Source organism: Acomys russatus, chromosome X (assembly GCF_903995435.1).
Source record: "Acomys russatus chromosome X, mAcoRus1.1, whole genome shotgun sequence".
NCBI classification, from domain to species: domain Eukaryota; kingdom Metazoa; phylum Chordata; class Mammalia; order Rodentia; family Muridae; genus Acomys; species Acomys russatus.
Genome location: NC_067169.1, coordinates 21,615,917 through 21,760,095, shown reverse-complemented (window position 1 = coordinate 21,760,095; position 144,179 = coordinate 21,615,917). Strand labels below are relative to the sequence as shown.

General features: G+C 41.8%; 1 protein-coding gene and 2 pseudogenes across 1 annotated transcript; all 3 read left to right on the top strand.

Moving 5' to 3' along the window:
* Positions 1-81,464: 81,464 nt before the first annotated feature.
* LOC127184780 (dynein axonemal assembly factor 8-like) lies at positions 81,465-82,924 on the top strand (annotated as a pseudogene).
* A 10,200-nt stretch (positions 82,925-93,124) lies between these two features.
* LOC127184779 (40S ribosomal protein S2-like) lies at positions 93,125-93,963 on the top strand (annotated as a pseudogene).
* A 71-nt stretch (positions 93,964-94,034) lies between these two features.
* LOC127184778 (ubiquitin carboxyl-terminal hydrolase 27-like) lies at positions 94,035-136,407 on the top strand. The gene is made up of 2 exons (XM_051141163.1): positions 94,035-94,176; positions 135,524-136,407. Exons 1-2 carry the CDS (start codon positions 94,035-94,037, stop codon positions 136,405-136,407), a joined length of 1,026 nt encoding a protein of 341 aa, XP_050997120.1.
* Positions 136,408-144,179: the final 7,772 nt, after the last annotated feature.

Genomic DNA, 144,179 nt, shown 5'->3' with positions numbered 1-144,179 from the left:
AACATCGCACATAAGCATCTTAACAACACAACTGGAAGCCCTAGAAAAAAAAAAAGAAACAGAAACACCCAAGAGGAGTAGACACCTAGAAATAATCAAACTCAGGGCTGAAATTAACAAATTAGAAACTAAGAAAACAGTCCAAAGAATCAACAAAACCAAAAGCTGGTTCTCTGAGAAAATCAACAAGATAGACAGACCATTAGCCAAACTAACTAAAAGGCAGAGAGACGGTATTGAAATCAACAAAATCAGAAATGAAAAGGGAGACATAACAACAGACACTGAAGAAATTCAAAGAATCATAAGATACTAATTTGAAGGCATATATGCCACAAAATTTGAAAATCTAAGGGAAATGGACGATTTTCTTGATCAAGTTCACTTGCCAAAGTTGAGTGAAGAACAGATAAAGAAGCTAAATAGTCCCATTTCCCCTACAGAAATAGAAGCAATCATCGATGGTCTCCCAACCAAAAAAAGCCCAGGGCCAGATGGTTTCAGCGCAGAATTCTACCAGACCTTCAAGGGCGAGCTAATACCGATACTCTTCAAGCTACTCCAAAAGATAGAAATGGATGGAAAATTACCAAATTCATTCTATGAGGCCATAGTCTCATTGATACCTAAACCTTACAAACACTCAACAAAGAAAGAGAATTTCAGACCAATTTCTCTTATGAACATAGATGCAAAAATACTAAATAAAATACTTGCAAAACGAATACAAGAACGCATCAAAGATATCATTCATCATGACCAAGTATGCTTCACTCCAGGCATGCAGGGATGGTTTAATATATGGAAATCCATCAATGTAATCCACTATATAAACAAACTGAAAATAAAAAACCACATGATCATCTCCTTGGATGCAGAGGAAGCATTTGATAAAATTCAACACCCATTCATGTTTAAAGTTTTAGAGAGATCAGGGATACAAGAAACTTTCCTCAACATAATAAAGGCTATATACAGCAAGCCAATAGCCAAAATCAAAGTAAATGGTGAGATACTCAAGGAAATTCCTCTCAAATCGGGAACAAGGCAAGGCTGCCCACTCTCTCCATATCTCTTCAATATAGTACTCGAAGTTCTAGCCAGAGCAATAAGACAACAAAAGGAGATCAAGGGTATCCAAATGGGAAAGGAGGAAGTCAAATTATCCCTATTTGCAGATGATATGATAGTGTACACAAGTGACCCTCAAAATTCCACCAGAGAACTCCTAAAGCTGATAAACACCTTCAGCAAACTGGCTGGATACAAAATTAACTCAAAAAAGTCTGTAGCCTTCCTATACACAAATGACAAGCTTGCAGAGGAAGAAATTAGGAAAACCACATCCTTCACATTAGCCACAAGCAATATAAAATATCTAGGAGTTACCCTAATTAAGCAAGTGAAGAACTTGTATGAAAAAAATTTCAAAACTCTGAAGAAAGAGATTGAAGATGACCTGAGAAGATGGCATGATCTTCCTTGTTCATGAATCGGGAGAATTAACATAGTAAAAATGGCCATCCTACCAAAAGCAATCTACAGATTCAATGCAATCCCTATCAAAATACCTACACAATTTCTTAAAGACATTGAAAGTTCAATACTGAACTTCATATGGAAAAACAAAAAACCCAGATTAGCTAAAACAATCTTGTACAATAAAAGGTGCTCTGGAGGAATCACCATACCTGATCTCAAACTGTACTATAAAGCAAGAGTAATTAAAACAGCATGGTACTGGCACAGCAACAGGCTGGTTGATCAGTGGAATTGAATCGAAGACCCAGATATGAATCCACACACATATGGTCACTTGTTTTTGACAAAGAACCCAAATCCATTCAATGGAAAAAGGATAGCATCTTCAAAAAATGGTGCTGGTCTAACTGGAGGTCTATGTGTAAAAAAATGCAACTGGACCCATATTTGTCACCTTGCACAAAATTCAAATCCAAGTGGATTAAAGACCTCGACATAAAAGTAGAGACACTAAGCCACTTAGAGGAAAAAGTGGGAAAGAGCCTGGAACATATTGGCACAGGAGACAACTTCCTGAACAGAACACCAACGGCACAGGACTTAATGTCAACCATTAATAAATGGGACCTCATGAGGCTGAGAAGCTTCTGTAAGGTAGAAGACACTGTCAAGAGAACAAAGTGACAGCCTACAGACTGGGAAAAGATCTTCACCAACCCTACATCTGACAAAGGTCTAATATCCAAAATATATAAAGAACTCAAGAAATTAAACACAACCAAACCAAATAACCCACTTGAGAAATGGGGCTTGGAACTAAACAGAGAATTCTCAACAGAGGAGTATCAAATGGCTGAGAAACACTTAAAGAAATGTTCAACCTCCTTAGTCATCAGGGAAATGCAAATCAAAACAATTCTGAGATTCCATCTTCCACCCATCAGAATGGCTAAGATCAAAAATTCAAGCGACACCACATGCTGGCGAGGATGTGGGGAGAGAGGAACACTCCTTCATTGCTGGTGGGAATGCAAACTAGTACAGCCACTTTGGAAATCTAACCGGTGCTATCTCAGAAAAATGGGAATAGGGCTTCCTCAAGACCCAGCTATTCCACTCCTTGGAATATACCCAGAAGCTGCTCCAGCAAACAACAAGAAACTTTGCTCAACCATATTCATAGCAGCCTTATTCATAATAGCCAGAACATGGAAACAGCCTAAGTGTCCCTCAGTAGAAGAGTGGATAAAGAAACTGTGGTACATATACACTATGGAATACTACTCAGCTATTAAAAACAAGGAATTCCCAAAATTTTTGGATAAATGGATTGAGCTAGAAATGATCATAATGAGTGAGTTAACCCAGAAGCAGAAAGAATCAAATGGTATATACTCACTTATGTCTGCATACTAGCCCAAGGGGCATGTCCCACGAAAGCCTTCACTTACCAGGAAACTGGGACAGAGGGGAAGGCATCCTATTGGGACTCTAAATGAGAGACGCATGGGAGAATAGCAAAATAAAAGGATACAGAGGGTGCTAGAAATCTACAAGTAGAACAATATGATAGGCAGATTTCGGCCCAGGGGTCCTGCTCAAACTAAGGCACCAGCCAAGGACAATATAGGAGGTAAACTTTAAACCCCTTCCCAGATCTAGCCAATGGTCAGAATATTCTCCACAGTTGAGTGGAGAGTGTGATATGACTTTCTCACGTACTCTGGTGCCTCACATTTGACCATGTCCCCTGGAGGGGGAGGCCTGATGACACTCAGAGGAAGGACAGCAGGTAGACAAGAAGACTTGATACCCTATGAGAATATACAGGGGGAGGTAATCCCCCTCAGGAACAGTCATAGGGGAGGGGAATAATGGGAAAATGGCAGGGTATGGAGGAAAGGGAGGATACAAGGGATGGGATAAACATTGAGATGTAACAAGAATAAATTAATAAAAAAAAGGAAAAAAAATAAAAGGGAAAAAAATATAAGAAAATGACCTCAAACCTTAGTAATGAAGATGATAATGGAGGAAATGAATAAAATATGTAATCAAATGCAGGAAGATGCTACCAAACAGGGGGAAGACATAAAAGAGGCCTATAGAGAGGCACTGGAAATTTTTCAGGAAAATAAAAACAACCAGATGAAGGAAATCAATAAAACAATTCAAGATCTGAAGAAGAAAATGGAAACAGTGATAAAAGCACAGACAAAAGAAAAACAGAGCCGGGCGTGGTGGCGCATGCCTTTAATCCCAGCACTCGGGAGGCAGAGGCAAGCGGATCGCTGTGAGTTTGAGGCCATCCTGGTCTACAAAGTGACTCCAGGATGTCCAAGACTACATAGAGAAACTCTGTCTCGAAAAACCAAAAAAAAAAAAAAAAAAAAGAAAGAAAGAAAGAAAAGAAAGACAGAAGAGACCTTAGAGAAGAAAACAAACAACACAGAAGTGAGCTTCTCTAACAGAATCTAAGAAATGGAGGAACGAATATCAGGACTAAAAGATACAATTGTAGAACTAGAAGCAACCATCAATACAATGCTAAATCTGAAAAATTCCTGACACAAAATATCCAAGAATTCAAGGACATCATGAAAAGACAAAACCTGAGAATAATAGGCATTGAGGACAGAGAAGAGACCCAACTCTAAAGCCCAGAAAACATCAACAAAATCATAGAAGAAAATTTCCCTAATTTAAAGAAGGAGATGCATATAAACATACCAGAGGCCTACAGAACACCAAATAGAAGAAACCAGAAAAGAAAATTTTCCCAACACATAATAATAAAAACACAAAATACAAAGAACAAAGAAAAATATTAAAAGCAGCAAGAGAAAAAGGCAAAGTAACATACAATGGCAAACCTATCAGAATTACACCCAAATTCTCAGAGAGACCATAAAATCCAGAAAAGCCTGCAAACCCTAAGACACCACAGATGCCAGGCCAGACTACTATACCCAGGGAAAGTATCAATAACAATTGATGGAGAAAACAGAATATTCCATGACAAAAACAAATTCAAACAGTACCTAGCCACAAATCTGGCTTTACAGAGGTTACTAGCCGGAAAACTCCACCCCAAAGGGACAAGCCAAAACTATACAGGAAATAGATAACTACACCATCACAAAAACAACCACTCAAACTCTCTACTGTAACCAACATCAAAATTTAAGGGTATTAACAGTCACCTGTCATTAATATTTCTCAATTATCAATGGTCTCAACTCTCCAAAATAAGACACAGACTAACTGAATGAATGCATAAACAAGATGTAACATTCCTCTGCATTCAAGAAACACATCTCACCCATAAGGACAGAATTATCTCAAAGTAAAAGAGTGGAAAATATTCCAAACAAATGGGTCACGAGAAGCAAGCTGGTGTAGCCATTTTAATATCTAATAAAATATACTTTCAACCAAAATTAATCAAAAGGGATGACAAAGGACACTTCATACACATCAAAGGTAAAATCAACCAAGATGACATCAGAATTATGAACATCTATGCTCCAAATACAAGGGCACCCACATTTGTAAAAGAACTATTTAAAAAGATTTAACCACACATCAATCACCGCACATTAATAGTGGGAAACTTCAACATCCTACTTTCACTGAAGGATAGGTCACTGAAACAGAAACTAGACAAGAAATAACATCGTTAACCAACACCATGATTCAAATGGATCTAACAGATATTTACAGAACTTTTCACACAAACACAAAGGATTATAACTTCGTCTCAGCATCCCATGAAAATCCTCCAAAATTGATCACATGGTAGGTCACAAAGCAAGCCTCAGCAGATACAAGAAAATTGAAATAAAACATTGGATCATATCAGATCACCATGGTCTAAGGCTGAATTTCAGCATCAACAGAAATAACAAAAAGCCTACACACACACACACACAGAGAGAGAGAGAGAGAGAGAGAGAGAGAGAGAGAGAGAGAGAGAGAGAGAGAGAGAGAGAGAGAGAGAGAAACTAAACAACTCTCTACTTAATGACACCTGGGTCAGGGAAGAAAGACATTAAGGACTTTCTGAAATTCAATGAAAATGAAGGAACAACATACCCAAATTTGTGGGACACATTGAAAGTGGTGCTAAAAGGGAAATACATAGCATTAAATGCCTTTATAAAGAAGTTGGAAACATTACACATAAGCAACTTAACGACACATCTGGAAGCCCTAGGGAAAAAAAAAGAAGCAGAAACACCCAAGAGGAGTAGACGTCTGGAAAAAAAAAATCAAACTCAGGGCTGAAATCAATAAATTAGAAAGAAAAAGAACAGTTCAAAGAATCAACAAAACCAGGAGCCGGTTCTTTGAGAAAATCAACAAGATAGACAAACCATTAGCTAAACTAACAAAAAGACAGAGAGACACTATCCAAATCAACAAAATCAGAAACTAAAAGGGAGACATAACAACAGACACTGAAGAAATACAAAAAATCATAAGATCCTACTTTAAAGGCATATATGCCACAAAATTTGAAAATCTAAGAGAAATGGACACTTTTGTTGATTGATTCCACTTGAAAAAATTGAATCAAGGTCAGATATATAAATTAAATAGACCTATTTCTCCTATAGAAATAGAAGCAATCATTGGTATTCTCCCATTAAAAAAAAAAAAAGCCAAGGGCCAGATGGTTTCAGTGCAGAATTCTACCAGAACTTCAAAGAAGAGCAAATACCGATACTCTTCAAGCTACTCCAAAAGATAGAAACAGATAGGACATTACCAAATTCATTCTATGAGACCACAGTCAACTTGATACCTAAACCGCACAAAGTCCCAACAGAAAAGAGAATTTCAGACTAATTTCTCTTATGAACATTGATGCAAAAATACTCAATAAAATACCCTCAAAACGAATATAAGAACATATCATGACAAGGTAGGCTTCATTCAAGGCATGTAGGGATGGTTTAATATAGGGAAATCCATTAATGTAATCCACCATATAAACAAACTGAAATAAAAACCACATGTTAATCTCTTTACATGCAGAAAAAGCATTTGACAAAATCCAATACCCTTTCATGTTTAAAGTTTGGGAGATATCAGGAATACAAGGCACATACCTAAACACAATAAAGGCTATATACAGCGAGCCAATAGCCAACATCAAATTAAATGGAGAGATACCCAAGGAAATTCCTCTAAAATCAGAGACCAGACAAAGCTGCCCACTCTCTCCATATCTCTTCAATATAGTTCTTGAACTTCTATCCAGAGCAATAAGACATCAAAAGGAGATCAAAAGGATCCAAATAGGGAAGAAGGAAGTCAAATTATCCCTATTTGCAGATGTTATGATAGTGTACATGTGACCCCCAAAATTCCATCAAAGAACTCCTACAGCTAATAAACACCCTCAGCAAATTGGCTGGATACAAAATTAACTAAAAAAAGTCAGTAGTCTTCCTTTATTCAAATGATAAAGATACAGAGGAAGAAATTAGGAAAACTACACCCTTCACGATAGCCACAAGCAATATAAAATATCTAGGAGTAACTCTAACCAAGCAAGTGAGGACTTATTTGAAAAATAAAAACTAAATATCTGAAGAAAGAGATTGAAGATGACATCATAAGATGGAGGGATCTCGTTTGTTCATTGATTGGGAGAATTAACATAGTAAAAATGGCCATCTTACCAAAAGCAATTTACAGATTCAATGCAACCCCTTTCAAAATACCTACCAAAATTGTAAAGACATTGAAAAATCAATTCTCAACTTCATATGGAAAAACAAAATAGCTAAAACAATGCTATACAATAAAAGATCTTCCAGAGGAATTCCCATACCTGATCTCAAGCTGTACTAGAGAGCAATAGTAATTAAAACAGCATGGTACTGGCACAGCAATAAGCTCATTGATCAATGGAATGGAATCAAAGACCAAGAAAGGAATCCACACACATATGGTCACTTGATTTTTGACAAAGAACCCAAATCTATTCAATGGAAAAAAGATAGCATCTTCAACAAATGGTGCTGGTCCAACTGGATGTCTACATGTAGAAAAATGCAATTAGACCCATATTTGTCACCATGTACAAGACTCAAGTCCAAGTGGATTAAAGACCTCAACATAAAACCAGAGACACTAAATCAGTTTGAAGAAAAAGTGGGGAAGAACCTGGAACACATTGGCACAGGAGACAACTTCCTGAACAGAACACCAAGAGCCCAGGTCTTAATGTCAACAATTAATAAATGGGACCTCATGAGGCTCAGAAGCTTCTGTAAGGAAGGGGACACTGTCAACAGGACAAAGTGACAGCCTACAGACTGGGAAAAGATCTTCACCAACCCTACATCTGACAAAGGTCCAATATCCAAAATATATAAAGAACTCAAGAAATTAAACACTGTCAAAACAAATAACCCAGTTGAGAAATAGGGCTCAGAACTAAACAAAGAATTCTCAACAGAGGAATATCGAATGGCTGAGAAACACTTAAAGAAATGCTCAACCTCCTTAGTCATCAGGGAAACGCAAATCAAAACAACTCTGAGATTCCATCTTACACCCATCAGAATGGCGAAGATAAAAAATTCAAGTGACACAACATGCTGGTGAGGATGTGGAGAAAGAGGAACACTCCTTCATTGCTGGTGGGAATGCAAACTTGTACAACCACTTTGGAAATCTCTCTGGCACTTTCTCAGAAAACTGGGAATAGGGCTACCTCAATACCCAACAATACTCCTTGGAATATACCCTGAAAATGCTCCACCACACAACAAGGACATATGCTCAACCATGTTCATAGCAGCCTTATTCATAATAGCCAAAACATGAAACAGCCTAAATGTCCTTCAGTTGAAGAATGGATAAAGAAACTGAGGTACATTTACACTATGGAGTACTACTCAGCTATTAAAAATAGGGAACTCTAGAAACTTGTGGACAAATGGATGGTACTAGAAATGATCATAATGAGTGAGTTAACCCAGAAGCAGAAAATCTCCTATGGTATATACTCACTTATAATTGGGCACTAGCCCAAAAGGCATGTTCCACAAAAGTCTTCACTTACCAGGAGATAGGGATAGATGTGAGGACATCCTACTGAGACTCTAGGTAAGAGAAATATAGGCAATGGGGAAATAGAAGGACCCAGTGGTCCTAGAAACCTACAAGAAGTACGTCATGATGGGTAAATCTGGGCCCAGGGGGTGTGCTCAAAATATGGCACCAACCAAGGACAATACATGCAGTATGTGCAGTAAACTTCGAACCCCTACCCATATCTAGGCAATGGACAGGACATTCTCCACAGTTATGTGCAGAGAGGGGACTGACTCTGACATGAACTCTGGTGCTCCATATTTGACCAACTCCCCTTGGTTGGGAAGCCTGTTGGCACTCAAAGAAAGAATAAGCAGGCTACCAAGATGAGACTTGATAGCCTATGACTATATAATGGAGGATGTGGTCCCCCTCGGTCTTAGACATAGGGGAGGGGAATAGGGTGAAAGTGGGAGGGAAGGATGAATGGGAGGATACAAGTGATGGGATAACAATTTAGTTGTAATCTGAATAAATTAATAAAATTAAAATTTTTAAATGTAAAAAAAAGAAATGGGAGACATCTCATAGGATCAACTTAATGGAACACTGGAAAGCACTAGGGAAAAAAGGAGACACAGTCATGAGGAGTACAAGAGTGGAAATAATCAAACTCAGGTCTGAAATCAATAAATTAGAAAGAAAAAAATTCAAAGAATCAATGAAACCAGCAACTGGTTATTTGAGAACATCAACAAGATAGGTAAACCCTTAGCCAAACTAACTAAAAGGCAAAGGAAGAGTATCCAAATCAAAACCAAAAAGACATAATGACAGACAGCGAGGAAATCCAAAGAAACATTAGGTCTTACACCAAAATATAAATGATGTTGACTGTTTTCTTGATAAATTCCACTTACTATAGTTTAACTGAGATCAGGCAAAGGAATTACACACTTTTATATCCCCTAAGAAATTATCAGAAGTCATCAAAAGTCTCCAGACCAAAAAAAAAAAAAAAAAAAAAAAAGCACATGGCCAGATGGATTCAGCATGGAATTCTACCTGACTTTCAAAGGACTAATAATAATACTCTTCAAACTATTCCACAAAATAGAAATAGAAGGATGACTACCAAATTTATTCTATGAAGCCACAGTTACTTTAATACTTAAGCCACACAGAGACCCAACAAGGAAGATAATTTCAAACCACATTCTCTTATGAACATTGATGCAAAACTTTGCAATAAAATACTCACAAACTGAATCCAAGAAAACATGAAAAATTTCATCCATAATTACCAAGTAAGCTTCATCCCAGGAATGTCTGTTTGTTCAATATGTGGAAACCCATTGATGTAATCAACCATATAAAGAAAGTTAAAGAAACAAACCAGATCATAATCTCCTTAGATGCCAAAAAAAAAATTCTACTAAATCCCACACCCTTTCATGCTTAAAAGTCATGAAGATATCAGGGATATGAGGCACATGCCTTAACATAGTAAAGACAATATACAGCAATCCTACAGACAAAATCAAACTAAACTGAGAGAAACACAAATCATATCTACTGACATCAGGGACAAGACAAAGCTGTCCATTCTCTCCATATTTCTTCAAAATAATACTTGAATTTCTAGATATAGCAATAAGACAACTAAAGGAGATCAAGGGAATACAAATTGGAAAGGAAGAAATCAAAGTTACAGTATTCACAGATGATATGATTGTATACATAAAAGACCCACAAAATTCCACCAGAGAACTCCTACAGCTGAGAAACATCTTCAGCAAACTGTCTGGATACAAAATATCTCAAAAAAAAAGTCAGCAGCCCTCCTGTATATAAGTGAGAAACATCTCACGTACTCTGGTGCCTCACATTTGACCATGTCCCCTGGAGGGGGAGACATGGTGGCACTCAGAGGAAGGACAGCAGGTTGCCAAGAAGAGACTTGATACCCTATGAACATATACAGGGGGAGGTAATCCCCCTCAGGAACAGTCATAGGGGAGGGGAATAATGGGAAAATGGGAGGGAGGGAAGAATGGGAGGATACAAGGGATGGGATAAACATTGAGATGTAACAAGAATAAATTAATAAAAAATTTTTAAAAAGAAATTAGAAAAACTACTCCCTTCACAATAGCCGCAGAAACATAAAGTATCTTGGTGTAAGTCTAACCAAGCAAGTGAGAGACCTATATGAAATTGAAGAAGATATCAGAAGATAGAAATATCTCCCATGCTCATGGATCAAGAGAATCAACATACTAAAAATGGACATGTTACAAAAATCAATCTACAGATTCAATGCAATCCCTATCAAAATACATATACAATTAGAAAGATCAATTCTCAACTTCATATGGAGAAAAAAAAAACAGACTATCTAGGACAAGCCTGTACAAAAACATATTGTCCAGAGGAATATCCATCTCTGAGCTCAAGTTGCACTATACAACAACAGTAATAAAAACTGCATGATTTTGGCATAGAAATAGGCTAGTTGATCAATGGAATGGAATTGAAGACCTAGAAAAAAGTCCACACACCTATGGCCACTTGATATTTGACAAAGAAGTCAAATCTATGCAATGAAAGAAGGATAGTGTCTTCAACAAATGGTGCTGGTCTAACTGGATATCTGATTGTAGAAATAGGCAAGTAGATCCTTACTCATCATCATGCACCAAACTTAAGTCCAAGTGGATTAACGACCTCAACATAAAACCAGTTACACTAAATCAGAAATAAGTAGGGAAGAGACTTGAACTCATTGGCACAGGAGACAACATCCTGGACAGAACACCAATAGCTCGGGCTCTATGATCAACAATTAATAAATGGGACCTCATGAAACTGAAAATCTTCTATAAGGCAAAGGACATTGTCAATAGGACAAACATCAGCCTACAGACTGGGAGAAGATCTTCACCAACACTATATTCGACAAAGACTAAAATCTACTGTTTATAAAGAACTCATGAAATTAAACACCAACAAACCAAATAATCCAATTTAAAAATGGGGTACAGAGTTAAATAGAGAATTCTCAACAGAGGAATATAGAATGGCCGAGAAACACTTAAGAAGCGCTCAACATCCTTAGTCATCAGAGAAATGCAAATCAAATGACTCTGAGATTCCATGTTACACCTATCAGAATGGCTAAGTTAAAAAACTCGAGGCACAGAACTTGTACAACCACTTTGGAAATCAACTGAGCCCTTTCTCAGAAAATTGGGATAATGTTAGCTCAAGACTCAGGTATACCACCTCTGGGAATATACCCAAATGATGCTCCACCTTACAGCAAGGACCTTTGATCAACTATTTTAATAGCAGCTTCATTTGTAAGAGACAGAATCAGAAAAGAAAAAAAAACTAGATGTCCCTCAACTGAAGAATCGATAAAGAGACTGTGGTACATTTACACAATGGAATACTATGCCATTATTAAAAATGAGGAAATCTTGACATTTGAAGGCAAATGGATGGAACTAGAATTGATCATCCTGAGTAAGGTAACCCAAACTGAGAAAGAAATGTATGGTGTATATTTACTTATAAGTAAATATTACCCCATGATAGATCTCCACTGAGAGACTCCACCTACTGGGGAATCAAGACAGTTACTGGAACTCCAAACTGGACACTGGGCAGAGTTCTGAGAATGGTAGGGAAGAGGGGGAATGGAAGGTCCAGGAGGGAGTAGGCACTGCACTGGGAGAACATCAAGGCCTGCAGATCTGGACACAGGGCAAGCTGCAGTGCATGCAGAGGACCAAGACCCCCAGTTCAGATGAAGTTAATGGACAATGGAGGGTGGATTCTCCACCTAGGAGAAGGGGGATGGGGGACTTCTGCTGAACCTCTGCCAGGCACTCTGGTGCCCACAATTTTGTCACTTCCCTTAGGCAAGATGGCCTTGTGGGCACACAGAGGAAGGAGATGCAGCGTATCCTGATGAGACCTAATAGGCTGTGGCCAGAAGTCTGTCTGGGACTACTCTGAGAAACCAGGTAAATGGCATATTCAAGAGCACAGGAGATAAAAGGTATGAATGAAGGTGCTAACAACTATAAGGCCAAGTAATGGGTCCAAACACCATTTCTTCAAGAAAGCTGCAAGCTCTGTGTTCACACTCCTGTGTCTCTGTCCCAGTTAAGGCATTGCATCTATGCTCAAGCTCCAGCATTTCTGAGCTTGCATTTATGTCCCAGATGGAACATTTGGAAGACATCTTGTGTTGCTTTTCTCACACTTCTAGTCTTTTTTTGAAGGGCTGAGGGGTGGAAACTATTATTCCCACATTATAAGGCTTGTCTGGAGTGACTGAAGGAGATTTGGAAATAAACAGTGTAACAGAGCCTGGCAAATGTCACATCACAGGTATGACTTAGCTCATCATAGTTAAAAACATCTGCCCACAGTCAGGCTCAGTGAGACATGCCTTTAATCCTACCACACAGGGAGGCAAATTCACATGTATTTCAGTGAGTTTGAAGCCAGCCTGGTCGACAAAGGTAGTCTAGTACAACAAAGGCTACCCAGAGAAACCATGTCTCAAAAGCAAAAATAATAAAAAATAAAAAAAATAAAAATGTGCCCTGAACACCCACAGTGAACATATCCTGTGTTCAGACTCAGGGCTATCTATGAATGTGAAGGGTGGAGAAGGGCATCTTCTGCTCCAAGATCTCACCAATGTCACTGAGGGTCCATTCAGAATCATGCTCAGTCCCAGACTCTGTGCATAGATCTGAAGGAAATGGAACACACATACCTCTTCATTAGCCCCTTTCAGAGTGAAGACCTTGATGATTCTGGCTGAAACAGATGTGGATTTGTCCAGTAAGAAAGATTTCCTCAGAGCACTTCCTGTGTTTCTCACTGGGTGATGGAGTGACCAGTGGGTACGTTTCAGAGGGCTCTGTAGGAAAATGGGGTTTACATGTTGTCTTCCCAGGCTCATTTACAGCCCAGAATTCCTAATAAATAGCCTGACTGTGTGAGAATAGTTGCCCTGTTGATGGTTCCTGGCCTGGAGCATCTTAGTTCCTAGGAATGAGCTGTCTGAGCACTCAATGTCTTCGAGGTCAGATTGGGGGCTGTGGCCTTAGTTCTTCACCAGGTTCTCTCCCTATATGAAGAAGACCTTGAGAATATACATGGTCTTCAAGAAGCACCCCCTTGTGTGAATTAACTCTGCCCACAAAGAGTTAGTGATTACCACATGTGAGGTGCACTGGGTGGGCATTATAAAACTATGTCTGCTGAAACTGAAAGACTCTTACCCCTGGGGCATGTAAACCATCACCCCTCCCAGACTTTGCTCATCTCTTTTCATTCACAGAGACAGACATCTTTACTCCTTGTCCCATTCATCCCTTCTACATTCTTCAACCCTTTTTATTATATCCTTAAGGAGCCCTCCTGCCATAAGGGATGCCATGCTTCCTCCACAGGGTGGGATTTTACCTTGACCTTCACCTGGCATGGGAATCCCACAGCTCATGCAGAGCTATACACAGCCTCCTACCATGGTGAGTTCATGAAATGCCCAAAGTGCCTGTGCAGGAGATGATGATGTCTCCTAGGTTTTCCTGTTCCTACATGCCAGCTTCTGGACTTTGTTTAAAATACTGCTCACCCAGATGCAGAGGCTCACAGCTAAACAGTAAGGGCATAAAAAGCTGAAATTGGAGATCTTCATCTGTTTCCTCCCTTTGGACCTCAGGGAACCCAGCCCAAGAAAGAGCAGGAGGATTGTAAGCACCAGAGGAGTCAAGGACACCCAGAGAACATGGCACACACAATCAAATAAGCATGGCTCATAGGGACTCCTAGAGACAGAATCTGCAATCAGGGAGTCTATTATGGGTCTGCTCTATGTCCACAGCAAGTATGGTTGTGAGCTTGTTGCTTTTATGGGCCACCAAACAGCAGCAATCAGTGTGTCTCTGACTCTTTCCCTTGATCTTGAGACCCCTTGGGATGCCTGTTCTAGCCTTGATGTGAGGGTTTGTGCCATGTATTCTTTTATCTTGTTGTGCATGGAATCTCTGGAAGGCCTGCTATTTTTGAAGGGAAACAGAGGAGGTATTTGGGGGAGAAAGGAGGGAGGACTGGGAGGAATGAAGGGAGGGTTACCCTACGTTGAATGTACTATATGAGAGAAGTATAAAAAGCAGAAAGAAAGGAAAACTAAAACTATGTACTGCTCAACAATGCTATGTATCTTTCTTAATCTCCCTTCTTATTTTCTCCATCACTAATAATCAGTTGATGAAGCCAAGCAAATCTAGGAACACCTGGTTGCTTAGAAATGTCACCTGGATTTCTAATAACATTGCAGTTGTAGCTGCCATCATTAATACCACTGCAGGACTCTGCTTATCCAAGGTGTGGCACTGACTAGATATGCTGGAAAAGCTGGGATAATCAATAGCCAGTGCAGCAATGTGGACACTTGCTTTGTAAAAAGGGGTCTCTGATTGCTTCCATCCTGGAAAATACACATTTTCCAAGCCAGGGGATTTTCAGTCACTGCTACGCAGATGGGCCACCAATTCTGTGCCTTCAGGTGACTCAAATTTGTTATGTAATCACCTCTAAGATTCAGAGGGCCATGTAGGGCAGACCATATGCCCTTCCTTTGGGTTAACAGGCCTCAAGAAAGATGGTGCTAGTGCTGCTCTCAGTAGAGGAGATTCTGGAGGCACTGGCATGTCCAACCTCACTCTGCTTGCTGTGGGGATTTACCTCCTCCTGTACTGGGACTTGACCCTGCACCCTTGGTGCCCAGCAGCTGAGCACAGCCAGGTGCTGCTGGGGAGGCAGCTCAACTTCCCTTCTGTGCTCACCCTGCAGCCTGCTCCAGCAGCCCACTCACAACACTGTCTCTCAGTGCCAAGGTCCAGCCAGCTGCTGCTTCCAGGGTCCAACAGGAGCACTGAGGAGGGGCTCTTGGAACATCCAGGAGGTGTTTGTAAGGGCATGCCCTTCTGCTGACTGGGCCTGAAAACTCCAGTTACCTGACCTCTCCTCTACCTCAGTGACCCACATCAGCACTCATTTTTTACTTTGTATTATACCACGGAAGTCTTTCCTATCATCCAGACTTGAGGCGTGGGATACATCATATTCTCTGTAGCCCTGTGATCAGACATCTATGACATTTTCAACTCTGAGTGTTCGAAAAGGTCCTCAACAAACATAATTTTATATAAACTTGTGTGTACATCTTAATTGCTTTTAGTTGTATATATCTGTGTCAGTATTGGTCATTTCAAGTGGACTTTTTTATCTTGCTGTGTTTACTTTCATTTTTTCAGAGAGGGTCTCACCTTGTAACCAAGGTTGGCCTGGTACTTAATTGACCACACTGTCCATGAACAAACATAGTATTGCTTGCCACTTAATGTTGATACCATGGAGAGGCTGCTGTGCCCTCTCAATTCTGGAAATCTTGTGAAGAGTTGTTGTAAGTCATATGGCACAAAATATAGAAATGGAATCACTTCTGATACAGATTCAAGACTAATTAGTTCCAGAACACCATACAACTTGTGCAGGTCTAGTTTCTACTAGCACAGAAGCACCAAATATTCTGTACAGGGTTTTAGATCATTATAGCATAGCCATGACACTAGACACAGAATAAAACAGCTCAATAGGGAATCCCAAGTGTTCCTGATAAGCAAAGAACACATATGTGCCCGGTGTCATGAAACACCTCCCATACCTGATCATAGGAGACAACCATTTTCTGTCTCTGGACCCCATCCTTGCTGCCTGGATACCACCTCTGCTTCAGTTCTTCCCAATACCAGATGTTGTATGTGGGGGGAGCCTCGGGAGAAGGCAGGCACCTGAGCTCTCAGGATGGAAGGCCGACAGACAGTGCTGTGAAGCTAGGCCAACCTGCACAGCTCTCTCAGGAATTGGTGTCCAGATGTGGGCACAGCCTCTGGGAAGAAGAAAGATTATCAGGTGGATTAGCTCTTTCCCTAAAAGAAGAGGGCAAGTTAGGGAAAGGAGGAAGGACCAGGGTCCCAGGGCTGATCAGCTTGTTACAGTGATAAGATAGCTAGATACCTTCTTTTTCTTTTTATGTGAAATCAAGTTTCACTCCCCGATTGAGGACCCTGAGACCATAAGTCCCACATCCAACCCCCAGTGGGTGGGGTGGCAGTACTGGAGGGACCCTGTGTGAGGCTGTGGTACCCTGCTGGGACTCTTTGTGACCAAAGAGGGGTTTCCATGGTGCTGAGAGTGAACTAGCAAAGGAAAGATGGAGAAACTGGTCATGAACTCTGTCCTCAGGATGGTAGTTGAAGGAAGAGGTGTCCATAGTTAGGGACATTGAAACAGAATGAGAACCCTGGTGTGACATACTGGAATTGCCTTTCTGTTAGAGTCCACCACACAGCACTCATATCCATTTGTTTCTTTGTGTCTTCTAAGAGGAACACATTGAAACTGCTCAGTGTGTCTTAACGGCATGGTCAAACTGATTCAATCCTCACCTTAGTGCTCAAGCCAAGGTGTTTGTCAATGTCCACCCTTGAGTGATCATTTAAATTTGTTAAATTTATTGATCTATCATGTGTGTGTTTGCATGTGTGCGTGTGTGTGTGTGTGTGTGTGTGTGTGTGTGTGTGTGTGTGTGTGTGTGTCCTGGACTCATATAGCTCAAGCTTGCCTCATATTCTCTTTCTGAACAGAATGGACTTGAGACCCTGATCCCCCATCCTCCCCATCCCAAATGCAGGGACTATATCCTGTTCCAAAATGCCCATTTATTTGGAACAGGGAATCAAACCAAGGGCTTCCTGAAAGCATCATGGGCATCAGTGTATCCAAAGAACTGCAGCCCCTACCCCAAAACAGCTTTGTAAGAATAGAAATAAAAGGTTCCCTCTCAGCAGTGCATATATGAATGCTATTGTACTTTGCCTATTTTCACAGCCCCCATGGTCCTCATTCCTTCCCCTTTGTCCTGGAGCTTCTTCCCTTCCTTGGCAAACAGAACCTCTGAAGAGGCAGTCATCATCTGCAATGGACAGCAGTATCTTCCTCTGAGTGAAGGCACCACCAATGAGGTATCTTGGTCATCTGTTTGTCACCGTCTCTCTCCTTGATATTATAAAGTGGAAACACAGAGGGCTTTGGCGTGCTGCACCCAGAGAAAAGGTCTTGGGTCCTCCATATAAGCCTAGGCATGTTGGGCATTAACTGTTGTGCTGTGCTACCATCTGCTGATGGCATCTCCACATCTGCACCTCCATCCTGGTGATAGCCCTCAGTTTATGGCCTCTCTGAGACCACTCTTCCCTGATAGTGAAGGGAATTCTGGACACTCTCTGTGCACCAAGTTGAACTGATTCTCACCAAACCCTTGTGAAAGAGGTCTCTCTCATCTCAATAATTATTTGAAGGTCTCTACCATCTACTAGATTGCCCCTACTCCTTCCCCATCCTCAACTGCTATAGTTGCCATGTGTGTGTGCTATGGCTTGCCTTCCGATACTCATGTGGAAGTGTGTCCACAATTGTGACAGCTGAGAGGATATCACACACCTGGGGTGGACAGTGCCCTAATGGTAGTCTAAGACACAGGAACTCAGAAACCACATATCCTGGTGTGAGAGTGAAAGAGTGTTCCAAGGGTATCCAGATAGATGGGAAGCCAGGAATCTCCCAGCTCTAGAGTGGGAGAGTGTCCAAAGCGTTTCTTGAAGCATGGGAGCCCTGGAACCTCACAGCTGTGACAGGAGGCCTCCTCAACAGAGACAGTGCAGATCCCAAGAAAGGGTTGCCCCTAAAACCTGAGGAACTGCATAGCCCTGGAGCCTGAGCCCCAATCCTTTTCTAGCTACTGCAGCACCCAGGGAAGCATTGCCCAAGCCCTGAGGAACTGAGGAGCTTTGGATCCTTTGCCCTGCTCCTTCTCCAGGAGATGTAGCTCCAAGAAGAGGGTGTCCCCAAACTCTGAGGAACTGAGGAGGCTTGGAGCCTGAGCCCTGCTTCTTCTCCAGCAGATGCAGGTCCCAGGGAAGGGATGCCAACACTGAGGTAAGACAGTGTTCCAAGAGTATCTGAGTCACAGCACCAAATGTTGTTTGGAGATCCTGGACTATGGGATAGGTTGCACTGGGTTTTTCTTGTTTTCTTTTGCTTGTCATGTATGACCTCTCTGATGTCACAGTTTACAGCTTTTAGGGAGGCCTTAAAAAGTCCAACCTGGAGATGAGTTATAAATTGAGCCCTAGGTTGGTTGACACCTGGGCTATTGTAATTCCACCCAGAATCCCGGTTGGGGATTGCCTCAGTCTCGATGGGGTGGGCAGAGTCAGGTTGATGGATTCCATCTGCATGTGCCCTAGTCTGATCCCAGACTCACCTGTGCACCTTGAGAAGATTGTAAGGCTCATAAGGATATCATGGAAAGTAAGGGTAGAAGATCAAGTGATATACTGGAATTCCTTAATAAATGTGGAGGAATTCTCACCATAGGACCTCAGTCTCTTCTCTATTCAAGATAGTTCACTTAATGAAAAGGGAACATGTACTTGGACTGAGCCATCCACCCCAGCAACTTTCCACAAAGAGAGAGAGTCAGGACTGGTTTAGGCGAGGTACAGTGGGGTAAAGGAGGTACTTCAGTGGAGCAGGAGTGAGCAAAAGGAAGTCTGGGAGTTGCTGGTGGGATAAAGGTGGGTGTGAGAGAGAGTTGATGTGAGCAACCTGTTGCTGTAGAGGGAGAAAGGAAAACTAGGAGAGTTTGAGGAGAGGGAATTGTGGGTTTAGGCCTATAGGGGAGAGGTTCATTAGCTGGATCAAACATAGTGGAGAGACCATCCTGTTCAGGCTGCAATGCTAAAAGGAACTGAATGGGGAAACAGGGAGAACAGAGAGAAGGCTGGAAGCTGAGACAAGAGAAGGCTTGGATGTAGAGAATCTCCTTCCTTCCATTTCCCTAGCAACATTTGTAAAGATCCCTAATAATATTGGGACCTAGAGTGCCATTATGTGGCCATTTGGAATGATTGTCTAAGGGGTATTGATTGAGGCCTCACTGCATTGCAAAGGTGAATAAATCTGGAGCCCTTCAGGTCAGGTTCCAGGTGGAGAGCCTGGCAGTTTTCCAGAATCCATCCAAAGGGTAACTGAGAGGGGATAGAAGACATGGGTGAAAAAGGGGAGATGGAATGACACAAGCTGTTCAGTGGGTTCTCATCCTCTGTGATTTAGCTCAACTGAACAGGGGTCAGAACTGGGTGTCTGGTGCCCAGTAGCTGGACTTTCAGTGGAGTCTGAAGGCAGAGGCCCTTATGGCCTGAGCAGCAGAGCCCAGAAGCTTATTGCCTGGCACCTGGTACCAGGAATTTTGTCACAGCCCAAAAGTCTAGCCTGAAGGTGGAGGCTCTAAAAGCCTGAAGGGACATAGGTTGTCTGATGGGTCATTACCCAACTAAGCAGGAGCCAAAGCTGAGCCTGACTACGTCCAGAATGCCAGAAGCCCATAGGCTAACAGCGCCTAGGAAGGGGATCTAATTCACAGGAAAGATTCAGGGAAAGGGGTCACAAGGGCCTAGAAGAACTGTGGGATTACATAGGCAGCCCTGAAGGAAAGGAGGTAGGAGTACAGGTAGAGTCACAGTGGCCCGGTAGGGCCTAGAAGAGGAAGGGACTCAATGTCCTAGTAGGGCCTTAGGGAGGAAGCGTTGCAATAGCTCAGCTGCAGCTCCAATGGTAGAAGAATGGGTCATATGAAGAGGTCCAGTTGTAGCCTTAGAAACCATGGCTGGGGGTACCTCTGCCTCCAAAAGTAACAGAGTGGTGCAGGACACTCACCAGTCACTTCTTCAGACACAGGAAAGAGTTTACACTAACCAGAAGGGGAAGATTACCTAATTGTCACTGGGGAATGGGGTGTTCAGCAGTCAATGAGCAGGATGGTGAGTCAGATACAGGATAAGCGGAGAGGGATGGGATCCTCATGTGGCTCAGACCACAGGAGAGCACAAGCACCTGGAGAGCCTATGTGAGTCATGGCATCATATGTTGTTTCTGCTTGTGTACTGTGTCTGGTTTGACCTGCCTACCAGTACTCAGGTGGAAGGGTGTCTATAACTCTGAGAGTTGCGGAGGTATCCCAGCCATGAGGTGAGACAGTGTCCCAAGTGTATCCTGAGGCATGGGAGCCCAGGAACCTCACAGCTCTGAGAGGAGGCCTACTCAGCAGAGACAATGTGGCTCACAGGGAAGGGTTGCCACTAAAATCTGAGGAACTGAGTATCTCTGAGCCTTAGCCCCATTCCTTCTCCAGTAGATACAGCTCCCAGGGAAGGGTAGCCCCTAAATGCTGAGGAACTTACAGTCTGAACCCCTCTGCTGCTTCTTCATTTCTCCTCCTACTCCTACTGCCTCTCCTCTTCCTCCTCCTCCTGCCTCCTCCTCCTCCTCCTCCTCCTCCTCCTCCTCCTCCTCCTCCTCCTCCTCGTCTTCTTCTTCTTCTTCTTCTTCTTCTTCTTCTTCTTCTTCTTCTTCTTCTTCTTCTAATGAAAGAGTCACAGCAGGCATTAAATTTCTTAAAAAGAGATTAATCAAAGTCACAAATCCAGGAGAGAAGGGATGAATCCAGGAGTGGCTGCCTCTGCTCCTGGGAGGAGACAGCAGAGAACTGAGCAGACACACACAGCCTTTATATAGGGTTTCTTAGGGGCCAGAGATTTCTGGGGCAAGGATTTCCTGAGTGTGGATGGTGGGATTTCATGACAGGCCTGCAGGATGCTCAGGGATTGGTGGAGGTTTATCCAGACTTCTCAACCCAAACTAACATAATCTGAGATGAGTCCTACTGTTGGGCCGAAGACAGCAGTTATGGAGGTGTGGGGGGGGGAAGCAGCTGGGCTGCTAGAGCTTTCTCAGGCAGAGGTGGGGCCAATTTTCTTCCTGGGGGGTAATAAAATTTACAATGTGTCAAAGGCTTACAAAGAGACCATTGTGAAAGCTGTAGGCTGAAGCGGGAAGGGTTCTTGTCATCAATGACAGCTCCCTGGGCCTTGGCAGTAGGCTTCCTGTATCAGGAAAGCTGTCTGGTTTTCACTGAGCAGTTTAGTGAAGCAGGAGTAGACACCACAGACAGCTCCCAGGGAGGAAGCAGGAAAGAGTCAGGAGAGGCAGGAATAGTCACCCTGGACAGCTCCCACTGAGGCACTGACAGCAGCCTTGGCCACTTTGTCTCCCATCTCCACAGCCACAGAGCAGGAAGGAGGGGCTCTCTGCCCAGAGGCAGAAGGAGGTCTGGCAGGCAGCCACTTTCAATTTTAGTGGCCACTGCTACTAAAGTGACATAGTTTTGGGAATTGTGATAGTGTTAGGCACTCTGGGCTGAAGGAATGGGAGGGAGTGGCAATTGTGTCACAGGGATTGGGGGAGCAGTGGATAGTACCAGGCCACCTAGGCAGCAACAGCAGTGGAGAAATCCCTGCATGAGTGTGAATGTGAGTGTTTGGTTTGTGTGTGTGAGAGAGAGAGTGTGTGTGTGTATGTGAGTGTGTGTGTGTGTGTGTGTCTCTGTGTCTGTGTGTCTCTTTGGCAGCAGTGGTGGCAGTGGTGGTGGCCATAATCTGGATGAATGGTGACAGAACCCCACATCAGGGAGAGGCTTCACTGGAGGCCCATCTGGCTGCTGCTGATCCAGAAATAGAAGCCCTACAACTTCTCCCACAATCCCTAAGGCATCCAGACTGGAACCAAGACCTGCCAATTCCTTTTACCCACTCATTATCCTCTTCCCTTGCTTTACTCATAGTCTTGCAGTGAGTGACTCAGGACACAGGACGGTTCCTGCCGTACAGAGACCTCATCTCGGGTTGTTCTTTTCATGTGCTACTTGAACTCAAGACACTACCCCTGTGTGGTGCATGCACATGTGTGAAAAGGTGTAAAAGTGTATGGATGCTTTCTGCAAGAGCAGAGGAGCTGCATGTGCAGAGCAGCCTGGAAGCCCCAGAGAGCAGTAGTGTAAGGGGTGTTGAATAACCTTTAACACAGTTGAAAGTCAGATGCTGACAAGCAGCAGCATAGTGTGGAGACAGGGAAATGAAAGCCATGTTCACATCATCCCTGAGGGTGGCCAACACTGGATGAAGGACAGAGGGGAAGGATGGCATACATTCATAGAGTGGGCTGAGATGGAGGCTCTGACCTTTCTCCAATGGACCTAAGTCAGTGTTCCTTCTAAAAACCAGTTGGTGCCAGCTGAGCCCGGTGGATTCTGGGAATCTGCTGTCAGTGTGAAATGCACTATGAAGAAGCACCTCTGCATTTCCAAGTAATGTTTTCCACTTTCATTCCTCTTCATGAACCAGGAGGTAAGGGAGTGGGTGAAGAAGGAAAAACAACACACTACTTGACTCAAATTACACACTGAAATGGAACTCTGTAGTGATGGACACCACATCCTCCTTGGCTGTCAAGTTTTTCCCAGGCCTACAGACAGCATCCTGTTTATGGTAAAAAGGAAATGACGCATCTGAGAATCTTACTTTGCAGGAGTGCTGGAGTGCATGTTCAATGTGAGTACCTCAAAGTAAAGGACCATCTTATCTGACATTACCAGAATGCCTTTCAGAGACACAAGGACACCTCAATCATTTCAATGGCATCCTCAGAATAAGACACATACTCATAACAGCGAATGCCTCAGGTGTCAGTTGTGGACAAGTTAAGCCTATCTATAACACCATCACTGATATTCTGCCACTGTCAAACCATGTAGCATGGGGCACCTAAAATGGGGAGGTACATAGAAGAAAAGTTATGGACACAGCTCAGATTTTGTACTTGCACTGATGCTTCTTCCCCTCATCAAGGTATTCCAGAACTCTGGGTGTGCCAGCATCCTTGTGGTCCTCAGACCCACTGTACATCCCATGGCTTGGGTGTGTAAGAGTCACGTAGGGGCTGCTTTCAATTCGAAGGAACAGAGAACTGCATCAAATCCATACTTGGAACCAGTGAGGCAACCACAAGGAAGCATGAAAGCCTGGCAATCCTTTCATGTCTGGATTCTTTCTGTTTTTCAGAGCCCTGCCTGTGATAATCACTCAAGCACTGTCTGTCTAAAAGACTCATTTATGCCTATCCCTATCTTTGTTCCAGTGGAAGATACAGGACCATGTGGAGTCATTGTTCTTAGACTGCACTCACCTTGTGTTCTAGGAAGAACAGAGCCTATGCACAGGCACTCCCTTGAGACCACCCCCTCCCTTGAGCCAGTTATCCATGAAGACAAGGCAGCACATCCATTGGAGCTAGATCACTGTCCTATAGGGGTGGGAGAATAAAGATTTCTGTAGGCAAGCTGGCATAAACAGACCTGAGCAAGACACCCTCAGCTGGACCTTTGCCCAGGATGGCTTCATTATAGATATTCCTTGGCTGTTTGCCCAGATATATGTCCTTGGACCTGTTTCAGGAACCAGTGAAGAAGAAAAAAGAGAAAGTTTTGGTGGTTCTGAGGTAGGGAGACTTGAGCAGGTGGTGAACAGCTGCTTAAGGGAAATCAACCATTGGTTGAAGAAGTAGCTAAAGGAACTAGTTGTTGAGGAGATTTGAGGAACAGAGGAAACAAATATTAGGCCAGGCATAAGTTGTGTTCCAAACTAAAAGGTCTTGTAACCAAAGGGCAACTTTATTTTTCTTCTGTTTTCCTTCTTTGTCTGTTACTTGCTCTCTTTTACTTGTCTCTTACTCCGTGAGTCAACCCCAGTATTTGGTTTAATGTAAAGTTCAATTTTTTTCATTACAGATTACATCATAATTTTCTCACCCTTTACAATCAATAGATCATTTAAAAATCAACAGAGCAAGAGAACAACCTAACAAAGAAATACAAACACTTATGTATAACCTACAATAAAGCATACTGCAAAAAAATCTATCAATATACAGTAATAATAAGCATGACCTGCTTATTTATTCTTAAACAATACTGGAGAAAGTTTAATAAATTTCACTGGGCTAAAGCCACTGTGTTACATGATTGTCATAGCAACATAATAGGCACTAAATATTCCTAACACAAAAAGAACTTGACTTACCTACATTTCCAAACCAACAGGGGTGCTATCCAAGCCTAAGCTAACTGCCAACGGGTCCTCTATTGTAAAATATCGGTAAAAGACGATATTCCAAGGCCACGTTCTTTTGCTCTCAAAGCAGATTATAAAGAAACTTTTCCACAGCTAAAGTTATCTAGCCAGGTACTGTTATGTCCAGGTCCTAACTTTCTTTCAAACAGTTTCTGCCTCACTGCTCACATTCAGAGCCAAAAACTCTCATTGTCTCACGTCTTTGGCCAGATGGCTTCTTTCAACATTCTCTGTGGGAAAAAGTTTTCCATTGTAAATGTTGTTTGGGCTGAGGAATAGAGAAAAAGACAAGATTAGGAGAAAAAGCAGATTTAAAAGCAGATTTTAGGAAAAATTAGACCTGGACCATACATAATATTTGAGGACAGTGGTGACTAGCTGAAAATCTTTGGAACTTTGTCAAGCAAATCCTCAACAGCTGCTCTGGATGTCTAGAGACCCGTGCTAGACAGACAGAATTCTCTGAAACTTTGTCAAGCAAAGCCTCTAGGACTTGTCCTCAGGTATGTGACACTACACTTCTCTTTCAGTTTAAAGTCCATGTCCAGTATGAGGAGAATGAGCTTGTGACCACAACTCCTCTATATTTCTCTTCCCAACATGGGCTGGATCAACTCTCTTCTATGTAAGTGATACTGGACACTAAATAGCTGGACTCAGACTTCTGAAGTTGTTTTGGCTCAAGGGTTTTCTGTCAAGTCTGGATACAGCAGGAGGGTTCTACCTTCACATCACCAATCAAAGCTAAAGGATGTGGAATGAAATCTGTTCTCAGCAAGTAAACGAGACTTAAGGGATGGACTGCAACATATATAAGAACCACAGGCCCATACCACACATGTCCTCTCAAACTCTCTATTTTGAAAACTTACTCACTACCACCCCAACAGAAAGCTCTGTGCACAAGGAGGGCTGGAAGAATATTAACATACTGCCCCAGTCTGCCTAGCAACCTGTGACTTCATTGCCTCCATGTAACAGGCCGTCCCCCAGCCCTGGCATATATAAAAGGACAAACGTATCTTGCCTCTCTCTTTCTTGTTCTTATTGCTCTTCCTCTCTCTTTCTCCTTGGTGTGCCCCTCCTCATATAATAAACTTCTCAGTATCATATCTATTGTGTCGTGAATATTTCATATTTCATATTTAAAATTGGTGGCTTGTACAGGAAAAGGTCTCACCATACTGCCTAACTCTAGGACACTTTCTATTGAAATACTGCCCGCAACAATTTGGCTACTCTTCCAAACTTTACTTTCCCATGTACTTTCCTACTCCAAAACTACAACTGCAGCCACCATTGCCACCCTGCATGAGCTCAGCAGCAGTGATGGTTGCTTCAAAACGCGTCCACCTTACAGTTGCCACACGGGAGCAGAAGCCCTGCAGTCAGACAACAATTCTCTGCTGAGACAAATAAATAAATACTGTTACTCCCGTAACCAGCTGCCCCTGATTCAACTTCAGGCTTCCTGGCTAATGTGTTTGATACATTTTTTAAGTTGTTCTATAATTTTCTGCCATATTAACATACACTTGTTTATAATGTTAAAACTTGTTTGTGATGCCCTACATTCATTCTCAAAGATTAAAAATCACTACCTTATGAATATATTTAGTCTTTTTATTAATCTATAATATAGCTTGAAACATTCATAAGATATTGACATTTTATAGACTAAAACATGAAGAAAACTGTTCTGTGCTTTATGGACTGTGTTATACATAAATTCAAAATTAAACAATATTTGTCTATCTAAATGTTCTTAAGATAGACTGTGGTCTCATTGCCATCTTAACTAAAAGGCTGAAGATGGTTCCTAAACCCTACATAGCAACTAGTAAAAAAAAAATAGTTAAATCTTTAAAGCCCGAGAGAAGCTTTTCCGACAGGCTCAGTTCCAGGAAAAACTATGCTCTAGGCCTTAGGCACTTCCCTGAGGCAAGGAAATACCAGTCTGCGATGCCCCCTGCTGCTGAAATCTGAGTCAGCCCTGCCAGGTACCTCTTTCAGATGCTGCCATAAATAGGACACTGGTCCCACAGCTGCTGCAGCCAGAAAGGGACACAATCCCACAGCTTCCTAAAAGCTATATCCTGTCTGTCATCAGACTGGCCTTTGGAAGTCAAAATGCTCACATGCAGGCTTGTCCTCTGTGCCCAGCCACTGGAGGTACGACCATCCCAAGAGCTATAGAGACTTCTCTCTCTCTTATCTTGCTCTCCTCTTCCTCTAGTGTTGTCTCTCTCTTTGGGGTACCCCTCATCATATAATAAACTCCATACCATATCTGTTGTGTGGTGACTATTTCATATTTTAAAAGAATATTTCATGGATTTGGGCATTGGCGTTCACCCACGGTCCCTTCTCTTTGTGTTTCCCCGAGTCAATCTTTAACTCTCCTCCCCACTTCTGGGATAGAACAGCAGCTGCAGCCTTCCTTCCCCTGCCCACAACTCCTGTGGATCTCGTGAACCAATTCCTCATAGACTGCCTCCCTTCACTGGTTGCTGTATCCCAGCTGCAAACTCCAGCAGGCACTCCCTTCTAATCCACAGGCCACACCTGCCAGAAAACAAAGTTGCAGGTAGGCTGCCTGTGGACCTTCTCCACTCTCTCTTTCTTGAGACTCATCTCCCCCATCTCATCCCCAGCTCTGCACCAGTACACATTTGTTAGTCTTCTCTGCCCCCACTACCCTGCTCCCATCTCTATGGGTCTCCCAGCCCATCCATCCTAACCCCTTCCCGCACTTGATTCTTGGTCTCAGATTCCAACTCCAGCAGGCACCCCTGCCAACCAAAGGTCACCTCCTCCCAGTGCACCAAGTACGCTGAAGTCAGACCCACACATCCACTACTTCCCCCGAAACCAAATCACCGCATTCTCATTGCCATCCCTGCAGCAGAAAACCTGCTGTTGTCTCCCTTTCCTCTCTGATCCCTACCCAATGTATCACCAACACATTCACCTCCAACTTTCCTTCTCCCAACTCATCCCAGTACCCCAGCCTCCAGCACCAGCAGGAGCAGGCCAGGAAATAGGGCAACATACAGCCTTCACATTCTGTGAAAAGCCAGAGAGGGAACAGAATCCTATACACTATACACAAAATGTCCACCTAATAAAGACAGGACGAGATCACAGCATCAACAACTGCAATCTTCTCAGTCCCAGGTGCTTAGACACCAAGGTGAACCCTCAATCCACAGCTAGAAGATCATGTCGCCACTGGGGCCCAGCTGTCCTTCCATAGCAGGCCCTGGGTATGACAGCACAACTGAAGCCCAAGGAAAAAATTTAAAGCAGCCTTTATGAATATGATAGTGATACTTAAAGAGGGCATGAATACATCCCTGAAAGAATTACAGGAAAACACAGTCTAAGAAAAATCAATAAAACTGCTAAAGACCCAAAATAAGAAATAGAGTCAATAAAGAAAACCCAAGATGTGGAAAGTTTGAAAATGAAAATTTTAGGAATTTGAACAGGAACTGTAGAGGCAAGCCTCACTAACAGAATACAATGTGATGAAAGAGACAATCTCAGCTTTTGGAAATACAATAGAAGAAATAGATACATCAGTCAAAAAAAGTTATTCTAAAAACTCCTGATAGAAAACATCCAGGAACAAACCTATGAATAATAGGTGTAGAGGAAAGAGAAGAAGCACAGCTCAAAGGCAATTGTTTTCAACAAAATCATAAAACGAAGGAGGAAGATGTCCATATAATTACAGGGTGAATACAGAAAACCAAAGAAATTGGACCAGGAAATAGAGTTCCCTATCTACATAATAATCGAAACACTAACTGTACACAAAAGAAAGGACATTAGAAGATGTCAGAGGAAAATATTATCATACAAAGACAGACCTGTTAGAATTACACAGGCCTTCTTTGTGGAACTAGAAGGGCGTGGACAGATGTGCTCTGGACTCAAGGGGATCACAGATGCCAGCTGAGACCACTACACCTAGCAAAACTTCCAATCACTATACATAGAGAAAATAAGCTATTCCATGATAATGTCAAATTTAAACAATATATATCTACAAATCTAGCCCTGCAGAAGTTGTTAAAAGAAATACCCCAACCTAAGGTAGTTAACTATATTCCTGAAAACACAGAAAATAAATAATCTTATGCCAAAAAATCAAAAGAAATAAAGCACAGAGAGGGACAGAGACAGAGACAGAGAGACACAGAGACAGAGAGACGAGGGACAGAGGGACAGAGAGAATCACATACATAGCATAAGCACCACCAACAGCAATTAAATAACAAGAACCAACAATCATTGTTCGTTGATATCACCCAATATCAATGGTCTCAATCCCCCCATAAAAAGGCACAGAGTACCAGAATGGATGCTAAAACAGAATCCATTCTTCTGCTGCATCTTAGAAACAAACATTACCATCAAAAATAGACATCACTTCAGGGTAAAGGGTTGTAAAAATAGATATTCCAAGCAAATGGACGTAAGATGCAAGCCAATGTAGCCATTTTAATATCTAACAAAATAGACTTCAAACCAAAACTAATCAGACAAGATAGGGAAAGACACTACATACTCATCAAAGAAATAATCCACCAAAAAGACATTGCAGTACATACTCAAGGCCATCCAAGTTTGGAAAAGAAACACTACTACACCTTACATTACACATTGATTCACACGCTGATAGTGGAAGACAACAGTAAACCACTATCACCAATGGACAGGTCATCCTGACAGAAATTAAACAGAGAAATACTGGACCGATCAGACATTATAAATTAAATAGACCTAACAGATGTCTACAGAAACGTTCACCCAAATACAAAATGCTGGTACCTTCTTCTCAGTATCTCATGGAACTTTCTCCAGAACTGACCATATACTCCATGGCAAAGCAAGTCTGAACAGACACAAGAAAATTGAAATAACTCTCTGTGACACCACCTGGGATTAACTGGATATCATCATCAATAGAAACAACAGAAAGCTCAAGGACACTGAAAGATCCTGTCCTGGATGGAAAGTGGGTCAATATAGAAATAAAAATAGAAATTAAAGACATTCTAGGATTCAGTGAAAATGAATACAAAACATACCCAAACTTGTAGTTTTAATTGAAAATCACAGATTGCTCTACTTTGCCAATAAAGACTCAGGAGCCAGAAGTTGGGGTGAAATCCTACTATCTGAGAGAGGCAAAGAAAGCACCAAGTTGACCTTCCGAACTAGCTCATGTCCTGATGTAAAAGGCCCAAAGGGCTCACTAGCTCAGCTGACAGCCAGGAAGAAAAGGCAAACAAACAAAACAAAAAAACAAAAAAAAAAAGCCCAAGGTGAAAGAAATGTTTGCTAGTTCAAAAATCAAAAAGTCCCGTAAGCCAAAGGCCAAGGAGCTAAGGAGCTCAAGAGCTAGAGAGCTAAGAGCCTAAGAGCTAAAGCTAAAATCCCAAGAATAAATCTTCAGAGTAAAACCCAAAAGCTAAAAGTGCCAAAGACCCCTCTACTTCTACACACTGTCTTAAGTACCCCTTACCTCAAAGGTCCTCTTACTCTTTAATCCCTGCCAGCTGGTTTCTTGCTCCATCTCTTGACCTAGGGTTAACTTTATTAAACCCTGTGTACAGACAGCTTGTGGATTAAAGGCATGTGTTAGGGCTCAGCCACACCAAATAAAAGACAGATATTAAAGTTCACAATCTCGGGGATCACATGGAGATCAAATATTCTGCAACACAAACTTATAGGACACAATGAAAGCAATGCAAAAAGGAAATTCATGGAACTAAGTGCCTATATTTTAAAAATTGGAGAGATCTCATATTAGCAAATTAACAGCACACATTAAAGGTCTACAATAAAAAGGAGTGATCACATTCTGGAAGGGTAACCACAGGAAATGGTCAAACTGAAGAAAGAAATCAATAAATAGAAACAAAGAGAACACTACTAAGAATCAGTGAAACAAAGTGGTGATTCCTTTAGAAAATCAACAAGCAAGACAAACTCTTAACCAAACTAACTAAAAGGCTGAGAGAAAATATCCAAATGAACAAAATCAGAGACAAAAACAGGGAAAAAACAAAATGAACATAGGAAATCCAGAGAATTATTAAGGATATACTTTAAAAACCTGAACTTAAACAACTAGGAAAATCTAAAAGAAATGAATAATTTTCTTGCTAGACATTGCTTACCGAAGTGAAATCAAGACTAGAGAAGAGATTTAAATAAACCTATAGCCCCAGAAGCAATCATTAACTTCTCCCAAGCAGTAAAAGCCCAGGAATTTATCACAGAATTCTATCATACTTTCTTTTTTATTTTAATTAATTTATTCGTATTACATTTCAATTGTTATCCCATCCCTTGTATCCTCCCATTCCTCCCTCCCTCCCGCTTTTACTCTATTCCCCTCCCCTATGTCTGTGACTGAGGGAGGGGGACCTCCTCACCCATTATATGGTCATAGCCTATCAAGTCTCATCTTGGTAGCCTGCTTATCCTTTCTCTGAGTGCCGTCAGGCCTCCCCACCAAGGGGAAGTAGTCAAATATGGGGCATCAGAGCTCATGTCAGAGTCAGTCCCCACTCTCAACTCAACTGTGGAGAGTGTCCCATCCATTGGCTAGATCTGAGTAAGGGTTCGATGTTCACTGCTTGTGTTGTCCTTGGTTGGGGCTATAGTTTGAGCAGAACCCCTGGGTCCTGATGAACCCATGATGATGTTCTTCTTGTATGTTTCTAGGACCCTCTGGATCCTTCTATTTCCCCCATTCTCCCCTACCTCTCTTACCTAGAGTCCCAATAGGATGTCCTCACATCTATCCCCATCTCCTGATAAGTGAACACTTTGATGGGACATGCCTCTTGGTATGTAAGTGACTAATATACCATATGAGTCTTTCTGCTTCTGGGTTAACTCACTCATTATGATCATTTCTAGTTCCCTTCATTTATTCAGAAATTTTGGGATTTCCTTGTTTTTAATAGCTGAGTAGTATTCCATAGTGTAAATGTACCACAGTTTCTTTATCCATTCTTCGACTGAGGGACACTTAGGCTGTTTCCAGGTTCTGGCTATTATGAATAACGCCGCTATGAACATGGTTGAGCATATGTCCTTGTTTTGTGGTGGAGCATCTTCTGGGTATATTCCATGGAGTGGAATAGCTGTCTTGAGGAATTTCTATTCCCAATTTTCTGAGATAGTGCCAGGTAGATTTCCAAAGTGGTTGTACAAGTTTGCATTCCCACCAACAATGAAGGAATGTTCCCCTTTCACCACATCCTCACCAGCATGTGGTGTCACTTGAGATTTTGATCTTAGCCATTCTGTTAGGTGTAGGTCTATACTCCTCAAATTAATCCATAAAATAGAAAGGAAGGATTTATGCCCAGTATACTTTAGGAAGCCATAGTTACCCTGATACACAAACTACATAAAGACTCAACAGGAACAGCAAAAAGATAATCACAAACCAATTTACTTATGAGCTTAGATGCAACAGGACTTGACAAAATACTTGCAAACCAAATCCAAGAACACATCAAAAAGATCATCCATTCTGATCAAGCAAGCTTCCTCCCAGAGATGGACTGAAGGTTTAATATATTAATCTATCTATTTAACCCACCATATAAACAAACTTAAAGAAAATACCACATAGTCATATAATCAGATGCTGACAAAATCCAGCAAACCTTCTTGATAAAAGCCTTGGAGAGATTTGGGATAAAAGGGACACACTTAATCATAATAAAGGCAATTTACAACAAGCCTAGAGCTAACAGTAAACTAAATAAAGAGAAACTCAATGCAATTAGACTAAAATTAGGAACAAGTCAAGGCTGTCCACTCCATAGTTCTTCATTGTAGTACTTGAAGTTCAAGCTAGACCAATATGACAACTAAAGGAGATCAAGAGCCTACAAATTGGAAAGGAAGAACTCCAAGTATCATTATTTGTATATGATATTATAGTATTTATAAGCCATCCCAAAAATTCTATCAGGCATTTCTAAAGGTGAGACACATCCAAAATAAAGTGGCTAGACACTAGATCAACTGAAAAAAATCAGTAGCCTTCCTATATACAAATAAGAAATGGACTATTAAACAAATCAGGGAAAAATATCCTTCACAATAGTCACAAACACTATAAAATATGTTCAGATAACTCTAACACAACAATGGAAAGACTTTCATTACAAGAACTTCAAGTCTCTGCCTAAAGAAATTGAAGATATCAGAAGATGGAAAGATCGCCCATGCTCATGGATTGGCAGGATTAACATAGTAAAAATGGCCATCTCACCAAAAGCAATCTACAAATTTAATGCAATCCCCATCAAAATACCTACACAATTCTTCACAGATCTTGAAAAGACACCTCTCAACTTCATATGGAAAAATTAAAAACCCTGGACAGCTAAAAGTAATCCTATACTGTAAAAGAGCTTCAGGAGGTAGCACCATCCCCGATTTCAAGCTGCATGTACTACAGAGCAATAGCAAAAAAAACCTTCATGGTAATGATATAAAACGACATATTGATGAATGGAATTGAATCAAAGACACAGATGCAAATCACATACCTACAGACACCAGATTTTCTTAAATAAAGAAGCCAGAAATACACAATGGAAATAAGGCAGTATTTTCAGCAAATGGTGTTTGTCTAACTGGATGTCTACATGTAGAAAAGTGCAAATATGTTCATGTCTAACTCCCTGCATGGAACTCAAATCCAAGTGGATCAAAGACTTCAACATTATTGCAGATACACTAAGCATGATAGAAGAGAATGTGGGGTATAGCTTTGAACTCACTGGCACAGGAGAAGAATTCCTAAACAGAGCAATGATGGCATGGGTACTAAGATCAACAATTAATTAATAGGACCTCATGAAACTGAAAAGATTCTGTAAGGCAAAGGACACCATCAAAAAGACAAAATGTCAGCTCACAGAATGGGAAAATATTTTCACCATCTCCACATATGACAGAAGGCTAATATCCAAAATACATAAAAACCTTAAACTACACATCAAGAAACCAAATACTCCAATTAAAAAACGAGCTATTTGTGCCCATGGGGGGCCCTCAGAGACTGAACCACTAAAGAGCACACATTGGCTGGTCCTAGACCCCCTACACATATGTAGCAGATGTGGAGCTTGTTCTTTATGTGGGTCCCTAACAAGGGGAGTATGGGCTGTCTCTGACTCTGTTGCCTGCCTCTGGATCCCTTTTCCCTAGCTGTGCTGCCTCATCTGGTCTCAGTGGGAGAGAATGTTCTTAGTCCTGTTGTAACTTGAGATGCCAGGATGAGTTGGTACCCCATGAATACCTTTCTCTAAGAAGAGAGAGGGGGAATGGGGGAAGGGAAAGTGAGGGTGGGACTGGGAGGAGGGGAAGGAGGGCACTGGGATCAGGCTGTAAGATGATTAAATAAACAAACAAACAAACAAATAAATGACCAAAAGTAAATTTGAAAAATGGGCTACAGATCTGAAGAAAAAATTCTCAACAGAGGAATCTCAAATGGGTGAAAAACAGTTAAAATGACTTTGATATTCCATATTACACATATCAGAATGCCTGAGATAAAAAACACAAACAAGTGAGAGCTCATGCCAGCAAGTGTGTGGAGCAAAAGGAACACTCTTCCACTGCTGGTCGGAGTGCAAACTTGTATAGACACTTTGGAAGTCAATATGGTGGTTTCTCGCTAGAAGTCCCTCAAGAGAAGAATAAATAAAGAAAATGTACATTTACACAGAGGAGTACTACTGAGGTGTTAAAAATGAAGACATCATAAAATTTGCAGGTGGATGGATGGAACTAGAAAAGATCATCCCCTGAGAGATAACCCACACCCAGAAAGACAAACGTGGTATGTACTCACTTATAAGTGCATATATACTGTAAAGTCAAAGATGATCATGATACAATCCACAGACCCAGCAAGGCTAAATAAAGAGGCCTTATGGAAAGACACAAGGATCTCCTTGATTGGGAAAAGTAGAATAGATTTTAAGGGTGGGGTCGGGGGAGGGTGGGGTTGGAAACAAAGAGGATCAGAATGTGGGAGTGGAGGAAAGAAGAATATACTTAGAGAAAACACTGGAATTGGGGGCATTTCAGGGGTGAGGTTGAAACCTAACTCAATGGGAACTCCGTGGAATCTACAAGCATGACCCTAGTGAAGAATCCTTGTGTGGGGGGCACAGAGCCTGAAAGGACCAACTTCTGTAACCAGGCAAGGCCTCAAGTGGAGAGATTGGGTCAGCAGCACAGCCACAAAACCTTAGATCTGCAATTTGTCCTGCCTGCAGAGTATACAGACATAACTGCCCTCTGCTCAGCAACTGATGAAGCAGATTCAGAATTCCACAGCCAAATATTAGGTGGAGATAGGGAGTCCTGCGAAGGAGTGGCAGGAAGGACAGGGGGAACCAGAGGGGTCAAGAACACCACAAGGACAAGGCCCACAGTATCAACTGACTGGGACTCAAGGACACTCGAAGAGATCAGGGAGCCTGTAGGCGTCTGGCCTAGGCACTCTGAATATATGCTATGACTGAGTGTTCTTGTGGAATTCCTAACCGTGGGAGTAGGGGTAAAGGAGGTAGAGGTTGAGAGAATCAACTGGCTGTTACCCCAGTACAACTGACAGCTAATAGTTCCGGTTGCCCGCCCCCAGGATACAGGACTTCTCCGTTTGCTAAAGGGTAAGATCTAGTCTCCCCACACAGATTCCAGAAGGACATTTTTCTGGGGATCCTCAGGAAAAGGAGCTCCCTCTCAGCCACAGATCAGATATTAGCGAATGGGGACAAAACGGCCTACAGAAAGAGAAACTCCCAGAGGCGGCCTGTGGCTCTCTTTCATCAGGCAGCCTGGGAAGGAAAATGGCAGGGGAACCAGGCATCCTCACCCATGCATTCTGTTTCCTCTTCTGAAAGATGGTAGCAAGGGAGAAGGAGAGGGGGACAAGAGCAGGAAGAGGGCGTTCTGAACTACATGTCCTTTTGCCCTGGATGAACTGCTACTGTCCCTGTACCATACAGGTAAAGAAGGGCAGCTCCCAGGAAGCAGAGGGGCAGCTCATTCCCTGGGGAGACTCTAGTGGATGCTCCTCCTTTGCCATTGCCATTAGATCCCACCAAAGTGTCACCTTGGCCGGGGTCTGTCACTTGCAAATAGGAAGTGGTTCTTTGCACAAAGAGCCAAAAGGACCTCCACAGCTCAGATTTGAGAAACAGTCACTGTGATCTGGGTTACTGGATCTTAACAATCAGTGTTCCTTCCCCTCCCCCACCCCACCCCGAGAGTGACCATTTAGAGGGCAGGGCCAGGAGTGACTAGGAATCACTCAATTATATATATAATTTATATATCAATTATATATAATTATATATCAATTATATATAATCTGTCACAAGTCACTGGGTCACCTTGAAGAAGTCTGATGGTTGGAGAGTGGAGGGCTTTGTCTTTTATTTTGTGTTCTGTCTTTCTCTCTGTCTCTTGTCCACTCTCCCCATACATACCACACATCATACTTCTTTGGTTGCTGTGGTTGAGCATGTCCCCCCAGCGCTCACACAGTACAAGCTTTGTCCTGTGACTAGCAGAGGAATGAGTTGGTGAGATGCTTAGCAGTGAGGCTGCAGGGAAGTTGTGAAGTTAAGGCCAGCTTGCCTTCAGATGGCCCTTACTGTGTGTCGGCACTGTTTCTATAGGTGTCTTTCGTGAGCAGGTGCATGTGTGGGGGTGAGGGAGGGGTGTACACACGCCCAAGCACAAGTTTGTGTTGGTCAGAGCTTCACAAATTCTTCAGGAGGTGGCCACCTTGATTGTGCAGACAGTCTTTCTCTTGGATGGGAAGTTAGTGATTTAGCTGGGCTTGCTGGCTACTGCACCCACCCGACCAGTCAGTGATCCACCAGATCTAGGATGCTGAGGGCATGCCTCCAGGCCTGGCCTGGCTTTCTGCCATTGACTCAGGTACCTACGCTTGTGCCGGGAGCACCACTAGTGTCTCTCATTAACTCCTCAGACCCTTCTCAGTGGCATTTCATAGGCCCAACTTGAGCACACAGTGGATTTGTGTTTGCTGTCTGAACTGCTGTGAGCCCATATTTCTGGCTACCCTTGTATATCCACATGTCCAGAAAAACGTGGGCAGGACAAACTGATCTTGAAGGGCTTAAAAAGAAAAAGAAAAACAAACTGGCCACAAGTTTAGGTGGATGTGGAAGACTGGGTAGAATGGAAAAATGGGAGGAGTTGCCATAAGGGGGTGAATATAATGAAAACACATTGTATGAAAAATTCACAGAACCAATCATGGTGATTTTAAGTTATTTGATAGACGTCATGACCCCTCAGCTTCTCCCTCATTTCCTGTATCAACTGAGGGTGCTGTCTCCTTGTCCTGTGCATCCCTCCAATGAGTTGAAGCCATGCTGCTTGGCCTTGAAGCCTCCAATACTGTGGCCTCAGTCAGGTTTTGCATGAGTTATGCAGTGTAGCCATTCATTACTGAAAGTAGTTTCCTTAGGCCTGAGGCTGCTTGTTCACTGGGTATTACTGCCAGGGTGTTCCCTGTCACAGGATATTTCTGAAGTCCAGACCCTGATGCTTATTGAACATAAGAATTCTAGGAAACAGAACTTATGGAAATCTGAGGTTGGGGCCTGACAAGATTGCCATCTTGTGTGCCCCAAAGACTTTTGTCTTGTGTTCAGTTCCTGGAACCCATGTTATGGATGGAGAGAGCACACTTCCCTGTATTGTCTTCTAATATTCATACGTGTGTCAAGGCAAGCACATGTGTGAGTGCACACAGACACACACACACACACTTGAAATGTACGAAAGTAATCAGAAAACTTTGGTAATTGTGTCCCTGAAAGCACCTGATTTCTCAACAGTCAGGGAAAACGCCATCTCCAGGTTCCCTGGCGCCCAGCAATATGAGGAAGCCCGTTTGTAGAACATGGCTCGCTTGACCCAATGCCTTCCCCAGCTACCTGCAGAGGCAGCAAAGGATGGAGTAACAGAAATGTTCCCACAGGCTGGCAGAGGACCCAGGAACTGCTTGCTGGAGACACACTTCTTCCTGCGCACCTGCACTTTGCGCTCATCCTCTATCCCCTCGACTGGGATTCCTGAAGGAAACAACACACGGACCCTCTAATGCAAGAGAGCCAGACAGGGTAAGAGATGCTCGAGACTTCTAAAGCTGGCTTCCTTTGTTGTCCATACAGTTTGGAAGTAGTAAGCTACACGTTGTTGAGCCTATGGGGACAAGCCCCCTTCTTAGATGAGCTTGCCACAAACTCTGCAGAGAAGAGTTCCCTCAGTAGCTGCTGGGAAAATGGGCCAACCAGGTAATCAGCTGTCTCACTTGGACAGGACTCTATCAGCTCAGAAAGCCTTAATATTACAGACCGTGTGTGGGATTTAGGCTAGAAGGGTGCCTGTCAGGACAGCAGGATTGGCCTTTTGGAGGCTTGAAAGCAATGTTTCTTTTTTTGTCCCTTCTCCCGGCAGCCATGTTTTCCATCCCTCATGCCCAGATTGCCCTGAAGCCTTATAGAATGACCATTGACTTCAGGAAGGAGAGGCTTTTCCCTCCCACAATTCACCTGTGTGTTATGTACCTAGATATCATGAGGAAAGGAAATCTGCTGAAGTCTGAAGTTTGCTCAGCAATCCCAGCATCCCTCCCACAGCAACATTTATGTGAAAGTCAAACAGACCAGGCTCAGGAAGCCTACAGAGAATGGAAATGTTGAGTGCATGCAGAAAAGCTGTAACCCCACGAGGATGCTCTTTCCAAGAACACATCAACCTCTGCCCATCCCTTCTAAACAGTCTTCTCTTCTCCGTGTGTTTCATGTTCACAGCACACAGGGCATACCGTGAGACCTCACTATAAATGCAGAGAGTCGTACGTAAAGATGAGTGTCTGTTGGAATAGTGCCCATTGGTTGGACTTGCTCATGACTGTTTGCATTCAAAGGATAAGGTAGGAAAGAGTGAACACTGAGCTGGATGGTGACTAGGGGTTGGAGGGGGAGAGACTTGGTAGAGAGGAGGGAGGGCAAGATGCAATCAGGGTGTATAAAGTAAACCAATAACTTAGCTAATAATAATGTTTTAAAAATTAAAAGCTAAAGTGGATCGACAGAGGAAGACAAGTGATGTTGACCTCTGGCCCTTACAGGTACACCCACAGATGTGCTCTCACAATCATACACTCACACACACACACACACACACACACACACACACACACACACACACACACCAAAATAATGAAAATAACCTGTGGTGAAATTCCCATTTACTAGGGCGCTGCCAGGGGTATTTGTACACCTTCCCTTCTTTGTTTTTCATTCTTAGGATCAAACTCAAATTAGGTCAAAACTGATTTGTTTTTCTCAGTCTTGCAGATGAAAAGAACAAGTCAGTTCCAGTTTGAGTCTGCCACAATACAACAAAATGGCATAAATATTATGGTATTCTTCATCTGCTAATGTTTTTTGTTTTCAAAGGGAATACATTCAAACTATTTTAAGCATGTTAGGAATTTTCAATTGTTTCTGAAATGATTATATGCTAATTCTAAACATTGCATTGAAAATAAATTTTGTTTCTAAGATATTTAAAAAAAGAATAGAGCCTGAGCTGGGTGTGGCAGCTGTAGCCTTTAATCCCAGCACTCAAGAGGCAGAGGCAGGGACAGCTCTGTGAATTTCCTGCCAGTCTGTTGTACTTAGTTAAGTTCCAGGACAGCCACAGGTAAAAGAGAAAACAAAACAATATTCTGCCCCCGCCCCCGTGAACCAACCAACCAAAAATTAATGGAGGCTGAGGAAAGAGTTCCTGGGTTCTCCTGTCCCATGTGACTATCTGTCCTGCCCTTTAAGCTTGTTCCATTTTGTTTTCTCTCAGAGCTTTATATTCACACCTGGCCACGTGTCACTGTGAAGGCACCAAAATGCAGCACATTCCTGCTGGATTGGCTGGATGGGACACATGACAGTAGAGCGATTGGGCACATGGTGGTGGTGGACAGGCAGGAAGGGGGTACACCGCTGGATACTCAGCGTGCTCTTTTCAGGCACCTGCAAGGTGTAGTTCATCCCAGTCTCCAGTACCACCCACATCAGTATGTTACCCCAACAACAACCCATTCCTTTTATACCCTGTTTTTCTTGATTTGGGGGACAAACCTTGAATGGGCATTGTGATTCTCAAGCTCCATGGAGAGATTCTGCTTGGTATCTTCTGCTCCCCCATGATGTCAAATCTCAGGGCACAAGTGTTAGTGATTCTACTTGTAATGCAGCTCAGCACATGACACCAACATATGCCTCATCATGACAAATGAAGATATGACCATTTCCACGTGCTAAATACAGTGAAGTCATGCAGAATATATTCCTGGCTTGCTTTGGTTTGATTTGAATGGTTGGTTTTGGTCAAGCTTAGTTAATGCGGCATGGTGTTTGAAATGTCAAATTTCCTTTGTTCTATGCCCAAATGATAGTATGTCTGTGTGTGTGTGTGTGTGTGTGTGTGTGTGTGTGTGTGTGTGTGTGTGTATGAGAGAGAGAGAGAGAGAGAGAGAGAGAGAGAGAGAGAGAGAGAGAGAGAGAGAGAGAGAGAGAGAGAGTATGTGTTTGGTGTGTTCTCTTATCTTCAGAATTTATTTGTCCACCAATCAGATCACAGACACCGAACAGTACTCCATTTCTGGGCTTTTGTGGAAGTGCCCTGCACACAGGTAACAGGGCTGCCTTCACAGAAAGAGCAGCATCTGTGGCACCGGGGCCAGAGCTACTCAGGTGTTCACAGACCTTGCTGCCACCATGAGGAAAGGAACCTCCCCATCTGCACACTCTCACTCAAAAGTCAATGGTCCCTGAAGCTCATCGCCAGAGTCTATATCCTTACCCTCTCTGGATTAGCTTCACGTGAGCATGCGCAGAGCACCTTCAGTAAACTGCCAACATTGAGAAGGCTCTGAAATATGGCGCAGGCTCCCTCACACTTACACTTCAGGCCCGTATCCTGTAGAATGAGGCTGGTCATGTGGCAGTCTCCATGCGACCTGGTTTTCCGCCACTGGTAACCTAGGCAACCACCCACACTCGTTCCTGTCAGGAAAATCTTTTCTTCTCCCAGGTTATTGATTTCATCTGGCACAGTGGTTTCAGAATGAAATTAACAACCTACACCTCTACCACCACCTCCTTCCCAGAGCCCTCCCAGGGCCTCAAGCTGAGTCACGACATATGAGGAACACGTATCCGCAACCTCTCCTGAGAACAAATCAGAACGGTGCAGTGGGGAAATGTACATCTATTTGCATAGGGCTGCGCTGCTTGGCATGATGCAGCCATAGAGGTAAATCAGGTTGCACTGATGAAATGTATTCCAATGGCGTCACCATGACAACAATCAAGGCATAATCAGAATCCTTCTTGTAGCACCAGCTTTTGAAAGGTGCTTGCGGTTTTGAGAGAAGCAAAGCGACACACCCAAGGCACTGAAGGGTGCTTAGGGAAATGCTGCCTGCTGTCTTGTGAGTGTGCGGAACACATGCTGGTCTTCTCATGCAGCGAACAGTGTGAGGCAGGCACTGGGAGTGCACTGCGGTACCGGGCTTCACTACTGAGGAACAGGGATGGTGGAATTTGAAGGTAGATTGCAATTAATGAAAATTGTACAGCCTAGGGCTGGGATCCAGGTGGGCAGGTAAAGTGTCTGCCATAAGGGCAGGAGTGTCTGAGGTTGGATGCACAGCATTCACTCAAAAGCCAGGCTTGGCAAGGCATGCTCATAATCCTAGTGGGGCTAAGCAGAGTAAGAGGTCCAGCAGATGAAGGCAAATACAAGAAACCTGTCTCAAAACCCGTGATGGAGAGTACTATAGGGACATACTCAGAGGGAACTGCAGACCTCCACCCACACAGGCTTGCTTTCCTGCATTTGTGCATGCACGCACACACACACACACACACACACACACACACACAGAGAGAGAGAGAGAGAGAGAGAGAGAGAGAGAGAGAGAGAGAGAGAGAGAGAGAGAGAGAGGCAACACATATGCCACAGATATGATTGTGCAGAGTACCCCTGGAACGGGATTGAGAAATGCAATTAAAGGAGGTAAAGGTGATCAGTCAGTAGTCACTCTCAGGTGAGAGCATTAAAGGACTCAAATAACTGAGGACAAAGTAGACGGGGCTACCTGATATTCAAGAGGGCCACCCTGTATGGAAAGAAAGGAGCGTGGGTGAGGTCTTCTGCAGCTCCTCCTATGCCTGTGACAGAGTTCTTGGCCAAGCTCTCAGTGTTAGGATCCATATGTAGTATTAAGTTTTCCAGGAATTGGGGCCATGGGGCTGGCAACTGGGCATGGGCCATGGTGCCAAAAGTTCCTGCATCTACCAGGACAACAGTGTCACAGCAGATCCTATTGCTGGTTGAGGTGGCTCACTTGAGTGTCCATGGAGGTGGACCTTGGGCCACGCGGTTCCATGACTTTCCTCCTACTCTGTCATCTACCTCTGAAGCTTTTCCACCATGTACTCTGAAGAGGGGCACAGAGTGATGCTGGGTGCAGATGGGAGATCAGGAACACTACGAGGTAGGTGAAGAATCAGGCAGGGGAAGATGTTACAGGAGGAAAACAGGGCAGCTACTACAGAGAGGGCCTGGAGAAAGAAATAGCAAAAGGGAGCCTTGCTGTTTCAAAGGGAGAAGGGTTGCAAAGGAACCAGGCAAATTTGACTGGGATGGAACTTTCACTCTTCGCACAGTCAGTAGCATGGCTCAGGCAATGTGTCACAGAACTCACACTATGTTGAACAAAGAAGGCATCCCCAGGGCCAGAGTGGAGATCGCTACACAGTTTCTTTACCTCTCAGAATCGCTGACAAAAGCACAGGATGGCATTCCAGTTCACATTAACATCAGGAGGCAGGTGCTCATAGAAGAGAACCAGTTTCACAGTTGGAACAGGGGATTTCATGCTGTCTGGTACAATCACAGGACAGGACGGACTTGAAAAGAGCAAATCAATTCCATGTTTAAGAAGTTAAAACACACACTTACGCCCTGGCCTGTCCGTCCGATAGGACAGTGAGAAAGGTGGTGCCCCCATACAGAGACTGCGGGTCAAGGAGCAAATAAGAATGAAGTATGACAAACAGTACAGAGAGGGACACATCTCACACATGCTCCCCCAGTAGGCAAGCAGCTCTCCTTGTCATGGCCAAATGGCCAGGGAGGAGGGTTAAGCTGCCAGGAGGCCTTCACTCACACGGTTATCAAGGCTCCCCACAATGGCTGACAGGCATGCATTTCTAGCCCTTCAGAGGATGTGCACTGGGCGCTGCTCCTGAGCTCTCAGCATCAGCCCCCCTCTTCCCCCCCCCCCAGGACTCTAATTCAGTCTGCTGGGAAGTAGCAAGATAAAATGAGCCTGGAGGTTAATTGCAGGTTCCCTTTATGCAAGCATGGATTTCATGTTCCCACTTCACCGTGGTTGCTAGGCAGCAACCTAGAGCAATGGTCTTCTCCTCATTTGAAGGAGGCCCTCTTGCCCCCCCATCCCACCCCTGTGGGGCACACAGCCAGGTAAACTGCTGTTCTGTTTGTCAATTCAAGGAGGGGTGCATTCTGCCCTTGCAGCTGACCTCTCGGATGACGAGTCTTTGGCAGCTACAAAGCACAGCGTGCACATATCCCCAATACGACCACTAATAAACCCATATAGAGGACTTTCCGCTGCTGGCTCTTGGCCACAAAGGGCGAACTTGAGGCAACTGCTCTCCCTCCAGCTTCTAGTCAAGAGGATGTGCATATACCCAGGCCAGGTTACACACAGTGTCATCACAAGAAATCTTGGGGCGTTTAAAGTAAGGCCCTACAGACATTCACCGCTTTCTGAGCTCCTGCTGGTGCCACCCAAATCTCCCTTCAGGACAGCCCTCAGACCTGCCTTGTTGCCCCCACCATGCATACTTGAGCTCCTCCTCCCTTTGCTTTATCGTCTGAATGAAACGCTGGCTTGCCTGTCCTGCCTGTGCGTCCTTATCTCATTAACCAGACAAAGAGCCAGAGGGAAGGAGTAGGGGAGGAAGGCACACAATTCCAAACTCCCAAGCCAACCTCTGCTACAATGACGGAGTGACCATGTGGGAAATTCCTCCAGAGACCCACCATTTGTGGGGGCTAAGGAGGAAGGCTTCTCTCCTTCCATGTAGGTTCACACCACTGGGCGGTTTACCCAACACAGTACATTGGGTAGGTGCCTTAAGCTTGGATTCCCTTGCTTCAGCTTCTGGAGGCTGCGGGTCAATCTGTATGTGAACCCACTTGACATAGACCTATCACTCAGGGCTAAGGCATTGGTTATCACTAGTGAGAAGAAAAGGTCGCCAAGTACTTTTACTTGAGGAATGCCACAATGCAGCTATCAGGTTGGATGAAACCTTGAAGAAAAGGGCAACAGGATACTCAAATTCAATGTGTTGCATGGCACTCAGTAGCATAGGCTCATGACAGTCCTATTGTCCTCCATAGTTCAGGACTCACATCCTGATAAGCAAGGCTCCACAGTGCTCTTGCCTACAACATGAACTACCGTGTCCTGGAAGCTCAGTGCTGGCAAGGAATGGCTCAGCTAGATAACAGAAGTTCTGTGGCCTTGGGGAGTATGCAGGAGTCCTTCACAGGGATGCTCACTTGAGTAAGCCAACTGCTGCACCACAGCTGCAGTTGTTCCATCCTTAAAGCATAACACATCCTCAGGTACTTAAATTACTATGTTGTGGGTTCAGGAAACAAGGTTACTTATTTAATCATTTTATTAATTTCTTCTGTCTCTTTTAGCTTTAGTTCAGGGCTCACTTGCAGTGAGGTGTGGAATAAGAAGCACAGAATGGTCTCAGAAGTATAATCATCTTCCTGCTTGTACCTCCTCTGGGGTTAGAAGAATGGGCCACCAAATCCATTCAATGGAAAAAGGATAGCTTCTTCAACAAATGGTGCTGGTCTAACTGGAGGTCTATGTGTAAAAAAATGCAACTGGACCCATATTTGTCACCTTGCACAAAACTCAAATCCAAGTGGATTAAAGACCTCAACTTAAAACCAGAGACACTAAGTCACTTAGAGGAAAAAGTGGGGAAGATCCTGGAACATATTGGCACAGGAGACAACTTCCTGAACAGAACACCAACGGCCCAGGCCTTAATGTCAACAATTAATAAATGGGCCCTCATGGGGCTGAGAAGCTTCTGTAAGGCAGGAGACACTGTCAAGAGAACAAAGCGACAGCCTACAGACTGGGAAAAGATCTTCACCAACCCTACATCTGACAAAGGTCTAATATCCAAAATATATAAAGAACTCAAGAAATTAAACACCGTCAAACCAAATAACCCAATTGAGAAATGGGGCTTGGAACTAAACAGAGAATTCTCAACAGAGGAATATCAAATGGCTGAGAAACACTTAAAGAAATGTTCAACCTCCTTAGTCATCAGGGAAATGCAAATCAAAACAACTCTGAGATTCCATCTTACACCCATCAGAATGGCTAAGATCAGAAATTCAAGTGACACCACATGCTGGCGAGGATGTGGGGAGAGAGGAACACTCCTTCATTGCTGGTGATAATGCAAACTAGTACAGCCACTTTGGAAATCTATCTGGTGCTATCTCAGAAAACTGGGAATAGGGCTTCCTCAAGACCCAGCTATTCCACTCCTTGGAATATACCCAGAAGATGCTCCAGAACACAACAAGAAAATTTGCTCAACCATGTTCATAGCAGCCTTATTCATAATAGCCAGAACATGGAAACAGCCTAAGTGTCCCTCAGTAGAAGAATGGATAAAGAAACTGTGGTACATATACACTATGGAATACTACTCAGCTATTAAAAACAAGGAATTCCCAAAATTTGTGGACAAATGGATTGAGCTAGAAATGATCATAATGAGTGAGTTAACCCAGAAGCAGAACGACTCAAATGGTATATACTCACTTATACTAGCCCAAGGGGCATGTCCCACGAAAGCCTTCACTTACCAGGAAACTGGGACAGAGAGGAGGACATCCTATTTGGACGCTAAATGAGAGAAGCATGGGAAAATAGCAAAGTAGAAGGATCCAGAGGGTCCTAGAAACCTACAAGTAGAACATTATGATAGGCAGATTTGGGCCCAGGGTCTCGCTCAAACTAAGGCACCAGCCAAGGACAATACAGGCAGTAACTTTAAGCCCCTACCCAGATCTAGCCAATGGTCAGAACATTCTCCACAGTTGAGTGGAGAGTGGGATATGACTTTCTCACATACTCTGGTGCCTCACATTTGACCATGTCCCCTGGAGGGGGAGACCTGGTGGCACTCAGAGGAAGGACAGCCGGTTGCCAAGAAGAGACTCGATACCCTATGAGCATATACAGGGGGAGGTAATCCCCCTCAGGAACACTCATAGGGGAGGAGAATAATGGGAAAATGGGGGGAGGGAAGAATGGGAGGATACAAGGGATGGGATAAACATTGAGATGTAACAAGAATAAATTAATTAAAAAATTTAAAAAAATAAGAAGAATGGGCCACTATGCCTATTGGGTAGGTGTGGATGTGAGAGACTGTGTATGTGTGGTGTGGTGTGAGTCTGTGTGTGTGTCTGTGTCTGTGTCTATGTGTGTTCTACATGGTTATGCACCCACTCTCACATGCAAACGGTGTTTGTACAATACTTTTTTGCCAACTGGCCTGGATCTCATTATGGAACCAAGATGGCTTCCACCATTAGACCCTTCTGTTCTGCCTCCCAAGTACCTGGCTGTGAGGTGTGCTGATACCGATTTGCTTATCTTTAAATTTTTCCAAGCCATCTAGGGTTTCGAGCATAAAATGGAGACCATGGCTCTCCCGTGTTGGGGAATAAACAAACTGCTCACTACTGGATTCTTCTTCTCTAGCAAAAATACACATTTCTCGATGGGAATGAGGGCTTTCTAATGGATGGGGAAAGCCTGACTTACTACACTTGACCTGAGCAGTCTTCTTTAAGCACTAATAAAAGATGGCAAAATTTGATCTGCAGTAGCTCCACAGTGCACCCCAGATTTTACCTTTGTAGTTTCTTGGCACCGGCTGGTGCCCTCCAAGTGACCCGATCCAGGCAAAGGAACCAAGCATGTCTCTCGTACCCAGTTTAAGATCCCTCACAACTTGCCTCGTATGACTGCCCACATCAGTGTGAGGTGCCACTGCCCATTTGCCAACAGTGGCTCTGCGGACAGTGTCCCAGATTCAGATCTTGCGGGTACTGCTGCCTCTGGAGTTAGAGATCAAGCAGGTTAAACTAGACAGATGCCTTCCTGTTCATCTTCCATCTGATGCCCACAACCCAAGCAGGTCCTCATTGTGGAGTCCCAGACTCTGTCTTTAACACATGCCTAGATGCATGGGCTCTGCGTACAAATGCCCTGGAATCAGGCTGCAGCACTATGCAAGCGCACCTCACAATGCACGTGCCCCTAACTGCAGAGCACTGTAGAGCATACCCAAGGACCACAATATGCCCACAGCAGTGCCATACTGCACACAGTCCTTGTCTCAGCAGGATGCTGCCTGTCAATGCAAGAGACTGTTCCCGTTTGAGGAAATGTACCCGAGGTCACAAATGTCAAGTCCACACGAGGGCCTGTGGAACACAAAGGAGACTCAAGACTGACCATGCTTAGGATGAGTGGTGGGAAGTTCATGAATCAGCCCCAGGTCTCAGGGTTCGTAGCACGTCAAGCCTTGTTAAAGAGAGTGAGGGACACTGAAGCTTATGATTGTATCTGTTCAGTTCCATCTGGTGAGTAACTTACCATCCTGTTGTCTCTGTGGCTACATGACCACCATCCATCTTTCCACTAGCAGGAAAGAAAGAGCCAGTCTGACCTCCTACTTACCACATTCACTCCTGAGAGATGTATACATACGTAGGGCATATCTTCCATTCCAGTTATGGGCATTTTACTGGAGTTTTAACTTATTTGGGTACATTTAATTTTGTCTTTATGAGCTACTGAACCTAGGACCTGGTACCTGGTAGGAATATTATATCGCTGAGCTATCTTTCCAACCTTCTTTTTTGACATTTTCACTCACAACCCTACACAGGTTGTCCTTGAACACACTCTGTAGTTTTGACTTGGAGTCTGTGATCCTCCTGCCTCAGCCTTCCAACTAGCTGGGGTTACAGGCCTTCACCAGCACACTTCTGTTTTTATTTCTATCTGAAGACAAGAACTTGGACCTCTTCCTCTTCCATGAGAGGAAATGGACAGTACTGCTTCTCCCCAGAGATGGCCATCAATTCCCTGCTCTTCATTTTAAGCTCCATTTACCCTCCCTGCTCCACAGTGTCTTGAGCATTCACAACTCATTGTTATGTTGTCAGTCACAGGAAAATTCAGTGTTCAAAAATACAGTGGCTCCAAGTGTGGCAAAGGCCGGCCAGTCAGGACTGTACCAGTAATGCACCTCTCACAAAGGTCAAGAAAATATGCTATCTTTATGTGCCTGGTCCCTATCAAACTCTCTTAAGGAAACTCAAACAAAACAAAACAAAATGGGTCTGAGCCCATAGTGGACAATGCGTCCCCCTCCAGTGTTGGTTCATATGATTAGCCATTTATTCCTTTCAGAAAACATCCTGGCCACAATCCCCAAGGAGTTAGCAGTGTGGAATCAGATTCAGCTCCAAAATCTGCCTCATGTGGTGGGGACCCAGGGGAAGTTCTTACACAGCCCTCTCAGGAAATGAGGGGATAACGACGATGTAGAGAAAGACTCAGGAGATCAGAAAAAACACATTCACCATTTGGTGGGCGATGGAGACCTCACAGCATCCTTTGCTTCAGGGTATCCTGTGTGGTGGTCAGGTAGATAGAAAATGGTTCCCTCGAGAAAATGCTCTGAGGAATAAGTCACTAGGAGCAGGGGCCTGGTGCAGGTAAGGACAGAGAGCAGGAGGACTGTGATATCATGCAGGTGACTGTCACTCACCTCGAGGGAAAATCACAAGTGAAACCAGTGCCATCTGCCAGTGCCCCAGGAGAAAACTTAGAGAGGATATGTGAGGGACCCCTCATTTATGCCCAGGATATGGCACTCAGGGAGAAATACCCAGGCATACAAGTGACTCATCTCCTCATTAGCACTTGACCAGTAGTCATTCAATGAGTACAACATGGCCACCAGACAGCTGGTCCCCCAAATTCCCTCTTCTTCAGTTTGACTCAAGATAGGCCTCCTTGTCTGTGGCCATGAATAGCCACAGACTTTGTGGCAAGAGATGCTGAAAAGCCCCAGTACACCAAGGAGTAGTTGGCTATGCAAAACCATCAGAACAGAACAGAACAGAACAGGACAGGACATCCAAGTCAGAGCTCTTGATTTGGAGATGTAGGGAGGAAGGGAGAGGGAACTGGAGAGGCAGAGAAGGAGAGGGAGTGAGAGGGGGGAGAGAGGGGAAGGAGAGAGAGAGAGAGGACCAGAGACAGAGACACAAAGCAAAGCAGAAAAAGAGATACAGAGCAGAGCAGAGACAGAGAGAGACTGAGACAAACAGAGCAGAGCAGAGAGAAACAGAGAGACTGAGACACACATGCACAGAGAGAGAGAGAGAGAGAGAGAGAGAGAGAGAGAGAGAGAGAGAGAGAGAGAGAGAGAGAGCCTGGATTCGTATGGTGCATGGAATGTATTCATACTTCTGTTGGCATCACTCAGCTCAAAACTGTCAAGGAGCCCAATGACAATGAGTGGGCATCTCCAGCTATGCCTAGAAAGCTGATTAGCATTAGAGGAAAAGGAGCTTGGACAAAGAGGGAGATATCTGGTTTTCAAATCTTTGTTCTACTTCTTGCCAGCTGCGTGCCTTATGCTCATCATGGGCTCCTGTCACCTTCTTTGGGACCTTGTGGACAGGTGGGAAACTGGCTGCAAGGTTCCCTCCCTGCCTGTGACTTCTACCTCAACAGGTGTTGTCAGGAGCTGACAGGGACTGAAGCATGGAACAGGTTTTCCTAGACGTACCTTAGGCCCTCACTCCCTGAACACAAGCCCCGTCTCCCTCTCGGCAGCAGGTCCTTTCCCTGGTCTAGGTGCTTCACTCTGCAATGGAGAAGAATCCTTCTCTCCCCTGTGAGCACAATACAGGACTTGTATTTTACAGGAGGGACAGTTGTGCGGGAACATGCCGGCTCTCCAATCGATACTGAGATCTTTAGGGCACAGGCTGCTTATACAGAGTTAAATAAGTGTCAGAAGGAAAGAAGGCATATTGTATTTACTAGGACAAGACTTTTATACTGCGGAAGCACACAGATTTGTGTGAGTCTGAGGCCAGCTGGAGGTTAGCCAGGCATTTCAGGTTCAGGCATGGTCACATGGTAGGAACCTGACTGAAAAAAAAAAAGATTACTTTAAGAAAGGCCAGACAGAATGACAGAAGCATTCATCCCTTCATGGGTTTAATGTCAGCCTGGTCTACATAGACAGCTCCAGGCCATCCACGGCTAGATGTGACAACTGACAAGTCTGTGTGCACAGATGGAAAGATGCAACTACATACAATGCTTGCATGTCTTTTTGTGTGTTTCCTTTTTTTGTTTTGTTTTGGTTTTCGGGGGGAGGGATTTATTTTGAGACAGGATTTCTCCATGCAGCTTTGCCTGTCCTAGGCTCGCTTTGTAAACCAGGCTGGCCTCAAACTCACGGAGATCTGCCTGCCTCTGCCTCTCTGAATAGTGGGATTCCAGGCTACTGTGCCGGGCTAGATGTGTGTCCTCTTTTCAAAAGGACAAAGGACCACTTTCTAGATATCTTTCCACCACATGGGTACCAGGGATTGTTCGTTGGTTGTCAGGCTACTATAAAACTACCTTTAATCACCAAGACAGCTCACCTCTATGACTTGGTTCCTACACATGGCACGCAGCCTGCCGCGGATTTCCCCCTGCAGTGTTTTCCTTAGTTGTTCCTGATTTGTCTTGTATGTACACAGTTTCAGATTTCAGACTCCTTCTCCTCTTTACCATTCTGTTGTTCACTTTACTGCTACAGAGAAAATGTTAACCAAATATCTGTTCAATTCAATGTCCCCTGCCAAGAAGACTAACATCTTCTCCTGTGGAGCTGGTCCTCCAACTTTGGACACACTGGCAATTCTAAAAAATGTCTTTAACAGCACACACACACACACACACACACACACACACACACACACACACACACACACACACACACACACATCCTTGCCAGAGCATAGCCTTTGTTTATAGAGCTGCAAAGCAAAGAGATCAAGGCAATATTTCCCAGTTAGTGTGAAAATAAGTGGTAGCCCTCACAGCCACAGGGCAGATGGTATGATGCCTTCTGGTTCCTTGGCTGCTGACCTGATCACTAAGAAGGATGGGTGTGACTCAAGTCCCTACACAGCTTGCATTGGCTGCTCAATATAACTTACTGTGGAGACAGACCCATCCCTAAGTAGCATCACTTGTTCTTCTAATGGCATCTCAGTGCACTCATCACAAGCCACATTAACTGTACTGATTGTTTTGCCATTGCTGGGGTCTGCCAGGGGCTAGGGCAAGGACTGTTCCACTAACCCATCCTGCCCCAAACCACTGTGTCGATTTTGATGATGTGAGATGCCATCTTCCCTGTGAAAGGCTTGTTAGACAATGGACAGTCACCCCACCCAGCTTTACAGTGCCTCTTAAGTCAGATGTTGTTTGCAATAGCTTAGACTTTATCAACATTAGACATAAGTAGATGGAGCAGTAAGGAACAGTACATTAGTGTCATAAATGTCCAAAGTTTGTGCTTAAGCCACATATGCACTTCTATGACAGAATTACAAGTGCTTTCCACAAGGTCACACACAGGAGCTGCAAAAGAAGAAGGCTTCTCCCTTGGAATACAAGGATGCAATTACTAGACACAGGCTTCAAGTTCACAGCCAACATGGGCTGAAATTTGCACCTCCCAAGAACCAGCCCGCTGTTCATTTCAGGATGAGACCAACCCACCCACATTTTCTCTACTCCCCATTGCTCGTTACTGGTTGGTGTTGGCTTTTCCATTGTTCTTTGTTCTTTCATGTTATAATGAAAAACAGACACCCTTTACCAGGCCACTCAATTTCCCACAAGAAAGAATCATATTTTAAAAAAACATTTAACATAGGGACCCTAAGCTGAATTGGAAATATAATCCAGTCAGTCTTGGGAGACGTCCTCATGTTGCATTTCAACACATATGGGATGCCAGACTTGACAGGGAACATCAAATTCTCATGAAAGACCCCTTGAGGTTGTGGTGGGGAGGGGGCAAAACAGCAAAGGGTACAAATGCCCATTGACCTCTTACTAAACATACAGACAAAAGCCAAGACTGCTTTGTGTGAATGCCATTGGATTTTATAAACAAGACATAAGGAAGCCTAGGCCATCAAGTTGGAGATTGTCCTCTCTGCTGTAGGCTGTAGAAATGAGCCTCCTTCAATATCTCGTTAATGTGGGAGTAAGAACCACGGCCTTGGCACAATGCATACTCCTCGTGGGAGAACTCAGGGATATTGGAGTTAAGTTCGGCAAGGTTCTGGTTTAAGGTGCGATCTGGTACACTCTCTTGCTCGGCATTATTGATGCTGCTGAGGTTCCTTTCATTATCACTGCTTGACGACTGGAAGGAGAAAGACAGAAGGAGGATGGCTATTATGATACTATCATCATTTCCTGGTCATCTTGAAGAATACTGGCTTCACATTCTACAAAAGGCTTCACAGTCAATAAAGTGTAACCACTTGGGCCGTTCATTCCCTCCTTTTTGCACCCTATCGGTCAAGTTCAGGTTACTGGTACCCATTTGACAGAACAGGAAAGAGGTCTGCGATGGGCCCAAAGGCCAGCCTCTAGGAAGTGTCAGGAAGAAGGTTCAAACACGGGCTCTCTCACTCCAAATCCCTCCACATATCCTCTGGCCCTGCTTGGACCATGCATTCCAATTGTCTGCATCAGGGAAGGTAGCTCCCACCCTCCAGGAGAAAGCAGCCATCAGAGATGCCAGATGGGGTTGGGATTGGTACCAAAGCAAGAAAGATGGAATGCAGGTCCAAGTGCCAATGTGGCAAAGAAATGGTAGGAAACACTCAATCCACACAAATGACCATGTACACATACATACGAATGACAGGACCTTTCCCTCCCTATCCCTGGGTGTGAACAGATGGGCTCCTCCTACAGCAATTTAAGGCTCCATTCACGTCTTGAAATGCCCTTGACATTTCTTTAATGAAAGCTATATGTCAACACTCAACATTTCTGACGACTAACTCACAATGGTCTCCTATTTGTGGACTTAGTATAGTGTGTCTCTTTGTGTTTGCTCTTAAAATTGTCTTTTCTTGAAGTAACTTCATTCTCTCATGTTGGCGATATTATGTAGGATCCCCAGGAAAGAGTCATATTCTGGACTTCTGTAGGCTAAGGGTGTACCTCAGTGCTAGAATGCTTTCCTAAGATGCTTGAGACCTTGGGCTCCATGTCATTGGGTACAGGAACGCTTGTGCACACAATTGTGCACACACTTGCTAACTTCTTGCCTCTAATCCTAAGACTATCAAAAGAAGAGGATGTAATCATAAGAACCCTCATCTGAATTAAAGTTTGAAGAATACTGGTATTGTATGACTCATAAGGCCATCGTTCTCAAAGATTGCTTTAATAGCGACTGAATCCAAGACATGCCATCGTTTCAGGTCCTATGGAGCTCCTCAGCTCACTACATAACCTGCAGGTATCAAATGGTAGTATTTATGCAATGAGATCCATGCATTCAAAGAGTGTCCACGAGAATCACAGAAGCCAAACCAATCTGTGTGTGAGTAGCCAGCACACAGCAACAATGCATGTAAGGCTTACTTGGTGAAAGAGGTCTGAAAGGAAACTGGAGAACTTGTATCTCATATAAGGCCTCCAGTCTAAAAATCCAGATGTCACACGTTTACAACAGCTTGTTTATGAACACTCAAAAACCACGTAAGTTATCACAGGGCACAAAAACACCTGGTACACACTGTGGTTTCCCTTAGGGATATTTCCTTTTTTGGTTGTTTGATGTGGGGATTTTTGATTGTTCGTTGTTTGGTCCTTTTGCTGGACTATATTCTGAATAATATGGCAAGCTGGGGAATCACAAATGACAGCATATTTGGATTACACTCCTACGTCATGCAGATGATAGTATCCTATGAAGAGGGGATATAGACTACTAAGGGGCTGAGGACATAGCGACATTGGTGCAAAGCTTACCCAGCACATGGGAATAAGATTCACTTTGTAAGTAACTGAGCCACAGAATGCTGCCACAATGCCAAAGACAATCTATTCTGAGACTCAGTTCCTGGTGACTTCAGAACAGGATTAGAGAAACGAGCAGTGGTGCTGGAAATGAGACCTTGGGAAGAACGTTCAGTGTGCTTCCAAGTGGCAAAGACAGTCTAAGACACCCCCACACAACAATTCTTTCTGGATCTGCAATGGCTATTTATCAATCAACAGTCCTCCCAGTCATAGAGCCTGTACTTTGTCAAACTCTTCCTGTGACAATGAACTTGAGGAAGAATTCTTGAATTAATGAAATGTGTGAATGTGGGACCTACTGGAATGCGTTGATAGCTTGATGAATGACTGTGCATTTTCACTGCCCAAATTCCTCTTCATAACATGAGCATTTACACCCTTCTACACCCGAGTCTCACAAAGACAACTACTTTTCCCAGAAGATAAAGACCTGAAATGTTTCAAGGTCAAACAAAATATCACTGCACCAATGCTTCTTAGTGTGTGCTCAACACTCCTAGAAACATCTCTTCAGAAGGCCTGCTTCAGTACAAAGCTCACTCCTTAAAAGACGAAAAAGCTCCCGAGCACTGGGGTGCATGCCTGTAATCTCAGCACTCCAGGAGGCAGAAGCATGTGGATCTCTGTGAGTTCGAGGACAGCATGGTCTACAAAGAGAGTCCAGAGCAGCCAAGGCTACTCAGGGAAAGCCGGTCTTGGAAAAAAGAAAAAGAAAAAGAAAAAGAAAGAAAAGAAAAGAAGGAAAGAGGAAAGAAAAATGATTTCCTAGCCAGGCTATGGTGGTACAGGCCTTTAGGAACACTCAGAGGCAGAGGCAGGCAAGTCTCTGAGGTCCTGTCCAGCTAAGGCTACACAGAACGCCTGTGAATCAAAAAAGCAATGTAGAAACAAAAAAGATTGACTTGTTTCTGTGTTCCTAAGTAGATCCTTTGTAGGTCCTTGAGCATGAGAACATCAACTAGTTCCCACATAACCGGCAGCAAAGGAAAGGTCTGGGATCTGTACCAGTCATCTACACACTTTCCTTACACACTCCAAGTTTTGCTTTATTCAGTCATCAGGAAAACTCTGTGAAGCCATTGGTTTTTATCAGAAGTACAGAGAATTACAGAAGCGTTCAGTCTTCACATTTGGACCACTATAGCTCACACGTTTGATCCGGGGAGCAGACTTACATGCCAAAGGTGTACAGGTGCTAACCTTGGAGATGAAGGCTGATATTCGTACTTAGGTGGCTATGTGCATCAGCAAATGTTATGGGTCAAGAGCACTAATTGCTTGACTGGCATAGATCTAGGACCTAGAGTCTAGGTACATTTTACTCAAAACCTACCTGTGTTGAGTCACAGCGGCAGTAATGGCTCACACTGATAAGTCCCTTATCACTTGCTCAGGCAAAGTAAAAGTGAGCTGCCAACTTACTTATTACCTGATGTATCCAGAAAACCTTTCCAGTGCTCCCTCCACTCTACATTATGCCAACCACCCTGGGCTACTGCACACTAGTTATTAGAGTTAAGGCTGCTGCAGGTGAAATGCCAGCTCGTCAGCACAAGCAAGCATCACTGAAGCTTTCCACAATGTCTTCACACAACCCCCAGTTTGCTTTCAGTTTTCCAGCGAGGAGCACGAAGAGCACTGCAGCCAGTGTTCTTCAGGTTTATTTCTGCCCTAACTGCAGAAAGTGGGTACCATCCCTCCTCCCCATTTGCATGGTGGAGACATTTCTAGAACCCAGTTCCTCCTGGTTGTGCTCTGGAAAGTCTCCTTGTTGACCCTGTGTCTGTTCTGTGGCCCAGTAAAATCATGCTTAACACAATACTTAAGATCCCCAAACCCTTCCCCTGACACCAGGTTTTTTTGTGTGGAGGGGAACCAAGGAGATCTAAACTGTGGTGTGAAAGGGTAGGAGAGATGCTGGGGGTGGGGGTGCTTGTGTTTTAGACCCCCAATATTATCCCAGTGTCCCCTGCCTTCCTTCTTCCCTTACCCCGTGTGCCCAATTCTGTGGCGCATCCAGACTGTGAAAATGTACAATAAACGTGTAATGAGTAACCAAAAAAAAAAAAAAAGATCCCGCTCTGGCTCAAAGCCACCACAGCCAATGAGAAGACTTCCACGAGGTCATGTGGGACGGTTCTCCTGCCGTGTGGGGATGGAAATGAATGCCTCAGTGTGGGCAATGAGACACAAGGAGAGGCTATGCGGCCACAGTTCCTACCTCTATTGCATGGGGGTCCTGGAAGGCCTGGTCCTCCTTACTCCTCTTTGAATGAGGGGAATGCTGGTTGTCTTCCTCATCACCTTCTCTTTTCCTTTTCCTGAAAACAGTTTTCAAAGGGAGAGGAAAATCTGTCAGTTAGCGATCGATCTTTGGGATGCTTAGCTTTCAGCCTTGTGCCAATACCGAAATCTGGGGTCTTGTCTAGGACAGTGCCAGTCAGTGCTGCTCGGATGGGTTCCCATTCTGCAGGCAGGTGGCACTAGGCAGCACAGGAAACATGTCAAACAGGAACTCTATGTATACCCAAAACCCAAGTCCGCGTTCCCCAAACCACCATCTCACTTTCTACCACGGTTTGCCACTAGGAACACAGAGAAGTTTATGGCCAAATGTTAAAACTCTACCTGACCAGACCCATGGTCTTCACCCATTGACGTAACCGCTCCAGCTTATATGAATTTAAGCCCTGCCATAGGGCAACTCTCAAGATTCATGCAGCCTTATGTCCCTTCAGCCAGAGGCTAGGAACACTGAACAGATATTTCTTGTGTACGGTCAGGTCACTGTCATTGCTATAGCAACAAGTATTATGTCACAGTACCTAGTTTACTTGACTGCCACCATGACACCATGGCTGATTACTCCCTTGAAACCTTGTCTTAAAAAATGTTTTAATGCTTCTTTCCATTATATCTTTTCCCACATTCTTGCTTTCAGAACTAATTAGTTGGAGCTGTTTGACATTACTATTCTTGCACATTCTTTGCCTGTTATCATGTGGATATTCATGCTAGATCTTTCATTAAAGATAGTTGCTAGTTGTTTTTAGTCATATATTTGTCTTAGTTCACTTATTTTTCCCTAGTCTTCAATCTTGCCTTATTGTCTGACACAATACTTTCTACTCAGGTGTCCCATTTATTTTAAAGCCTTTTCAGTTAAACTGTCTTTATAAAGATGAAGCTGAACATAAAAATCAGAAATTATACCTAGATAGTGTTCTCACACATTATTAGCCACATGTATTGCCTGTTAGACTTCCAAATTTTTACTGACTTATCTCGTTACAATGAACTAAATTAAAATCTTGAAAATTAAATGAATCAATAGCAATAACACAGCTTTTGCGTTTATTATTTAATGTAAATATTTCTTTAATCAAGAAATATTTCATGATGTGAAAAACAACGAAATACTTCCAAGTCTAAATCAAATAATCTCATCATGGAACAAATGTTACATGGATAAAATTATGCATGAGATTTTTTATATTGCTCTTTTGTAATGAGAAATTAGTCTGTGTATGTGTCTTATGTATTAATGCAAAGCAGAAGCACTTTATATAGTTTTTGCTATATGTAGAATACGGAAGTTTTACAATCTGATAAATTCTTTTTTTTTTTTTTTTTTTTTTTTTGGAATTTTACTGTGCTTTCTTTTTTTCTTTCTTTTTTTCATTTTATTATTTTATTCATATTACATCTCAATTGTTAGCCCTTCGCCTGTTTCCTCCCATTCTTCCCTCCCTCCCACTTCTCCCCTTCTCCCCTCCCCTATGTCTGTGATTGAGGGAGACCTCCTCCCCCTATATATGCTCTTAGAATATCAAGTCTCTTCTTGGTAACTTGCTATCCTTCCTCTGAGTGCCACCAGGCCTCCCCATCCAGGGGACGTGGTCAGAAAAGGGGCACCAGAGTTCGTGTGAGAGTCAGATCTCACTCTCCACTCAACGGTGGAGAATATCCTGTTTGTCGGCTAGGTCTTGGTAGGGGTTCGAAGCTTACTGCCTATATTCTCCTTGGCTGGTGCCTTAGTTTGAGGAGGACCCCAGGACCCAGATCTGCCTGTCATAAAGTTCTTCTTGTAGGTTTCCAGGACCCTGTGGGTCCTACTATTTCCCCATTCTTCCATGCTACTCTCACCTAAAGTCTCAATAGGATGTCCTCTCCTCTGACCCACTTTCTTGATAAGTAAAGTTTTTCATGGTACGTATCCCTTGGACTAGTTTTGATATAAGTGAGTATATACCAGTTGTCTCTTTTTGCTTCTGGGTGTACTCACTCATTATGATAATTTCTAGATCAATCCATTTGTCCACAAATTTCGGGAATTCCTTGTTCTTAATAGCTGAGTAGTATTCCATAGTGTAAATGTACCACAATTTCTTAGTCCATTCTTCGACTGAGGGACACTTAGGCTGTTTCCATGTTCTGGATATGTATAAAGCAGCTATGAACATGATTGAGCATATGTCTCTGTTGTGTGGTAGGGCGTTTTCTGGGTATATTCCAAGGAGTGGGATAGCTGGGTCTTGAGGAAGCCCCATTCCCATTTTTCTGAGAAAGTGCCAGATAGCTTTCCAAAGTAGTTGTACTAGTTTGCATTCCCACCAGCAATGAAGGAGTGTTCCTCTCTCTCCACATCCTCGCCAACATGTGGTGTCATTTGAGTTTCTGATCTTAGCCATTCTGATGGGTGTAAGATGGAATCTCAGTGTCGTTTTGATTTGCATTTCTCTGATGACTAACGAGGACGAGCATTTCTTTAAGTGTTTCTCGGCCATTTGATATTCCTCTGTTGAGAATTCTCTGTTAAGTTCCAAGCCCCATTTCCCAATTGGGTTGTTTGGTTTTGTGGTGTTTAATTTCTTGAGTTCTTTATATATTTTGGATATTAAACCTTTGTCAGATGAAGGGTTGGTGAAGATCTTTTCCCAGTCTGTAGGCTGTCACCTTGTTCTCTTGACAGTGTCTCCTGCCTTACAGAAGCTTCTCAGCCTCATGAAGTCCCATTTAGTAATTGTTGACATTAAGGCCTGGGCTGTTGGTGTACTGTTCAGGAAGTTGTTTCCTGTGCCTATGTGTCCCAGGCTCTTGCCCACTTTTTCCTCTAACTGAATTAATGTCTCTGGTTTTAAGTTGAGGTCTTTAATCCACTTGGACTTGAGTTTTGTGCATGGTGACAAATAAGGGTCCAATTGCATTTTTCTACATATAGACATCCAGTTAGACCAGCACCATTTGTTGAAGATGCTATCCTTTTTCCATTGAATAGATTTGGCTTCTTTGTCAAAAATCAAGTGAGCAAATGTGTGTGGATTCATCTCTGGGTCTTCAATTCGATTCCATTGATCCACTGGCCTATTGCTTTGCCAGTACCATGCTGTTTTAATTACTGTTGCTCTGTAGTACAGCTTGAGATCAGGTATGGAGATTCCTCCGGAGGATCTTTCATTGTATAGGATTGTTTTTGCTATTCTGGGTTTTTTATTTCTCCATATGAATTTGAGAATTGATCTTTCAATATCTTCAAAATAGTTTGTGGGTATTTTGATAGGGATTGCGTTGAATCTGTAAATTGCTTTTGGTAAGATGGCCATTTTTACTATGTTGATTCTCCGGATCCACGAACAAGGTAAATCCCTCCAACTTCTGATGTCATCTTCAATCTCTATCTTGAAAGGATTGAAGTTTTTTTCAAATAAGTCCTTCACTTGCTTGGTTAGAGTTACTCCTAGATATTTTATATTGTTTGTGGCTATTGTGAAGGGAGTAGTTTTCCTAATTTCTTCCTCTGCCTGTTTGTCATTTGTATACAGGAAAGCTACTGACTTTTTTGAGTTTATTTTGTATCCGGCCAACTTGCTGAAGGTGTTTATCAGCTGTAGGAGTTCTCTGGTGGAATTTTGCAGGTCACTTATATACACTATCATGTCATCTGCAAATAGGGATAATATGACTTCTTCCTTTTCCATTTGGATCCCCTTGATCTCCTTTTGTTGTCTTATTGCTCCAGTACTGGAGTTTAAGGCTTACTCCAGAAGGATTTAAAGCCCTGTGTCTGTGGCACACTCCAGCCATTACAAGCCTTGATTTTCAGCAACAGGGAGGAGCAGAATTAGGAGACACTCCAAAGTTTGACATTTCTTCCTCAGGATGCTTGGTTCCTGATTTGCATTTACAGTGTTGGGACCCTTGGCCATTCCAGGAACCTTGAACACTTTCATAGATATAGACCCCACCCTTTCTCATCTCTAGGTCCTCGCAGCCTCTGACTTTCTTCAGCGTTAAGGCTCTGCCTCCTCTGTCTTTCTGTTGTCTCTTGTTGCATCCTCCCCTTCTGCTGCCCACCACTTCTGCCCCAGCCTGTTTCTCCCAAGACAGGCTTTTCCGGTGCCCTCTTGCTGCCACTGGTGCTACCACAAGGACTGCTGCCTCTTGCTGCCATCTCCTCTACCTAGGCTATGAGCATAGCCTGCTGGGTCATGAAAAACAGAAAAAAAAAAAACCCAGACTCAAACTTGGCAAAGAAAGACCATAAGGGACATTTTCTAATGGACCTACCATCACAATGGCAGAGGTCAAGCTAACCCAGAATGTGAATCAAGCTGCCGTCTCCTACAGCAAGAATGGGGGTGTGGGAAATGTGTTTGCACCAGTAACTGCACAACCCTTCATGCCAGTGGAGCTCTGTGAGCCGCACCACCAGCAGCCATCACTCTGGGCCAGGAGGGGAAGTGTTGCCCTCTGGCCTGGGTGAAAGTGGCTGCACAGCCTTCCAAGGGAGATGCCTGGGGCTGAGATGCCAAAATGCAAACCCAGAGAGAAATCTCTTAAAGCTATTTGAGCACACCCTGGCTGGCAGAGAACCTTCTGGAGCTGGATTGGCATGCATATGTCTCTGCACCGCAGCCGGCTCCAGGCATCTGTGCAGTGTCCCAAGCCCCCTGGCTACAACCAGGGGGTTTTGCCAATCTTTCAGATGGCAGCTGCTGAGGGTGATGGGCACAAGGGGACAGCCTGTGACCAAGTCCGTTCTGGCCAGTCTGAGTGAGTCACACAGACAACATTCAGAGGTGTTTACAGTAGAGCCAAGGAAAGCTTCAAATAGCACTAACAATTCTAGCATTTGACAGCACTTAAAGATTATTTAACAATGACAAATGGGGCATAATATCCCAGGGCTGGAGTGAGAGGCGGGTCCCTCTTATCCGTCTCAGAAGGACAAGTAGTACTTGGCATTTGAGACATAATTTACTAAAAGTAATCATGTGGGATGGTAAGCAGAAAAGGCCAGGCATTTTAACAGGAGACAGTAAATGGGGGACGTAGGTCTAAAAGTGACCTGAGGTGTAAAAGGACTTCTAAAGAGCAATGGGAAATGCAGTGACCACCGTGGCTCCTTACTGCTCTGCTCTGTCTAGTTAGATCACAGATTAATGCGAACAAAGAGGCACTGTAGAAATCAAGCATGGATGCTTTTGTTCTATGGCAGTGAGCAAGGCTTTAGACCACAGGACAGAAATCCCAGAAGGCAGCATGGCAATGAAGGCTTAGTGCACATATAAAACGCTCCAACTGAAGCCAGGTGTGGTGTTGCAAGTATTTAATCCCTGTGCCCAGCAGGCAGAGGCAGGTCCATCTCCATGAGTTGGAGGCCAGCATCATCTACAGAGTGAATCCCAGGACAGATAGGGCTACATAGTGGGACCCAAAACAACCACAAACAAACATCAGACAAGTGGACAAAACCCAACACCCCCCACCAAAAACACATTCAGACTGAAATCCTTAAGCGCAACCACTTCAACAGTGAGTCTTTGAGATTCAGAGCAGCCTCTGCCCTCCTTGTGAATCAGGAGACCAGGGGTAGCATCACTTCTACAAAGAACCTCACAGTGTCCCTTCTAAGTGCCTATTGCCACGCCCTCCTGTGGCTGATAGTGGCTGGTCCATTGCTGAACTGTTCAGACATTCACTTATTATTTTTTTTTTTTTGACATTCACTTATTGCTCCTGGGCAATGATGCTCTCACTTTCCCATGTCACAGCTGAGCCAGGGGAGTTGGTGTCCTCCGGTTCTTCTCTCACCTTCATCCATCCTTCACCCAAATCAGCTAGTGAGTGCTTGGAGCAGTCGTTTCAGTGGCTTAAATATGTGTGTAGAGGCATTGTTCAACATACACCATTATATTGTCTTAAAAAGCTAACATGCCCTTTCTTTCCTCTCTTTGGCATTATTCCTATTACTTTCTTCCTCCATTTTACCAATTTACCAATTTAAAAATAACTGATTACACTATGGAATACTACTCAGCTATTAAAAACAGGGAATTCCCGAAATTTGTGGACAAATGGATTGAACTAGAAATTATCATAATGAGTGATTTCACCCAGAAGCAAAAAGAGTTAAATGGTATATACTCACTTATATCAAGACACTAGTCCAAGGAGCATGTCCCATGAAAAACTTTACTTACCAGAAAAGTGGGTCAGAAAAGAGGACATCTTATTGAGGCTTTAGGTGAGAGAAGCCTAGAAGAATGAGGAAATAAAAGGATTCAAAAGGTCCTGGAAACCTACAAGGGGAATTTTATGACAGAAGGATCTGGGTCCTGGGGTCCTCCTCTAACTGTGGCACCAGCCAAGGAAAATATAGGCAGTAAACTTTGAACCCCTACCCAGACTAGCTGATGGACAGGACATTCTCCACCATTGAGTGGAGAAGGAGATCTGACTTTCACACAAACTCTGGTGCCCCATCTCTGACCACGTCCCCTGGATGGGGAGGCATGGTGACACTCAGAGGAAGGATAGCAAGTTACCAAGAAGAGACTCGTTACCCTAAGAGCATATATGGGCGGGGAGGTCCCCCTCAGTCACAGACATAGGGGAAGGGAGTAGGGGGGAAGCGGGAGGGAGGGAGGAATGGGAGGATACAGGGGATGGGCTAACAATTTAGATGTAATATGAATAAATTAATAAAAATAACTGATTGAATAGAAATCTTTCTCATATCCCTGGTAAATATGGAAAAAATCCCCTTCACAATGATGTTTCTGTGGTTTGTTGGATGTATAGCTTACCACAGTCAAGAAATTCCATTTTTCCACCTGATTCTACTTCACCACTGCACTAGAAGTCTTCTTTTCCTAAAAGAAAATACCTGAATCAGAGAAATGGCCTCTTTTGGCTCATGATTCCTTTTATTGAGTCTTGACCTTGCTTACATCACAACCCTAAGTCTATCTCCTAATAAAAGCAACAAGATGTGGTCATTCTTGGGCAGAGATAGCTGGAAGCAGCACTGACAGTATGGGGACTGTTTTTGTCTCAAAGCTAGTCAGTTTCCTGACACAACAGTACATCCCTAGCTCTTGTTCAACAGGGGAAAAAAAGATGGCATGTGTCAGTGCAGGCAGCCATTAAACAGCACTTCTCTTTGAGTCAGTCATAGGAGTCATAATCTTCCTAAGGCAATTCTGATGAGGATCTGCAATTTCCAGGTATCTATGAGCATTGTGTTTCAGCCCTTTTCCAGAAAACCCAGTGTGAAATCTGTTTTCCTTTGTGATTACTGCCCCACTTTAAAATATTTGAAATACTGGCTCTCACACTGTGACTTGCCCTTGGAGATTCCATCTTACGAACAGTGCAATTGTCCTTTCCCAATTTGTCAGTGCAGTTGACTCTGTATCTCCTTTGTGCATATAGATACCACCATCTGTTCAGCATCATGCGTGAGGCACAGACTGATGATGCATTTGTGCAAGTAAGAAGGCACCACCTGTAAACTTACTCAAGCAAGTTAGAAACAAACCATGGCTATAGGAACACAATATAGCAAAACAGGCCTGAGAACTTATTGAAAACATGAGATCAAAAAATGATGTCATAACCCCATATGTACCCCATAAAAGAAAGGACACCAAACACTATAGGACGGCAATAGTCTCACTGAGCTCTCAACCACCTGGTGTGTGAGCAGTGTAAATCAAGGGATCTATAGATAGAGAACTCTTAACTGTCCTCAACTAAGCATGGTCCCTAATACTTGGAAATGTCTGTCCACCCATCTTGACTTTGTCCTGTGTCTTCCTGGTAACTCCAAAGCCTTTGAAGATTGGGATGGGGTTGGGTCTGCATGCCTCCAGCAGCTTTCCAGCTGGATTAGTCAAGTACCAGCAGCACCTTGCTTTAAGTAAGATTTCTCTTTGAAGCCTGTGGCCTCTGTAACAATCTTCATTGGCATTCTGTGTTGTAAATTTGTGTGTGTGTGTGTGTGTCTGTGTGTGTGTGTTTACATACATTGACCTTTGTGAAAAAAATTTCTTCCCCAATTTTACAAAGAAAATAGAGGCAGGTTGTAACAAGCAGGGAACACTGAGGGTGCACATGATATGCAGAGAGAGCTTAGGATGTTGAAATTCTAAAGCCATTTCTGCAAGAATTCTGGCGAGTTGTTCATCAAGCTACTAATGTGGACCAAGGAAATATTTGGTGGATAGCAAGTCCTGGGGTAGATTCTGGAAAAGGAAAATTGCACTGCAGACTGAAGGCATAGTGGACAGTTCTTTGACAATGTATAGGACTGAGCCCTGAGTTAGGTAAGAACTCACAAAGCCCCAACAAGACCATATGTATACACCTGGCTGACTCAGGGCCTTCATGTCAGAACCCTACTACTTACTGTAGCTACAGATTGATTTTTAGAATTCTGCTTCAGTCTGCCTACCTGTGATGTCATTGCCTACCTCCCACAGGAGTGTGGCCCTGCCCAGTATAGAAAATGACAAACCCACCTCGTCTCTCTCTCTTATCTCTTATCCCTTTCTCTCTCATCTTTCCCACTCTCCTTCTCACCTCTCTAAACACTTACTTACCTCTTATTTTCTCTTACCTATCTCTCTGTCTCCCTGTTTCCTCTCTCGGGTACCCCCTTTCCTTCTCTCCTCATGTTTATTTAATAAACTTCTCCAACTACTATCTGTTGCCTGGTATCTTATCTTATTTTTTAAGTAATTAAATCAGTGATCCTCAAATACATGTGTGCCCTGATCCTTGGAGACACTTTAAATGAAAGAGCAGTAGATGGAGACAGACTGGAACAGCCTCCAAACTCTGAGACATACATTAACACACTGTTTTAGAAAAGAAACCAGGCAAGGAGGATGTGAGAACTGGCTTATTGGTTATCTCCAATGAATACTATGCAAATGGCCTGACTTCAGGGGTGGGCCTTCAACAGCAGCCCCTGAAACTTCTGCTCAGCAGTATTCCAATCATGACCTCCCACCTTCCTGGAGTCTTAGGATTTAGTGCAGTCATTCACTATGGCTTGTGTCCAGGTGTATCTTAGAGGGTGATACTCAATGCTCTGGTTGTATCAGCTGCAACAGGAGCAGGACTCCTAACACAAACACGTCTTCCTTGGCTAAGATGACTCTCCTAAAGGCAAGGTGCTGAGCACACAGGGCTTCTTGTCATGCTGTTGAATGCTAGGAAGGCAGCTCTTTCTCTGTTCTAGACCAAGCCACTCTAGTGATGATAATAGCTATGACCCTGTAGGTACCCTTGAAGTAGTTCAGGTGGCACATATTCACACTCATTTTCTCCCTGCCTAAGAAAGCTCTACTTCTATGGTCTTGTAAATCCTTTAATTCTATGTTTACCAACCCAACAGCCCACGTTATATTCAAGGATGAACACGGCTTTTCTGCTTCCTAAGTTCCCTTTCTATTATTACATCTTTAGCATGAGATTTTTGGAAGGGCCCAAACAGGTGACTTGAAGCAGATCATTACACTTTTGTCTATATCACAATGGTTACCTTGTGAGGCTATAAAGACTTAATGAAAAAAATGGAAAAATATAGGCCAGGGAAGCAATCTGCAGAGAATCTTTGCTATTGGGGCAGTTTATGTAGCAACTTTCTCCTTATCCCACTCCACGCCTGCTGGTCACACCCTGTCTCTTCATGAGGAAGCACCCTCCAATGAGACAGTTGTGTCATTGGAGCAGAAGACAGTTCCATGGTACACCCCAAGGTGCAGGGCCTCAGTGGCTCCTGTCATGGCACTGGGTTGTCTTGGTCATGGTCAAACCTTGCCCAATCTTTACCTGCTAAGCCCATCCCGGGCCTGTGACTCTAGGTGCCTCTATCCCTTGTCAGGATGCAAACATGTTCAGGAACTTAACGCCTCCACACTACCCACCTACAGGGAACAAGTCACAAATGTGTGTATGCAAGCTTCACTCTCCGTTCTAATATAACATAGACATTATATCATACTTTCTCATTTTCTAGCTAGTGTTCCTTTTTATAGCTATGACACAGGATACCTTGGAGGCAACCCATCAGTGGTAGCATTTTTAGGGTCTAGCTCCACCAAGTGTTGGGTTGCCAGTTACCCTCTATACCCCTGACATATCCAGGTTCAATTTGTGGAGGCCCCATTGTGTGTGAAGATGCCTTCCATGTCTCCAGCACACAGCCAGCAAACAACCAGGTAAGCATCAGAAGTCCATCTGTGGTTTTCCTCAGTGGGGACTGTGCAGAGCTGCATGCAAAAGTTAGCACAGAAGGGTTGAAGAAGGTATATACCAGGCAGTCTTGGCTCTGACACAGGACAGCTGACAGCAGCAAGCTAACAAGACTCAGTTAAAGGCCTAGATCTATGCTGAACAAGGAGCTTTCTGAGATGTGCTTAATGGATCACCTCGGGTCTATGGGGTGCTGGAAAATGGCCCCTGAGATGAGAATCCCTTGCATCACTCAAGGTAGAGTGCTCACTGTCACAATGAATGGCAGGCACCCCTGGCCTGTCTAAGTAAGTGGAAATGCAGAATCAGATGCAACGACTGTCAGATGGCTAGAGAGCTACACAAAAGGATATCAAACTTACTTTTAGGTCTGCATCTCACAAGTAGTGGTAATGTTTTGTTTTGTTTTGTTTTTGAGACAGGACTTTTCTGTGTAGCTCTGGTTGTCCTTGAGGTTACAGAGATCTGCCTGCCTCTGCCTTCCAAGTGCTTGGACTAAAGCTGTGTGCCATCACACCCACAGTAACAGTTCTTATTAAATTCAATCTCTTAAAAAAGATGTATGAATGTATTTATTTATTTATTATTTATACAGTATTCTACCCACACGTGTGCTTATATGACAGAAGAGGGCAGCAGATCTCATTCTAGGTGGTTGTGAGCCACCACGTGGTTGTTGGGAATTGAACTCAGGACATCTGGAAGAACAGACAGTGCTCTTAACCTCTGAGCCATCTCTCCATCCCCCTCCTCCTGTATTTTATTTTTTTAAACTCTTTATCTTTTTTCTATATTTTAGACTTAACATGTACACTTTAGGAGTCATCATTCTGCTGCATACAAGAAACACACCTCAGCAATAAAGATAAACATTACCTTAGAGTAAAGTGATGGACAAGGTATTCCAAGCAAATGGACCAAAGACACAAGCTGGAGTAGCCATTCTAGTAGCTAATAAAATAGGCTTTCAACCAAAACTAATCAAAAGAGATGGGGAAGGACACTTCATACTCATCAAAGGAAAAATACACCACAATGACACCACAATTCTGAATATCTATGCCCCAAATGCAGGAGCTCCCACATTCATAGAAGAAACATTACTAAATCTTAAATTATACATTGAACCCCATGTTTTACTAGTGGGAGACTTCAACACCGGACTCTCACCAATAGATAAATCATCACTGTGGAAACTAAATGGAGGGACAATGAAACTAATAGATATCATGGACCAAATGGACCTAACTGATATATATATATATATATATATATATATATATATATATATATATATATATATATATACATATATAAAACTTTTCACCCACAGGTGAAAGAATTCACATTTTTCTCAGTACCTCACAGAACCTTCTCCAAAATCGACCATATAATTGATCACAAAGCAAACCTCAACAGATACAAAAAAATTGAAATACTTCCTTGTATATTATCAGATCCCCATGAATTAAAGCTGGATCTTAATAACAACAAAAGCAACAGAAAGCCTAAAAACTCATGGAAATTTAACAATTCCCTACTCAATGATATCTGGGTAAGGAATGAAATGAAAAAAGAAATTTAAAAAACTTTCTAGAATTTAATGAATATGAAGGCACAACATACCAAAACTTATGAGACACATTGAAAGCAGTGCTAAGAGGAAAAGTCATAGCACTAAGTGCCTTTATTAAGAAACTGGAGAGATCTCATATTATCAACTTAAGAACACACTTGAAAACTCTAAAACAAAAAGAAGCAAACTCACCAAAGAAGAGTAGATGGCTGGAAATCATCAAATTCAAGGCTGAAATCAATAAAATAAAAACAAAGAGAACAATTAAAAGAATCAACAAAACAAAGAGCTGGGTTTTTTTTTTTTTTGAGAAAAATCAACAAGATAGGCAAACCCTAAGCCAAACTAACTAAAAGGCAAAGGGAGAGTAATCAAATCAACAAAATCAGAAACGAAAAGGGAGATGTAACAACAGACAGTGAGGAAATCCAAGAAAACATTAGGTTGTATTTCAAGAGCCTAGATCCCACAAAATTTGAAAACCTAAAAGAAATGGACAATTTTCTTGGTAGATACCAACTACCAAAATTGAACCAAAATCAGGTAAAGAAATTAAGCAGTCCTATATCTCCTAAGGAAATTGAGGAAGTCATCAAAAGTCTCTCAAAAACAACAACAACAACAACAACAACAAGAAGGCTCAGGGCCAGAAGGATTCAGTACAGATTTCTACAAGACCTTCAAAGATGAGCTAATACCAATTGTCTTTAAACTTTTCCACAAAATAGAAACAGAAGGAATATTACCAAACTCATTCTATGAGGCCACAGTCATCTTGATACCTCAACCACAGAAAGACTGTACAAAGAGAATTTCAGACCAACTTCACTTATGAGCATTGATGCAAAAATACTCAATAAAATACTTGCAAACCAAGAACACATCAAAAATATTATTCACCATGACCAAGTAGGCCTCATATCAGGCTTGCAGGGGTAGTTCAATATATGTAAATCCATCAATGTAACCAATCATATAAGTAAATTGAAAGAAAAAATAACATGATCATCTCCTTAGATGCCAAAAAACATTTGACAAAATCCAACACCCACTCATGTTTAAAGTCTTGGAGAGAGCAGGAATACAAAGCACCTCAGCATAATAAAGGCAATATACAGCAAGCCTACAACCAACATCAAACTAAATGGAGAGAAACTTAAATCAATTTCACTGAAATCAGGGCAAGATAAGGCTGTCCACTCTCTCCATATCTCTTCAATATAGTACTTGAAGTTCTAGCTAGAGCAATAAGACAACTAAAGGAGATCAAGGAGATAAAAATCGGAAAGGAAGAAGTCAAACTATCACTATATCTGGATGACACAATAGTATACATAAGTTACCCTAAAAATTCTACCAAGGAACTTCTGAAGCTGATAAACACCATCAGCAAAGTGGCTGGATACACAGTCAACTCAAAAGAAAAAAGAAAAAACAAAACACTAGCCCTGCTCTATACAATGACTAACGGGCTGAGAAAAAATTAGGGAAACTATACACTTCACAATAACTACAAATGATATAAAGTATCTTGGTGTAAATCTAACCAAATAAGTGAAAGATTTATATGAAAAACTTCAAATCTCTAATGAAAGAAATAGAAGAAGATATCAGAAGACGGAAAGACTTCTCACATTCGTGGATCAGGAGAATCAACATAGTAAAACATCCATCTTACCAAAAGTAATTTATAGATTCAATGCAATTTCCATCAAAATTCCAAGACAATTCTTTACAGGCCTTGAAAGATCAGTTCTCAACTTCATATGCAAGTCCTATCAAATTACCTACACAATTTTTTAAAGACATTGAAAGATCAAATCTCTACTTCATACAGAAAAACAAAAAACCCAGAGTAGATAAAACAATCCTGTACAATAAAAGATCCTCTGGAGGACTCTCCATACCTGATCTCAGGCTGTACTATAGAGCAACAGTAATTAAAACAGCATGGTACTGCCACAGCAATAGGCTAGTGGACCAATGGACTCTAATCAAAGACCCAGAAATAAATCCACATACATATGGGCACTTGATTTTTGACAAAGAAGCCAAATCTATACAATGGAAAAAGGATAGCTTCTTCAAGAAATGGTGCTGATCTAGCTGGATGTCTACATGTAGAAAAATGCAAGTAGAACCATATTTATTACCATGCACAAAACTCAAGTCCATGTGGATTAAAGACCTTAACATAAAATCAGAGACACTAAATCAGTTAGAAGAAAAAGTGGGGAAGAGCCTGGAACACATTGGCACAGGAGACAACTTTCTGAACAGAACACCAACAGCCCAGGCCTTAAGGTCAGCAATTAATAAATGAGACCTCATGAGGCTGAGAAGCTTCTGTATGGCAGAAGACACTGTCAATAGACATAAGTGACAGTCTACAGACTGGGAAAAGATCTTCACCAACCCCACATCTGACAAAGGGCTAATATCCAAAATATATGAAGAGCTCAAGAAATTAAACACCACCAAACCAAATAACCCAGTTAAGAAATGGGACTCAGAATTATTTTATTTAATATTTTTAATTATGTATACCTGTGTGTTTGGGTATGTGCAGGTGCCTCCTGAGGCCAGAGGAGTTGGATACACTTGGAGCTGGGTTTATAGGCAGTTGTGATCTGGGGTGTGGAAATTGAGTTTGATTTTTTGAAAGAGCATCATATACTCTAAACCACTGAGCCATTTCTACGGATGTAAAACAGTTTTGAAACAGCTTAACACTAATTTTTTTCAGGGACTCAGAATTAAACAGAGAATTCTTAACAGAGGAATATCAAATGGCTGAGAAACACTTAAAGAAATGTTCAACATCTGTAGTCATTAGAGAAATGCAAATTGAAACGACTCTGAGATTCCATCTTACACCTATCAAAATGGTTAGGATCAAAAGCTCAAGTGACAGCATATGCTGGAGAAAGCAGAACACTCCTTCATTGCTGGTAGGAGTGCAAACTTGTACAACCACTTTGGAAATCAATCTGGTGCTTTCTCAGAAAATTGGGAATAGGAGTACCTCAAGACCCAGCTATTCCACTCCTTAGAATATACACAAAATATGCCCCACCACACAACAAGGACATATGCTCAGCCTATGTTCATAGCAGCCCTATTCGTAATAGCCAAAACCTGGAAACAACCTAGATGTCCCTCAGTTGAAGAATGGATAAAGAAACTGTGGTACATTTACACTATAAATACTACTCAGTTATTAAAAACAAGGAAATCCTAAAATTTGAAGGCAAATGAATGGAACTAGAAATTATCATCCTGAATGAGTTAACCCAGACCCAGAAATACACACATGGTATATACTCACTTATAATTGGACACTAACCAAACACGGATGTCTTCTGAAAGTCTTCATTTAGCAGGAAATTGGGATAGATGCTGGGACTTCCTGCTGGAACTTCCTATTGGGACTTCAGGTGAGAGAAGTATGGGAGAATGGGAAAATAGAAGGGTCCAGAGGGTCCTAGACACCTACAAGAAGACCATCAAGGCTGGCAGATCTCGACCCAGGTAGGTCGGCTCAAACTACTGTACCAACCGAGGACAGTGCATGCAGTAAACATAGAACCCCTATTCAAATCTACCCAATGGACATCACATTTTCCACAGTTGTGTGGATATCAGGGACTGATTCTGACATGAACTCTGGTGTCCCCAATTTGACGACTTCCCTTTGGTGGTGAGGCCTGGTGGCACTCAGAGGAAGGGTAAGCAGGCTACCAGGATGTGACTTGATAGGCTGTGATCATATGGTGAGGGAGGAGGTCCCCTTCTGTCATAGACCTAGAGGAGGGGAATAGGGTGAAAGAGGGAGGGAGGGGGAATGGGAAGATACAACTGAGGGGATAACAATTTAGATGTAACCTGAATAAATTACTTAAATAATAAAAAAAGAATAACAACAACAACAACAAAACTCAGAATAGCTAAAACAATCCTGTACAATAAAAGATCTTCTGGAGGAATCTCCATCCCAGATCTCAAGCTGTTCTGTAGAGCAACAGTAATAAAAATAGCATGGTACTGGCATGGAAATAGGCTGGTTGACCAGTGGAATCAAATAGAAGACCCAGAAATAAACCCACATATCTATGGGTCTTTGTTTTTCTACAAAGCCAAATCCATACAATGGAAAAAAGATAGCATCTTCAAAAAATGGTGCTGGTCTAACTGGATGGCTACATGTAGAAAAATGCAAATAGACCCATATTAATCACCATGCACAAAACTCAAGTCCAAAATGGATCAAAGACCTAAACTTAAAACCGGGTACCCTAAACCTGGTATAAGAAAAAGTGAGGGAAAAGTTTTGAACTCATTAGCACAAGAGACAACTTCCTGAACAGAACACCAACAGCCCAGGCTCTAAGATCAACAATTAATAAATGGGACCTCATGAAACAGAAAAGCTTCTGTAAGGCAAAGGAAACACTCAACAGAACAAAATGACAGACTGGGAAAAGACCTTCACCAACCCTGTATCTGACAAAGGGCTAATATGCAAAATATATAAAGAGTTAAAGAAATTAAACACCAATGGATTGAACTAGAAATTATCATAATGAGTGAGTTCACCCAGAAGTAAAAAGAGACAAATGGTATATACTCACTTATATCAAGACACTAGTCCAAGGGGTATGTCCCATGAAAAACTTTACTTACCAGGAAAGTGGGTCAGAGGGAAGGACATCTTATTGGGACTTTAGGTGAGAGAAGCATGGGAGAATGGGGAAATAGAAGGATCCAGAGGTTCCTGGAAACCTACAAGAAGAACATTATGATAGGCAGATTTGGGCCCAGGGGTCCCGCTCAAACTATGGCACCAGCCAAGGAAAATATAGGCAGTAAACTTCGAACCCCTACCCAGATCTAGCCAATGGACAGGACATTCTCCACCGTTGAATGGAGAGTGAGGTCTGACTTTCATACAAACTCTGGTGCCCCATTTCTGACCATGTCCCCTTGATGGGGAGGCCTGGTGGCACTGAGAGGAAGGATAACAGGTCACCAAGAAGAGACTCAATACCCTATGAGCATATACAGGGGGAGGAGGTCCCCCTCAGTCACAGACATAAGGGAGGGTAGTAGGGGGGAAGCGGGAGGGAGGAAGGGAGGAATGGGAGGATAAAAGGGATGGGCTAACAATTGAGATGTAATATGAATAAACTAATAAAAAATATTTTTTAAATGGGGTACAGAATTAAACAGAGAATTATGGAGATGACTTCACATGTGACAAACAAGCCACTGGGCAAAATGTCCTGCTTCTGCCACAGACAGAATTCTGCCTTAAAATGGGCAAACTTGGATGCAGACAGAGTCGACAGTCAACCTCTGCCAAGACAGAGCTTAGCAAGTCCTCAATAGTTCCTGTCTCACATATATGTCTGTCAGATAAATTGAGCCAGAAGGCTGAAGATGATGCTCCAACATTATAGAGAGTGTTGGGTGACTGTTCAGACAGTAAACTGTCTTAGTCATTTTTTTTTTCATTTTGGAAGCTGCTAACCTGCACTTACAGTTTACTTAGGCATTAAGTTTTATTCCTTCTCAAGTCTCTGATGGAGTTGAAGACCAGATAGTTTAGTCTTACAATTAATCTTAGCTGGTTAGGGATTAAGATGTTTTTAGATCAAGATAGATGTTTTAAGTTGATAGAGATGAGATATGATAGATATTATTTACATTCAGAATTTTAGACCCGACAAGATAGGAAAGATGTTTACTTCAAGTTTGCCAAATACAAATAGCCAAATCACTGTGAATGTAACATTTATATAATTTCTGATGGTCTCATGGTTCTTCCTGCTGTATGTAGTTTATTTTATTCATGTGTAATAATATAAATGTATATGTTAAAAAAGAAACATAATAAAAAACTAAAAAAAAAAAGACAAAATTAAAGGGTACTAAATATCTAGGGCCAGTGAATACTGTATAGGTTTTTCTCCTTCCAGCTGGCCTCACTCTGAACCACACACACTACCTCATCTTTCTTTTGGACAGGTGTAACATCCTTCTTCCCAGACAATGGTTTCTCTGCTGTATAATACTCTTCCTAGGATTGCTGGACCTGGGAATGCGAGTGTGGGCAAATCAAAGGTTTTACAAAATTGATACATGTCAATAATATGTGATGCATATATGTTCCATATGTATATGTTAGATACATCACACACCTATATAGCTCATACACATCAATAAAAGAAGGCTTTATCTAATCATATATTACTGTAAAGCTGTGTACACTACTGTAACTCTTTCCAGAGAGTTTACTAAAAACACTTATCTAGGAGAATATTGGAAACCGTTTCTATCTATGACCAGAGGACATGCAAATTAGTTAACCAGTGTGAGGACATATGTCTGGGAAGCACATAAACATATGCATTCAGGTAATGCCAACATGTAGTCCTCTGGCATCAGCATTTCCTTCATTAGACTCCACTGGCGCATGAAGAGTCATTGTAAGTGCACACAGAACAATTCGCTATTTAAAAATGCATCACTATGATCAGCACAAGGCACTTGCGGTCTCAGGTATTTGATCTCTTTGGCCTTCACTTCATGGGTCTAGTCCTTGCCCTCACATTCATATTCCATAAATTGCTGATAGGAATATGTGTTTGAAAGGACAGATCTCTATGTAAAAACATGTATGTCCATAAATGGTGAGGATACACTCGTAATGTTTCAGAGAGAATTTATAACGATGAGCATTCCCCAGCCAAAACACATGCAGACATGTTTAGGACCTGGAGAAATGGACACATGGGAAAAGCCCCATCACTGACCATCCAGTCTCATCTGAAAACCAATCATTTGTAAGCATCTGTGCATGGTCTTCCAGAAGAAAATACCTCTAAATTTAAAGATAAAGTTTAATTCATCAGGTAGATTCCATATGAGATAGTCCTTTAGGAAAATGCCATCAGAGAGCTTTCAAGCTGTAGATGGGACTATTTGTGTCACCATCATTAACTAAGTTGATTTGCCTTCAAAATTGTTCTGTTGGGTCCCATAACCCACATCTCATATTTCTGGTGTCCTCTGTGGAAGTTTGGACATTATTTTGGGAGAGATAGGAAGCTGAAATGCAGACTCCCTTTGTTCCTCATGCATCCTCTATAGGACTCAGGTACACAGGTCACCCTCTCCCCACCAGGTCCTGAGGAGTAGGCCCCCCCTTTATTCACTGCCTGCCCACCCTAAGCCAGGTCTCCTTCTCCATCTCCCATCCTCCTTTCTTGCATGGAGGGTTCTGTCCTTTACGAATCTTTAGGAAATTCCAAGACTTAGTAAACCCCTGATACCTTGCTCCAATCCTTCCCTGTCACCTTCCACACCACAATTTAAGAGGGGACACATGATTACTTTAAGACTTTTCTTCTGTGGCCATGAAATCTATTACCAGATCCACTCAAAATCCAGCCATGACACCACATTCAAATTTAAGCTACTGAAAAGACTGCTCCAAGCACTCACTAGCTGATTTGGGTGAAGGATGGATGGAGGTGAGAGAAGAACCTGAGGACACCAACTCCCCTGGCTCAACTGTGACATGGGGAAGTGAGAGCATCATTGCCCAGGAGCAATAAGTGAATGTCTGAACAGTTCAGCAATGGACCAGCCACTATCAGCCACAGGAGGGCGTGGCAATAGGCACTTAGAAGGGACACTGTGAGGTTCTTTGTAGAAGTGATGCTACCCCTGGTCTCCTGATTCACAAGGAGGGCAGAGGCTGCTCTGAATCTCAAAGACTCACTGTTGAAGTGGTTGCGCTTAAGGATTTCAGTCTGAATGTGTTTTTGGTGGGGGGTGTTGGGTTTTGTCCACTTGTCTGATGTTTGTTTGTGGTTGTTTTGGGTCCCACTATGTAGCCCTATCTGTCCTGGGATTCACTCTGTAGATGATGCTGGCCTCCAACTCATGGAGATGGACCTGCCTCTGCCTGCTGGGCACAGGGATTAAATACTTGCAACACCACACCTGGCTTCAGTTGGAGCGTTTTATATGTGCACTAAGCCTTCATTGCCATGCTGCCTTCTGGGATTTCTGTCCTGTGGTCTAAAGCCTTGCTCACTGCCATAGAACAAAAGCATCCATGCTTGATTTCTACAGTGCCTCTTTGTTCGCATTAATCTGTGATCTAACTAGACAGAGCAGAGCAGTAAGGAGCCACGGTGGTCACTGCATTTCCCATTGCTCTTTAGAAGTCCTTTTACACCTCAGGTCACTTTTAGACCTACGTCCCCCATTTACTGTCTCCTGTTAAAATGCCTGGCCTTTTCTGCTTACCATCCCACATGATTACTTTTAGTAAATTATGTCTCAAATGCCAAGTACTACTTGTCCTTCTGAGACGGATAAGAGGGACCCGCCTCTCACTCCAGCCCTGGGATATTATGCCCCATTTGTCATTGTTAAATAATCTTTAAGTGCTGTCAAATGCTAGAATTGTTAGTGCTATTTGAAGCTTTCCTTGGCTCTACTGTAAACACCTCTGAATGTTGTCTGTGTGACTCACTCAGACTGGCCAGAACGGACTTGGTCACAGGCTGTCCCCTTGTGCCCATCACCCTCAGCAGCTGCCATCTGAAAGATTGGCAAAACCCCCTGGTTGTAGCCAGGGGGCTTGGGACACTGCACAGATGCCTGGAGCCGGCTGCGGTGCAGAGACATATGCATGCCAATCCAGCTCCAGAATGTTCTCTGCAAGCCAGGGTGTGCTCAAATAGCTTTAAGAGATTTCTCTCTGGGTTTGCATTTTGGCATCTCAGCCCCAGGCATCTCCCTTGGAAGGCTGTGCAGCCACTTTCACCCAGGCCAGAGGGCAACACTTCCCCTCCTGGCCCAGAGTGATGGCTGCTGGTGGTGCGGCTCACAGAGCTCCACTGGCATGAAGGGTTGTGCAGTTACTGGTGCAAACACATTTCCCACACCCCCATTCTTGCTGTAGGAGACGGCAGCTTGATTCACATTCTGGGTTAGCTTGACCTCTGCCATTGTGATGGTAGGTCCATTAGAAAATGTCCCTTATGGTCTTTCTTTGCCAAGTTTGAGTCTGGGTTTTTTTTTTTTCTGTTTTTCATGACCCAGCAGGCTATGCTCATAGCCTAGGTAGAGGAGATGGCAGCAAGAGGCAGCAGTCCTTGTGGTAGCACCAGTGGCAGCAAGAGGGCACCGGAAAAGCCTGTCTTGGGAGAAACAGGCTGGGGCAGAAGTGGTGGGCAGCAGAAGGGGAGGATGCAACAAGAGACAACAGAAAGACAGAGGAGGCAGAGCCTTAACGCTGAAGAAAGTCAGAGGCTGCGAGGACCTAGAGATGAGAAAGGGTGGGGTCTATATCTATGAAAGTGTTCAAGGTTCCTGGAATGGCCAAGGGTCCCAACACTGTAAATGCAAATCAGGAACCAAGCATCCTGAGGAAGAAATGTCTAACTTTGGAGTGTCTCCTAGCTCTGCTCCTCCCTGTTGCTGAAAATCAAGGCTTGTAATGGCTGGAGTGTGCCACAGACACAGGGCTTTAAATCCTTCTGGAATAAGCCTTCAACCCCAGTACTAGCAAGCATAACTCCCTGGGTTGTTTAGCCTGGAACAATCCCTCCACCCCTCAACACTTGGAGGCTATGAGACTCTGGGTCTACCATTCCTGACTGTAGGCTTTCATCAGACAGTGTCCCAGCACTGCTAATTCCAGAAGATCTCTTTTTCTCCTACTCATCATGTCTCCAGATAGAGTAAAAAGCACACTTGCCATGTTTTTTAAAAAACTCTTTTATTGCTTTGTCTCCCCCTTGGTATTCTAGCATTTTGATGATGGTGGTGGTGGTGGTGGTGGTGGTGGTTGTGGTCAAACCAAGCTTTCTGTTGAGAAGTTCACCAGCCACATATTTTCCTCACACATTTATTTGTGAGGAATACGCATGCTTCTATGTAGCATCGAAGACAAATGTAAAGATTCCCATTTGTTTATACAGTTAGTCTTAGAAGAGTATTATTTTCTTTCTTGTATTTTTCATGGTGCTGAGGGTGCAACTCAGAAAAGTTAGAAAATAGTGAACCAGAGCCATTCCACTCAGATGGAGAAGACACTTGCCAGAGTACAGTTGCCAACAGACAGAGATGAACAAACTGCTGAATTAATTCTTTAAGGTCGTTATTTTCAAAGTGTTCCAAACTCCAATCCCAGAGACCTTGCATCTAAACATAAAAAAGAGAATCGTTCAAAAACACACATGCATAGACACACAGATGGACACACACACACACACACACACACACACACACACACAAAGGAAGAGATAGACAGAGACAGAGACAGAGAGAGTTAAGGAAGGTCCCAATGGAAATTTTACAAGGGAAACATATGAAGTCTGTAGATTGTGCTATCACCTATCACCTTGATACAAGCTAGAGTCATTTTGGAATAGGGAGTCTCAGTGGGCAAACCTGTGGTGCATGAAAATTGTTGATGAGATGTAAGATGGCCCAACTCACTGTTGCAGGTGTCACTCCTGGCCTGGTGGTCCTGGGTTCTATAAGAAAGCAGGCTGAGCCAGACACAAGAAGCAAGCCAGTAAGAAGCACTCCTCTATGGCCACTGCATCCTCTCTGGAGTGCTATAGGAAATCAGGTTGAGTAAGCCATGAGGAGCAAGTCAGTAAACAGCTTTCCCTCATAGTCTCTGCTTCAGTTCCAGTTTCAGGTTCCTGCCTTGAGTTCCTTCACTGATGGATTGTAACTTGAGAATTGTAAGCTGAAATGAATCCTTTCCCCTGCTCCCTGCCCTGTTACTTTTGCTTATGATCTTCTGTCAAAGGAATAGAAAACTAACTACAGCAAAAGTCCAAACACGTGTATCTATGAATGGGTTTCAAAACCAGAGTGAGGGGCTGGGGAGATGGCTTAGCAGATAACAATACTTGCTGCTCTTCCTGAGAACCTGAGTTTGGTTCCAGCATTCATATTAGGTGAATCAAAACCACCTATAGCTCAAGTTCCATGGGGGGTACGATGCCCTCTGCTGGTTTCCTTGGGTTCCCCTATACTCATTAGTGAGTGCACATTCAGTGTGTGTGTGTGTGTGTGTGTGTGTGTGTGTGTGTGTGTGTGTGTGTGTGTGTGTGTTTTAGAAGACCAGAATGGAAACAAATACCAACAAATGTGTGACTGCATAACTAGAAATTCTCAAAGCTGAAAAACGGAGAAAGAGACTAAAACAAAAATAAGACAGTATAACTTTAAGAGCCTGTGAAGAGTACCAAAAGCTTATGATCGATTTCATGAAAACATTTGGAAGGGAGGAGAAAGACTCTGATGGTGTAAAATGTTTTTGTTTTGCTGGTGGCTAAATGCAATGTAACAAATATATAGATTTATAATATAAGTCTATATATTTAAGGCATCTTAGTAACCCTAAGAAGAAGAGATGTAGGAACACACAACTATTCAAACATAAACAACCTGTAGAAGATTATAGCAGTGACAAAACTATTTACAGAAAGTAGGAGGAAAGTACAAACTGCCTTATTAGAAAGCACTGATTCAAAGGAGTCCAGTTTTCCCATCAGAAATCATGAGTATTCCAAAGAAATAATTTTCAAATCATTAAGAAAGAACTATCTACTATGAATGCAACATCCAGCAAAAGCATTCTTCAAAAAAGTAGGTGCAAAAAAAATGACACTGGTGTATAAGTGGCAGGTGGGTCGAGAATGCTGGCTTACAGAACTAAAGTGTAGAAAGTCTTCAGACAGAATCAAAATGGTAGCAGAGAAAACGCAGCACTCCTGAAATGAAGAGTGCAACAGACATGGAAGCTATTTAGATGATACAACAGTCTCTTGTTTTGACCTTCCTTAAAACATCCCCGAAAGATGAAATCAAAACTTTAAACATTGTGTGACTGAGCTTCAATGTTGTGTTGCTGCATATAATAGAAAAGAGGAGTCCAAAGATGCCATATGGTGCTGAGATTTTGATATTCCATGCAAAGTAGTAGACACTGATTCTATGCAGTCTATTCAGAGTTAAATATTTATATTTTAACTATGAGATGAACTACTTTCAAAGGTTTGCAAAAGAGATACAATGAAACTGCAATAGATTAATTTTTAATGACACAAGAAATGTTCAAGGAACAAAAATAATGCTTACTGTGCCCAAAGAACTTAGTAAATAGGAAATAGAAATGAAACCCAGACAGAAGAAAGGTGTATATTCATCACTGTCAAGGATCGTGAAATAGGTTGAGAAAAGACAGACCAGACTGGGTTGGGCATGTAATACATCTCACATAATACTACATGTAGGCTATAAATGTGTGCAGACATATAGAATTATCAAACTTCAGTAATAACTAAAACAAGAGCTAATACTAACATTTGACAATGCAGACAGTACAGCAAAGAAAAAAATCTCAGAGATGATGAGGAATAAGCCTGATCTAATGCAACTTTTGAATACGTAGCCATTTTTGTCTGCAGTTCCTCCCAAGGTTAATGATTTGGTAGAACTCATGAAAATTATGAGGTAGTTGTCATGATTAAGATTACTACAATACAATGATTTAAACCAAAGCCAAGCAAGGGAAAAGGCACATGTAGCACAATCAGATGAAAGTCTAGCTCCCTGCATGTACCCTCCTGTGGAATAATTCAATTTATTTCTCTAGCAATGAATTGGGACCATGCACAATGTATTCTGTATGAAAGAAGCTTGTGAGTCAGCAGTCACATGTGCACCCACTGCAAATCCTGCCAGAATGAAAATGGGTGTTCTCGTTGGTGTTTGTTACAAACTGGAGTCATCTGGGAAGACAACTCTTCTGTTGATTCATTGCTTCCATCAGACTGACCTCTTGGCAGGATTGTGTTGGATTATCTTGATTGATGTTTAATATGGGAGAGTCCTGTATATACTGTGGACCGATGATACTGGGTTGTGTAAGAACACAGGCTGAGAGAGAGGTGGGCAGTGCCCAGTGAGGAACAGGTGCTGGCCAGGCTGTGGTGAGTGAGTGGCTTTCCTTAGTCTGGGGACAGGCCAAGTGGATCAGTAGAGTGGCCCGAGGGCTCCTCTGATGATGACATACAAAAATAGCATCCTTTGAACTCTGCCCTCCCCCATGACATCCAAAGACAAATCTATGGTGTCCTTGCCAGTTTCTCCCTGGTATGCAATCCTTAAGGCTTTCACAGACTAGCTGTCATCCCTGGACTCAGACTCCTCCCTGTCCAACAGTGAAGAAGAATACCCCTTCATCTTTCAGTGAAACAAGCCCCTCCTGATTCCAGTCCTGGCTGTGGAGCTGGCTGAAGAGCCTGTTTGTGTTGATGAGTCTGGAACCTGGGTTGCTGCAGGGAGGAGTTCTTCACCTGAGCCACTTCTGGTTCCTAGCAGACTAGCCATAGAACCCAGAAGTGAACAGAAGTTAAGACAGAAGGACTTGGCCCCTCAGAAAAGAAGAGGCCCTGCCTGGTCTTACCAGAGCTGTGTCAAAGAGCAGCCCTATTCTTGTGAATGCTGAGGAGGTATCTCTGAGGCCGCAAGACAACCTTAGAAGCCCGTCTAACCCCAAAGGATCTCAGAGTCCTCCATGGCATTCCCAGGAGAAAGAAGCTGCCTTTCCTTTGGAAGGAGTGCTGAAGACAGAGCCCTCAGACACTGATGTTAGACAGTTTGCAAAGCACAGAGCCCTCCGCAGGGAGAGGAAGAAGATGATAGAGAGAGATCTCCTTCAAAAAGTGAGCCAGGCTGCCCAGAGCCCAGCCTCTAGTGACCAACGCCAGGCTGCAGAGTCAGGGCCCTGGCAGGAAGCAGCCTCAGAGTAGTTATCCAGAAGGATGGCCAGTGCTCTCACTCCAGCATCTTGAAAGCTGGACTTTGGATTGCATCCTTTAGAGCCTGCCAGGGTGAGAAGACAGCCAGGCTGACACTGTACCTAGAACTGCATGGTGCTTAGCTGATCACTGGCAAGACCCAGGGCACACCCATGAAGCAAGCAGCTAGCCCTCCTGTGTGCCACTCAGTCCAGAGTCTTCAACCATATCTGTAAGGTATCCGCTGCCAAGCTCCAAGATGCAGAAGAGCAGAAAGCCAGAAGCAGAAGTGTTTCAGCACACCCTGGCATTCAAACTGACCTAATCCAGACGCTGGCAGAGAGTAGGAGGCTGAAGAGAGAGCCTCTCGCCATCTTCATTGACCTGCAGCAGATAGAGCCATCCAAACCACAAGAATGACAGTCCCAGGAGAACTCTGAACATAGACCTTCTGACTGTGAGGAGGATAAGTGGAGACAGCAGGTTCAGTACAGGTGGCATCTTCCAGGGAACCAAGGGACTGTACTGGGAAGAGCCAGCTTCTCCAGCAGCTGAGGGCATTCCGGAAGTTGCACCCCAACTGTCTATCAGTGATAGTCATAGAGGCCGGAAGGCTTGGGCTGCAGAAGATACAGCTGAATCACAAACTGGGAGGAAGAAACACATACCATTCTGGACTGAGAAGCAGAGTGCCCCAGATCTAGGGGACCCTCTTTGGACGGAGCCAGCCAGAGAGGTGCTGCTACAGGCTATGGGCCAGCTATAAGCAACTCAGGTAAAGGACCTGAAAAGCAGGTCGGGTGGCAGACTTTCTACTCAGGCAGCCCTGGTGGTTCCTCTACAGTCCAGCTATTTCTAATGCACGGGCCTCCATGGGCTGGGGTCCTCACTCTAGATCCCGTCCAGCCAGTACAAACATATTTACCCTTTTTTTTGTTGTTGCTGCTGTGGTGTTGGGAACTGCATCCAGGGCCTAATGCATATACTAGGCAGTTACCCTAGCACTGAGTTTATATCTCATCCCATATTTAGACATAGTTACTATTTCCTATAGAAACTTCCCCCAGGTTCCTGGATTCCTGGTATTTCATGTGCCTAAGTTGACACACATGTCCACACCCATGCAGATCTGATGTACTTTTTAGAAATGGGAGCAATAACTGAAATGTGCTTTCTTTCTTTAACCAGGACACACATAAGTGACGCTGCTCTTTGCTAGTCTGGGTGGAACACCATACTTCCTGGGAGTTCTAACACTCCCCCTCCTTGGTGCCCAAATGAAAGATGTGTGACCAGCCAAGGCCAGGTCCCTACAGGGGACACTTAGTTACTTTGCAAGACTCATACCCTTGCCCCACCCCCACCCAGTACCCAGCAGACTCCATCATTAGGGGTTTTCTCAGCCCCTTTGGTCTCCTGCCACATCATTTCCCAAGAGTCTGCCCTGACTGCTCCATGGAAGAACAGAGAAAACACTACTTACTAAGACAGGGCTGAAGTGGCATGGCAAGATACTTGGCATCTGGGGGGTGGTGCCACTGCCCTTAGCCACACAAAGGGCAGAATCATGAACAACAGTCACTGGTAACTAGCATCAAGCTCATAGGATCCTGATCCTCTAACTCTGCTTCATATGACCACAGGTAACGCAATCATCAGTCCCAACCCAAGACATGTCCTTTAGAGACCACATGCAAGCCAGGCCTCCACCAAGTCCACAGGCATCCTCCCTGTAAGAGGGAGTCAGGCTACCCTGCCCATGTAAAGAGGTCCCTTGCTTGAACTTCAGGGCAGCACGGGTCTACCCTCTGCCCAACAGCCTCCACCTCAAGCACTTAGCCATCAAGAGCAAAGGTGTCCACTGTCCCTAAACCCACTTTCCCCGAGCTCCACTCAACTTCATGTTAGGAAGTTTGTAGATAATGACTCACAGTGATAGAAAAGCCTGGGATTTCTCAACATTTAGAAATGCTATTCCTAGCTTATTTAACTATTTTCCCAATTTTATTTGCCCCCTACAAATGTATTATTTGTCCCAAATCAGCCAGAAGAAACCTTAAGATAACGATGCCCCATTTCCTTTAAGGGGGGTCATGTAGGTTTTGGGCTGCTCTCTTGGGCTATAGAGGTTTATTTTAAATGGGAGTTGGTTATAAGTTATTATTCATCTTATTTAGAGAGAAAGCAAGGTTGCATGCCAGGATGTCTCTCCTTTCCTTTATTTTCCATTCTTAGGTTTGGAGATAGGGGTTGAAAAGAAAGAATGAGGAATGTAGAAATATATAGGGAAGATAGAACAAAAAGTAGATTAGTGAATCTACTCTTCAACTTAATGCCTCAATAGTCACTCACAAGGTTATTTTAGTTCACTGGTATAGAATTTTGTATATAGATGCAAAATATGTTTAATTTTAGATACAGTGGTATAGAATTCAAATGTAATATTATTTTTCACACACATTATATACATTTCTACTCTAATATGAGGTATTATACCCATATAACTCAATTATAATACAAAGTTTACTTCCAATACTTTGAAAGTGCTACTTCAGGCTGTTTAGGATTAAGTAAGTTATACAAGTTAATTGTTAGTTGATCAAATCCTGGTCATATGAATTACTAGTCTATTTTTATCACAAGGATATACATCTTAGATGCAACAAATAGGTATGGTTCTATAGAAAGATTAGGTAAAATAGTTAGATAAAGTCTTTAAAAACCTCAGAGACATACAGAAAATGGCATTAATTTTTTTTTTATTTTAAAGATTCACTAACGATGAAACAGGATAACTCCTGACAACACACAGCCTAACTCAAAGACGATGATGAGCATCAAAGAACCTCCTTATGAAGGTGGCTTCAAATGTGGCAAACAAGCCACCAGGCAGATGTCCTCATTTCTACCCCAGAATTCTGCCTAAAAAATGGCAAGTTTGTACACAGGCAGAGTCGACAGCCAAACTCTGCCAAGACAGGAAAGCAAGTCCTCAATAGTTCTTGTCTCACAAATATGTCTGTCAGATATATATTGGTCCAGAAGGCTGAAGATGATGCTCCAAAGTTTTAGAGAGTTTGAGGTGACTATTCAGGTAGCAAACTGTCTCTGTCATCTTCTCATTTTGGAAGATGCTAACCTGCTCTCAGTATACTCAGGTAATTAATTTTATTCCTTTTCAAGTCACTGACGGGGTTGAAGACCAGATAGCATAGTTTTACAGTTAAGCTTAGTTGTTTAGGAGTTAAGATTTTTTTAGGTCTAGATAGATGTTTTAAGTTGATAATGATGAGATATTATAGATATTGATTTACATTCAGAATTTAAGACGTACCAAGATAGGAAAGATGATTTCTTCAAGGCTGTCAAATACAAATAACCAAAACACTAAGAATGTACCATTTATATAATTTCTGATTGTGTCATGGTTTTTCTTGCTATAGGTAATTTGTTGTATATATGTGTAATAATATAAATGTATATGTAATTTTTTTTAATTTTTAATAAAAAAATTTTAAAGAAAATAAACTCTGCTGCAATTTCAAAAATAAAAATAAAAAAAGGCCAGAGGCTGAGCAAGCCATGGGAGGCAAGCAGTAAGCAGGATTCTTCCATGATCTCTGCTTCAGTTCTTGCTTCCAGGCTCCTGCCCTGACTTCCATTCATGGTAGATTGTGACCCATGAGTCATTAGCAACAACAACAACAACATTTTTCTCCCAAAGCTGGTTTGGATCAATATTTTATCACAAGAGAAGCTGAATTAGAAAAGTCATAAACCGCCATAAGTTAAATCACTTATGTGCATTATATAATGTGCCTTGTTAATAACTACCTTGGTCCTTTTTCCATTATGAATATAGCTTTCTTTGGCCCATCTCATAGATGTACAGGATTCCAAAGTTTCAATATAATACAATTTAGTCATGTACTTTCTTGTTGATGCATAATTGCATTGTTTGCAGATTTAAGCCATTAAAATTAAGGACTGTCTGACCATTATTGCATGCACAGGAGTATCCACCTCAGCTCATTCAGAATGGTATAAAGGCAAGTCAAACAAGGTTTAGCCTTCCCAATGAAGAATGGTTGAATAAACAATGGTGATGGTAAATAACATCATATCAGCTGAGACCCTGTGTGTCACTGCTAGATACATCCATGTCAACTTGGTGGCTGTTGGGATTTGGCTCACTGCTCTAATGACAGCCATTTAGGCCCTACATCGCATGAGTCAGAGATCACAGAGCTCAAGAGAAAAAGGAACACTAGAAAGCTAGAAAGCAGCAGAAACAACACCGGCAAGTGATCATCCCATGGATGACCTCCCCTGGAGCTGAGCCCATGTCTCTAATCACAGCCTTATAGCTTCTCTTGGCTGGAAGGTAACTTTGCCTGTGTCTCAATTACCTCGCATCACCTCTTCTCCACTTTGACCCATTTCTACTCTTGAAACAAACCTTCTTTCTCAAGTCTTCAGCATCACTCCACCCATGAAGAGCCCCTTAAGGCAAAGAGCATAATTACTTCAGCTGTAGAAATGATGAGATTGAAGCCAACAGAGAATGGGCACTAGGCCTGTAGCTGCACTTTGGGTCGGTGGGAGCTGATGGGACCACTCACCTTATAGCCATGATTCTCTCAAGCCACCAGGCATTATATTTTGCACCCACCTCCTTCTGCCTTTCTGCCCTGTGGCTCCTAGCTTTTGAAAACACCAAAAATACTAGATCTAATCACAGCATTTAGGCCCTTTATGTGGAGAAAAATCTAACGCTGACAAAGATGTGGGACTGTTTTCATCCTCACACAGGGGAGAGAGAGAGAGAAAGAGAGAGGGGGAGAGGGGAGGAGAGAGAGAGAGAGAGAGAGAGAGAGAGAGAGAGAGAGAGAGAGAGAGAGAGAGAGAGCGAGAGAGAGAGGAGAGAGAGAGAGAGAGAGGAGGAGGAGAGGAGAGAGAGAGAAGAGAGGAGGGAGAGGCGAGAGGAGGAGGGAGAGAGAGAGAGAGAGAGAGAGAGAGAGAGAGAGAGAGAGAGAGAGAGAGAGAGAGAGAGAAGTGGGGCAAAGTTACAAACCCTTAAAGCCTGCCCCACATTTCTGTAATTCTTCCAGCAAAGCTGCACATCCTAAAGGTTCTATAACTCCCTACATGCAGTCCACGCATTCAAATACATGAGCCTATGAGCCTGGAAGGGACATTTCTCATTCAACCCCAAACTCTTCCAGTTTGGAATACAATGTTTATTCTGCATTGTTGTATATTAAAGGGAACAATTTGTTTTTAATTTTACAGGAATTCACAGTTAAGACACTGCCTTTAGTAACAGATGAACCTTGAACTTTTATTCTCTCTCTCTCTCTCTCTCTCTCTCTCTCTCTCTCTATCTATCTATCTATCTAACTAACTATCTATCTGTGTGTGTGTGTGTGTGTGTGTGTGTGTGTGTGTGGTACCTAAGTGTATGTATGAGCACCATATGCATGCAGGAGCTGTTGGAAGTCAGAAGAGGTCATCAGATTCCTTGAGACTAGAGTTAACAGATGGTTATGAGTTTCCATGTGAGCGATGGGCCTTTGAATCTATGTCTTCTACAAGATCAATAAGCACTCTTAACTGCTGAGCCATCCCTCCAGCTCAGACTTTGGAAATTTAGTATTAGAATTGCTAGACTTCATTGACTTTTCAAGGAGATCGCCATGAGCCTGTGGTGACAAAGGGTCAAGGGTTACTGCTTAAGGGGTACATTTGAGTATCAAGTAGGCAAGGAGTAAAGGTGTGATGGTTACTATTCACTGTCAACTCAGCAGCATCTAGATTCATCCAGGAGAAAAACTTCTGGCCATGTGAAGGATTATATAGATTAGTCTAACTGAACTTGCTTCTTGAATGGAGACAACAATATTCCATGGGCTGGGGTTATGGGCTGAATAAAAAGGAGAAAGTGACCTGAACACCACATTCATGTCCTTATACTACCTGACTATGGATACGGTGTGACCACTTACCACCATGCTTTCCCCACTATAATGAACTTTGCTCTCAGACTGTGACCCCAAATCAACTCTTCCTTCCTTAAAATACTTTTGCCCTTACTTTGGTGTGGAGGTGGTAGTAGGACAGTGTGTTACATTGCCTATGTAGAGGCCAGAGGACAACCCTCAGGATTTAGTTATTTCCTTCCACTGTGGGATACAGGCATTGAACTTGGCTCATGAGGCTTGGTGGCAAGCACGTGTACTTGATGATGCATTTTAACCCTCCCTTTCATTTGACATTTGTTTGTTTTGGACAGGGCAGGAGTCAGGGGCACATGTGCTATGTTCAGAAGACAAACCATAGGGAGTTGGTTCTCTTCTTTTACCATATGGGTTCCAAGAATAGAACTCAGGTCATCAGGCAAGGCAGTTGATTCTGTTTTCTAGCCCTTAAGTTGCTTTTTCTACAGCAATGACAATAGTAACTAACAGAATCAGTAATTCTATTTGGGGTACATAACTAGATAAAAAGAAATCAAATCAATATCTTGCACAGTTATCTGCATTCCCATGCTCATTGAAATAATAATAGTTAAGATTTGCAAGCAACTTACATGTTCATGGCCAGATCAATGCATAAATACAATAAAATATATAGTCATACAGCTATGAGTATACATTCCTGTGTATAAGAGAAAAATACAAATATAAAAAAGAAAAGTTCTTCCATCATGACAGGCAGATCTGGACCCAGGGGGGTCTGCTCAAACTATGGCACCAACCAAGGACAATACATGCAGTAAACATTGAACCCCTACTCAGATCTAGCCAATGGGCAGCACATTCTCCACAGGTGTGTGGAGAGCGGGGGCTGACTCTGTCATGAATTTTGGTGCCCCATATTTGACTACTTTCCCTTGTTTGCAAGGCCGGGTGGCACTCAGAGGAAGGGTAAGCAGGCTACCAAGATGAGACTTGATAGCCTATGACCATATAATGGGTGAGGAGGTCCCCCTTGGTCATAGACCTAGGGGAGGGGAATAGGGTGAAAATGGGAGGGAGGGAGGAACGGAAAGATACAATTGAGGGAATAACAATTGAGATGTAATCTGAATGAATTAATTAAAAACAAATAAAATATAAAAAAGAAAAGTTCTTCAGTATGTGAAACCCTGGATGCAGACTGATGAAGGACATATCCTAAATGAAATAAGCCAGACATAGTAAAATAAATACTGTATTGATATCGCTTATGCATGAATCTACAGCAATCTAATCCATGGCAGTAGACAATAAAATGGTACTTTCCAGAAGCTTATAGATGAGGAAATGTTGGTGAAAGCTTCATTTATAAGATGAAAATGTTCTGGATATGTAGTGTAGTATAAAGTAATGTAGTGACATCATGATCACTACAGTTATTACTATTCTGTGTCATAGTTCAAAATTTCTTGGAGAGTGGATTTGAATTATTTTCACTCCCAAAAGATGGTGGAGTGAGTTGATGGCTATGCCCTTTTTCTTGGTTTTGGACCCCATTACACTGTGTATACACACATCACATGATCATGCTGTTTACTTTAAGTAGAGGCGATTCTCAGCTGTTGATTCTAACCTAAGACTATGTCATGATCTGAGAGAAGAATATTTTAAGTGGTTGAAATATACCCTCTGAGTGATATTGCAGCACTGGAGTCCTCTTTTCTGTCTTACCAAAGCAAATCCTGCCTACTATCTGTATTGGACACAAGTTGCTTCTGTTATTATATAGAGAGCATTTGTTTGTTCTTATAGGCATCGGTTAGTTTCATTTTTGTTCAGTAAATGTAGTGATAATCCTGAATCTACATTCTATTGTAAAGCAAAACACTCAATAGCCAACTGTTCGTGCGTGTGTGTGTGTGTGCATGCGCGCGCGCGCGCGCGTGTGTGTGTGTGTGTGTGTGTGTGTGTGTGTGTGTGAAGAACTGCATCAGAAGACCCATTTTCTTTTTCTTTTTTTTTTTTTTTAAGGCAGGGTTTTTATTGTGCTTACAGCAAGAAACCGGGAGTTTCCAGTTTTGCAGTTATGAGATTGGCTGACATTTAGCAAGGTTGGGCTGGCACTAGGGGATTGGTTGAACCTGACCCCGAAATGAGTGAGCAATCTATCAATAACATCTGGGGATGTTAGGTACTTGATTGGTTCGAGCCTAGGGTGGTTCCTTCCTGCAACAGTTTGTGGCTTCCCAGCAACAGAGGTGAACTTAAGGGCAGGTTCAAGGTGGTGCCTCCTGACAAAATGGAGTCACATTAGCTAGGGCTCTTCACTAAGCAGCAGCAATCATCCCCACAAAGCAAAGGTTTCAATTTGGTGGTTCTAGCCCTTCAAGAATGTCACAAGCCAGGCCTCCATCATTCACAAGGTTCTCACCCTTATCTTCCAAGTTCCTATGGTAACCCATCTGAGCACTAGGAGGTTTTTCATCCCAAAGCTCTGAGGTCCTTCACACCCCCCCTAAACATGGTTAAGCCCATAAGAGCAATTTTGTACTAACACAACACCAGTTTCTGTCTTGGGGTTACTACTGATGTGATAAAACACCACGACCAGAAACAACTTGAGGAGGGAAGGGTTTATGCCAGCTTCTAGCTGTAGTCCATGGTCAGAACATGAGAAGACCCATTTTCAACTCTGCCTCTTTCCATCTTTTGGATAGACCTTTGATTAGTTTCTAGGGCTGGTCAGTTCCCACTGTGGCCACTGGAGGGTGATACTACACTTCAGGTGCCGCCTGCTGGCTCATAGTCTGAAAGATTTCTTCCTCTTCCAGTTTATGGATTTAACCCGTTTATAAATCACACAAATGAAATGAAACATACGTGTTGGCTGTATGAAAGAAAAGGAAAATGATGATGGTGGCACTAGTCCTCCCAGATCTCCATCATCATCCATGGTCCTGGTGTAGACCAGTCTCTTAAAGCTCCTAGTCTACTCTTCCCCCATTCTGATGCATGACTCATGTAGCTGATTGTTTCAATAAACCATTAAAAGGCACATTGGTATTTGTTTTGTAAGTTAAATAATTAAACCTCTCTGATTTGCCCAGGTATTCAGGTTCATCGCATGGATTTGGATTCTTACCAAAATATGTATACAAGCTAAGAGTTTCCTAAAAATCTTTCTCCCTTAAGGAGCACACTTCAAGTAATGACGAGCTAAAGGATGAGCATCAATATACCAAGGAAATGAACTGCCAACCTAAGACAGTTTAACATTTCCTGCTTCCAATAAAGTAGATTCAAAGTCAAAATTAGAAAAGAATAGGGTAAAAAAAAAAAAAAAAAAAAAAAAAAAAAAAAAAGAAAAGAATAGGGCAACTGCATGTTAACAAATTATATCTTTCACAGTAGTATACAAATCCTAAACAGGCACTGCATTTTATTATATCATCTTCCAGAAAACTAACATAGCCAGACATGTTGACCAAAACACGATAACTGCAATTAAGTTAAATACCCTACTCTCACCAATAGGCACATCATTTAGATAAAACTTCAATAGACATCAGAATTGAATGACGCTATAGATCAAATGACTCCATGGGAGCCCATGAACATTTCTCTAAAGTACACAAAGTGATTCAACAAATACAAGAAAACTGAAATATTTGCCAGTATTTGTTCAGCTCGCAATAATGTGAGAGTAGAAATCAACCACAAAAGAAACTATAAAAAAAATACAATCTCATGGATATTGAACAATACACACTACTGAATACTCAGAAGATCACTGAATAAATCAGAAGAAATTTTAAGAAATTCTTAGGAAAGATATAAAAAATACAGCTTATCAGAACCAAGGGGAGACAATGGAAGGGGTTCTAAGCCAGGCATGGAGGCACAAGCTTGTAACCCCAGAACACAGCAGGTGGAGGCTCACAGGTGGGAGGCTCATGGCAGGTGGAGGCACACAGATTGGGGGCACATGGCCAGTCTCTGATACATATTGTGTTTGAAGGCATACTACATGATACTCTGCCTAGAAAAAAGTGGTTCTAAGAGGTAAATTCATAGCTAGAAATGCTCACATTAGATCATCAGAGATAATCTCAAATACTGAAGCTCAGAATGTGGCTCAAGGTCTTTGAAAACATGGGTAAGCTGACTCTGGAGTTAGTAGAGAGAAGAAAGTAGGAAGGAACAGGGTAGACATCAATGAAATAGGAATGCAAAGAGCAGCACAAAGAATCAGTGAAACAAATACTTGGATCTTTGAAAGGAAAACAAAAAAAGTGACAACCCTTTAAACAACCCAACCAAAGGAAAGAAAAAGACCCAAATTCATAAAGTAAGAGATGATAAGGAGGACATTACAATTGATATGGATAAAATTCAGAAGATCATTATTTTATTTTGGGAGGAAGTTATTTTATAATAAAATAGGGAAAACAAAAGAAATGGATACACTTCTAGACACATGTGAGCTACTAAAACTAAACTAAAAGCATAGAAACAAATCTGTAATCAGTGATGAGATTGAAACAATAATTAAGAATTTTCTACTTAAGCCAGGTGTGGTGGCTCCGGCCTTTAATCCCAGCCATGAGTTTGAGGATAGCCTGGTCTACAAAGTGAGTCCAGAATAGCAAGGACAAAACAAAACCACACCCCCCAAAATGCAACATGATGAAAAGGCAATCTGTGAAATGAGGAAAATATTTATAAACCATATATCTGATATCGGGTTAATTTTTGTTTGTTTTTGTTGGTGTTGTTTTTCCGAGACAGGGTTTCTCTGTGTAGCCTTGGCTGTCCTGGACTCACTTGGCAGACCAGGCTGGCTTCAAACTCACATAGATATTACCTGCCTCTTCCTCCCCGAGTGCTGGGATTACAAGTGTGTGCCTCGGTGCCCAGATGAGTTAATATTTTATACACAAAAAAGTTATAACTTAATAGCCAGGAAACAAAAACCCTTCTTCCTCCTCGGGAAAAAAACCAAATGCCAAATGACGCTGGTGCAGCAGGTAGGCCCGGAGTATCAGGGGCCTCAGAAGGCTTGGCGGCTTCCTCAGAGGATTTGGGACTGTGGTAGTGTCCAAGGACTGCTTTTGTCAAGGCCCGGGTCTCGTGTAGGTAAAGCCGAAGACGAGTGGATGCCCCTCACCAAACTGGGCCACCTGGTTAAGGACATGACGATCAAGTCCTTGAAGAAGAGTCTTGCCCATTAAGGAATCCGAGATTATTGATATTTTCCTGGGCACATCCCTAAAGGATTAAGTTCTAAAGAGCAGACCAGTGCAGAAGCAGACACGGGAGGCTAGTGGGCCAGCTTCAAGGTTTTTGTCGCTATTGAGGGGCTACAGTGGTCATGTTGGTCTTGGTGTTAAGTGTTCCAAAGAGGCAGCCACTGCCATCCAAGGGGCCGTCATCTTGGTCAAGCTTTCCATCAATCCCTGTGCAGAGAGGCTGCTGGGGGAACAAATTTGGCAAGCCACACACTGTTCCATACAAGGTGACAGGCCACTGTGGCTCTGTTTTACTGTGTCTCATCCCTGCCCCAGAGGCACTGATATCATCTTTGCTCCTTTGCCCAAGAAGCTACTGATGATGGCCATTATTGATGACTGCTACACATCAGCCAGGGGCTGCACTGTTACCCTGGGCAACTTTGCCAAGGCTACCTGTGATGCCATCTCCAAGACCTACAGCTACATGACACCCGACCTCTGAAAAGAGACTGTGTTCACCAAGTCTCCTTATCAGGAATTCACTGACTATCTGGGGAAAACCCACACCAGGAGTCTCTGTTTAGAGGACTCAGGCTCCAGCTGTGACTACCACATAGGGGTTTTTATACAAGAAAAATAAAGTGAATTAACTCTGAAAAATAGTAATAACTTGACTGAAAATTGTGCCATGGATTTGAATGATCGTTCCTCCAAAAAAATTAATGCAACGGACGATAGACATGTGGGGGAAATACCCAACATTATTAACAGTCAGGTAAATGCAATTAAAACTAAAATGAGAAGAAAGAAGCTGAGTCGCCATGGAATGGGTAAAGAGCCATGTGGACCAGATACAAGAATGGCATGGAGAGAAGATGTGCACGTATTTATGAGGATGATGGATGGGAAGTGGTCCAGAATGATTAAAGCAAATGGCATGGGATGGGGGGCAGAAAGGTAACCAGGTAGATTAGGGGGTGATATCTCCCCAGATCCGGGTGAAACAAGGCTTATTTAAATATTTTTTAAAACCTTAAATGAGATATAGACACCATCCCATATCAGCTACAGAGGTCATTATTAACAAGATAAAAAGGGAAAAGATCTTCACCAACCCTACATCTGACAAAGGTCTAATATCCAAAATATATAAAGAACTCAAGAAGCTAAACACCACCAAACCGAATAACCCAATTGAGAAATGGGGCTTGGAACTAAACAGAGAATTCTCCACAGAGGAATATCAAATGGCTGAGAAACACTTAAAGAAATGCTCAACCTCCTTAGTCATCAGGGAAATGCAAATCAAAACAACTCTGAGATTCCATCTTACACCCATCAGAATGGCTAAGATCAAAAATTCAAGTGACACCACATGCTGGCGAGGATGTGGAGAGAGAGGAACACTCCTTCATTGCTGGTGGGAATGCAAACTAGTACAGCCACTTTGGAAATCTAGCTGGTGCTTTCTCAGAAAAATGGGAATAGGGATTCCTCAAGACCCAGCTATTCCACTCCTTGGAATATACCCAGAAGATGCTCCAGCTCACAACAAGAACATTTGCTCAACCATGTTCATAGCAGCCTTATTCATAATAGCCAGAACATGGGAACAGTCTAAGTGTCCCTCAGTAGAAGAGTGGATAAAGAAACTGTGGTACATATACACTATGGAATACTACTCAGCTATTAAAAACAAGGAATTCCCGAAATTTGTGGATAAATGGATTGAGCTAGAAATGATCATAATGAGTGAGTTAACCCAGAAGCAGAAAGACTCAAATGGTATATACTCACTTATATCTGCATACTAGCCCAAGGGGCATGTCCCACGAAAGCCTTCACTAACCAGGAAACTGGGACAGAGGAGAAGACATCCTATTGAGACTCTAGATGAGAGACGCATGGGAGAATAGCAAAATAAAAGGATACAGAGGGTCCTAGAAACCTACAAGTAGAACAATATGATAGGCAGATTTGGGCCCAGGGGTCCCGCTCAAACTAAGGCACCAGCCAAGGACAATACAGGAGATAAACTTTAAACCCCTTCCCAGATCTAGCCAATGGTCAGAACATTCTCCACAGTTGAGTGGAGATTGGGATATGACTTTCTCACGTACTCCGGTGCCTCACATTTTACCATGTTCCCTGGAGTGGGAGACCTGGTGGCACTCAGAGGAAGGACAGCAGGTTGCCAAGAAGAGACTTGATACCCTATGAGAATATACAGGGGGAGGTAACCCCCCTCAGGAACAGTCATAGGGGAGGGGAATAATGGGAAAATGGGGCGGGGGAGAAATGGGAGGATACAAGGGATGGGATAACCATTGAGATGTAACAAGAATAAATTAATTTTAAAAAATTGAATAAAAAACACACACAAAAAAAGATAAGTAATAACCAGAGTGTGAACGGAAGGGAATGTTTGCACAGTATAAATGAGAAAATAAATTAGTGAAGCCGTTATGGAAAGCAGCACAGAAGTTCTAAAAAAAAAAAATTTTTAAAAACCCATATGATTCAGCGATCTTCCTACTGGGAATATAGCCAAAGGAAATGAGATCAGTATGCCCAAGACACATTTGCAATCACACATTCACTGTTGCCTTAACCACAATACCCACAATATTGAATCATTAGAAGTGGAAAAATATGGTAGATATGCATAATAGTATTCAATTTTAAATAAAGTTAGAATGCCATTTATGAGGACATGCATGAACATAGAGGACATTACGTTAAGTGAAACACTTATGTGAAATATCGAATTTTTGATCTGGTGGAAACAGAGGTAGAGGGAAATGTCAAAATTAGATCTGATAGAAGTAGAGGTAGAGGTGGCTATCAGGAGTTACAGCAAGCACAAAATAAGGTGAATGAGAAATTGGCTAACTAGTCAACTAGTCAGAAGATATAGTGACATGGGGTAGCACAGTAGTGTTATATTACACAGTAGGATGACTATAGGCACAGCGATGTATGTTTTAAAACAACTGCAAGAGAATATTTTACTATTCTTTCCACCAAAGAAAGATAAATGTTTTAAATGATTGCTAGTATACCTATCCTGGTTTGATAATTTGCCAATGTATACAGGCATCAAAATATCATTGCATACTCCATGACTGTATGCAGTTACATGTTGATAAAACTTAAAATAGCAAGATATTGGCACTGGAGAGATGACTCAGGGCTTAAGAGCACTGGCTACTCTTGCAGAGTCCAAGGTTTGGTTCCCAATGCTCACATAGTGGCTAGTAACAACCTGGAACTCCAGTTCCACAGGGTCTAACACCCCCTTTCAGACCTCTTTAGGCACCAGGCACATACCTGGTGCACAAACATACATGCAGAAAAGCACTCATACACATAAAAAATCATTTAAAAAGGGAAATACTGGTGATAATGCAATATTGGCATATATATATATATATATATATATATATATATATATATATATATATATATATATTTCTGAAAGTTATATTTCTTTACTATGGTTTTAAAGTATTTTGAATTCATTTGCCTATAAAATGTCTATTTTATATCTAAATTCAAATATAATTTAAGGGTGGGCTGGAGAGATGGCTCAGCAGTTAAAAGCTGAGCTCATTACCAAAAAAATATAAAATATAATTATAAAGGTAAATATACTCATATCTAATGTTCATTATGTTGATTCATCAAGACTTGTCCTTACTACAACATCGGTGAATTAAAAAGGAAAAACTTTCTCATTTTATTAGACACTTTCTATCTGTGACCACTCTATATATACAAGCCTCATAAGAACCCTTAAGGAATGATATAGAAATATAAATGTGTTCAAATGTTACTAAATTATTATGTGAGTAATGTCATTCATTTCCTGCAAGCTCTATGAAATATGTTCCACAACTGTAGAAAGCACGAAAATCACAGCACAGACTCATCAGCTTGATTACAAGATCTATGCAGTTCTTAAATAACTAAAATTCCCAATTCAAGGTTGTCTATGCTAGTGTCTGAGCACAGCACACAGCCCCAAAATTACTAATTATATATATGTATGTGTATATATATACATAGGATTAGAGAAATACAGTTAATTTTAAATAAAATTTAATAATGCCTAGTTGTAAACATCAAATTACTAAAATTTAAATTGCATAATGTTTAAAAGAAGTATGATTGAATTGCGTCCTACCATGGTGTGTGTGTGGGTGGGTGTGTGTGTGTACACGCGGGGGCATGCATGTGTGTGTGTGTCAGCGCGCATATCATATATGTGGTAATTATGGAAAATAAATTCCTTCAACACAACTTTTTCCTTTAATCTCAAATCCATTACAACTCTCTATCTATATTAAACACAGAAAGAAAATTGATCAAGAGCTCAAACAGTACACATCTCTGAGGGAAACATAAACATGGAGATCTAAAAACAAAGGTTAAAAATTGTTACATCTCATTACAAAGTTGGTATTTTAGTTAGACTTTTTATTGCTGTGATAAACAAACAAACAAACAAAGTCATTACCCAAAGCAAGTTGGAGAGGAAACAGTTTATTTGGCTTACATTTCCATACAGCTGTTTTCCAAAGTAGGTCAGGATAGGAACTCAAACAGAGCAGGAACTGATACAGAGACCATGGTGGGGGGGCTGCTTACTGGCTTGGCCCTTGTGACTTTCTCAGTCTGCTTTCTTATAGCACCCAGAACCTTCAGCTCAGGAGTGGCACCACCCACGGAGAGGTGGGCCTTCCTTCATCAGTCACACATCAAGGATACCCACAGGCTAATGTAGTGGTGGCATTTTCCCAATTGAGGTCCCATGATCCAAAATAAATAAGTCTAGCTTGTATTAAGTTGACATAAAACTAATCACCGTAGTTAATTGCTTAAAAAATATAGTAGTCTGAGTTGAATTTGTCTTAACTACAAAAGTCTTGTCATGAGTGGGTATGTGTGTGTGTGTGTGTTGTGTGTGTTTGTGTATGTATGCATATATATGTATGTATATGTATAAATGCAACAGCAGCAGTTCCTCTAACATTAATGTTATCACAATACCCCTTTTATTGTTGTGTGTAAACATATATTTATCAATCCTTGTAAGAAAACCTAGGTTTGTTGGGTTTTGGGGTTTTTTGTTTTTGTTTTTGTTTTTGCCTTTTTGACAGAGTCTCACTGTATAACAGCCCTGGCTGTCCTGGAACTCACTATGTAGACCATGCTGGCCTCAGACTCAGAGATCTACCTGCCTTTGCCTTCCTAGTGCTGGGATATAAGATGTGTACCACCACTGCCTAGCAGAAAATCTAGTTTTTAATAAACCCAGTAACAACAAATGTTTTCAAAAAGAAATACGTGGCTGGGGAGATGACTCAGCCGTTAAATGCTAGGCTCACAACCAAAAAAAGAAATAGAGTAATAACTATCTCAGTCAGTTGCTTAATGAAATGTTGGCTAACTTTTAAAAATTTACTTTTCACTATAAGTATATTTTATTGTGATTATATATAATTTTATTTTAATGTTATATTAAGGATAACATTAGTATATTAAAATGTACTTAGCATAAATTTAAAATATATCTTATTTTGCTGTGTTCACCCTTGATTCCAAAATGATGTGAGATTATACAATATTATTCCTTGCCAAAAAGTAAGTAAAATATACCCATGGAATAAGCATAAGTAAATTAGCATTAATGGTAGTATATATAGCTTGATAATGAAATGTATATATGACATTTTTAGAATGATCTCTGGAATAAAATGTATGAATTAGCTATAAATTTGATGACTTCTAGAAATATAATTTCTTTTTTAATTAATTTATTTATTCAATTTACAGCTTGATCAAAGCTCCCTTCCTCCTCCCCTCCCAGTTGCACCCTCATATCCTCCCATTCTTCCCTTCCCTTTTCCTCTGAGAAGGGGAGGCCCACCCTCATGGATACCAACCTACCCTGGTACAGCAAGTCACAGCAGAACTAAGCACATCCTTTCCCATTGAAGCCAGATAAGGCAGCCCAGCTAGAGGGAAGTGATCCAAAGGCAGGCAACAGAGTCAGAGACATCTCCTGCTCTTGCTGTTAGGGGGCCCACATGAATAACAAGCTGCACATCTGCTACATACATGTTGAGGGTCAAAACATAATTTCTAATTCAAAAGGTGTAACAAAATATGGTGACAAAATATGGTCAAAATAAAAATACCCATTAAATTTGGCCCTAAATTATTTGTACATCTACTAAATTGTCTATTTCCCTATACTTTTACCAACCTTAATGTGTTTTCAAGCATGTTCTTTGCTTTATAATCTGTTGGATGAAGAGTTTTAAAAGATATATCAAATTTTAAAATGAGTTTAAGCAACATATATATTCATTCACTATTTTCATTCATTTTTCTAGGATTACTTTTTCATGGTGCTTTCCATAACTTATATTGTTCATATGTAATTAATATGTTAATTCCAAAATGTTTCCCCATATTATTTATGAACAATTTCTATAAGTAAGATTTTAAATTGTTTTATCAAATTTATTAGTCTAACTTTTACAAACACTATATTCTATAAAATATTTTGTCCTATATTCTTCTAAAAATACTTTATTTATTTTATTTTTATGTGTATGGGTGTTTTGCCTGCATGCATGTCTGTGCACCACATGTGCACTTGGTGCCCTTTGAGGCCGGAAGAGGATGTCAGATCTGGGTTGGAGTTATAGGCAGTTGTGAGCTGCTATGTGGGTTCTGGGAATTGAACTAGGGTTCTTTAGAATAGTATCTAGTGCTCTTAACTAGTGAGCCATCTCTCCATCCCCTAATATTATGAGCCTTACTTTCACAAACACTAAATTATATGAAATATTTTCATGTACTTTTTAGGTATCTTCACTTTTCATTTTTGCATCTATATGATGGATTTGCTTTAGTGTAATAAATTTAAAAGAAATCCTTTTCAATTTTTCAGCAGACTGTACAGTGATGCTAAATTGCTTAATGAATAGTCTTACATGTTTGGGATATCAATTTTTATTATAATGTACAAAATTGCCACATCCCTCTAACTGATGCATATATAATCAAAATGTCATATATATACATATAAATATATGTTGGAATAATTCCATTCAACTAGAAAGACAAAATGAAATAGTGGAATTTGCAGGAGAGTGAATGGACCAAAACACATTATACTGGGCAGGAACACTCTCAAGTGGGGAATAGCAGGACATAGGTGCTATGAGTGGGGAAATAGGAAAAATGAGAAAGCTTTAACTGTGAAAGGGTGAGGGAAGGCAATATTGATGGAGATGGTGGGAAGAGGAGCAAATATCAGAATGATTGTTTGAAAAGCCATGGGCAACGAAATTTGTGGACAAATGGAAGGGACTAGAAATGATCATAATGAGTGAGTTAACCCAGAAGCAGAAAGACTCACGTGGTATACACTCACTTATAATTGGGCACTAGCCCAAAAGGCATGTCCCATCAAAGTCTTCACTTACCAGGAGATTGGGACAGATGTGAGGGCATCGTACTGAGACTCTAGATAAGAGAAATATAGGAGATAGGGAAATAGAAGGACCCAGAGGATCCTAGAAACCTACAAGAAGAACATCATGATGGGTAGATTGGGGCCAAGGGGGATCTGCTCAAACTATTGCACTAACCAAGGACAATACAATAGTAAACATCGAACCCCTACTCTGATCTACTCAATGGGCAGGACATTCTCCACAGTTATGTGGAGAGTGGGGACTGACTTTGACATGAACTCTGGTGCCCCATATTTGACCACCTCCCCTTGGTGGGGAGGCCTGATGGCATTCAAAGAAAGAATAAGCAGGCTACCAAGATGAGATTTAATAGCCTATGACCATATACTAGTGGAGGAGGTCCCCCTCTGTCATAGACCTAGGGGAGGGGAATAGGGTGAAAGCAGGAGGGAGGGAGGAATGGGAGGATACAAGGGATGGGATAACAATTGAGATGTAATCTGAATAAATTAATAAAATTAAATTTAAAAAAAGAAAAGCCATGGGAAACCATGATTTTTAATATATTTACCTGTAATTACATATATGGGCTATATTGTATGTGAATATATTGTGTGTGGATACATAGATAAGTAATCTAAAGAAGTTATACCACTTGGGGGTGATAATTTTCTCCTCAAGAGCCATGGACCATCTTACAAAAACACCAGTACCACACATGACAAACCACCCATTCTAGTTGCCCTTGGTTGCCTCCAAGAACTTAAAGATTGAATCTTATTGCTGAAGACACTTTGGACACAGGTCTTTGAGGAATCAAGCTGAAAGTAGCCTGTTAGCCTCCTCCCTGAAGGCCAGATCTTGGCATATCTGAAGGAGCTATGCAAGCTGAGAGGGAGAAAAGTGATTATTACTGCTATTCAAGTTGAAAGCCTACAAACCATAACAATAACCAGCCCAGCAGTCTAGTGCAGCCACTTTGGAAATCTGCCTGGCGCTATCTCAGGAAACTGAGAATAGGGCTTCCTCAAGACCCAGCTATTCCACTCCTTGGAATATATCCAGAAGATGCTCCAGCATACAACAGGGACATATGCTCAACCATGTTCATAACAGCCTTATTCATAATAGCCAGAACATGGAAACAGCCTAAATGTCCATCAGTAGAAGAATGGATAAAGAAACTGTGGTACATTTACACTACGGAATACTACTCAGCTATTAAAAACAAGGAATTTTCGAAATTTGTGGACAAATGGATTGAGCTAGAAATTATCATAATGAGTGAGCTAACCCAGAAGCAGAGAGACTCAAATAGTATATACTCACTTATATCTGGACACTAGGCCAAGGGGTATGTCCCATGAAAGTCTTCACTTACTAGGAAAATGGAATAGTGGTGAGGACACCCTAAGGTGGAAGAAATATAGGAAATAGGGAAATAGATGGATCCAGAGGGTCCTAGAAACCTACAAGAACACTATGATGGGCAGATCTGAGCCCAGGGGTTCTGCTCGATCTATGGCACCAACCAAGGACAATATGTGCAGTCATTATCAAACCCCTACCCAGATCTAGCCAAGGGACAGAATATTCTCCACAGTTAAGTGGAGACTGGGGACTGACTTTCACACAAACTCTGGTGCCCCTTATGTGTCCATGTCCCCTTGATGGGGAGGCCCAATGGCACTCAGAGGAAGGATAGCAGACTACCAAGAAGAAACTTGATACCCTAGCATCATATTCAAGGGGAGGAGATCCCCATCAGTCACAGTCATAGGGAAGGGGAATGGGGTGAAAGCAGGAGGGAGGAAGGAATGAGAGGATGCACGGGATGGGATAGCAATTGAGATGTAATATGAATGATTTTATTTTTCAATAAAAGATATTTTTTAAAAAAATAACCAGCCCAGCAAGATATCCCTAAGGATGCAATAGCTGCATTTATGTCTTAGGGGTAGTGTCTAATTGGACTTAAGGCTCTATCAATAGGTAATTCATGTTTGGTTCTGTAATCCTAATCAGGTACCCATGACTGTGAGGTCATGGACACTAGAGGAGAACCTATTGCTGCCATTTTCTGAAAGCAGTATGATATGTAATACCTATCCTTATACCCACAGATAAATATAGTTCTTGTCCCTTATCGAAGAAGCTTCATTTTACAATAGATGTAGACTCCTGCACAAAGCCACAGAACTCTGAATGCAGAGAACAGCAGACTGTGAAGTGCCTGTCCCTAGTTAAATCATTTACAACACAACCTTTATGTTCAGGGAACAATGCAGAAAGCGGTAGCAGTGGAATTGAATATTATACTGGCCAAAGGATCAGGAGGTCTGATATGACATAGAGTCTTCTCTATCGGATATGGAAGCTGCACTCATGAACTCTCAGAAACATGGTTGCCTAAACCACATCTGCACAATGACAACACCAGTTGACATACCCACTCAGATGCAGGAAACCTCACAAGGCCCCAAGCCTAGATGAAGAGGTAGTGAATGGCTTGGGAGACAGGGAGAATCAGTTTCCTCCAGTGACAGGCTCCTTGATACGTTACCCAACCGTGAAGGGTCAGTCCTAAACACACATACAAACAACACTAACTGGACTCAGCAGACATGTATGCCTATCTCATATATGTGTGTGTGTGTTTGTGTATGTGTGTGTATGTGTTTATGGATAGATATCTGTCTAGATTGATATAATAGCTGACTTTCTGGTACTTTGTCCATTATAATATTTACCCTCAGCCCTACCCATTTCTGCAATGTTCTCTGAACATTAGGGTTGTATTGTAAATGTATTAACTGGGGACAAGCACTCCACAGTCTGTTGTTCTCTGCATTTGGAGCAGGTGTGTGTGTGTGTGTGTGTGTGTGTGTGTGTGTGTGTGTGTGTGTGTGTGTGTGTGTGTCTGTGTGTCTGTGTAACAATAATGAAAGTTAATGTCATGAATTTGGGAGGGGGTAGAGGGGGCATGGAAGGAGTTGGAGGTGGAGGGAGAGTAAAATTGTGATGAAATTCTCAAAAAAGGTTTAATTAAAATGATTGAATATGCTGGGAAGAATCAAAGATGGGTGTTGCTCTTACATTCTGCTACTCTGTTGAAAGTGTTTATCGGTTCTAAGAATTTTCTGGTGGCATTTCATAATATTTAAGTTGTATCATGTCATCTGCAAGTCAGAATAGTCTTATTACTTATATTTCTTTCTCTTCTTTTATTGCTCTAATCTTCAGTCACTGTATTCACTAAGAGTGGAGAGAGAGAGGACATCTTGTTTCATTCCTGATTTTAGAGTTAAGGCTTTCTGCTTTAGCTCATTTAGTATAATGCTCATATATTAGTACATTGAGATATGTTCCTTCTAGTCATAGTTTCTCTCTTATCTTTTCATAAAGCTATGTTGGACTTTGCTGAAAGCCTTTTCTGCATCTATTGGGATGATCAGGTATTTTTTGTCCTTGGGTATGTATGTTGTGTTGTATTTATTGATTTGTGTGTATGAAAGCGCCATTACTTACCTGGAATGAAACCAGCTCTGTCACAATGTATGGTTAGTTAATGTGTTGTTGTGTTTGTAATTTCTATTCATATTCATCAGAGAAATTTCCCTGTAATTATGTCTGTGAGGTGTATATATGTTTTTATCAAGGTTTGGTATCAAGGTAATATTGGCTTCTTAACATGAGTTTAGTAGATTTCCTAACTTCAAATCTTTAGATTTGCGTGTTTAACCTGGAGTAGCTATAGTAAGAAAACTACAGGAGGCTCATTGGGATAGGGGTTGCCTTCAGGGATGAGGGTTAGAAGAACATAGACACATTAAATAATATTAAAACAGAAAAGAAAAAGAGAAATGTATTTAGTTATTTATTTATTTGAGTGAGGGTCTTACTATGTAGCCCTCTTGGAGTTGAACCTCACTACATAAGTAGATCAGATTGATTTCAACATCACAGAGATCCACCTGCCCCTACCTGCACAGTATTGGGATTAACATTGTGTACAACTACACCCAGCAAGAGTAGGAGAAATTTGAGGGTGGGACATTTAAGCAGGAACTGGGTCCAGGAGGGGGAGGTCATGGTGAAGGGAAGGAGAGTTCACCAAAACTAGGTATTCAGGAAAACAAAGCAAGTGGAAACTTATTACATTATAAGACATTAAAATATATTAAAATAGACACATGGGACTGGAATGACGACTCAGCAGTTATGAGCACTTGTTGCTCTTGCAGAGAACTTGGATTTGGTTTCAAACATCCACATCTAGTAGCTCACAATAATCTGTAACTCCATTTCCAGGAGACCTAATACTCTTGTCTGATCTCCACAAGCACCACGTATGTGCACGGTGTACATACATACATTCATGCAAAACACAAATACACAGAAAACAAAATAAAAATGAATCTCAAGTATTTTTAAAGGTCTGCGTTATAAGAGTGGTATATTGCATGTCTGGATAATGTTGCTCCTGAAATCCAAGAGTTCCTAAACAAAAAGTCTGAGACACCTCTTAGTGAGTTATTGATGAAGGAAGCCTCAGAGCTCTCAGACAAACATATGCTCTTGCAACTCTTCTTAGTTCTCTACCAAAACTAGTTTTGTTTTTTTTTTTTTACTTACTGCTGAAGGTACCACATTTTGATTGCAAGATATAAAGAAGTTAATCTGGAATTGAGCTGCTAGATAGCTTTAATAGTGCCAGAAAGTGCTTTTCAGACTGTTAGTGAACAAAAGGAATCAATAAGATACCCATCTGTGAGATTAAAATCTAACATGCCAATTAACTTCTCAAACAGTATATGTTCACCCGTGCAACAGTGGCACAGCTGTTATGGGGGGATGTGATCAACTGCTCTCAAATTAGATCTGAAGCCTACTAAGAGGAGTTCATACCTGGCACTGTAAACCTGGTCAAAGACACAAAGCTGAGGAGGTCTTAGGTCTGGGGTAAGCTTGCTAGTGTTATTTAATTTGTCATGGTGCCAAGCTGACTTCCAAATATTTATGTTTGTACCAATTGGCAAAAGCTACTCTTAGCTTTAATCTGAGAAGCCTGTCTTTACAATGAATTGTGGTGAATGCAGAGATGCGTAGCTACTCAAGCTGTCGAGAATAGCAATGGCTCTCTGCTTAACCCTAAACAGGATATTTATACCACCATCTCAGGGAACTTTAAGATGGGGTGGAAAAAATGTAAAAGCCAGAAAATAAGGATAACGGCTGTGAAATCCTGACTTTTGGCATGGCAAAGCCAATGCATTTGTGATCCCACCTCAGCTGTGATTGCCTGCACCAGGCCTCCCAGGCCCATCAGTAGCCAAACATGAATTGGGCAAGGGCTCACAGAGCTTGACTCCTTTCTGCAGAAGTATTGGCTACTGATGGATTCTGGGAGTAGGGCAATCATTTTCTTCCATTGTGTAACTACAGAAGGTTCCAATAGATAGTTCCAAACCCATGGTCATATAGTAGTTTACTTGTGAACCTCAAGAAGAAAGAGAGAGGGGAGGGGGATATGAATATTGAAAAGAAATTGTAGGAAGGAGAGGGAGGTTGATAGCTGTGTGTGTGTGTAAGAGAGAGAGAGAGAGAGAGAGAGAGAGAGAGAGAGAGAGAGAGAGAGAGAGAGAGAGAGAGAGAGAGAGAAAACTGGCTGGATACAAAATTAACTCAAAAAAGTCTATAGCCTTCCTATACACAAATGACAAGCTTACAGAGGAAGAAATTAGGAAAACCACACCCTTCACATTAGCCACAAGCAATATAAAATATTTAGGAGTTACTCTAACCAAGCAAGTGAAGGACTTGTTTGAAAAAAAATTTCAAAACTCTGAAGAAAGAGATTGAAGATGACAAAAGAAGATGGAATGATCTTCCTTGCTCATGGATCGGGAGAATTAACATAGTAAAAATGGTCATCTTACCAAAAGCAATCTACAGATTCAATGCAATCCCTATCAAAACACCTACACAATTTTTAAAGACATTGAAAGTTCAATTCTGAATTCATCTGGAAAAACAAAAAAACCCAGAATAGTTAAAACAGTCTTGTACAATAAAAGATCTTCCGGAGGAATCTCCATACCTGATCTCAAGCTGTACTATAAAGCAACAGCAATTAAAACAGCAACAGGCTGTTTGATCAGTGGAATCGAATCGAAGACCAAGATATGAATCCACACACATATGGTCACTTGATTTTTGACAAAGAAGCCAAATCCATTCAATGGAAAAAAGATAGCATTTTCAACAAATGGTGCTGGTCTAACTGGATGTCTATGTGTAAAAAGATGCAACTGGACCCATATTTGTCACCTTGCACAAAACTCAAATCCAAGTGGATCAAAGACTTCAACATAAAACCAGAGACACTAAGTCACTTAGAAGAAAAAGTGGGGAAGAGTCTGAAACACATTGGCACAGGAGACAACTTCCTGAACAAAACACCAACAGCCCAGGCCTTAAGGTCAACAATTAATAAATGGGCCCTCATGAGGCTGAGAAGCTTCTGTAAGGCAGGAGACACTGTCAAGAGAACAAAGCAACAGCCTACAGACTGGGAAAAGATCTTCATCAACCCTACATCTGACAAAGGTCTAATATGCAAAATATATAAAGAACTCAAGAAATTAAACACCACCAAACCAAATAACCCAATTGAGAAATGGGGCTTGGAACTAAACAGAATTCTCAAAAGAGGAATATCAAATGGCTGAGAAACACTTAAAGAAATGCTCAACCTCCTCAGTCATCAGGGAAATGCAAATCAAAACAACTCTGAGATTCCATCTTACACCATCAGAATGGCTAAGATTAAAAACTCAAGTGACACCACATGCTGGCGAGGATGTGGGGAGAGAGGAACACTCCTTCATTGCTGCTGGGAATGCAAACTGGTACAACCACTTTGGAAATGTATCCGATGCTATCTCAAAAAACTGGGAATAGGGCTTCCTCAAGACCCAGCTATTCCACTCCTTGGAATATACCCAGAAGATGCTCCAGCACACAACAAGAACATTTGCTCAACCATGTTTATAGCAGCCTTATTAATAATAGCCAGAACATGGAAACAGCCTAAGTGTCCCTCAGTAGAAGAATGGATAAAGAAACTGTGGTACATTTATATTATGGAATACTACTCAGCTATTAAAAACAAGGAATTCCCAAAATTTGTGGACAAATGGATTGAACTAGAAATGATCATAATGAGTGAGTTAACCCAGAAACAGAAAGAGTCAAATGGTATATACTCACTTATATCTGCATACTAGCCCAAGGGGCATGTCCCACGAAAGTTTTTACTTACCAGGAAAGTCGGATAGTTGTGAGGGCATCCTATTGGGACTCCAGGTGGCAGAAGCATGGGGAAATGGAAGGATCCAGAGGGTCCTAGAAACCTACAAGAAGAACATTATGATAGGCAGATTGGGGGCCAGGGGTCCCACTCAAACTATGGCACCCACCAAGGACAATACATGGAGTAAACTTCAAACCCCTACCCAGATCTAGCCAGTGGACAGGACATTCTCCACAGTTGAGTGGAGAGTGGGGACTGACTTTCACACATACTCTGATGTCTCATATTTGACCACGTCCCCTAGATGGGGAGACCTGGTGGCACTCAGAGGAAGGATAGCAGGTTACCAAGAAGAGGCTTGATACCCTATGAGCATATACAGGGGGAGGAGGTCCCTCTCAGTCACAGTCATAGGGGCGGGGAGTAAGGGGAAAATGGGAGGGAGGGAGGAATGGGAGGATACAAGGGATGGGATAACCATTGAGATGTAGTATGAATAAATTAATAAAATTAAATTTAAAAATATTAGACTGTCTGGGACAGTAATCAGAATGTATTTACACGGGTATGAAATTATCTAAGATAAATTCAATAAAAAGAGAAAAATCTTGTTTTGTGATCTTCAACTTTTAATTAGAACATCCATTGCCCTTTCATTCTAACTCAATTGTTGGTAGAGTTGTGTTTAAATCTTTCATATTATTTTGTGGATTTTGCTTTTGTCCCACCTGGTGTAGAGTACTAAATTGCAGTTGAGTGAAAGGTTCACTCCCTTTGCATTTCCCATAACTATCAAATGCCTCCAACAGCAAGGGATTCAGGTTACACAGGTCCTGCACACTTTTCCCTTTTGGGTCTCCCTTTTGTCTCCAGCTTTTAATTCATGGCCCACAGTAAGCCTTTTTTTGTTTTGTTTTGTTTTTCTTGTTGTTGTTAATGTAATTCCTTCTGTCTTTTCAATATTGTGGCTAAGCTTCATTGGCAGATGAACATATTTTCCTATGTAACTGGAGAAATAATACAATTTAGCCTGTCAAAACGGATCTCAAACATATTGTTTTACTAAACCCTTCTTAAAGTACTAGCCTTCATTGCTCTGTCTCACGGGTAGAGAGCTACAAAAGGAACATGATACCAAACAGGAAATTAAGACACCATTTCTAATACTTTAAAATTATTATTGGAATCACTGCTTTTTCAGTTTAGATTTGTTGATTTTTTTTAAAGAACTGCAGACCATTTAAAATTTGTTGTTGGCATATTTAGCCCCCTCCCTATAATGTTTATACTTTGTAACTTTTAAATCTGTCATTCTGTTTAGCTTTCACTCCGTTTCAGTTACATTACCTTTTCTCTACTTTGTCATTATTTTAAGAAAAGTTTTATTTGAAAATTAATTTAAATGATTGTCTCAAAAAATCTTTTAACATATTTCTTATTTCCACATAAAACTGATCACAGGCGGAACCTCTCCTTTACCTAGTCACTTCATTTATTTGAGATGAGATCTCACCATGGTGCCTATTATTACTGGTTTAAGCCAGCTTCCTGGCTGAGCCACCCGTGATGCTAGAACCCAGAAGTGCAGTATAACACCCAGCTTTGCCACCGTTTTCACTGTTTGTTTACACTTATTACACTTACTCATTACACTTATATTCTAATTTAACATTTTGAGGGAAATGTTTAGAACCCTAGTTCAAATGGGTGACAGTTCATAAACTGAGGGGCAGAGATCAAACCACACAGTTTTCATTCAAACTATCTTTTGTTATAAAGGACAGAGATGCATATTTTGTTCTGGGTGGCTGAAGACTATACACGCTTTTCTACTGGCTGGTTATTGCTCCTCTGCCTTCTCAGTAATGTTACCATGAGTTTTTAATTTTACACATTCTTTCAAGCCACATGTCTTTACTCATTAGTTCCTATATCCCCCACCCCCCGTTTTGTAGTTTTTATTAGTTATCTATCATTCTAGAACTGATTTACTTCCAAAGCTAGGAGCTGATAACATAAATATGTTTTAGTTCACTCAGAGACAGTGTAAGAGCTGTTTTACTGATGATGTGGTACAGGGCTTTTTATGAGGCTTCTGTTGATTGAGACTGCAGTTGTCACTCATCGCTTATCAGTTGCCTGCAAGCATCACTGGGCCTGAAGGATCTGCTTTCAGGATAGTTAACCCACGCAGCTACTGGCAGAGGCTTTAGTTACTCACTCTGAGTCACTCCATAAGGGAGAAATACACAGAGAAACAGCGGGAGACGGAGCTGCAGAGAGACCGGAAGGGAGAGGGGGAAAGAAGGGAAGAGAAGGAGACACTAAATGCTGTAATGTTAACACTTGGAAGACTAAGACAGGAAGATTGTTATGAGTTCAAGGCCAGCCTAGGCTACATACTCAGACATCCTGTCTTAAAAAAGGAAAAGCAAGATAATCCCTCAAGTTATCTTCTGGCCTTTATAAAAGCACACGCCACCCCCTTCTGAGAGAGAGAGAGAGAGAGAGAGACAGACAGACAGACAGACACAGACACAGAGACACAGAGAGAGACAAAGAGACAGAGACACAGAGAGATAGACAAAGACAGAGAGAGAGAGAGAGAGAGAGAGAGAGACAGAAAGAGAGACAGAAAGAGAGATTTAAAAACAAAGGGAGGTCTTAGCCATTCTGATGGGTGTAAGATGGAATCTCAGAGTTGTTTTGATTTGCATTTCCCTGATGACTAAGGAGGTTGAGCATTTCTTTAAGTGTTTCTCAGCCATTTGATACTCCTCTGTTGAGAATTCTCTGTTTAGTTCCAAGCCCCATTTCTCAATTGGGTTATTCGGTTTGGTGGTGTTTAATTTCTTGAGTTCTTTATATATTTTGGATATTAGACCTTTGTCAGATATAGCGTTGGTGAAAATCTTTTCCCAGTCTGTAGACTGTCGCTTTGTTCCCTTGACAGTGTCTCCTGCCTTACAGAAGCTTCTCAGCCTCATGAGGTCCCATGTGGGGAGAGAGGAACACTCCTTCATTGCTGGTGGGAATGCAAACTAGTACAGCCACTTTGGAAATCTATCTGGTGCTATCTCAGAAAAATGGGAATAGGGCTTCCTCAAGACCCAGCTATTCCACTCCTTGGAATATACCCAGAAGATGCTCCAGCACACAACAAGAAAATTTGCTCAACCATGTTCATAGCAGCCTTATTCATAATAGCCAGAACATGGAAACAGCCTAAGTGTCCCTCAGTAGAAGAGTGGATAAAGAAACTGTGGTACATATACACTATGGAATACTACTCAGCTATTAAAAATAAGGAATTCCCAAAATTTGTGGATAAATGGATTGAGCTAGAAATGATCATAATGAGTGAGTTAACCCAGAAGCAGAAAGAATCAAATGGTATATACTCACTTATATCTGCATACTAGCCCAAGGGGCATGTCCCACGAAAGCCTTCACTTACCAGGAAACTGGGACAGAGGGGAAGGCATCCTATTGGGACTCTAAATGAGAGACGCATGGGAGAATAGCAAAATAAAAGGATACAGAGGGTCCTAGGAATCTACAAGTAGAACAATATGATAGCCAGATTTGGGCCCAGGGGTCTCGCTCAAACTAAGGCACCAGCCAAGGACAATACAGGAGATAAACTTTAAACCCCTTCCCAGATCTAGCCAATGGTCAGAATATTCTCCACAGTTGAGTAGAGAGTGTGATATGACTTTTTCACATACTATGGTGCCTCACATTTGACCATGTCCCCTGGAGGGGGAGACCTGGTGGCACTCAGAGGAAGGACAGCAGGTAGCCAAGAAGAGACTTGATACCCTATGAGAATATATAGGGGGAGGTAATCCCCCTCAGGAACAGTCATAGGGGAGGGGAATAATGGGAAAATGGGGGGAGGAGGAATGGGAGGATACAAGGGATGGGATAAACATTGAGATGTAACAAGAATAAATTAATAAAAAAAAAGAAAAAAAAAAACAAAGGGAGGGAAAGAGGGAGGGGGAAGGCAGGGAAACAGAGACCTAGACAAAGAGGAGATGTTGCTGCATTGATTTCCAAAGTGACTGAACCAGTTTATTTTTCCAGCAACAGTGTAAGAGTTCCCCCTTTCCACATCCTCACCAACATCTGCAGTCATTCGTTTTCTTGATAATAGCAATCTTTAGCAGGATGAGATAGTTCATATCTACAATGGCATTTCATTAAGCCATAAGGAAAGTGGTATTACATTTGAGGAAAAGTAAGTGCAACTGGAGGGATGTATGTTAAGATAAAATATGCCAAAATCAGAAACACAAATATCACCTGTATTCTTTCATATGAAGAATCTATGGATGTGTGTGTGTGTGTGTGTGTGTGTGTGTGTGTGTGTGTGTGTACATGCACATATACTGTGAGGGGTATGTAGGGCATGAAAGTGAAGAAGGGACCATGAGAAGAAAGAAACAGATATTGAGAAGGGGACAGCAGAAGTCTCCAGAAGACAGTAAATACCTCCTGTGTGATGTGGGAACAGCCATGATTCTATCTTTCCAACAGAGGCCACATTCCTTCACTTGCACAAGGGTTGTTTGTGTAGATTACATGTAAATTTGTGCTTGATATCTAGACTTGTAGACTCTTATTTTCCCCCTCTGGCCTTAAATCTGAATAAAGATTTGAAGATTTTTCAGGCTTTCCATAAATAATTCATCTTTACCATGGTGGCAATAGAGTTCAGAGAGCAGAGGCTGATTCCTCAGGGAATTGCTGGACAAATCCTTCATTTCTCACACCTCTTTCATTTTTTTTTTCAGTCTTTGTGTTTATGTCTCCATTCTTCTCCTAGGCAGCCTCTAAAAGTTCCTGGATCTTATCTGTTTAGTTTTTAGCTTCCACTTCATCCCAAGCACAGTATAAATAGTTATAAATAAATTACTGGCATCTCCCAATTTATAAGGCTAAATGTGACCCTCTTGAGCATTAATGGATTGTCTAAAAGGTCACTATGTACTCTAGTGCTAAAGAAGCTCTTAGCAAAGCTTGCTGGTTTACATCATATATGCATGTGTTATTTCCCCCGTAGATGTATGTACAGTGGAAACAAACAAGGTAGTTGTTGCTAGGTAAGATGGAAACATTGAGTCTCATGTTATCGTATTACCTGTACTCACAACAACTGACTGTGTGTGCGCATGCATGCGCCCATGTACACACACACCTACATAAACAATTAGTACACATGTTGTTTCACTGATTGAAAATATACAAGTAATTGTATCATAACTTTCTGCCAACTGCCATAAGCAGACATTTCAACTCTGATCATTCATGCAGCATTTAAAATTCTCACCAGAACACTAATTAAGTTTGATACAGAAGTAGATGTACAGCAAGAAAATGTGGCTTTGCCATTTTCTTATTCTCTTGATGTCGGTAACAATTGGCGGGCCCTCATGAAGTGTCAGGTGCATTTTAGTTGTGTTATCAAAATTGATCCTCACAATGATCCTCTGGGATGAGTACAATTATTATGTTTTACAAATGAGGAATATGAGACACAGGGAGATTAGTGATTGACTAAAGGTCAAACACCCCAAGATGTGAATACATCTGCTTGTTCCACGGATGCTATTTTTACCACTAGATTATAATGCTTTCTGACATGTAGCATTCTGATTTGGGGGAGGGGGAAACAACCCCAAATGGGAAGATTACATTTGATGTGGAGACTGGTATTTTCCATTACCAAGATACTCAGCTACATTTTTACCAGGGACATAACGTGAAGACAGTGCAAAGAGAAAATAGCTGGATGATGAGTGGGTTTGCTAAGCAACAGTTTATTAAATCTACTGAAACCATGGTGATGGAACACTGTGGTCCCAGACATGCACTTACTTAACACTGAAGAGTACAGACACAGCTATTGCGAACATCTGGGAAGATAGATCAGGAGTTCCACAGGCTTTGAAAAGAGAAAGCATCATCAATATTGTTATTATCATGATACATGATGCCAAATCCAAGCTAATAAGCTTACAGACACTTGTAATTAAAAATGTCACTGTTGTACATGGAAATGAGTTTAGATATATGTTTAATTTTTCCTCGATTCTCTCTACTTCCCTTACGAAGCAGAATTAATTCATTTTGATTTTTAAAAGGTTATGTACTATAATCGATTGACCACTTTGTATTTTAGCATTTACAAGATGCTTTCCTTGTTTCATTTTCATTTATCACGGATATGTGTGCCCATGCATGCCACAACATAAAATCATTTAGACATATAATAAAACAGGAAATGAATTTGAAAAGTGATGTGGTGTGAGCATTTCACATATCTAATTGGCTCACTCCTAGATGAAGAGTTCAGACAGGAATACCCAGCCTTCTTTAGGGACAAGCCTCTGACAGTTTATCCAGTTCCAAGTGGTCATTTGCGCCCTAATAGCACATACATTGAGAAACACTAAATTGACTCAGCAGGCTATATATGCATTTATATATTCATATACATAGATATGTAACAATAATAATTAAAGAATATGAGATCATCAAATGGAATAAATGGAGGTGGAAGGAGAGTAAAATTTGTGTAAATAAAATACATATATATGAAATTATTTAAAATTAATTAAAAGTCTGATATTTCTTCTCTCTCTCTCTCTCTCTCTCTCTCTCTCTCTCTCTCTCTCTCTCTCCTTCTCTCTCTCTCTCTCCCTCCCTCCCCCCCCCATACCCCTCTCCCTGGCCCTCATGTGTTAAATAAGCAAGTAATTGGTAGAGAAATCAAATTTGCTTCACCAGGGTCAAATATATTTAAATCACATCATAAAACTCAGTTTATCTTCAAGACATATTTAAAAGTTCTTTAATTCTTAGTCATATTAAACTTTCAAGTCACTTAACATACCTTTTTATGTCTTACTGATTTTTTCTTAACAGTTTTTCTATTGTGAATTTCATCTACTTCCACACTAATAAAATTTTGTACAGGTGCTCATTTCTCCATACACTTACACCAGCCTTTGTTTCTGTGGACTATGGTATTGGCGGTGTATCTGTGTGTGTGTGTGTGTGCGCGCGCGCGCGCGTGTGTGTGTGTGTGTGTGTGTGTATGTGTTTGTCCTATCTTTCTGTTAGTTCAACATTTCATCATTATAAAATCATCTTCCCTTTCTCTTACAGTTACTATCATTTTAAAGTCTTTTTCTTTGATATATTAACCCCAGTTCTCTGTTTCTTGGTTGTTTTATTTTAACTTACTCTTTGAAACTGTCATTCATCCACTCTACCCTCTCCTATTCCCCTTCTCCTCCTAGCTTCCCTCCTTTAAGCCTCTCCCTGCCCCCAATTTCAGGGATCTTTGATTGTTTTGCTTTGCTTTGTTTTGTTGGCTGCCAACTAGCTTCAAGCAGGTCTGCCAACATGAGTATGGCTGCCAAGTTACCCACTGCAACAAGGGGAACTCACTCACACCACTGAAGGGACTGATTCCCCACCACCACCACCACCACCACCACCACCACCACCACCACCCATCACCTGCTGTAATGGCTGGCTTTAATGCCAACATGCTACAAATTAGAGTCACTGGATCAGGGATCCTCACCTGAAGAACTGTCTTAATTGACATGGGTAGAGGCAACACAAATGTGAAAAGCTCCTCCTGGTATTTGCTCAGACGAAAAGGGCAGCAGAAGGAAGATTATTTACATTTTCTGGCTTGGCCTTCCTTTTTGCTGCAGAGTTAACTTACCCCATTGTTGCTGCTGCTCAGTCCTTCATTGGTAACAGAACCAGACCCTCTAAGCTTTCCAGTACTAAGGACCAGAGTGTCTTCAGCAACCCTCCAGGACTTCAGCACTAAATTGGGACTGATGAGGCACCTAGCCTCATGAACTGAGCTACTGGGTTTTTGTCTCCTGTGGTGTCAGACAACCACTGTGGTACTGCTCCAACTTCTGAGACACCTGGCCTTAAGGGCCTAGAAACTACCAGATTTTCAGCTCTCAGGTCTGATTTTGCTATTATTACTATTTCAACATGAGTTGGTTTAATAAATTATTTTTAAAATATAGATATCCATTTGATTGGTTCTGTGCCTCTAGAGATCCCTGGCTAATACAACTGCCATTAGTTGTCTGGAGAGAGGTCACTCCCTGTTACCCTTCCCCCATCTATGACTGACTGTTTTGAGGGTCCCAGTTTTGTCCAGGCAACCAAAGCTGCTGTGACTTTATGAGTGTGACAGGCCTGTCCTGCCTAGAAGGCAGCATTCCATAGACCTCCTCTCCATCAGCTGGCTCTTAACATTCTTTCTGTCCCTGTCCCTTCTTTTGTGATGTTCCTGGAGCCCTGGAGGGGGTGTAGAGATGTCTCATTTAGGACCAAACACTCAATAGTCCTTATTCTCAATGCCTTAAGCAGCTGTGAGTCTCTCTGTTAACTGCTATTTATTGCCAACAGAGATTTCTCTGACCAAGGAGTATTAGTCTGTGTATGTGTGTGTGTGTGTATGTATGTATGTATATTATATATGCGTGTATTTACACACACACACACATACACATAAACACTTAGGAAGGGGACTGGAAAGATAACTCAGCAGTTAAGAGCACTGGCTGTTCTTCCATAGGATCCAGGTGCAATTCCAGCACCCACATGGCAGCTCACAGCTGTCTGTAACTACAGTTCCAGAGGATCTGACACCCTCACATAAACACACACGCAGGCAAAACACCAATGTTCCCAAGAAATAAAATTAAATAAAAATTTAAAAATATTTAGGACTTTGACAACATGTCTATTTAATAGAACGAAAGCAGTAGACTCACCCCTAGAGCCTATGCCCTTCCTCGAAATGGGTCTTTGACTAGATTGACAACACTAGGCATGAACCTAGTGCTGGAATGGACCTCTGATCCAATCAAAGTCATTGACTTCCTCCATAACAGTCGTGCCATAATTGTACCTGTGAGCACGTCTTGCCTGGATGCTAGTATAATAGGTTCTAGCTTCTGAGGTTCACAACCAGGTGGGACTACTTAATGATTTTTCTTTCCCGGTTGCAATGATAGCCCCTTCCCACACTGTGAAAGCTAGCAAGGATGGAGGAAGCTTCAAGTTCATTCCTAGCATGGTTTCTCTTTATCCTGCAAGCAGTTTGTGGTGTCTTCAGCAACAACTGGTGGGCAAATAAATAAGAGCAATGCAACAACTCCAGTTTTCTTTTAGGTTCTGCTTCACAAAATACTCTTCAGTCTTTTTACTTTGGACATATTTGTGCTATTGAATCTACTGATGTCTTCTCTAGGGACCATAAAGTTTGTTTGTTTGCCTTAACTTTTTTGGAGATAGGGCCTCACTACACAGCCGTAGCTGGTCTGGAACTTCTTTTGTAGAGCAGGCAGGCCTCGAATTCATAGAGATCCTCCAGCCTCTGCCTCCTGAGTGTGGGGATCAAGGATATGGGCCAGCACACCTAGCATAGTTGATCAACTTTTTTGTAGAAAAAAAAATTTATTCACCTTATATCCTGGTCATAGCCCCGTCCCTCCTCGCCTCCTAGTCCCCCTCCCTCCCTCTCCCCCTCCCCTCCCCTGTTCCACAGAAAAGGAGAGCTCGCCTTCCCATCCACCCCAGCTCATCAATTCACAACAGGATTGTATGTGTCCTCTTCCCCTGTGGCCTGGCAAGGCAGTCCAACCATGGGAAAGTGACCAAAAACAGGCAAGAGAGTCCATGTCAGAGACAGCCCCTGCTCCAAAGTTGATCGTTTTTTCTTTTTTTAATTTAAATTAATTTATTCAGATTACATCTCAATGGTTATCCCATCACTTGTATCCTCCCGTTCCTCTGTCCCTCACTCTTTCACCCTATTCCCCTCCCCTAGGTCTGTGACCGAGGGGGACCTCCTCCCCCACTATATGGTCACAGCCTATTAAGTCTCATCTCGGTAGCCTGCTTATCCTTTCTCTGAGTGCCACCAGGCCTCCCCACCAAGGGGAAGTTGTCAAATATGGGGCACCAGAGTTCATTGCAGAGTCAGTCCCCACTCTCCACACAGCTGTAGAGAATGTCCTGTCTATTGGCTAGATCTGAATAGGGGTTCAATATATACTGTACATATTGTCCTTGGTTGGTGCAGTAGGTTGAGCAGACCCCCCTGGATCCAGATCTACCCACCATGATGTTCTTGTAGGTTTCTAGGACCCTCTGGATCCTTCTATTTCCCCATTCTCCCATACTTCTCTCACCTAGAGTCCCAGTAGGAAGTCCCCGCATCTATCCCAATCTCCTGATAGGTAAAGACTTTCATGGAGCATCCCTTTTGGGCTAGTGTTCAATTATAAGTGAATATATATCATGTGAGTCTTTCTGGGTCTGTGTTAACTCACTCAGGAAGATCATTTCTGGTTCCATCCATTTGCCTGCACATTTCAGGATTTCTTTGTTTTTAATAGCTGAGTAGTATTCCATAGTGTAAATGTACCACAGTTTCTTTATCCATTCTTCGACTGAGGGGGATTTAGGTTGTTTCCAGGTTCTGAAGATGAAAATGGAAACAATGATAAAAGCACAGACAGAAGAAAGATGAGAACAAAAGTTGATCATTTTTAAAGTCTATTCTGTCTCCATCTTTTGGTTAGAATTGTTTAATCAATTTATATTTTGTAAATACTGTTAGTATTTGCATCTGATATTTTATTCTTTGCTTCCTGTATTTCATATGTTTTTAATGTCCCTTACTATTCCGTTATTACCTTATTTTCTACTAGAATCACATAATTGCGGTTATTTTGCTTTCTCTTTATGGAATATTATTGGATAGATATCTTAGTGACTCCCCTTGTGGTTATAAATGACATCTTGAAACAATCTAGTTTGAATTAATGTTAACTTAATTTCAACAATATGTGTAGATTTTGCCCACTCACAGCTTTATTTTCTTCCCTTTTTGGACATAGTAGTTGTACAGTTTACATCCTTTTTACGTTGCATTGCCATCAGCACAGTTTCACAATTATTGTTTTCTATGATTGCCTTTTAAATTAGAAGTAAACATTGATCGAGTCAGTCCCCACTTTCCACATAACTGTGGAGAATGTCCTGTCCACTGACTAGATCTGAGTAGGGGTTCAGTGTTTACTGCACGCAGACATGAACTCTGGTGCCCCATATTTGACCACTCCCCCATGGTGGAGAGGCTTGGTGGCACTCAGAGAAAGGATAAGCAGACTACCAAGATAAGACTTGATAGATAGCCTATGACCATGTAGTGGGGGAGGAGGTCCCTCTCAGTCACAGACCTAGGGAAGGGAAATAGTGTGAAAGAGGGAGGGAGGGAGAAATGTGTGGATACAAGTGAGAGAAAAATAATTGAGATGTAATCTGTATAAATTTATTAAATAATCAAAATTAAAAAAATATTGACAACAAAGGACTGTACTTTACATTTGTTTCTGTGTAACCTTTAATTATTACTCGATGTTCAACCATTTAAATTAGCTATAAATGTCTAGTTGTTTCATTTTTCCATAAAAGGCTCCCTTTCATATTTGTTTATAATAAATGACACCCTGTGTTGCTCAGGAAAGACTAAATGAATCCTTTTGCATCAGCCTCTCAAGTAGAGGCCACAGGGCCATATTGCCACACAGCCTCTTTAGTAGTTTCTGTAGAACAGATTGACTGGTACACGTTGCCTCCATTTATGTTTATCAGATGGTATCTTGATTATCCTTTCATTTTTGAAGGATAGGCTTTGCAGACATGTATTTTTAGCCTCTTTCTTTCGTCATTTTGAATGTGTTATTCACTAGCAATCTGGTTTCCATGGTTTCTAATAAGTGTGCTATACCTTGAGGATGATGAGTCACAGCTCGAGCTGCTTTCAGATGTTTTTCTTTTCCCTTGCCTCTTTAACCTTTATTATTAATTTATTCTTGTTACATCTCAATGTTTATCCCATCCCTTGTATCCTCCCATTCCTCCCTCCCTCCCATTTTCCCCTTATTCCCCTCCCCTATGACTGTGACTGAGGGGGACTTCCTCCCCCTGTATATGCTCATAGGGTATCAAGTCTTTTCTTGGCTACCTGCTGTCCTTCCTCTGAGTGCCACCAGGTCTCCCCCTCCAGGGGACATGGTCAAATGTGAGGCACCAGAGTACGTGAGAAAGTCATATCCCACTCTCCACTCAAGTGTGGAGAATGTTCTGACCGTTGGCTAGATCTGGGTAGGGGTTTAAAGTTTACTGCCTGTATTGTCCTTGGCTGGTGCCTTAGTTTGAGCGGGACCCCTGGGCCCGAATCTGCCTATCATAATGTTCTACTTGTAGGTTTCTAGGACCCTCTGGATCCTTCTACTTTGCTATTCCCATGCTTCTCTCATCTAGAGTCCCAATAGGATGTCCTCCCCTCTGTCCCAGTTTCCTGGTAAGTGAAGGCTTTCGTGGGACATGCCCCTTGGGCTAGTATGCAGATATAAGTGAGTATATACCATTTTTAAAATATTCCTTTAGTGTGTGTGTTATTTAGTGTGGGGAAGTGTGGCGTGGGGGCATGTAGACATACATGTGTTATAGCAAACCTGTGGAAATCAGAAGACAACTTGTGGGAGTCAGTTCTCTCCTTCCACCACTTGGCCTCCAGAGATTGAGCGCAGAGATCAGGCTTAGTGGCAGTCACCCTCACCAGGGGACTCATCTTGCTGGCCTCTTAAGGTTTACTTCTATTTACATGTATTAAGTGTACAGATTGATGGGCTCCAATGAGATTTTTCACATATGCACATAACACACCTGGATCAAATTCAACCTCTTTTTAAAACCTTCACCCATACACTGGTCTCAGTCTTCGTCTTTTGAATGGTTTAATTATGATGTTTTAAGCTCTGGATTTGTATACTTACTCTAAGTGGAGTTGGTTGAGTTTCTGAGATATCCATGTCTATTATTTTCTAATCAAATTTCCAACTTTTGAGGGTTTTTTTGAGACAGGGTTTCTCTGCATAACAGAACCCTGGCTGCCCTGGAGCTCACTCTGTAGACCAGGCTGGCCTCAGACTCACAGGGATCCTTCTGCCTCTGCTTCTCGAGTGCTGGGATTAAAGGCATGTGCCACCACCACATGGCAACATATTTGCAATTTTTGGTTATCAATTTTTCAAATATTCTTCCTGCTTTTCTCTAATTTTTATTAGGTTACTATTATGCATGTTATTCTTTGTCTGATAAACATAGTGCTCTCTTTTTACTATTTTCTCTTTCTGTTTTTCATATTATATATCAAGTAAACTATCAATACATTGTTGCTGATTTTTTTGTTGTTTCTCCTATTCAGTTCTGCTGCTGTGAACCTTCATGAAGCTTTTCATCAAGGGACATAATTTCAGCCCTTTAAAAAATATGTATGTATTTGTATTTATTCTTTGAGAATTTCATACATGGATACAATGTATTTTGATCATATCTTCTCCCATTCTCCCCTCTAATTCTTCCCAGACCCTTTGACCGCCTCCCTCCCCCACTTTCATGTCCTCTCATTAAATGTTTTTATAGCCCTCTAAATCCAAATAGTACTGCCTGGATGCAGATTGGTATGGGGTCATGCACTGGAATATAGTCAACTTACCAAAAAGACTCCTCCTTTCCCAGCAGTCATCAGCTGCCAACCACTCCTTAGCTAGGGGTGAGACCTTACGAGTGCCTCCTTCTCCATGCTTGTTTGGTCTTGTAAAGGTCTTATAGAGAATCTTTGATTATATCATCTCTTGTAGCACATAATGGAATAAAAATTACACATGCTATTAATATTCTTAGTATTCTTAGATCATATTGAATTAATTAAGTAGAGTCAGCATAATTATAAGCATATAGAATATTGTGTAAATAATAACAAATAAATAAATTTCCTTTAAAAAGGCTGGAGAGATGGCTCAGAGGTTAAGAGCACTGTCTGCTCTTCTAGAGGTCCTGAGTTCAATTCCCAGCAACCACATAGTAGGTCACAACCATCTGTAATGAGACCTGGTGTCCTCTTCTGGCCTGCCCGTGTACATGTAGACAGAATATTGTGTAAATAATAACAAATAAATACATATTTAAAATTTTAAGCATATATAACCATAGAAGAGGTAACAAAAAGAGATGACCTGGGGCAAGGGGAATCAGCATCAGAAAATATTCATCATGAATTCTTGGTTTGAATGTGGGGACATATAGTCACAAGCCAAAGACTGTAGTGAACTATGGAAACTAAAATATAAAAGAAAAAGATTCTTTCATTTTGAAAGAACATTTCTTGGCTACCAAATGATTTTAGTAAACTGATACTCATTTCTGATTTATGGCTTATAGGACTGTAAACTATTAAATTTCTGTTGTCTTAAGCCACTAAGTTTATAGTAATTTATTGCAACAGTATAGGCAATTGGTATATCAAGTCAAGATACAAAAAGAATACATTGCATTTGTATGTCAGCAACTAATAATCTCGAAGTTAAAATAAAATACAATTTATAAACTTATTATAAAGAGAAATATTTTAGGATAAATTTGATGAGATATATGCTCTGGGAATTGAAGATTATTTTTGCCTTTATACTAACTTAAAACTTCAATAAATGAGTAACACTCTCCAGAGTACAGGATCAGACAGGCTAGGCCCACATTACATGCAACAAAGCTGAATGTGACAGTAGTTTAACATGCTGTAACAAACATTTTAGTCTTTTTTCTTGTACAAAGCTATTTATGTAGCTGATGTGCAAGAAGAAAAGTGTGATTGATACTTAACACTTCACAGATCATCTTTGATGAGTTATTTACAAGAGGCATTTGGGGAAATCTTTAGGATATAGCTCAAATAAATTATTTACCTGTGCACTGCAGAAATATTTCAACCCTTCTTGCATTCCAAATAAAATCTTCATGCAGGCACCAAAGTTGCTGGTTACTCCACAAGTCAGCTCACCTTAAAATCCAAGTTCTCAATTCATGTATTAAATAGAAGAAATAAAACCCAAAATACCAATTACTGCAAAATTCATTTAGGCATGTGTGGTAGTCCACTCTAAACATTTCTTCTAAGTCTCTTGCATCCATGACAAAAGTATCAATGATTATATTTCTGAGAAAGGAAACCATTCATTTCAATAATGGTATCACTGCTACATTCTCAAAAGAAGAAAACAAAATCATAATTAACAGAAGCAGTGTCCATTAGTATATGAGAAAAAAACATATTTTAGAAAAAGTGTGCCTTGCTTGCACAGCAGAAAGTATACAAATAAAGCACTAAAGTGACCCATTGTTGAAGTGGTTTTTATAAAACAGTGTTTTGTTTCTCTTAGCTTATTTCTTAACCCAGCTATCACATAAATGACTAAGACTCTTCTATATGTGTTTGAAAATCAGCAACACAACCATCTTCAGCACTTTAAGTCTGTTCTTAGCCCTCTATGCTAGCAAACATCCAGCAATACTGGCACTTTGTAGCTTTCCTGGACTCCAATTCCTTCTTCCTGATCTTCCTTGAACCTCTACCTATGGCTCAATCCCTAATTCATCCTTCCTGACTGACAGGAAGTCCAGCCCTATTCTTTCCCCCATTCATGGATTGGCTGTAAGCTGCTTTATTGATGTAACAGGGGGGCAATTGGGGAGCAGAGTTTACTCAACATTTAGAGAGGAAATTAGAATTTAAACTACACAATAACCTTATGCCTACAACCCACACCAACAAAATCCGTGAGATTAACCCAAAGTGTGTCTCAATGAACTTCTATGCAGTTAGGATAGTTAATATGCAGTTATGGTAGAATTAGTTAAGAAATAAAATGATCCTTATTTTCAAGGTTTTTATAATAAAGTTTTATTTAAAATAAGTCTAAAGGCCACAAGAAATGTTTAAATTGAGAATTGTGGCCATTAAATTAAAATCTGTATTTGTGAATGTATGTTTCATCTGCTTATACCAATAATGATACATAAAACCCTTTTACACACATACAAATAGTGTTAGATGTTGAACGTGGCTTGCTTCCCTGATGCTAAAACAAAACAGAAACTCAATGACATTCCAACTATTTTAAAGCTGTTGACAGAAAACATTTAGTGAACATGAGGAATACTCGAGGAATGATGAACAAATGATGGTGTCATGGTGGTAGGACAAATGTGAAAAATAACTGCCTGAGATGCACATACATGTGTAATCTTTTTCTGTGAGACTTATCTGCTATTTTAATCAATACAAATAATACATTAATAAATGGGACCTCATGAGGCTGAGAAGCTTCTGTAAGGCAGGAGACACTGTCAAGAGAACAAAGCGACAGCCTACAGACTGGGAAAAAATCTTCACCAACCCTACATCTGACAAAGGTCTAATATCCAAAATATATAAAGAACTCAAGAAATTAAACACCACCAAACCGAATAACCCAATTGAAAAATGGGGCTTGAACTAAACAGAGAATTCTCAACAGAGGAGTATCAAATGGCTGAGAACACTTAAAGAAATGCTCAACCTCCTTAGTCATCAGGGAAATGCAAATCAAAACAACTCTGAGATTCCATCTTACACCCATCAGAATGGCTAAGATCAAAAATTCAAGCGACACCACATGCTGGTGAGGATGTGGGGAGAGAGGAACACTCCTTCATTGCTGGTGGGAATGCAAACTAGTACAGCCACTTTGGAAATCTATCTGGTGCTATCTCAGAAAAATGGGAATAGGGCTTCCTCAAGACCCAGCTATTCCACTCTTGGAATATACCCAGAAGATGTCTCCAGCTCACAACAAGAAAATTTGCTCAACCATGTTCATAGCAGCCTTATTCATATAGCCAGAACATGGAAACAGCCTAAGTGTCCCTCAGTAGAAGAGTGGATAAAGAAACTGTGGTACATATACACTATGGAATACTACTAAGCTATTAAAAACAAGGAATTCCCGAAATTTGTGGCTAAATGGATTGAGCTAGAATGATTCATAATGAGTGAGTTAACCCAGAAGCAGAAAGAATCAAATGGTATATACTCACTTATATCTGCATACTAGCCAAGGGGCATGTCCCACAAAAGCCTTCACTTACCAGGAAACTGGGACAGAGGGGAAGGCATCCTATTGGGACTCTAAATGAGAGACGCATGGGAGAACAGCAAAATAAAAGGATACAGAGGGTCCTAGAAATCTACAAGTAGAACAATATGATAGGCTGATTTGGGCCCAGGGGTCCCGTTCAAACTAAGGCACCAGCCAAGGACAATACAGGAGGTAAACTTTAAACCCCTTCCCAGATCTAGCCAATGGTCAGAATATTCTCCACAGTTGAGTGGAGAGTGTGATACAACTTTCTCACGTACTCTGGTGCCTCACATTTGACCACGTCCCCTGGAGGGGGAGACCTGGTGGCACTCAGAGGAAGGACAGCAGGTTTACCAAGAAGAGACTTGATACCCTATGAGAATATACAGGGGGAAGGTAATCCCCCTCAGGAACAGTCATAGGGGAGGGGAATAATGGGAAAATGGAGGGAGGGAAGAATGGGAGGATACAAGGGATGGGATAAACATTGAGATGTAACAAGAATAAATTAATAAAAAAAAAAATAATGTTAAAAAAATTTTTTTTAAATAAAAATAAATAAATAAATAAATAAAAAATAAACAAATAATACATACATATACTATACTCTATGGAATTATATCTCATCTGTATCTGCATATATTTCCACAACTTCACTAACATCTATACACTTTTTATTAAATTTTTTATTTTTGAGAATTTTATAGATGAGTACTCTATCTACATAATTTTCACCCTGCCCTCTCCTGCCTCCAGTTCCTTCTGTATCTCCTCTTTCAAATTCATGATCTCTTCCTCTTTATTATTGTTACACATGCACATAGATACATATATATGCATATATATGCATATATAAATACAACCTGCCTAGTTCATTTGGTGTTATTCATATGTTATATGCATATAAGGCTGACAACTTAGTATTAGATAACCTATGAGGGGATCGTCCCTGAATAAAACTGATTCTCTCTTTCTCAACAGCCATTTATTGGCTGTAATTCTTCATATAGAGGTGGAGCCTTGTGAAACTTCCCCCATTCAAGGGAGCATATCAACTGGTGTTGTTATTGTGCAGGTCTTCCTTAGACAACTGTATTGTTGGGATCTCTCCCGTTATGCCTAGAAGACAGTATCTTACAGCATAGGTTCTGGTCCTCTGGCTCCTATAATCTTTCCACCTCCTCTTCCACAGTGTTCTTGGAGCCTTAGCAATCAGTGGTGTTTTGTGCCAATCTGATCTGTGCATCCCACGGTCACTTATTCTCTGCATTTTAATGAGTTGTGCAGCTCTATAACAACCTCCACCTGCTGCAAATATAAGCTTCTTTGATGAGGGAGTGAGAGCTACAGTTAACTATCGGTATAACTTCTTAAATAAAATGAAAATTTTTATCTGATAAATGTACACACTTTTTTATACAGAACTGACAAAATGAGAGCAACTTGCTTAGCTGTGTTACTGAGAGTTTCATAATGATCACACTTCAGTTTTACTAAAAAAAATGTAGAAATGGTTAATGAGATTTTTCACTATAGAGTAATGGAAGTTTTCTTAGACATGTGCATAAAAGATGGCTAACATTTTTCTCAGTCATAAAAACACACTAAAATGTTGGCCTGTGCAATATAAATAATATATACATTATTTATATTATAATATAAATACAGTAATATTTCAAATTGCAAAAGAAGAGTAATTTCATTTGAAAGTACATTAAAATGAGGGAAAGGGGGGGGATTGTAGTTAAACAGAAATATTTAACTCATTGCTTCAAAACTATTTAAAGGCTCTTTGAGAAGATAAGGAACCTACCAAAAATAAATAAAGCCACTACTTAAAGTAATACTGGAAGATTTTAATCAAAACTACACTTCTGCAATAGAAGGAACAGACCATCGCTAACTGAAGACAGTGTTGATATGTGTGAAGGTGACAAGGCATCTTACAGTGACAACAAAAGAGATGAGTAGGAACAAAGAATCAAGATCAGTTAGAAATGAGAAGTTAGTACTGCACAAACAGGAGTCTAGACCCTGTGAAACTTATCTGGATTTGCTAGCTTGCATCACTCAGAGACATGCCTCTCCTCCCTTAGAGTGGGATTTGAAGGCTATATGTATCCTCAAGCATCTGGTAAAACAAATAGTGAATACTTTTGGCAGATGGAAGTTTTCTCAGAAAGGCTCGTTGGTGAGAGATCAGGGTAGGAGTTTGAGGGAAACTGTGTAACATCATCCTCTGGTTGCGGCTATTAGAAAATGCATCAGTTTTTATTTGACAGGCTGTTAGAAAATACACCAGGCTTTAGGGGCCAAGGTTGAGCTTACTGAAGAAGCATCAGAGGAGTCTAGCTAGAAACCATTCAATGAGATAATCACTGTCCAGTCCAGGAAAGAGTGAATTGACTTGAGTTCAATCTCACACATAGGCTATAGCAAAAACAAAAGAAAAAAACAACTCATTTCTTCAAAAACATGACCTTTTTCAGAAATAAGACTACTTTTAAAATTCAAGGAAAAGAAATAACAGAAAAAAATGCAACCAAGCTATAAAGGACATTCACAAATTCATTACTGAACTGTAACTTATTTGGAATCCAACTTCAGCTCCATAATTTTACATGATTTCTGAACTTTAAAGCCGTTTTCTCTGATAGACAGAAATTGATGTCATCAAATGTGTCAGAGTATTTAGAAATTACAGTATTTTAGATACAATGATGCTATATGAGAAATTTATAGATTCAAATGACTAGATTGACCGATAAGAAAATACAATAGGAAACACAGTAGGCCAACATTTTGGGAAACCTGGAAAGCAATTCTCATAATCTAAAAATGTCAATTAGTAAGTGAAATAATGCATGATGTTTTATATTTTTATTTGTTCTTGAGAATTTCATACAACGTGTTTTGATCATATTCAACGTCCCCTAGCCCAACTTCTTCTAGACACATTCCCCTTACATACCCACCTAACCATAAGGCCTTTTCTAAATCTATCAAATCCAATTTATGCTGCTCATATAGTCTTGAGTATGTTGCCTTCACTAGAATGTCAGCTACTTACCAGGGGCCACACCTTTAAAAGTAACTCTTCCTTTCCCAGCAGTTTTTTTTCCCCAATAGCTAGAGTGGGACTTTATGACAAGAATAAGTTTCCATATGACTTTTTCAAAAGGTCTTTTGTGTTACAATTCCCTATATTACCTGCTCTATGCTGATTTCTCACCCCCACCCCAGTTTAACTTTTTGTGATGGATTGAACGAAAAAATACCCTTGATAGGCTCAGGTATTTAAAGATTTGGTCCCCAGGTGATTGTACAGGACATTACAATTAAGAGATAGTCTTGAGTCTCCAAAGAGAATTTAGACATTAGACTTTTAAACTGCATTGAGACTGAAAGAGTATGGGGACTTTTGAAGTTGGACTGTGTGTTTTGCATTATTATTGATGAGTAGATAGGAGCCAGGGAATTGTCCATTATGTAGGCTGCCTCTTCACTCAAATGATGGTATCCTTTGTTGTACAGAGTTACTGAACTTTAAGAGGCTCCCTTTAGTAGTTGTTGGCCTTAATGCCTGCACTATTGGGAACCTGTTCAGAAAGTTCTTTTCTGTGCCAATTCAATCATAGTCTCTATTTTTTTTCTCTCTTATATTCAGAGTATCAAGTCTTATGTTGAGTTTCTTTTATTTGGGCGGGATCCACTGATTTTTATCCTGGTTACTTCATGATCATGGGCCACTCGTTTCCCAAATACCTATGTTGGCAATGACAATAAATATAAGCTTGTCCCTAGAGTGCCTTGCACAAGAGGCAGCACCACTGAAGAGTCTCCAGCTCCAAAGCAATTGTGTGAGTCTTAGACAACCTTGGGGAAGCAGCTAGTGAATGCTAATTTTCTGAGCTTCTTGGGTCTTATAAGTATTGTATTATATGATTCTGTGATCTGGTATGTTTTATCAGTTTGTTGGATCTTGCCTGGGCTTATTTAACTTCACTCTACCCTCTGTCTCCCAGTGTATAGATTATCTTATCATTCTTTTGCTTGGTGCTTTTGCTGTGTTTGATACAATTCATTTTTTCTACATTTGCTTTTGTTGCTCATACTTTTGATATTCATCCTAAAACTATTTACCTACCCAAATGTCATAGATACTTTCCCTGAATTTTCTCCTGTTACTTCCATAGTGGTTACAATGAAGAAAGTGTGTAAGAAGGTGGAAGAAAATCTCTTTGATTGGTCAAGAAGTTCAAACTAACATCTAGGTAGAAGGGAAAAGTTTTCCTGTTCTTTTGGACAATAGTGTGATTAGAATTAGCAAAGGTACTTTTTATATATTTCAAAATATCTAGAAGGGACATTTCTGAGTGCTCTCGTTTAAAGGACATAATTATTTTGGCTTTACCCATGTTTACATATAGGTATTAATATATAAAAATATAATATATACCATATATAGCCATGTATACATTGTACCTAGGGTCCACATTTGAGGAAGAACATGCAATTTTTTTACTTTCTGAGTTTGGGTCACATCACTTAGCACTATTGTTTCTACATCCATCCATTTCCGGGAACTTTTATGATTTCATTTTTCTTATAGATGAATACAGTTCCATTGTCCATAATGCCCTGTTTTCATTATACATTCATCAGTTAATGGACAACTAGGCTCGATCCATTTTCTTATTATGGGCAAAAGGACACTTGGGACATGAAAGGGGGAAAATGGAAGAGACTGAGGAGGCCACAAGGAGGGTTAAGGGTAGCAGGGGCTACGGGGTTGATGGGAATAAAAAAGAATCACTAAAACACACTTTGTTCAAACTGTCATAATGATTTATAATGGCTTATATTATGCTAATTGGTAAAAAAAAAAAGATGGGTGGGGCACAGTTGTCTATGCCTTTAATTCCAGCACTCAGGAGACATAGAGATGCAGATATTTGTGAGGTTAAGACCAGCTTGGTCTAAATAGTAAATTTCAGATCAGCTAAAGCTGTATAGTAGGACACTGCCCAAATACCCCAGTTGGCATTAATGTGGAAAGGGACTTGTAGGGAGGAGAATGTGGGTAATGGGGATGGAAGGAAGATAACATTTTAACATTTAAGTTTTATATAAATTGCAGAGGGACTTAGGGATGTAGGATGCCATAAATAACATTTAAATTTTATATAAATTGCATAGTGGCTTAGGGATGTATCCTAGTGGGAGAAGACTATCACACCATGCACAAAGCCCTATAACTATCTCCAGAATTATAAATATGTTTCTAGATCAGACAACAGAAAACATTATAACAGTGTATTTAAACTTTTCATACATAATATTTAATTATCATCAATGTTATTACTATTTGCTATTATTTATGAATCATATTGTAGCTATGTTTGAAAATATCGTTCATGTAGGTGAATAGAAAGTAATAAACATGTAACTTTGTAGGAGTTCTCACCTTTCATAGTCTATGTTGTTGATGTAAAAACACAGCTCTCACCTCAAAGGGGATAAAAGGTATCCTGCAGTCAAATATGAGCAACCAGGACCCAAGAACACAGATTAAGGTTGCCCCAAATACTATGTTCCAAAACAGCAAGAAGTTTTTAGACATTAAAGAATAGCTAAAGCCATGTATGGTGGTACATTCCTGTAATCCCAGCACTTGGGCAGCAGAAGCAGGCAAATCGCTGTGAGTTTGAGGCCAGCCTGGTCTACAAAGTGAGTCCAGGACCGCCAAGACTACACAGAGAAACCCTATCTTGAAAAAACAAAAACAAAATAAAACAAAATCAAAACAACAACAAAAGAGCTGAGCATGGTGATAATGCTTCCAACCCTAGCATTCGGGAGGCAGAGGCAGGCAGATAGATCTCTGTGAGTTTGATGCCAGCCTGATCTACACAGTGAGGTCATAGCAAACCAGGGCCACATAATAAGACCCTCATCTCTAAAAAATATATATATATCAAAGGTAAAAGAAAGTAATAGATTAAGCCAACTTTAAAATACATTAGTGGCATCATCAGGTGGGTAGGTAAAGCAGGGAAATCTATGCCAGAGAGCTTAGATTCTAACTAATGACATCCTTAGCCTTTGGTCTGGGGGAAGCTGGAGGCCTGTTAGGGTTAACCACTAATCACAAAGCTATTAGGTCACACTCAGAGCTCGGCAATGATGCCTAATGAAGGGCTCCAGTCCCAAAATAATTTAGCTCCAGACCTACAACATTCCTACTCTCCACAAGAATAAAAATTCTAATCAGCCAATCATCCTTAGACAATTCCTTGGTAATAGAGCCAAGGCTCTTTTTGTCTGGGAACTTACAATGTTCAAGCAATAATGTATATGTGTATTGCTAATTATTCTATCTTCTTGTCTCATTCTGGTTACTTTTGAGCTACTAATAGCAGCACATGGTCCCAAATAATTATTTGTTACTTAATAGGTAGTTCTTCATATTGCTGGTGGCATTCTCAAATATCTTTTTCACTTGTTTTTGAAACATTTTAATGAAATGTAATTGTGTATCCACTTTTGTTTGATGCTTCCAAATGTTTTTTTTTTAAACCTTACCATTCTTACACCAGTCAGAATAAGACTATCTCAAATAAGACCATGTAAATCTATTCAGCGGTGTTTACAGCTCCTCATGCTGCTTTGCACAATGGTGTAATTCATCAGGATGGCAGGTGGTTGGTTGGAAAAATGTCATTTTTTTTTTTTTACAAAAACAACAACACTAGAGGTAGTTTCTATGTTGTTTGAAAATCGATTTATGATAACTTTATTTTCATTTTTTTTATTTGGGAAGAATATAAAAGAAATATAGGAATCTGATTTTATTCCAGGCCCTGAATCTAGATACAAAAAATAGCCTGGAAATGTTGGAAATTTGAGGCAATGCTCATCATCTGTTTTGTTTAGTAGCTTCAACAGCTTATCCTGGAGTGTTGACTTGTTTTTAAAGAGTGGTAAATCTCCTTAGGGCTTTTGATATGTCAGGTTCTGGAACAATAGTGACGAATCCATTGCATGAAACTGAACAGTGAAAACTATATTTTCTTGAATTGTCCAGTTTTTCTCAGTTGTGCTCTTATCCCAATCTACCTCTTCAGGACTTATGCTCTTATCCCAATCTACCTCTTCAGGACTTATGTACCCCCCATATCAGTAGGGTGTACTGGAAGACCAGAAAAAGATGGAACTGGTTCATATTCACAAAGTAAGGAAAGAAACACTCTCCCTGCAGCCTTAGTCAGAGGCAAGCAAAGTCTGCAGTCTCTCTTTTGGAATTCTGCTTCAGGGACATGCCACACACACACACATACACACACAAGAAAGAAAGAAAGAAAGAAAGAAAGAAAGAAAGAAAGAAAGAAAGAAAGAAAGAAAGAAAGAAAAGAAAAGAAAAAAAGGGGAGCAGAAACAAAAAAAAATGTACCTCTCTGATATTTGTTTCTCGTGACTTTTTAAGGTTGCCAGTCACCCAAACTTTCTATCATCTTCCTGCTCCCACCCGGGCCATTTCCTACGAAGTGAGCAGGCCTGTTACTTCATATGCTCCCACAATATATACTGTTTCACTCCAAACCCCAAAAGCCCTGGATCCGAAGGACCATGCAGGGAAGCCTGTGAAATAGGACTCAGCCTCTGCATCCCTAGGCTGATTCTCCCACTGATGATGGAAAAACCATTTCTCCTTTTTAGGACATAGCATGCCACGGTGTTCATGCACAGCTTACCCAAAGTTACAGAGTTAATCATAATAGGAAAGTGTGCAAAAAAAATTTTTTTTCTTGGCACCCAGGGAAATATTCCCATTAACAAGCTTTCTCTGAGGGAAGCTTGACTCTTATTTCAACTTCTCACCTCGTAGTCACCATGAAGAAACTGGAGAAATATGGTGTTTCTCTTTCCCAGACCATACCAGTCTGTACTCAGTTAGTGTGTTCCATCAGAAGAATCTATTTAAAGCTCTAGAGATAGTCCTTCTCAACCTTGCTAACGCTGCCACCCTTTAATACAGTGTCTCATGTGGTGGTGACCTCCAACTACTTTTGTTGCTACTTCATAACGGTCATTTTGCTACTGTTATGAACAATAATGTAAACATCTGACGTACAATATGTATGATATGCAACCCCCAAGGGGTTGAGGATTTCTGCTCAAAAGTCACTGACTCTACTGTTGGGAAGGGATCCATCAGGTCTTCTAAGTCTGGGAGCGCTGAATCTTCATCACGAAGTTTCTATGGAGATGGCAACTTGCCCAGAGAAATTAATGTTGCTGATAGCATTTTCATTGCTAAATAATATTCCTCCAGCAAGCTCTATGCATATATATAGTAGTTTTCCTGGGCAATGTAACCTTGCATTCTGTTTCTGTCAAATGAAAGGGCACTTCTCCTTGGCTGTGAACTCCTTTAAAAGCCAAAGTGTAGGCCTTTGTGCTTGTAGCACATCTTAGCATAAGAATATTAGTGAAAAGAATTGATTTTTATTTCTTGAGTGCATGCTCCTACACATGAACTGCCAAGGAGGGATGTTGGGTGAACTGAGGAAGTAACTTTGAAAGATGTCTGAAATAGAAGCTTGATCACTTTTCCTGCAATCTATATATCAGGCATTATACCATCTTCTGATTCTAAGGTAGGTAACACTTGCTATAAGGACCTTCTATGCATACTGATGGTCATCAATGAACCTAGGTTTATGAATAGATAAGGCCATCACAGATTGAAAATACCATATGTTGAAACACCCTTAACACATCTAATCTACAGCGTAGCTTAATCCAATTACACTGCGAAGTGTTGGCTGCTGTGGCTGGGCTTCAAGCTACAGCTGACACTTGTTCAGCATCTCAAGTGTTACCACTCCAGGCTCTACCACAGCAAAAGGTCAAAGTACAAAGCTTGAAGTTGTGTTCCTACTGAATGAGTACGGCTTTTATACCTCTATAAATTTAAAAAAAAAAAGTATTAGCCAATTTGTTACACTAGAAATGGTCTCTACTGAGATTCAGTGTTCATCAGAGATGGGACTTTTATTTTTCAATTAACAAAAGATGCTACTAAGGCTCAGAGAGGTTAAGCGTTTGATCTGAGCTGAGGTCTACAAAGCCTGATTACATTATTTACGCTCCATCTCCCTCACTCTTAAGAATACTGTCCCTTTCTGCACCTCAGCCCCTCCTCCCCCAGATTAGACACTAATTGGACCCCAGAGATTGATGCAAAAAGAATTTCTCTATCTTTAACTCGCTACCCCACCTAACATCAATGAATATTTTTCCCCACATGAACATCAGGCCAGTTTGTGTCCCTGTGACAAGACTTACGAAGCGGTCAAGGAAGAAAGCTACCAGAAGAATAACTGGAGCCTGAGTTACCTAGAATTTTAAATAAACAAAGCAACAGGGACATTGATGGAGGTGGTGAAGGGGGAGGTGTTGGGAATTGAATGTTTCTTTAGAGTTGGAAAGGAAGCCAAGAAGATGGATGGAGAGGGAGTGAAAAAGGAATGAAGGAAGTTACAATAATATCTTTAGAAAGCAGGTTTTCAGCCTATGGGTTGCGACTCCTTTAGGGGTCAAATGATCCTTTCATGAGTCCTAGCAGTTACAAAATAACAGTTAAAAAGTGGCAACAGAAATAACTGTATGGTTAGGGATCCCCACAACATGAGGATCTGCATTAGAAACCATAGGAAGGTGCCAGAGCAAAAGGAATGGCTCTTAGATCCTTGAGAAACATTTTTGAAATATATTCACAGCTGTAATTCAGTTTTAGTAAAAGTACTAAAAAAACGGAAGTAGGGGCAGTATGTTGCCTAGAAGAAATAATAAATATGACCATTTTGAGCTTTCTCAAACAGGCATTTGAAAGAAGAGATGAACTTTCCTAGAGACATAGCCTTATGCCTCTAGAAGCTGTGCTGGAGTTATTGAAGGATCTTCATATAGGCTTTGGAGGGAGTTATCGTCTACTGAATGCTGCAGCCATAAGGACACTAAGCAAATTACAAGCAGACATTTCTCACCAGAATGTATAGCTCCACTTTGGGAGGAAGGGTTCTTTTCAGTACAAACTAAAAAGGACATTAGCCAAAGAGGATAAAATTATCTCAGACTTAAGAATATGTTTATAAGCACCAATGCAGCTGACAACACAAACTTTCCTGGCATGTCAATACTGAGAGATGGCCTCTCTGCTAGGCACCCATGTGAAATATCAGAATCAGAGTTTTGTCTAGTCTATATGGTGTCTCTTGAGAATGGGACCCTAGAAACCTATCTCTTCATGTTCCCTATAAGTTACTGCACCTGGTGTGGATACACGCCCGTCATTTAGCCGGGTACAGGCAACAGGATGCCCACGAGTTCCTCATTGCTGCCCTGGATGTCCTGCACAGGCACTGCAAAGGTGACGATGTTGGCAAGGTGGCCAGCAATCCCAACCACTGTAACTGCATCATAGACCAAATCTTCACAGGTGGCCTGCAGTCCGATGTCACCTGCCAAGCCTGCCACGGTGTCTCCACCACTATAGACCCATGCTGGGACATTAGTCTGGACTTGCCTGGCTCTTGCACGTCCTTCTGGCCCATGAGTCCAGGGAGGGAGAGCAGTGTGAATGGCGAAAGCCACATACCAGGCATTACTTCCCTCACGGACTGCTTGCGGAGGTTTACGAGGCCAGAGCACTTAGGAAGTAGTGCCAAAATCAAATGTGGTAGTTGTCAAAGCTACCAAGAATCTACCAAACAGCTCACCATGAAGAAGTTACCAGTTGTGGCCTGCTTTCACTTCAAACGGTTTGAACACTCAGCCAAACAGAGGCGGAAGATCACTACGTACATTTCCTTTCCCCTGGAGCTGGATATGACACCATTTATGGCGTCAAGTAAAGAGACGCGAATGAATGGACAGTTGCAGCTGCCAGCCAGTAGCGGGAACAACGAGAATAAGTATTCCTTGTTCGCTGTGGTTAATCACCAAGGAACCCTGGAGAGCGGCCACTACACCAGCTTCATTCGGCACCACAGGGGCCAGTGGTTCAAGTGTGATGATGCCGTCATCACCAAGGCCAGTGTTAAGGATGTACTGGACAGTGAAGGGTATTTACTCTTCTATCACAAACAGGTCCTGGAACATTAGTAACTTTACACAACACAACACATGCATATATGCTCACACACTACACACATGCAATGTAAATAAATGTAAAAAGAAAAAGTAAATGTGAAAGAAATAAATGGAAAGCTTTCTAAAGCTACACAAGGATTTACCTAAGATGACAGGTGATGGCATTTATACAACAGCAAGCAGCAGGATATAAACAAGCTATTTATCACAAACAAGGAAAAGTCAGAATAAGAAATAACCAGTGATCAGTGTCTACATGCTGTTAACTTGGTGGAAGTAGGGATTGCTCCATGTCAATTAGTGACAGTTATCCCTTTAGTTTACAGGAAAATAATGGAATTAAATCACAAAGAAGTCAATGCTGCCTTATTTTAATGGAGGCATATACAAAACAACAGCAGATTTATTTTCTACCGTGCCTGTGTTCCTCTTATATACTAAATTCAGCATGAATGGCAGTGTAAGCAGGGTTTAATGTTTCCTTTTTCTACAGTTTTGCATTGATTATGTGAGGGTTTATAATACTAATCTCTATTCTTGGCCTTGCACTCCAGATGCACTGACCATAAGAATAGTCTATTCTGAGAGCAATCAAATAAGCTGCAAAAGAAATCCCACCACTTCTTCACAAGACCCAAACTGTCGGAAATTGTAAAATAAATAAGCCCAGGCCTAATACTACAGAACAATTCTGAGAAGTAATCAGTGGATTCAAACTGTGAGAAGTGCCTAAACAAGGGGCAGAAGATGGGGCCAGGATCACTTGTTCTGGTAGACTAAGGAAGCCCTAGCCCATGATGTGAACAAAGCTTATTCCAAATGGCAAGCTGTTTGCAAGAGTGCTCTGTAGCCTAGAGAGATGATGGCTTTGATGCTGCAAATTGGGTTTTAGCTACACTCCCCCAGCAGGGGTCTTTGGTAGGGTTCACTCTTAATTTTTCAGTTACAAAGTGACCACTGGAAAGAGAATGACTTGATCATATCAAACTCCTATTTAATTCTATCAGAATGGAAATACGGCTAGAAATGATAAAGGCAAGTTTGCAGTGCTCTAGGCACATGGAACGCCAAACTTTCAAAGAGGTGGTGGGCTCAAATGAATGTGGTCTAATATGGAGTAACTACCGTACATACACTCTTGGACTCCTTGAAGGCTTCTACGTCTGTGTACAATCTGACCTACGACAATGTACAGAACTAAGTTCAGCCTTAAGCAAAGGGAAGGTGGATTAGAGAACAGACTGGGGATTGGAGTGCAGCCAGTATGTGCTGTTTAGTAATCATTTGCTGACCACAATGCCCTCATGGGAGATCCCTGGGTGACTATGGCTACTTTGTCTGATGTCAGGCCAAGATTTTCGTGTCTCTCTTTGCTTCACATCCTCCAAATTGTGATAAAAATCTCTTTTCAAGTTTCCTTATAGATCTGAAGAGTGTGATTGTGTCAGGGGAGAAAGCATGGGAACTAAAGAGTAGGTCATTGTAAGTTATATTGCTCGTACCACATCTTAAATATGGATAGACTATGTCCACATGCCTCAGCCAGTCTTTTCCTGAGAAGCTGAGAACATGGGGATCTATACACTGAAAGACTGTTGGTCACTCCATTACTATTAAAACTGAAGCCTATGACTTCTGATCTGCTTCAGAACCATTCTCTTCATCTCACCACAGCCCCTACTGGTTTAGGATTGTGTGTGTGTGTGTGTGTGTGTGTGTGTGTGTGTGTGTGTGTGTGTGTGTGTTATAACATATGATATGTGTGTGTGTGTACACACATACATGTGTGTGTATGTGTGTGTTCCCAACCTTCCTAATGCTGCAACAACCCCTTCATACAGTTCCTCTTGTAGTAGTAACTCCCAACCATAAAATTATTTTCCTTGCTACTTCATAATGATGATGCTGCCATTGTTATGAATTGTAATGTGCATATCTGCTATGCAAGCTATCTGATATGTGACCTCTGAGAAAGGGTCTTTTGAGGCCCCCAAAGGGGCTACAACCCCCAGGTTGAGAATTGCTGACATAGGATAAATAGGAATCAGTGACCACCCTTAGATGATCATCCTTTATCTATTCACCTGATAGGGACTAGAAAGCAATGGAGTCAGGACTACCTCTAGAAGTATAAAGATAATGTGCTGTATGGCTTTTCCTGAGGAGGCATGAACATATATCTATTCACCTCAGACAGGACATCAGTAACAGACCATTGAAACAATACTGCCCAAGTTAGTCTTAGTGAACACATGATTTTACTGGAATTATCTGTACAAGTATAGAGGAAGGGTTACTTAGAGGAACATGGGTAACCCAAAGACAGCTGCATCACCAAAAAGCCTACCTCAGCATTGGTGACTTCCCACATCTGCATGGCTGGAGTTCCCTATATAACTTGTAGACAGTTCAGCTGGTTAAAGACTCTCCTCTAACCCACAATTGTTACTGTTTATATAGCCTTTGGAAGAGGGCCTTAAGACTGTTTTATGTTTCAGGAACTTTCTGAGACTTATGAGTTGTTCACTTCCTGTGATAGTTGCTTCTCTGCTGTTGAAATAAAATACCATGAGAAAAGTACCTTAGAGAGAGAAGGAATTTATTCTGGCTAAAATTTCCAGGTCACAGTTCACCATCACAGAGAAGTTAGTAGGAGGAGCTTCGGACAGCTGATCACATTGCATTTATAATCAAGAAGCAGAGAACAATGAACACTTACACTCAGTTTCTTCTCTCCTTTAAATTGAGTCTGAGGCACAGTCCATGAAATGATGCTGGCCACAATCAGGGTAGGTTTTCCCATCTCAGACACCTTTTAGAACTCCCTCACAGGCATGCCCACAGGCCAACCTTATCTATGCCATCTCTCATTGAGACTCCCTTCTAAAGGTGATTTTTCAAATCCAGCCAAACTGACAATTGAAATTAAGCAGCACACTCCCTAAGTCTTACGAAGCCTCATTCCAGCAGATGATGTTTTAAGTCAGAGGACACTGCTCTGGAACGGACATAAAACTTCAAGCCTTCACAGATGAGCTGCAGTCCACCATGAGCGGCAGCTGGCCAACGTGTCTACAAGGAATGACTGTTAGGTTGAGGAGTCCCACGAATTGACTTTATTCCTGCCTACGCCTAGTGTTGCTTACCCGTCACTCATATCCTAAACACGCTAATCATTATAATCAGCTGGATGGCAATTTGTTTATTCGATTTTGTACTGAGAACATATTTAATTAATACTGTATTTCACTTGTTACAAAATGCCTTGGGAAGGGTATGATATTAAATTCAATTTTAGAGCAAGTCTTGGTGGCCCATCCACACTGTCAGCACTTGAGAGAATGAGACACAGATGAGTGCCATCAGTTGGAGGCCAGTATGGGCTAATGGGCTCCAGGACAGCCTGGACAAAAAAGTGAAATTCTACTGAAAACAAAACCAAACCAAACAAATAAATTGATGGTTTGGGTCTCTATTCATTGTAAAGCAAAATATAGCATCTTAATTTTTTTTTATGAGAATCCTTTCCCTGCACAAATAATATCTGGAAAACACTTACTGTAGATTCTCTCTACAGAGACTGACAGCAAGCTGGACAGACAATGTCAGAGAGACCATGTTTTTCTGTATAGAACAAGTCAGAGAACTGGGCTATTCAATACACTCATACAAACTCATACAAACAGGCCCAAAACTCATGATCCGCGCTCTGATTCAGTGACTGCTCCTCTCCAGCGGGCATCTCCTTTCTCCACGCATGCACGCACGCACACCCGCACGTGTCTGGGCCTCACTTGGTGAAGGGCTGCTGGCAATGCTGTCACAATGACCCACATTGCCACCCCCACCCCCAGAGTTCATCCACTAGACAAAGCCATGTGCTATTCCACAAACTGCACCAAAAGCTTGAGATGTCAAAGTCTATGAGCCCCATGGGTCCATTTCCCCAGTAGGATTATCAACGGAGACACGGCCAGGCACACATTTTGTCCCATCTAGCCAGACAAGTACAAAGTGTTCATTTGCCCTTTAGGAAATGAGAGCAAGTTTGAGGGGCAGGAGCAATGGTTCAGCAGTTAAGAGCACTTGCTGCTCTTGCAGAGAAATCGAGTCACGTTGCCAGCAACCACATCAGACAGACCGAAACCACCTGTAACTCAGTTCCAGGGGATCCCACGCCCTCTGCTAGGCCCTCATGTACAGCACTGGTGGCACACATACACACACACACACACACACACACACACACACACACACACACACACAGCACCACCACCACCTCCCTTTTTAAGCCAGAGCACATGTAAAATCTTTCCAGCACATGCTCCTTCATCGCGCTTTCATTAACTGCCACTCCCACCTGCTGCTGCCTGAGGAAACACACTTAGAGGCAAAGTCTGTGCTTGCTATGCAGTGAAGGCTTTTCATTGACTTCGCAGGACCCTCTGAAGCCAGTACTGGAGTCACATCCACTTTAAGGGGGGTGTAGCGGGGCAGGAAGCCAGGCTCAGCGAGGTGAAGGACCTCAGGAAGTCCCCACTTCAAATGGCGCAAGAAAAGCAGCATGCCTAGCTCTGGGGCCTCCTTCGGGGAGTATGAGCTGACTCATTGCTCTTTGGAGCAGGCCAAAATAAACTTCAGCCAAGAAGATGCCTGGGAGCAAGCAGGTGGAACTTAGAGAGTGGAGAATGGCGGCAAGGCATTTCAGGCAGAGGGATCTGAGCAGAAAGGAGGAGTGGACAAAGTTCAGAGTGTGCACCAAGGGAAACAAGTCAAGGCAGGTATGCTGCCTCGCTGGCCTAGAAACCTGGGCTCCTGCTGCCCCAGACCATCTATCTGCTCCCCCTTCCCACCCATTGTCTGAAGCCTGCCAGTGGTCTCCCTTCAAATGCCTTTCTGTCTCTCAGTCCCCATGGCAACAGGCTTAAAGCTCACTTTCATCCAGCTGCTTCTTATTCTAATTGCTTCCTCTGTGGCCTGCCAGGAAGTAGCCTGCCCTCTGTGAGGCTGCGCGAATCTAAGTCTGATCTTCTCACTGGCCCCGCTTAATTGACCAGGCGAAAGCATAGCTACTAGCAAGCACTGTCCAGACTCTGCGCCTCTGGCGCACTGCTAGCTGGCTTTGCACGCCCATCTCCTCCCCTCACCCACCGCTTTGGTCATTAAGTCTATTCTTCGGGTCCCTGATGGGCCCGCGAATTAATTAGCCACACATAAACGCTTTCTGAAAACCAGGCGGGAGAATGAATGTGCTGTGTAAGCCAAGGCAGCCAAGGAGGGCTGGGGTCAGCAGACCTTTTGCAAGGCTGTGCCCTGCCGCGCCCCTCCCCCATCCTTCTCAGCCTGCCTTTGGTGAGAATGGAAGGGCCTACTGCTTTCTAAAACCTAAGAGGAGAAAAATATAAAATGAAGATTGGTCACCATTTCTTTCCCTATTGTTCAATCCGCCTCCCCTACTCCTTTCCCTAGACTCTTCTTTGCCTGTCAACCTCCCACTCTCTTTGCTTGCCAAGGGAAACTGGTAAGCAAAGACTGCCCACACATACTCTATGGGAGCCAGATCTGCAGTGTGAGAAGCGGGGCAGGGCAAGTGCTTCCCAGAGAGTTGTAGGATGTAGGCTGCCAGAGAGGAAGTCAGGAGGGCTCAAGGCAAGCGCAGCTAGCTGAAAAACTGTGGTGCGTAAGATAATCACACGTTTGATGAAGGTCCTATTTTGTTGCCAGTAACAGAGACCTCATTAATATCTACTGAGGAGATGGCGGCAGTGGCAGCCTTGCCTGGGGCAGCATAGTGAGGGAGAGAGGGTGCTGGTAGAACTGCTAGAGACATCACCGCTAATGCTACACGTTGCTGAGGCTGCTTTATTGTAACCCCATGCTGCTCCGATCCCCTCTGCCTTTCAATCTGATGTGACCTCTACATACCCAGCTGTGGTCTGCGTGTGTGAATTCTATCCCTCTTTCCCAACCTAGGACTGGATACAAGAATAAAATAGTGGGCCTTATTGAAAATCAAGGAAATCACCCTTATACATTGCAACAAAAATAGGGCTTCTGAGGGCTTCATGTGGCCCAGAGGCTTCTGGGACTTTTAGGGTCTCCATTGGCTCAGGTAGCTTGGAGATGTCAAAGAACCTAAAGGTATTGAGTCTCTCTTTAGTTTCCCCCCAATGCCTTCAGGGACACAAGGTGGGATCCTAGCATGTGGGTACAGAGTTCTTCACAAGGGTTGAGCCCCTCCTTTATGGATTCAACCATCTTGAGAGAATCCCACAGCTCTGCAGAGACCAAGCTCTTGAGGAACCCTAACCTACTTACTACCTGGATGCGGCCATCTGGCAGGACCCCAGACTGCAGCCGGATTGGAGAGCTCACTGCATCTGAGGACTTGTGGGAGCCTGGGTGCCTCTAGAGGCCTTAATCCATCATAGATCCAGAATTCCTTGTAGGGCCCTAGCATCTGGCAGGCCTTAACAACTAAGATGGTTCAAACAGGATCCGAAGACTGAGGAAGGCTCCTTTTCCATCCCCAGAAGCCATGGTAATCTACCGAGCCAGAGCATACTAGAGACTTTAAGCCCTGACTCAAATGTTTCAGAGACTCCAAGCCCTTTGCAAGGATGGAGGAAATAGGGGGCCACAAGCATTTCCTGTGGTATAGATACATCCACAAACGACACTATTTCAAGAGATCCAAGCATTTACATATACTATTTGACCCTGGCAAGCCAGACGTCAGCCCTATGGAGCTCTCAAGGACCTTGAATGCTCAGTTCACATCAAAGCATCCCACACCTTGAAAGTCTCAAGGGTTTCTATGGACCTGTAGGGCTTCTAGTACCTCAGAATATCTGTGCAGCTCTGAGGCCACCTGAACCTTAAAGTCTCTGAACATCATTAAGGCTCACATAACCTCCAAGACATCAAGCACTTTGAAGACTACCTGTTCCTTTCTGCAGCCAAGTACCAGTAAGCATCTTAAAGAGTGAATTCTTAGAAAACATTAAGCATCTGAGAGATACCAAATGCTGCAAAGTCCTGGATCATCTCAAAAGTCTGAACTGTGTAAGGGCTGGCATTTTAAAAGCCCCCTGCACTTTAGAGGAGCAATGCATATTGAAAGCCTGAAGTACATTGAAGGATCCAGACGCCTTCACCTTCAAAGTCCCCAGCACTTTGAATCCCTTGATCATGTCTGAATCTGTTTGTACTTCAGAAGCTTCTGGAAGCTCAGAATGACCCAGAAATGCAAAGCTCCCTAGCTCTTCAGAGGCCTCAGGTATCTCTCAGAAATAAACAGTTTTAAAGGCTTGGGGTGCCTTTTGGAGGGCTAAAAACCCCTAAGATTCCCAAGAATCATCAAATGTAAAAAGAACTTCAAAAAGTATCTCCCAAGCATGATGTTAGACATCATTTTGAGGATGGAGCACGTGTCCTAAAGAAAGGCCAAGCTGAGGCTCTGCAGAAGGTAGTAAGTAGTGTGGCTCAGAAAGAAGTTTAGATTTTACAATTGGGTGAATGGTGTCAGTACACTAAAGTATGGAGTTTTCTGAGGACCAAAGGCCAATAGGGAAAATAACCAAACCAATTTTTTTTAAAAATTGTGAGCAAACCAGATGGGGTGGTACATGCCTGTGATTCCTGCACTCAGGGTGAGAGAGGCAGGCCAATCTCTGTGAGTTCGAGGCCAGGCTGGTCTACAAAGTGAGTCCAGGACAGCCAGGGCTACACAGGGAGAGCATGTCTTTAAAAAAACCAAAATTGTGAGCAAAGCCCGTAACAGA

Excerpts from the sequence above, each read along its gene's own strand:
- LOC127184778 (XM_051141163.1), top strand. The coding sequence starts at position 94,035 with ATGGATTTGAATGATCGTTCCTCCAAAAAAATTAATGCAACGGACGAT. Across the intron at positions 94,177-135,523 it reads GCTGAGTCGCCATGGAATGG|AATGGGACCCTAGAAACCTA; the intron begins GTAAAGAGCCAT and ends GTGTCTCTTGAG.